Source organism: Nyctereutes procyonoides, unplaced genomic scaffold, assembly GCF_905146905.1.
Source record: "Nyctereutes procyonoides isolate TBG_1078 unplaced genomic scaffold, NYPRO_anot_genome, whole genome shotgun sequence".
In the NCBI taxonomy this organism is placed as follows: domain Eukaryota; kingdom Metazoa; phylum Chordata; class Mammalia; order Carnivora; family Canidae; genus Nyctereutes; species Nyctereutes procyonoides.
Genome location: NW_026575047.1, coordinates 3,302,443 through 3,446,621, shown reverse-complemented (window position 1 = coordinate 3,446,621; position 144,179 = coordinate 3,302,443).

Sequence of the window (144,179 nt, the reverse complement as noted above, 5' to 3'; positions counted from 1 at the left end):
GCTTGGATAAGATCTCTACTAAAAAGCCTTAAGGGATATCAAGAAATCACCACTCTGAACCCTTCCTTATTAAAAAATACATAGAAACCAGCTTTGTCACAAGGCAGTGCTCTCGGTTATCGGGAAGCTATTATGCTTGCATAAAATAATTAAACCGCTGGCTGTAGGCTTATTGAATATTTCAAAGGGAAAAAAAATTCTTTCATAGAAAAATATTGCACAAGCCTTAACATAATCCATGTTATTGGTACAGTTTTTCATTACCAAAATGTGGCTACATTTTGAGGCACCATGCTGATTCGAAGAGTGATCAAATTTAAATAAAGATAGTTGTGCATATTCTAAATGAACCCTTACAAAAAATATCCTTCCATAGTAATGTATTTAACTCAGACAAGAACAACATATTTGGGAAGAATGGATACTGGATCAAAGGGGAAGATAACTATTATCTGAGAAGAAATCCTAAATTATTTCATGCTTCACTGTTATGAGAAGAAGGTGGCTGTGGTTACCTTGACTGAGGCTAAGCCACCAGCTACCATTTCTTTACTCCTGTACCGAGGTGTAGGTCTCTCAGCACAGAAACACGCTCATGTTCAAGCGCCACAATTTATCAGGCAAGTTAATCTGGGACAAGTTATACAATCTTTCTGTAGTTCAAGCTCATTGTCCACAAAATGGCAATTCTCTCACAAGTTTGCTAGGAGGCTTAATTCTTATCCGACGTGCAAAGTACTTGGCATGGTGTCTAATACGAAGGAGACCTTCATCATCACCCTCAATTAGACATATCTCTCCAACCATTGTGGCTAGTTATCCCTAGAAGAACTGTCCCCAGTCCCTGTGCTTTGAAAAGCCTCTATTAGCCAAGAATCCATAAAAGGGAGGGCAAAGGAAAGAAATGATATTTATAGGTGGCTGCTCTGTTCTAAACACTCTGTACTTTATACACAGTATTTCATTTAATCTTTTCACCAGGCTTTACAAGGTCAAGAAAAAAAAAAACCTTAAAATGATTTTTATTTGCTAAAGTTCACAAAGTTAACAGGAAAGGGAGCAAGTATTTGAAACTTAGTCTGGCTCTAAGGTTGGAAGGCAAGAGTCTCAATACTCACATACGTACCATTGACTTCATCTTCCTACAACATGCTGCGTCTCCAACACCATCACTAATTTGTAATGACAGGGACTGCTACTTTGACCTTTGACACTTTCATTTCAAACTACAGGCTTTTTGTTTTCTATCAGCTTTCTCTTTTCTAAGTCTATTTTTAATACATGTGCATACATTACCATGTTGGAGGCACACCCAATTTAATAGTATAATCACCCCAAGGATTGAAATTTTCAGCCTCTTCTTTTCTATGTAGTTGGATGCTATATAGACGATATCAGAAAATCTAGTCATTTCTACTCCAGAATTAAAAGAAATTGAGTTTTTTAGGCTAAGCTGGAAAGAAAATTTGTCTATTAGATTGTTCAATGTTGTATGGAGAAAGTGTGTGGTAATGATGCGTTGGCATCATTGTAGAGATACAATAGCAAAAGCATTGACTTTAAAATTATTGTATTTACATTCCAATGACACTCAACCACGGAATGGGTGTGTGGCTTTGCAGGTTCTTTCACCCGTTGGAACAACAGTTTTCCAGATGAATTTGAACAATAATAGTATCTAACCCAAAGAGTGATAAATGGAATAATATATATAAAGTCCTTGTACTGCCCTGGCCCACATTAAGCCCATCAAAATGGTACATGACATCAAGAGCAGCTGATCTCCCCTCCTCTCAACTGGGCTCCATTCTGTTAACATCTACAATAGGGGTAGATTAATCCCAAAAGGTAGAGTTTAGATACTCAAGCTCCAATGAAAGAGAGAAGGACATAAGTTCCTATATACCATTACCATACTATTTGTCTGATTTAAAAAAAAAATGCAGCATTTGGAAATTCTCCAGTTATTGAGGCTTTGATCAGGCTGAGGAATCACTAGTGAACCACCAGAGGTTCGGAGAAACCCAGTCAACAACTGTATGAAAAAGTCATGTGAGCACAGCTTAGAGGGGTCCTCTGCTTAGAGTCTTAAGAAGCAGTGGTCAAGAACATAGCCCGGATGAGTTCTCATCTGGAGTTTGACTGGGGAAAGAGCTGTTTCACTGCTCATATGATTGTTGACAGCATTTGATTCCTTGTGACTGTAGAATTCATGGCAGCTTGCTTCTTCAAAGCCAATGAGACCGAAAGAGAGACTCTAGCAACACAGATACTATAGTGCTGTACACTGCAATCTTGTTCTTTGCCTCACCTTGGCCCTATGCCCTTGGTTACAATCAAGTCACAGGCCCTGCCCAATCTCAGAGGAGAGGATTACACAACAACACAATGTTTCATGGGACAGGGTCGAGGAGGACCACTTGAAGCATCTGTCTTCCCTGTACCTTCTTCCTGTACTCTTATTCTAGATGGGGCCTTAATTGCTTCTTTTAAGTTTCCAGTTTCAGCTCTGACATATTCTACTTCTCCTCACCTGACCCCTATTACTCACTTCAAACCTTACTTGTTCCTCAGAAGCTTATCACACAGAATTTCTAGGAATTTTTCATGCCTGTTCACTCAACAAGTGTTTATTAAGCACATATAATACAAGGATGTCCTAAAACCATGGAATATGCAAAAATGAGCAAAACTAAGAAGCCAAAGCAGAGTATTGCATTCACAAAGCTTATACTTAAAGCTCCATGAGTTTGTAATACCTGTTTGCTTACCTAAATTAGGAATGAATAGAAATAAATGAGTAGGGTGCTCAGCGGTTTAGTGCCGCCTTTGGCCCAGGGTGTAATCCTGGAGACCCAGGATCAAGTCCCGCATCGGGCTCCCTGCATGGAGTCTGCTTCTCCCTCTGCCTGTGTCTCTGCCTCTTTCTCTCTCTCTCTGTCTCTCTCTCAATCTCTCTGTCTCTCATGAATAAATAAATACAATATTAAAAAATGAAACAAACAAAAAGAAACAAATGAGCAATTATAATTCATTGGAGGGCTGCAAAGTGTGTACACTGGAAGTGATGTGGTGTCATCAGGGCAGCCAGGGAAGGCCCGGGAGAAGAGGGGACCTTCAGAAACCCAGTCTATCCCTCCTTGCCTAGAGAAAGGCAATGGAATGATGTTTGTCTTCTCATTTTAACCTCACAGAAGCATGATAAATAATGTTAGAGGCCACATTTAATAAAGAAAATAAAGCTGAGGTCAAATAGCTTGTAAGTCACAAATGTGAGATTTCCAACCAGATCTTCATCCCACTGGTATCAGTGCCCATGTTATTCGTACAGGATGGGAAGGGGTTTGTTTCTCTTTCTATCAATTTTATTCTTAATTTGGAAATAGCCTTCACGTAACCAATTTGGGCACGTTATCAATCTATACTAACTTTTGATTCAGTAACAGTTAAGAATTTTTAAAATACATTTGAATTTTAGTGGTACGTACATAGTATTCAATTTGTCCTTTTATTGTAATGAGATGGAAGTTTTAATTATTGTTATTGAGGACTTAGCAACTTAAAGGAGCAGGTCTCAGAAATGTGTCTCATTTAAATGTGCATTTTAATAAAGCATTTGTTCTGAAAGTTGAAAAACATTCTAATAGTTTCAACTAACCTCAAACTTAAGTATTTTATGATGCATTAAATGGAATATTTTTAGAATCAAAATTCATCAACACTGATGCAGAATTAATATTCTATGTCTCAGTTTGATACAGAACTCAACTGGAAAGACATTATTTTCCTCTCTCTGGGATTGGTATGTTTATATTCTGTGTTATAAATAGAAGAGATACATAGGTGATCAAATAAGGCTGCTTCCCAAACTCCATCTTTCTACTGGTAGCAACGTAAATGTGAACTATCTGCCATTGTGGTTAGAGCATTATGACCAGTAAACATTTGTCTACCCAAGTATTCAGATCACTGAGCAATTTAAAAGGAACCGAGTTTAGAAGTGGCTCTGGTCTTCAGTCATTGGTAGCCTGGTTTGGGTGGAAAGTGGTATAGAGGGAAAATGCCAGTATTTGGTAATCTTCCACAATTAAGAAAAATGAATGAAAAATGAAGGTGAACTTTGTATTAAACTATTGCACTAACTAAATGGGCCAATGAAAAGTTTCTTTCTGGGGCACCTGGGTGGCTCAGTAGTCGAGTGTCTGTCTGCCTTTGGCTCAGGTGATCTCTGAGTCCCAGGATCGAGTCTTACATTGGGCTCCATGCAGGGAGCCTGCTTCTCCCTCTGCCTGTGTCTCTACCTCTCTCTGTGTATCTCTCATGAATAAATAAATAAAATCGTAAAAAAAAAAAAATTCTACCATAGGAACCGTTTCAGCAAGCGGTCGCCTCAGCCTCACTAACAATTCACTCATGTAAAATTGCCAAAGCTCTGCATAGGTCGGTGAATGCAGTAAATATATACTGAAGCCTACCCTCCTGGTCCACAGGGCTTGGCCCATGCCTTTTCCTCCAAAAAACCGACCGAATGGTGATCTTCTCCAACCAACAAAGCCTCTAGCCTATTCATGCACTAAAGCACTCTAAAGAACAGGATTTTTGTTCAGTTTTGGTTTTGGTTTTACAGCCTCACTAATATTTTATGCTCAGATGAGGAAAAGATATAAACAGGTTTATAAAACCAGTTGCTGAAGGACCAGAATCAGTAAGGGATTTAACTGTGTTTGCTTGCGTGTGGTTTCCTGCACTGCAGAAAGTGTTTAAGGCAACCATTAATGAGAGGTGGAGAGTTTCTAGGTCCTGCATTCGTTCATGTGAGGCTAATAGGTCTATCAATGACTCCCATGACCCATTCTAACTCTGGGAGTCCCAGACTGCAACAACTCTGGGGTGCGTTGGGGATAGGCCCAGTGACAAGGAAGCCAACCCGTGTCCTTAGCAAGCTCATTTGCAGGGTTTATGCACAATGCTATTTGCCTAGAATTTGTGAGTAAACAAATTATGACATTTCCACAGAAATATAAATTTGGTTCATTATTTTTTTATCCTTAAACAGTAAAAATAACTCTTTGATCTACATGTAAAACTATTCTATAAAAGTTCCTGAGACAATCAGATAGATCTCTATTTTTAAATCATCATTATATTTTTGTATTGGTTCCATTAATTAGCAGAAATACCTTATACCATAGACAGTGGTCTCTATTATCAAGCAGTTGTTTTGCTCAGAGAATAAATATAGCTGAGGAAAGTACCAGTATGCTTTAAACATTCAAATATTGTACATTCAATATTGTAACAACACCACAAAGTGGTGACTATTATTATCATCCTCATTCTACAGATGATATCCTAGAGGCACAGTCTCAGAAACCGTATAATATTTGCTCACAGTGTCACCTAAGTGTAGTATTTATAGATTGCGAAGGTTTTTCTTGCACAAGATCGTTTGGTTAGTTGTTTGCTTTGGGTCTGTGATGGTCTCCCAACAATCCTGAGAGGTGAAGATGACCAGGAAGTCATTCCAATGCCCATGATACAGATGAACGTACTGCATTTTTATTTTCATTTTTTTATTTTAATTTTATTTATTTATTTATTTATTTATTTATTTATTTATTTCATACTGCATTTTTAGTGGCTAAATGCCCTGCACCATGTCTTATATTGAATCTGTGGTGGGAAGCCTAGAGCTCAATGCTTATGGCTTCTGGTTGGTAATTCAAGGTCCCCCGTGGAGTTTAAACCAACACTAATTCAAAGCTCCAGCCATCCCACAGAGTGACAAATCCTCATGAATTTCCTCCCATATAGATAAAAGCCCCAGAGGCTAAGTCCCAAGGCCCCTCTGATTCATTCATGTCATTTCTTGACAGAGCTCCTCTTAGCCCATCTGGCTTATTCCTCTGCAATAACTGGAGCTTGCATTTCGTCCTTACCTGTTTTACCTGGAGACTCCTGTACAAGCCTTTGACTTGACTCTCACCCCCCTCTTAAGTCTTGAGGGGCAAACCTGTTGCCTCTTCAACAACAGGTGTTCACCACCCCAGAGGAGAGGCTTTTAGACAATAATGTGTTTTCCTTATTATGAAAGATAACTCCTGCTTGCTTTGGAAAATTTTAGAAAAGCATGAATAAAAAGTTGTGTGTTTTTCAAACTACTCAATTTACCAATATTTAGCTTCGGTTATATATGCGCTGAATAATTTTTCTGTGAGCATACACACGATTTAGATTGCACTGCACATACTGTATGTAAACGTCTATTAATCTTCAACTGTATACCATCCACACACTCTCACAGCATTAAATTTTTTCGGCAGCATCACTCATAATAGCTCTATGGTACTCCTCATAGATGAGCTTGTAGGTGTATACATTAATGTAATCTAACCAATTTCTTATTTTGGCCTATTTAGATTCTTATTTTCAGTTTTTCACTAAGGACAAACAGTGTATGTTCTCACTTATTTGGGGAATATGAATAATAGTGAAGGGGAATATAAGGGAAGGGAGAATAAATGTGTGGGAGATATCAGAAAGGGACACAGAACATAAAGACTTCTAACTCTGGGAAATGAACTAGGGGTGGTGGAAGGGGAGGAGGGCGGGGGGTGGGGGTGAATGGGTGACGGGCACGGAGGGGGACACTTGACGGGATGAGCACTGGGTGTTATTCTGTATGTTGGTAAATTGAACACCAATAAAAATTAATTTATAAAAAAAAAATAAAATAAAATTAACATTGAGATGTATATCCTTCTAGATAAATATCTGATTGCATATGTTGTCATTTCCTTTGGGTAGACTTTGGCAAGAAAATTCACATTAAAGCAAGCACGTGGTTTTAAGAAAAAAATGTCTCCATCATGATTCAAGGGATTTCTGTCTCCGAGATGCATTCTTGCACTGTGAGGATTCATGGGTAGGCGTTTTGGAGGTGGCTACTCCATTGGGAAGTAGTTTTTCATCCCCCCTCACCTTTGATTCCCTAGTTGCTCTTCTTTTAGAAGACTCTATTCTCCTGTGTAATCCACCATCACCTTCCAGACTTACATGGAAGCCAGGAAGCCTTTCCTCACTTACTGTGCCACAATTTACAAACCTGAGGTTTCTCAGACAAAACCATATAACTTGAGACTAAGGACAGTAAAGCAGCAACAGACAAAAGGGGATAAATGACATTTGGAAAATTCTGTTGGTGAAGAATTTTTCTGGAATGGGTAGTTTGAGAGACTGGGTTTTAGAAAATAACAAGTATTTCCTGTTGGACTTGACCCGACTGTGTAGAGGAATGTAGGAATTTTTCTTGCTGCTACTTCTGAAGTGTGAGGGCTTGGTAGGAGCAGGAATTAAATTTTAATTGCCTTTATTCGAAGGGACCTTGACGATCTATGTGGATCAAATCTATTTATTATCCATTTTATTGTCTTCATCACACCCGTAAGTATGTGAACTCATTCATGTGCTTCTTTATATCTATTCCCTTGATAGAAGGTAAACTCCATGAGACGGGTACCTTGTCTGATTTTTTTCCCTTTATATATCCTGCACCCAGCACAGCATAGAGCATAGTTCTGATCTCAAATAATATTGGTGGGATAAATGAATGAAAGGATTGCAATCTATCTCTGATCCTTTGAATACCTCCATTTTTCGTATGTAATAAATTAATAAATTATATACTGGGTTTTTGGTTTGTATATGGCATTAAGGATTTTTCTCTACATATGTACATCCTCATGGTTTTCTAGTATCCTCTTCAAGGACAAAGGTGCATAATTTAGAGAAAAATTTACACCAACAAATGCATATCTCAAAGGGGAAACTTAATGACCAGGTATAGATATGTGTTTGCTAAGTGGCAGCTAATTAAAATTATGTCAATTTCTGATTTTCAGTATCATGTATAACTTGCTGAATCTGGCATTTTCAGATAAAGCTTGCTGACATTTTATCTTGAGACATTCTTTCAATCAGCATAAAACCATGCCTGTCTCAAGTCTGGTTAATATAAGAATTTGAATGAGGAGCAAAACCATTTCAGTGAGGAAAAAAAGTCAGTGGAATCAATGACTTGCTGGTTAAGATTCAAATGTTACATCTCCCTCTTGATGGATTTGAATGGTTGTGATATGTTTTAATGGAAAAATGAATCAGATTTGCCTTATGAAAAGGAATATAGTTATACAAGTACAAATGCAGTCCCACCTGCCCAGCTCTTTGATAATTGAACTCATCTTTTGAAGCCCTTACGTGGTGCTCACATTGCCATCTGTGTTATTTATTATGCCTACATTGTATTGCTTCTTAAAAAATCCTTAATTAATGCAGAGCTTTTTTTTTAATCAATGCAGAGCTTAGAACGTAAAGAGAAAACGCAAAATCAAGACCATTAAAGTATGACTGAAAAGCCATTTATTTTCATTAAACATGACCTTAGACTATCTAGATTGGAACCTAAACATCTTTCCAAGTGAAATATTTAATTTTTGTCTCTCCTTCAGTCTCTGCAGGTATTAGGCTGTAGACAATACCACCTCCTAGGAGCTGCCCTCCTCTCTGAGCCCCCAGCACAACGGAAATGCCCCACATCTAAGCACGTACTATAGCTTGTTGAAATGATCTGTTTCAACAAATATTAACCTAGTGTGCTGCATGCCAGTTACTGTGAATTTGTTAAGCCAGAGAAATCCTTGCTTCATAGAACTTACATTCTAATAGGCAAATAGATCTATGATATATGACCAGGTAAATGAATGCTGTGAAGATAAAGCAGGTTAAAGAAAGAGAGTATGATGGAGCAGGGGGCACTATTCTAGGCTTGTCAGAATGAGGTCCCTGAGGAGAAACATTGGATCAGAGACCTGAACACAATGAAGGAGCAAGCTATAAATATCTAAGGAGAATGTTATGGACGGAGAAGGCATGAGAAATGTAAAAGCCCTGCGAGAGAAGCGTGCCCTCTCTATGTGTTGGAAAAGAGGCAAGAACGTTTAGTTTGATAAAACTAAAGCAGGGTGTGTGAGGATAAGAATGGAGGAAATGGGGCAGAGAGCAGAGAGAGTGACAATAGTCATTTCTTCTCTGCCTTTAGCACAGGGATCTTAACCTGGTGTAGGTAGACCAGAGCATACAGGAGCTCCTTGAACCTGGATAAAAAGAGTATTTTATATGTATTTGCATTAACAATAACATAAAGTCAACATTTCATTTAATTACACATTTTTAAAAGATTTATTTTAGAGAGGAAAAAAAAGCGAGAATGGGGGGGAGGGGCAGATGGAGAGGGAGAGGAGAATCTCAAGCAGACTCCACATTGAGCACAGAGCTCAATCCCAAGAGATCATAACCTGAACCGAAATCAAGAGTCAGACACTGAACCGACTGAGCCACCCAGGTGGCCCTCGTTCACTTACAAATGCAGACAACAAGCCACAGTATTATTAGCAGCATCTTTAACTTCCTAACTAATGGACTTTATTTTTTTAAAGATTTTATTTATTTATTCATGAGAGACAGGACAGAGAGAGAGAGAGAGGGAGAGCAGAGACACAGGCAGAGCGAGAAGCTGGCTCCATGCAGGGAGCCCGACGTGGGACTCGATCCCGGGACTCCAGGATCATGCCCTGGGCCGAAGGCAGGCGCTAAACTGCTGAGCCACCCGGGCTGCCCCAAACTAATAGACTTTAAAATATTCAATGTCCCATTGTAATGTGGATATCTCAAAACGGTCTTCGTGTTCTTTACTACTTTGAAATTATAGTAATTATTAGGTCGGTTGCTGCTGTGTCTTTAATATTTTGATAACACTATTGTAATAGAGTTGATTGCTGTATAACCCTATGACTTATTCCATATATTGGAACAACATGTTTCTGAGGTATGCACAGCTTTACCAGACTACCGTGATGTCCATGGTACAAAATAAGTTTAATAACCCTTGCGAAAGTAATGAATATTTCAGGTCTTAGGCAGATTTTTTTTTTTTTAGTAAAATGGAATAAGATGCAAACAATCATAGTATATGACACACAGTAAGAAAAGTATTCACTAGATAGAAGTTTGGTGACACTTTTGTGTAAGGTGTCTGTGTGTGCATGTGTGTGTGTGTTGGGTCATGATTTAAGATGTGTTTCATCGTAATTTTAAAAAGATTGGGGCGCCAGTGTGGCTCAGTTAGGAGCATGACTCTTGTTTTCAGCTCAGGGTGGTGAGATCGAGCCCTGTGTCTTGGAGCCTGCTTAAGATTCTCAATCTCCCTCCCTCCGTCCCTCCCTCCAGCCCCTCTTCTCTCTTCCCCTCTCTAAAATCATAATAATGATTTTTTAAAAATTGAAGTCAAATCAATATTGACAAGAGATAGGAGGATTCTGAGTTACATTTGTGAACCTCTGCAAGGAATCTTCCAGCCCTCAGATCATGCAAGTGCCCCATACACATTTCTTGATGCTGTACCTGCCTGACAAGCAGCTTTGAGGCTTGTCCCTGTACCGGGGCTTTCAATCCCCCCGGTGCCCCCGTCTCCCTTTCCAGGGCTCTTGCTCCATCAGTAGTAACTTCCCTCAAATCATAGGCTTCTCTCCTGAAAGCTTGTACTCCCTTCTTTCTCATATTTACATTACATATGATGAATATATCCATTCAGTAGTTGGAAATAACACTTCAACTGGAATTTGGAAGATATTTAGAGATCTACTAAAGAACACCCAAGACAAAAGACATTCCAGTGAGAGGAGGGAAATGGGAGCAGTGAAAGAGAAGAAGGAGTATTTGCTGAGCACCAGCTCAGCTGTGTTCAGGTGCGGTGCGCGAGGCCCTGTCCTCTGGGACACACAACCTCGGAGACCGTTAGGTTCCAACTTCCTGCCCCCACTCCCCGGAAATAGCCTGTCGAGTTACCAGTGACTTCCTTAATCTCGAACTCATGGGAATATTTTCAGTCTTCATCTCTCCTATCTCCCTGTTTTTGTTTCACATGCCTCTTGGGCTCATGCCTCCCCATCAGTGAGATCAAACTACTTAGTTACCTAATTTTCTCTCTCCTTTTTCCTCGTTCACTGCTCACATTTTCCTCATCTCACTGGAATGCCTTTTGTCTTGGATGTTCTTTTAGTGCATCTGTAATTAACTTTCAAATTCCAGGTGAGGTGTCTCCTCAGTGAACTGTCTGTACCCTCCCGGCCCCCTTCACACATTCCCACATTCCTCTGGAGCTAATTACCTCATTCTCACTATGACCAGACCTCATATATTATACGTATCACTATCATTTTGCATTTTGACCAATTACCTTCTTATGAGCCTTCTGTGCTAGACTGGGGTGTTGCCCTGAAGACAAGGAATAACTCTTAACCCAATGCTTTGCACAGCATATATGCCCCAAGAATGCTTTTGAGTGATTATATGAATAAATTCATAAACAAAAGAAAGAAATCCTTCTATCCCTTCAACAATTAACTCCAGATCTAGGGCAATGCCTAATACAGAGTAAGTTCTTAATGATAATTTATTGAATAAGATATTTTACTCACAATAGTAGGCATAAAAGCTACTGAATGATATATGAGTGTCTTTTTTTTTTTAAAGATTTAATTTTTAGGTAATCTCTACATCTGACACAGGGCTCAAACTCACAACCCCAAGACCAAGAGTCACATGCTCTACCAACTGAGCCAGCCAGGTACCCCCTTGAACGATATATCAGAAATAATTCTTAAATTTGGATATATTTTGCTTATAAGACAACGTGCCCCATAGTCAACTGTTATCACCAACTGTCACCTAATTCTTTTTACTGAATTCTCCTTCTTTATCTATGATATGCTCACTGATTAAAAACTATTTCATAAAAAACTATTTCATAATAGATTAAAATATTGTCTTCATTAAAACATTTTTTAAGTCCAATTGTGCAATTCAGTGAGTCGATTGCATCGCTATTCTGTGTGTACAGCTCCTTCAAAGTGACACGGATGCTTTACACCACAGAAGTTAAAGCCTTTGTTTGGAAATTTGTACCTGTGCTTCTCAGGGAAAGAACAAAAAGTAATATCTCCCACAGATGACAGGGTCTGAACACAGGCATTCAGTCTACCCAGCAATTTATCAGCAACAGTGGATCAAGGCCCCTTGTCAAATACAAGCATTGGGGTAAAGAACAGGTAATTTCAGCTCATTGAAGAGAGCATTATTAACCCACTCATATTCTTTAAGTGTGCCCTTGTCTACCAGGCAGCTTTCTTTTTCTCTCTGATTGAGCACGTGTACTTATCTGTGTCTTGAAATTGACCACAACTGGGAAAGTCAGGCATCCGTGCCACAAGGTTTGAACACTAGAGATAAATGAACCAGAGGGGCCCCAAATTATTAATATTATTGCAACTCCAGGTGCCATGCTACCCTCTCCCTCACCTTCTCCTCACAAGGAGCTTCCCATATTTGTCAGATGAAATAAATGCTAACGTGGTATTCTCAACGGCAGGCAGAAACCTTGAAAGGGAAGTGTCATCATCTCCAATCTTCCTGTAAATACATGTGGTGGCCCACCGAGCAGAACTCAGTGGCCATTATCATTATCACAAAGAGGAGTAGTAACAACCTATTTTTTAGCCAACTCAGTATTGAGGCACAGTTCCAAGATATAATGGATCATTAGAACCTTCGATTCTATCAAAGAATATATACTAGTGTTGTGTGTGTGTGTGTGTGTGTGTAGTGTATAGTATATATATATATATATATATTATATATATATATATTTATAATTTATTTTATTTTATTTTTTTCATTTTATTGAATGATTGCATAGATCTGGATATTTTCTCTACACAAGTTACCTGTTCTTAATCAACCAAGCGGTATGCCTTGGGAAATAGCACCTGGGTTAGAATGTAATAAATATCCCCTGAACTTGGAACTACTTTATATGAGGAAGATCCATATATACAATGAGCTTTAAAGTTTTGCACCCAGAGAATGTGTTGGAACCTGTTTAAAACTGAAGGAGATTCATTTACCTAATGTCAGTGGATTAAGAGAACAAGAATAAATCTCTAGGCCTTTAAGAGAATCCAGCCATGCCTCTGATTTGTAAAACTCAGCAGAGTGCTCTGCGGAAATGAAGCGTCTAAGACTGGAAGGGAGAAGATATTTCTGAGAGTAGGCCAAATTAAGAGAGTGTTTATGTCTGACCGATTTAGGTTGTTATGTTAGTATCCTAGGGCGGCTGTAACACATTACCATACACTGGGTGGCCTGATACTGTGGAAATTTCGTCTTTCTTTAGTTCTGGAGGCTGCAAGTCTGACATTAAGATATCATGCGGGGGGATCTGTGGGTGGCTCAGCGGTTTAGTGCCTGCCTTTGGACCAGGGCGTGATCCTGGAGACCCGGGATCGAGTCCCATGTCGGGCTCCCGGCCTGGAGCCTGTTCTCCCTCCTCCTGTGTCTCTGCCTCTCTCTCTCTCTCTCTCTCTCTCTCTCTGTCTGTCTATCATAAATAAATAAATAAATCTTAAAAAAAAAGAAAAAAAAAGAAATAAAATGAACAATACTCTGCTTTAAAAAAAAAAAAAAAGAAAGACATCATGCGGGCCATGTTCTCTCTGAAGGCTCTACAGGAGAATCTTCCCCTTGCTTCGTGGCCTCTGGCGGTTGCTGCTGGTCCTTGGGAGTTCATGGCTTTTAGCATCATTGCTGCAATCTCTGCCTCTTCCCCACATGGCTGTCTTCCTTCTGTGTGCATCTGCCTGTTTCCAAATCTTCCTCTCCTTCTGGGGACACCAAAAGTTTTTGAGGCCCATCTTAATCCAGGATGAGCTCGTCTTAACTAATTTCATCTGTAAAGACCTATTTCCAAATAAGTTCACATTCTGAGGTTCCGGGTAGATGTGAATTTAAGGCGTTGGGTGAGGCAGTGCTCCATACAGCCCAATACAGTTGCTAGACTGTTCTATTTAGAAACATGGTTGGTTGAGTGACTCTTAGCCATACCCGACTAGGGGACTACAGCTGCCCATAGTCTACTAAGAAGTCTCAGGGAATAAACTAGAGTTAGACTCTCAGAACTGTACCAGAGAGCAAAAATCAAATGGGAAGAGCAATCAGATGGCTCTAAAATACCAGTAACTCAAAATGACTTTGTGAATATTAGAATTATATGTCATTCTTCAGTTTTTAATATTCTTAGTGTTTATGTGTGCTTATAAAACTATTCTGTTTTCAAGAAGCATTGCTTCTTTATACGTGTTAGTTTATATGCTTTCCCTTCGTAAGTAGCAATTTCCTATATTAGTTCTTAGTGATAGGACCTGCCCAGACCTCCTACGTACACTGGACAGGTGTTTCCTGCCTGAGAACCTTTGTCCAGCTGCCCCTCAGCCTGGACACTTTTCCTTGGCCCCCTTCCTGCATGCTTTTCTTGGGCTTGCTTATCTTTTTATTCTCATCCCACCTGCTACCTCTGAAGAGTGACTCCCTGGGCACTGTGGTCACCTTTATCTTGAGCTGGGCATCTCCCCCCCCCCCATATTCTGTATTGTTTAGTGCAAAACACTCTCTTTGCACTGACCAAACAGCTCCATCATTACCTGGTAATGTACCTGCTTTCTGCCCATATGCCTTGAGTTCTTGGAAGGGTGGGAAGGTATGGCCAGCACTTCGGCATTTCAGAAAACTATGTAGGTGAATAGAAAAGGGAAGAATTGACTGAGGGGCAAACCAAGGCTGGGGACCTAGTAGAGAGTAGGTAGGCACTGAGTCTGACCTCCGAGAGCTCATGTGGATGGTAGGTGATGTGCCTTCAGACCACCATGTTTTGGGACAGTCTGTGGTACCAGAACAGAGGCGACGTGGAAGAGATTGACTATTTCAATTGTGGTGTGATCTCTGAGGTTTGATGGCAGGTATGGTACAATAGATATTCAAGTTGAGCATTGAGGAATTTTACAGAGATGGGTCAGTGGGGCAGGTAGAAAATTAGTAAAAAGGGAAGGATTTTTTTTTTTTAATTAAGAGGGAGAGAAAGAACTTGCAAGCCAGGGGTGGGGGCAGGGGCAGAGCAGGCTCCATATTTGGCACAGAGCCCAACCTGGGGCTCAATCCCAGGACCCTGAGATCAAGACCGGAGCTGAAATCAAAATTTAGGTGCTCAGCCTACTGGGCCAGCCTGGCAGCCCAAGGGAGAAGTTTTAAGGCAGAAGAAAAAAACACGACTGAAGGCCTACCACGGTGTGCAAGTCCAGGACCAACTGGAAAAGCCAATAATTCCACCTCGATGCTGGGCTGCCAGCATGATGAGATTACTGTGACGAAGTGACTGGACAATTAGATGGGAATTGGAAGGCAATGCCAAGAGGAGATGCCACAGGAAGGTACCAGAGGAAAGGTGGGCTCTGCACTCTCTTTGCCTTGGCGTGGCGAGCTCACCGTGCGGCCTCCACGGGCTCTGACGAAGCAAGCGCAGGAGTCAATGGAGAGCATAAGGATAACACACCCCCGAGGGACCAGCTATGATCGGCTAAGGGATGGAGGGGAAAAATGATATAAATAGGAGAACAGAAGCATGTTTTAGAAAGGAGGAGGTGACCGGATCTAGTGCAATCCGACGGAAGAAAATGGAAACTAGGCTTCTCTGGTGAAGGCAGTTCACCCTCCACGAAGCAAAGATGGAGGAAGAAGGGAACTAAAAGGCAGGTCCTCATGTTCCTCTGGGAGATGCTCTCCTGCCCCAGCCAGGATGCGGGGCGCACTCGTGTGTTTTCCAGCAGTGTCCTACATCAGCTGTTTTAACAGAGTGCTCCTCAAGTTGTAGTCTGCGGAGGGGTTTGCAAAACAGCCCATTTGCAAGGACGAAGGACAGAAATTGAGCATAAGTGTTTATTGGAAACCGTTGCAATAATTTGAAATTGCCACAACACCCGTAAGTGCTGTTTTGTATTTGACAAGAGTATCTGTGCTCAGTGTGTTGGAAAAGAAAGAAACAAATTGATCCTTCACCATAGTTTGGGAAGCTCTGTTCTGCAAAACCAGTCATTCTCACTGAAATAAAGGATAATTTATCCATCTACTCCTCCAGTAGCTTGTTGGTTCTGTGTAGACGGTACAAGATTGTATTTGAATCTTTTCTAAACCTCCAACATCAAGCATGGGACAGAGCCTAACACTCATGATCAAGAAATAATTAGAATGACATTGGTCTTGCTAACTATTTGGCTTTTTTTTTTTTTTTTTTCTGCTGTCAAGAGAGCCATTTCAGATGGGCTGGGTAAAAGTCCTAGAACTGGAATTTAGGAGACAATCGGATGAGACACAGGTGAGAATAAATCCAAATACATGAAACAGAAGCAAGGAAGGGAAGATTCACATTAGATGCCACAAAAGAGGGACAAGCAATGAAAGGGAGCTAAAAAGGTACACAGTGGTAGGCTTCAAACTTTGGGGAAGAATGGGCTCAAGAAGGATGGGCTCGAAGAAGAAAGGGCTCGCGATGTGCATACAGAGGAGAGGCGAATACTGAAATGGTCCACAAAGTCCCAGGACACAGGGAGGTCCGACCAATGAGCACGCACACACTTCCCTTCCAGGCCTGCTGCTTCAAGCGTCCAAGGTTCTAAGCCTGAGCCATCGCCAAGTGAGCAACCTGGTGCCCTTGACCCAGCAAGACTCTGCCCTCGGTGACGACTTACCCTAAGATAGACAGATGATTACTGATTTTCCCGCAACATGCCCCGTGCTGCCGACAGACTGAGGCCGTTCTGGGCTACAGGTCTGCTACAGGCCTGTGCAAGCTTTTGTGGTTACACTTGATCTACCTAAAGAATTTCAATTAGGTTCCATCTGTGAAATACAAAACTGAATTCTTCTGAACGCCCTGAGCGCTTTCTAAGCACCAGGCTATGTTGCCAAAGTGACAATTTGCAAGGAATCTAGGCCATGTTTCAGAGAATCAGAGCCTGGTCAAACTTGAAAGGATGTTAGTGACAATCTCCCCAAGCTTTCATTTTATGGAAAGGGTCAGCAAGGCGCAAAATAGTCAAATAACTCGTTCATGCTCACATAATGAGTCATTTCAGACCAACTGCAATGAAGTTTTCTTGTCTGCAAAACCCTCAGCGTTTTCCATGACACCTCCATGCTTCTCTGTCAACTATCCAGTCAACGCATTATGGATTGATTTCCCATTAGGGGAAAAAAAATTCTCCTGGACCCCACAACCAGTTGATGGTTTGGAGACAAAAACAAATTCTTAGGTGTGATTTTTGTCACTGCCTGGCAACCACAGAGCACCTTCCTATCTTTCACGATGCTGTAGCATTCCACGGTGATGAAGAAAGGAATCGCACACAAATAGGAATTAACATGTGCAGAGTAAAATTCACAAAGCTGAAGAAACCTTTACAGTGACAGTGACACACCCCTGTAAATTATTTAGAAATTTTAAGAACATTTTGAACTCTGTTCTTCAGGTACAAATTTCAAGTTTTTAATTGTTCCGCTAAAATCCTATGTGGCTTCCCAAACACTCATTGGGGGGCAAGAGACCAGATCCTGTCTACAAGAACTTGTAAATCTCATCTTCACAGTGAGGTTCATGGTACTTCCCTTCTGGAAATCCTATAAAGATGATTTAAAGTAATACATGGACGATGCAAGGTGTGATGTCCTGGACGTGTCAAGCACTCCATATAGGCTAACCACTGACAATGATCAAGAGATGGCGCTGTCAGGGATGTGGCAGGCTTTCTGTGTGGTGCTGGCATGGATTGGATGGGATCATCAGTAAGATCTTTTCTGTTTCTGAGCTTCTGTGATTCTGGTGGTCCTTCCTAGCTCTGGGCCATTGGCAAGTTGATTGAGCCTGTGTTTTGAAACCAGCTAAATCCCCCTTTTAAATGCCTTCTTCCGATACTAATTAATCCATGGACCCCACTGTTTACATCTCTCCCTGGTTTTAAGGCCCTCAGGCATTACTGAAAAGGAAGGAAACTAGTGCAGAGTGAGCATCTCCTATGTGCCGTGATCATCATTCATGTCAAGCCACCCAGCATCCTACCGGGGAGTTGGTGTCATTGCATTTTATAGAAGAGTAATAAAGCCTCAGATATATTAAGTGACTCATCCAAGGTGCAACATGGAGTGACCATATATTTTATTGTGCAAACCAGGGCACTTCTGAGAGTCAAAGGGTGCACTCTTAATTATTCTGGGTCAATTATTACAAATTAGGACTGTCCCAGGGAAAGTGGGACAAGCCATCTCTCTCCCTGTGGATGAAAAGAAGGTAGAGAGCCAGGATTCAAACCCAAGACCTTTTCCAACATCCTGTGTTTCACTACAACTACATTAAAAAAAAAAAAAAAAAAAGATCTTCCTTCCTTCCATTTTATTATGCTGGGCTGAGGCCACTATCCCAACATAAGTGAAAACTACAACATGTATGAGAACCTGGTGACCAGAGATATCATAAGGGAACCCTTGACACATCTCGCATTTGCTTGGTAATTTGTTCCTTTAACAACAGTTAATATTTATGGAGGCCATGGGACCTGCTGAGCCCTTTTCTGCATGCTTTGCATACATCTTCAGGTTGAAACTATGCTGTGTGGCAGGTGCTGCTTCTCCATTTTACAGATGAGGAAACTGAGGCACAGAGAGGAGGATTCACTTTCCTGAGACCTTCCATATGTAAAGCAGGCAGATTAGCTTCCTGTGATTCCCAGAACAAATGACCCCAACTATAGTGATTTAAAGCAACACATTTGAAGTATTCTCATATAGTTCTGGTGGTCAGAAATCTAAAGTGAGTTGATAGGGCTGGTTCCTTATAGAAGTTCAAGGGGACAATCTGTTTCTTTGTCTTTTCTAGATTCTAGAGGCCACCCATGCTTCTTGGGTCATGGAGTTATTTTCCAACATCAAACCCATCTCCACCCCTTCCCCCCACCCCCTGTCTGTCATCACATTGTCTTTTTATGACCCTGACCCTCTTGCCATCTTATAAGGACCTCTGTGATCCCATAGGGCTGACTAAATAATCCAGGATAATTTCCCCATCTTAAGATACTTAACTTGGTTATACTGCTAAAGTTGCTTTTACGGTGTAAGGTAATATATATTGTGTTCTGCTTCCCGTATCAGGGTTCAAACCCATCTGGCTGCCTTAAACTACTGCAACATAATGCCTGAAAATTAATAAATAATTTAATGTGGGAATGCTTTATATGCCAAGTACTTGCCTTGTGTGTGATACACAAAGACGATCATCATCCCACTCTCACATGTAATGCTGGCATTAAAAAATACACAATCACTATTAAAAATTGTTAAGTTCTACAAAGCATAGTGTGCTATGGAAAAGAAGAGCCATGATAGGAAAGGAACCATGTTACTAGTTGGATGTTTAGGAAGACTTCTCTAAGGAAGGGACATTTAAGCAAAATCCCAAAGGATTAAAAAATTTAAATAGATGTGTTCATATAAATAATATTTGAAAAAAAAATTAGGGGGTTTTGATAGTAGTTACATGAAGAGGTTAAATCATGGGAGTGATCCCATTCTTCTTTCTGTGTATTTTGTCTCTTTTCCAAATTTTCTATGTTGATTTAGTTTTAAATGAGAAATACTATCTTTAATTTTTTTAAGATTTTATTTATTTATTCATGAGAGAGAGAGAGAGAGGCAGAGACAGAGGCAGAGGCAGAGGGAGAAGCAGGCTCCCTGCAAGGAGCCCGACATGGGACTCAATCCCAGGTCTCCAGGATCACGCTCTGGGCCAAAGGTGGCGCTAAACCGCTGAGCCACCTGGGCTGCCCTCTTATCTTTAAATTTTTAAAAAATGAGAGAAATTTTATTTTATGAAAGGGGTGGATATCATGTTGCTTTTTAAGGTTGAATGCATAGAAAATGTCCTCAGTCATCTGTGAAAATAGATACTGGGCCTGTTTCCAAAATATCTCTCATTCAAATACACTCAAGTTTCCTTAAGGTTTATGCTTATTTAGATTATGCATTTCTCTTTATATTCAACATTGTGGTACCATGAGAGAAAGTATGAAATCAACCCTCTAAAATTCAACAAACACTGGAAAATACTTGTTTTAAACATTTATCTCTTTCGGATTACGCTATATTAATTTCAAGCTTGCTCATATTGGGAGTGTGGAATGGACACTGCTGATCCTGAAATCCATTCTAGTCACTTCTATTGCTCAAAGAAACCTGCTTAGTCTATATTTAGAACAATTGACTCAGTGGAACAAAGAAACAGGCCTCTCTCATCAATGTTTGATCTGATAGATACATCCAAATGCTGGTCAGCTTTCCCCTGAATGTTACCATGGGCAACGGTTTTATGAACTTCATTTGAATAAAAGAATAGGAAGGAGAAATACCATATGCAGACTCATCTGTGCGGCTGTGTCGATTTTATTCATGGGGCTGGCTAGATTTAGGTCTTAACATTTTGCTGATTTATCTCTCTGAGCCCTTATCCATTCTGCTCTGGGACACTGAAATGCACACCTGGTGGGCTTCCCTCCCTATTCCTCCTTATGTCATCCCAGTTTTTCAACCCACCGCCCCCAGAAATCTGCAACATCTTCTCACCACATCTGTCCCTGCTCTGAAAGGCAATGGCATTGTACTAGTGCTCAAAAGGCTACTAGCATGAGTAGGAAATAAAACCATTCAAGAAAACTCAAGGAGTTTCCATCTGCAATCTAGTGGAAGAAAGAAACATTTGAACAAGGAGCTCTACTACAGGGCTGGATGACATCAGTGACAACTGGAGCCGAAGGACAAGGTCTGAAGAACATGGTGGAATGAATAATAAATTATCTAAAAGCCCAACCTCTAGCTAATTAGAAAATCTCTCAAGAGTCCTTTGTTTCTAGCTCGAATCCTTCTAGACTCAGCCCATTCTTTGCCTTTGTGAACTTTCGTCTCTACCTTGACCTTTTCCATGAGCTACTACAGACTGTTCTCCATTAGGACTTTTTAAAGAAAATTTAGATCATATCAGTTTAAATAACAATGATAATATATTAACTTACGTACTTGAAAAGTTTAGAGATACTTGTACACTTTTAGAAACTATCTAAAAATGAAGCTTCGGGTAAAGTTTAATCCAGAAAAAAAAAAAAAAAAAAAAAGATAGGAGCCCTGGCTTGTGTCTCCTTTCCTATGCCTTGCAAGCTGAGGACCTCTGGCTCTTCTATGCTCAGCCTCAGGGAGCAGCAAAAGGAGTTACTGATGGACCCCAATTCTTACCAACTGAAAAAAAGAAAACTTCTACTTCCTAGAAGTCTAACATAATTCCTGAATCATATTCTTATTGGCCTGAATTGACCCACAGCCCCACTCATGAATCAGTTATCACTGGAGCAATATATCAATTATCTCAGCCCAATTTGGGCTCAACCCTAGAGTTGGTGGTGATGTGATTTATTAGCTGCATAGTGAAAATGGGGGAAGAGTGCTTACCTAAAGGGAGAGTGTGGTGCTGTTTTACCAAAGGATGGGTGAAGAAACTCAGTGGCAAAATAAATAAACAAGAAAAGAATAAATGAATTAAATACCAAACAAATAATAACTTTTTGAGCCTCATGATACTTGGACAATATTTCCCGTAAGATCCCTCCCTGTGCTTTTTGAAGGAATCCTTAACCCAAACATTGTTTCACTTCATAAAATTTGTCTTATAAGCTGTGCTTTCCCAACAAAACCTAGCATAATATTTTGTGCAGAACAAGCTCTCAATATATGTTTTATCATTCTTCATTCCAAAAATTTTCTCTCAACCATTCCACTGAAATTTTTTTTTTCTAAGAAGTGACCAATGTTCTCTCTCATTTTAAAACAAAAGTTTTTCCATGTCTTTTTTATGGCTTCAATTCTTTTTGGCTTATTTCTTTTTACCACTGAGAAATATTCCATCGTCTGGGACGTACCACAGTATGTTTATTTATTCACCTACTGAAGGACTTTTGGTTGCTTCCAAGTTTTGGCAATTACGGATAAAGCTGCCTTAAACAAAAACAGGTCGTTGAGTAAGATTTCAACTCCTTTGGGTAAATGTCAAGGGATATGACTGCTGTATCCTGTGGTAAGAATGTTTACTTTTCTAGGAAACTGCCAGATGTTCAAAATAACTGTACCATTTGTATCCTCCCCAACAGTGAGCGAGAATTCCCTGTTGCTCCACATTCTCACCAGCATTTGGGGTTGCCAATCTAACTAGCTTTTAAAAAAAAAAAAAACAATTCATCTTATTAATGAAAAAAATGTTTCTAGAACTCCAAAAACTATTGTCAAGATGAGCAGTAGCTATATCTGGAATTGGAGCTCCTGACTTGGATCCTTCAAACACGAACCTTCCCCAGGGTATAGAGTTAACTATTATATATGCATACAAGACATTTTATTGAGACATCTTAAAATCAGTCATAAAAAATACAACAGAAATCCTAAATTTAGGTCCTTCTCAAGGTTTGCAGTGAGAGAGACTAAGCCCACAGATTCTTACCCTGAATTCCATGGAGACTAATCTGTGGGCTTCGGGGTGTCTGTGAATCCCCTGTAATTGTGTGAAAAACTCTGTGTGTCTTTTTCTAAGCAGATTACTCAGAGCATTGTTTTGTTTTGTTTTCCTTACTGTGGCATTGCCTAATGAGAGATAAAAAACATGTTCTCCATTGTGGCGATGAGAACAGACCCATTCCTTCCTTCCTTCATTCATTCACACAGGAAATAAGCAGTGAATGTCTTCTGTATGCCCAGCGTTATTCTAGGACCTGGGAATACAGTGAATAAGTTGAGCAAATGCCCTAGAACCATGGAGTGATGAATACAGGTGTTAAGACGTAAAGACAACTGCTGGTATCATACAGAATTTGAGGTACTGAAAATTCTAGTACAACTTCTATCATCTATCTATCATCTATCATCTATCTATCATTTATCAATCATCTACCTGTTATCTATTATCTATCTATCTATCTATCTACCTACCTACCTATGCAAAGGGTTAGTAACAGAAGCTACTTTGGATACAGTAAATAATCATTAACTGAGCCAATATTAGTTCCACATCATTCCAGAATCTGCATTATCAACCTGTCTCTTCCTCTGGGCTGTACCTGGTCGCATAAATATCTAACAGCCTGCCAGGCTGTCTGGCGTATGTCACATGGACTCCTATGGATCAGAGTTCTGCAAAATCTGGCTAACATCCCCCTCTCATTACCCCTTTCCAAAGCCCCAGCCCATTTCTACTACTTGCACTCTACTTCTATTTAGGCGACCACCACCACCCACTTCAGCCCAAGCCCTCAGAACTCCTTCTGTGCACTCCCTGCCTCCCTCAGAGCTCCTGAGCAGTCGCTCTCCAAGTCAGTGATCTCTCGCATTTTAAACACGCAGCCTAAACGTCGTGTTCTCATTAGGTTATATTGTATAAGACTTTTATTGTTCCGTGATGGCTTCTCAAATCAAGGTCAAACCCCTTTGGCCTTCAGGTGCCTGCACTCTGTGTTCCCATCTTGCCTTTGCCCACGTCCCCCTCAATGGATCCCGAGGCTGAACCCTTTATGAGGGCCCTAAGATGACACCTCTGATGTCGTTCTAGTCTCACTTTTATACCCTTGACAATAACAAGACTGTTAAGTGATGGTCGCCTTTACGATTACTATTGAGCATATTTCGTGGATCTGACACTGGGCTAAGTATTTTGCATTCACAAACGGCAGTTCCAGTAAAATAGTGCTGCAAATTTGGGCTTTGAATGCCAGCTCCGGTGGCTTTGGGAACTTGAGCACGTTGCCCAAACTCTACACGCCTCTTCCGGCTCTGTTGAATGAGATCTAGTAACACCCGATTCAGGGGTTGTAGTGAGGGGTGGTTAAGATCCTGTAGCTTCACGCCTTGCCTGGGGTGCAGTCATCGCTCAGTGAAGGGTGATTGTTAGTGTCCTCATTAAAATTCATGACAGGTATTCAGAATAGTTATTAGTCTGTCTCTTCCCAGATGAGACTCACCGGAAGGATAGATGCTGCATATTTGTCTGCTAGATTTCCCCTCATTCCCCTCATTCCCCTCTCGCATGTCAGAAATCTTTGCAGGTGCCTCTCAGCCTTGCACACGAAGACTTCCATTGATTTTTCTCCCTTTTATTATTTACACCTGATCTGTGGTCTTCGCATAATAGGGATATTTGTAGAGATGCTTTGTCTTCTTCAATCGGATGGTAACTTCTTTGGGAGACAACGTACTAGAGTAGAAAGAAGCAAGGCTTGGGGTAGAAGAACCTGGTTCTGAAGTCTGGCTCCACTACTGCTCAGGGTGAGACATTGAGCAAGTGGCTCAGCCTCTCTGTCCCTTAGTTTTCTGATCTCTAGGATGGGAACCCTAACATTTCCTTCTGGTGTGTTTGTGAGCATTAAATAAGCCGGTGCAGGAAGAGCACCTAGTCCAGTGCCTGGCACGTAGGCAGGGTTCAGTTCAGAATAAATTCTCCTCTTATACCCTCATCAGGAAAACACAATCACTGAGCCTCATCTTCTCCACGGCAGTTAGCACCCTGCCTTACAAATATTTGGCGCTTGGAAAAATGCCAATTAAACGAAATTATTGTTACATCCAGTGATAGCAAGCGGGAATGTAAACTGGGAGGACACATCACAATATAAATATAGTAGCTGCGACCCTGGTTGCTGTAAGGTTACCTGCTTAGGACGATGTGGTAACTGCATATGAGAATTATCCCTGAGGTTCTCTCTCACAGTATCTCCTACAAACCACGAGTCTAGAGAATTGATTTTTGTGAAATCATCACCTCTGTGAAAGAATTTCTTGCTAGTCTCTGTATTCACTGTGCTTTGGAGATACCTTGGTCATAGACTTTAACCCTTGGATTATAATCGTTAGTTTACATTTCCATCTTTCCTACTGACCTGTGATCCCTCGAGGAGAGGTTCCCCTCTTATTTGTCTTTCATCCCTCATCCCCGAGGTAGCACCTGATCTGTAGAATGTGCCAGGCACATTTCTTCTCCCTTCCCTTATATTCCCTTTCACTATTATTTATATTCCCCAAATGTGTGGGAAATATCAGAAAGGGAGACAGAACATAAAGACTCCTGACTCTGGGAAACGAACTAGGGGTGGTGGAAGGGGAGGAGGGCGGGGGTCGGGGTGAATGGGTGACGGACACTGAGGGGGGCACTTGATGGGATGAGCACTGGGTGTTATTCTGTATGTTGGTAGACCAAACACCAATAAAAAATGAATTTATTAAAAAAATAAAAATAAAAATAAATAAAATAAAATAATAAAAAATTTTAAAAAATTTAAAAAAAAAAAGAATGTGCCAGGCAACAAATAGGCCTCGGTCCTCCAGGAAGTCAGGAGACAAGATCACGATGAAGTGTAATTATGCCCCTGGCCTGTCTGGAGTTCCAGGTGAGCATGGAGAAGGAGCCGCCCACATAGTTAAGGATCCCAGGAAGGCTTTCGGAGGAAGTGATGCGTGCATGGAGTTTCAAAAAAAAATAATAATAAGGGAGACAAAAGCAGTGCCAAGAAAAGAACACTCATTTGGTTGAATGATGAATGAATGTGTCTTTTAGTTAAATCTCAAAGAAGTGTAGATCGTAACATTGGCTATTGAGCAGAACTATGGAAAAGCTCACATCTTTTATTACTGCAAAGCTGCACCGCTTGCTGATTGAATTATGTTCATTGCTTGAAAAAAAAACTGCACCGAGGGAATGAAGATACTTCATAAGCCATGCGTTATGAATCGACCCTTTTAAACGACTCTGAGATGTTCTACTGTTCCAGACTCCTCCTAGAAATGATCAGATGGGTCTCCCTGAAGATCTCCAAAGATATCCCAGAATGAAGATAACGTAATGTGTTAACACTCAGGTAATTTGTGAACATGAGTAATTAGATGAATTGGCTGTTGATACGTACCTATAGGAGTAAGCGCTGGGACAATGCTGTGGATAAGGCCACCAGCGCACAGCGCGTGGCTACCAGAACGTACTGCTCTCACTGGCAAGGGGATGCTGGTGCTCTTGGGACTCCTCACAGAAGGTTACAAGGTACATACTATAAATCTTTTGAAAGAGTCCACCCAGCACATTTGCTAAAACTTAGCGCCGGAGCCCTGGAAAGACTGTGTAAATGAGTCACCTCCTGCTTGTGCTCAAAGCTCAGCCTCTCCGTGTGTGAAGATGCCTGATAATAAATGAGAAAACAGCATGAAGAAGACAACAAGTATAGACTGTGCAAGACTGGTACATTTTTCATTTGTAAAGTAGATTTTGTGTCTGTGTCTATATGTATCCGAATAGTTACAAGGTAGTCGGGTTTTAAATTAATAGAAGATAGGGACACCAGGGTGGCTCAGCGGTTGAGCATCTGCCTTCGGCTCGGGTCATGATCCCGGGGTCCCAGGATCGAGTCCCACATCGGGTTCCCTGGATCGAGCCTGCTTCTCCCTCTGCCTGTGTCTCTGCCTTTCTTAGTCGCTCATGAATAAATAAATAAAATCTTTAAAAAGTAAAAATAAAAAATGAATGGAAGATAAACTTGTATATAATACAAAGACGTCTTTGCTTCAAGATAAGGAGATAGAATGCTGTTATCAGTCTTAAGATTTATTAATTTATTTATTTGAGACAGAGGGAGGGTAGAGGGACAGGAAGGGGCAGAGGAAGAGAATATTAAGCCGACTCTGCCCTGAGTGGGGCTCAGTCTCACAACCCTGAGATCATAACCTGAGCCAAAATTAAGCATTGGAGGCTTGGGGCGCCCAAGTGGCTCAGCGGCGGAGCGTCTGCCTTCGGCTCAGGTCATGATCCCAAAGTCCAGGATCAAGTCCCTGCATGGAGCCTGCTTCTCCCTCTGCTTGTGTCTCTGCCTCTCTCTCTGGGTCTCTCATAAACAAATAAATAAAATTAAAAAAAAAAAGTCAGAGGCTTAACCAACTGAGCCACCCAGGGGCCCCTAACTCTTTAAATATAGGTGAGAAGATGTTCTCTATTCATGTAACACAGGTAATCCAATTTGTGGAAACACTCTGTATTCATGATGTGATAAAAATTATCAAAAATCTTTATTCTAGATACTGAAAATAGAAAATTATGTCAAATGAAATCCTTGTCCATGAAGAAGTTAGTAGAGGAAAGGAGATGGTCAAATGCACGGATCACCTAGTACACAGCGTAAATAGCACAACAAAAGAAGCAAGAGCCAGAGGCAGAGTCAAGCTGGAAGCAACAGGGATGCAGGTGGGACTTTAGGTGGGAGATGACATCTGAGCTGGGATTCATGATTTCTATGTGTCCCACACTATGTATTCTTCAGGATCTAAAGAGACAGTAAGTTAGTTGTTGAAATTATTACAATCTCATCATATAAACATTAACAGCCGGGCACAGTGGGACATGTTTTACCCATTTTCTTCCTCAGGGCTGTAGAGACAACATTCCCTTTTTACAGAGAGAAAAACTGAGGCCAAGAAGAAGATAAATCGGTCATGCCCAATCCTAAGTTTCAGGGTCAGCATTCAGATCCAGGTCCTTGTACATGCAATGCCTGCATTGTAAGGAGCCCTGTGCGGGGACATTGGACCTTCCAGGAGGAGAACGTAGATGTAAATCAGGAACGTAAGAGAATTCCTGGAAGTATGAAATCAGACTGACTCCTGGCAGGTGGGAAGGGAAAAAAGGCCGAGTGTGGTGATAGGACATTTTGTGTGGCAAGGTGAGCACCTGAAGACACAGTTTTACTCTCGTGTGGGCCAAACTGGTTCCCTCAGATCCTCCGACTGTTTATAGACAATTCGTGGCTTGATGTGCCCAATTCTTCCCGATTTCCACTGGTTTGAATAGCATCTCAGGTAATCCAGCACAAAGATTGTCCCCGCCCTACCCCACGTGATCTAGGATGACATAGGATGATGCTGCCATCCTGTGTGGCTGGAGCAGCTGAGAAACAAGGGTCTTCACTCGATTCTGGCCTTGGTGAGAACCAGAGCCATTGTAAATTTAGCTCACTGTAGTCGTGTTTCTCCTCCTACGCCAGTGTTTCTCTGTTGTTTCTCGTTACTTTTGCATCTCAGACACCTTTTTTGAAATGCTCGTCTCATCACCACCAATCAAATTTGAATACCCAGATATGTTGTATATTCCTGCATTGTATGCAAATCTGTGCTTTATACATAAAAAGAGTATTTTTTTTTTTTTAGACCGTGCACCAATTTTCATCCTCTTGGGACTGGTTAAAGCCTCCGAGGATTATGAATGCCTTATGTTATACCTTGTTCCCTGTTTTGCATTCTGATGTTGTCAGAATATAATAAGGGGAACATTGGAAATAGACAGTTTGGAATCAAACTAGCTTCTGACCTAACCTGCCTTCATGCAAATTTCTTCTGTGAGAAAAATGGTAGTAATAATATGTACTTAGGGAAGTTTTATTAACAGGTTAAATGAGATAATGAGAAGCGAACACATAACAGGAACTTAGAAATACAACTCTCTCCTGTTTTCAATGCAGAGTTTCTCCAAACTCTGCGCTTATGCTGCATTTGTCATCTGCTGATTTGCCCTCTTGTTCAAGAGCATAGAAGCCAGGAGGCAGATTAACCCCAGAAGGATCTATTACATGGAAGAAACAGCAAAATCCCCACCGGGGATACTTACAGACGAGGTATCCTGTCAAGGTTGTCTGAAGAGCGAGTATTTTGAGTCCTCCGTTCCTACATTGATGAACAGGTGCCATCCAAGCCTTTATCATGAGGGCGTGTTCCTCCAAATACACTCTCATTTCTATTAATTTTTTCCGTGGAACAGAACACCTCCCTTGCTGTGTGGTGAAGAGAACAGTATTCGAAGAAAATCTGGGCTCGAGTTAACTATTTGTGCTCTGACTTGGACAAGATTTTAAATGTCCCCTGATCTGTAAACTGGATTTAAAATGAACAGAGTGAGAGGATTATTTTGAGAATAACACCTAGCACATAGCTGGCACCCGAGATCATTTACTCTGTTCTCCCTCCAAGCAGCTCGGCTCTCTGAAATGCCATAGGGTACAACTGTTTCATGTACACAATGGATTAAAAAATGCACAATTCATATAACAATAACTATGAGGCTAGTCCTAGCTTACATTTCTTGAGTTCTTCATAGATGTGAAATATTTTCCCATTTGCATGTTGCTAGCTCTCTTGGTGAAATAGGTGGGAATGACGTTCTTATCACATTCTAAAAGTCAGAAAACTCACATATCGTGTGACCAACCCAAGGTCACATAGTAATAGATTATGTAGCTGGGATTCAAATCCAATTTCTCTGATTCTAAATCTAGAGCTAAACCTCCTGATTGCTAAATACTGCTTTTAAATCCTCACTTCTCAAGCATAACATCTGGTGAATTTTTTTAAAGTTCTTAAAAATCTATAAGTAGGCTTCACTTTGTTTCAATTCTAATAATTCTTATTGGTAAATGTTAAAATTTTGTGCATAGTACATGTGACCCCATCTCTAAGTTTCATTGAGATCTCATTAGGTCTTTGAATAATGTCTGACATTCAGTTTAATTCTCTGTTTAAGAAAGGATTTGAGAAAATAGTATCTCTCTTCATGGGCTTAAGGTGGAAGGATTGAAAATTGTAGCCCTTTTGGCAGGTACTTGGAAGAAATACTGAAAGAAATGTTTTACAGTAATACTTATAAAGTTTTGCACATATGATGTAATCCTAGACAATAATGATCAAGCTTACATTTTTCAATATCACCTAAGCTATTACATAAAGATTATCTCTATTTCCTGCAAATGCCTTTAAAAATAATTTTATTTTATTTTTTAATATATATTTTTAAGATTTTTAAAAATTTATTCATGAAAGACACAGGGGGGGGGGTGGGGAACAGACACAGGCAGAGGGAGAAGCAGGCTCCATGCAGAGAGCCTGACATGGGACTCAATCCCGGGTCTCCAGGATATGCCCTGGGCTGAAGGTGGCACTAAACCCCTGAGCCACCTGGGCTGCCCTAAAAATAATTTTACTTTAAAGGGAAATGCTAATTATATTGTAAGTGGTGATTATTTTTTATGGAATGTCTTCCTTTCTGTGTTTGTATCTATGCAAATAATAGATTTTTAGCTTTCAATGGCACCCAGAGCTTAGTTTTAAGCTGTATGTTAATTCTCTAGACTATTTGGATGCTGGAAAAATCTCACCAAGGGAGAATGCATGTCAGGACACTGAAATCCAGAAGCACAACCTGTCCTTCCATATTGGACTTAACAATTTGGTAAGAGTGGGGAATAAGTACAAAACTGCTCAAGGGATGCCTGGGTGACTCAGTGATTGAGCATCTGCCTTTGGCTCAGGTGGTGACCCCAGGGTCCTGGGATCAAGTCCTGCATCAGGCTCCCTGCATGGAGCCTGCTTCTCCCTCTGCCTGTGTCCCTGCCTCTCTCTGTGTCTCTCATGAATAGATAAATGAAATCTAAACAACAACAAAAACTACTCAAAAATATTTAGAGCAGTAAAAGAAAAGAGGCAACAAATCTTAATGAGCCAACAGTCTTTACCAGGCAGCTAGTTGACTTAAGCTAACTTTCCCATCATTTACAAGCTCTTGAGGGCACTATAATATAGGTTCCTTTATTAATAGCTCTTCCATCATCTATTATTTAGGCATCATTCCTTATTAAATCACCAGTGTGTCAGTCTTCTAAAGCAATACACGCGAGAGTTTTAAATAACCATTTGACAGTAAGTTGTCAGAGGAAGGGTTTATTTCAACTAGTTAAACATTTGCGCATCCAAACCCTGTAGTTATAGAGAAAACAAAATAGATGAGAAATTGATTATTAAACTTTGTTTAATTAGAAAAGAAATCTTGTAATTAAAAATTGATTTACAAAAGATGGAATAGTATTTATTTGGTGGATGGTTAAATTCAGTTAGTCATCGTGAACCTCATAATGATTTAGGGGATATTTTATCAAGTACCTGCTATATTCTCAGCACCATACAAGACATTGATAGGGACATAACGGAAATGTAGATTACTTCCCTTTCAAAAGTTTATGGTTTTGTTAGAGAGCCAAAGTGCACACACACACACATCCATATATATGTAAAATAAAGCATAATATCTAATAATACAATAAATCTTATTATATGATAAATATGTGATGAAGATTTGCATTCCCAAAAGATAACTAAAAAGAGTGAATTAAAAAATAAATAAATAAATAAATAAATAAATAAATAAATAAATAAATAAATAAATTAAAAAAAAGAGTGATTTCAGTCTTCATGGTACTTGTAGAAAACTTTAGGAAGAGACCCCACTGGAAAGAAGATAAGCAGAAGAGAAGACAAGGACTGTCATTAACCAGAAAAAAATAAGAATCAAAGCACAAGACCAGAGACTGAGCAAGGTGTGACCATGGGGCAGAAAGGCTGGGAAGGTTGATGCGTGTTAAAACCCCAGAGGATGTGGTTTGATGTAAAAGTAACACAACCAGATTATGAAGAGATTATTGTGTTAACTGTTTTGGAAAGGATCTATAGATGATGGGGAAATTACCATCTAGACTCAAAAACTGCTTTGACCCACCTCTTCCTTAGAGGGTAGGATAGCGACACTGTGTCTATGGCTGAGGGCATCAGATCATGAGGAGGGAGGGCATTTAGGAGAGTGTATAAAACTATGGAAACGGGGAGAAGAGGTCTCGGCATACAGCATGGAGGACAAAACAAAAATAAATAAAAAGAGGACAAATTTTACAAATCGTGCACTTTGTAATTGATCCACTTAAATTGATAGAAAGTAAAGAGAATTTTTTAAAACGCAAATAATCAAGTGATTGAAATAGGATCTTCCTTTGAAGACTTCCTGTCAGATAGTTATTTAAGAGGTACATTACTTTAGGAAAACATCACACTGATGATTTGTATGAGATACGGCTGAAAATAATAGATGACACCAGAGATATTAATAAAAAAATACATAAATTGTTTGATGCCTCCATTGCCCGTGAAGTTAGCCTCGAGAAGTTTCAAGGTAAATTGCCCTCTGGGATGTTAGCTAGCCCAAGATTGCTTGATGGTTTGTGATTTACTTGTAACAAGGCACATATATGTGTGTGTGTTCATTTTTTTTTAGTACACAAATAACACATTTTTATTGTAGAAAAGCCAACACATTTTAAAAAGAAAAAAAGAAATGAGGAATTCTGCAATCCCACCACTTAAGAATGCACATTGTTAACGTTTTGGAATATTTTATTCTTGAAGATCCTCTATGTGATATATTTACTTGGCATAAGAAGCATTGCTAAGAGTGATGTCTCTTTGGCTCACCTTTAATTCTTGTTTTCTCTTTTTGTCTCTTTTATTTTTGAATACACTTTGTCTAAATCATCCCAATTTACAAAAATAAAATCATTGCATTTCTCTTAGTCGCACTGTATGGAAACACAGAATCCCTCTATTTTCTGTAAAACGCAAGAGACCTTTATAGACCCAGCCTGTGACAATCTTGCTAACCAGGAATAGGTTGAATTGTCAGGATCTGGGAAAGCAAATGTTGTCAGAGACGTAAGTAACTCAGTTGTTGGGATCAGGGCTGTCCAGGGACCCGGAGAGTGGGTCCCACAGGACCAGCCAAGAGGGTCCCTGGCTGTGCATAGGATGGAAATCAAACACAAGCCAGCAGGAGGTGAACACAGAGTTTATTTATTGAAGTTATGGAGTGAGCAGTTACAGACAGTATGTGGGAGACTTGGAAAGGAAAGGAACGTGAGTCTTGTCTTTGTTTGGTGTCTGGGATTTTTTTCGTGGATGGTGCCTGGTGTATGTGTCCCCTCAGGCATCCAGGAACTGGTTAGAATGGTGATGAGGGTCCAGAGCTGGTATCCCTTGGAGCCAGGAGGCCTTGTTATGGAGATGTCTAGTGCATGTGGTCTGGAATGCACATATGGTGCCTTCCTTTGGTCATTCCCACCTGGTCCCTCCTTAGATGTCATCTATTCTCGAGAATCATTAACGCCTTGTCCCTCACAGGCAGGACATCATGAGACATGTGTAAAGTGGGGTGAAGGTGCAGGTCCTTGCAAGAATAGAAGCAGGAAAAGGAGCAAAAAGCAGACTTTTGCATAGTCCTTCAGTGTCCCCATCTCAAAGTTGCAGCGGGCTACCAAAAACCGTGGACATTTGACATTTGCAGGAGAGACATGGGAAGAAGTGGCAACGCCAAAATGCAGCAAGTCTAAAGGAGGATGAGTCTAGTGAGGTGTAGATCTGACCCGTTTCCCAATTGGGCAAGCCCTGGGAGGAGTCCTGGCCTCTTATCAGCTGTGTTGGAGATGTGAGTGTGCCGCTTAATTTCTCAAGGGATCAGTTTTCTCTTCTGTAAAGAGTGAATAAAACGTGCATCTCACAGGTCTGTGCTGGGGAGTCCATCAGCTGTGTTATGTGCCTGCCACCACGTCATCCTTCAGTAAACCTGAACGATGGTTCAGGTGGATGCGAATATAACCTGTAGGGCAGTAGGGCACGCAGGCTTGGATGAAAGTGAGAGACGTGCTCTCGGGATCACACAATACATCAGTAGCAAAAGCCAGGCATGTCGGGGCCTGGCTCTCAGTCCACCTGTCCTCCCAGTTCAGCAGGAAGCCTTTCCGTTCCCAGCAGATGGGGAGAATTGTTCAAGCAGACGTTCAGAGGACCTCGTTATACCATTCCCCAGATCAGTGAACTGTGAGGCTCTGCCTCCCAACCGGGATTTCTCTCCAGGAGGTCCTCACAACTATTTAAAGCAAAATGAATAAATAAATAAAATTAAATTAAATTAAATTAAATTAAAAAAAAAAAAAACAACTTCCCAACAGTCTGTTTGACTGTTAGGAAAGGTCAGAGCCACTTAGTATGACTAATTTGGACTCCGATCTTTTAGTTACTGCAGTATCCAGAAATAATTTATTATCCTGACATTACGTGAAAGAAGTAAGTACAAAACAAATATTCCAACTGGCATTTTAAAATATGTCAGTGGAGCGGATCAAAGAGTCCCTATTCTTTACTTTTATATCAAGATGAACCTGTTGGCTACCTGTCAAGGAGCGAAGCTTATCTAGAGGCTGCAGGAAGCAAAGGTTATCTCGAACACAAAGGGAAAGGGCAAATGAATGTTAACGTTTAATTAAAGCCCCTGGGAAAGAATGGCCAAGTGCAGGGCGGTGCTGGGAAGACTGGGGCGCTGGTGCCTGAGCAGGTGGGCGGGCTGAGCACGAACAGGCAGAACCTGTCTGCGGACAGTTGAACTCACAGCTCCCTGGTGTCGCTGAGGTCCCATCACAACTGATTGTCTTCAGAAAAGAGCACCCAAGAGAAGGAGGCCAGTGGGGGTGGTGGTTTAGGGTAAGGGCCTCGAAGGGAGACCTCCTTGGAGCTGAGCAGCGGCTCAGAGTGTTGCCCGCAAGGGTTGGGGGCCCGACCCCAGGGCCTCAGGCACCGCTATGTACCACCTGTGGAATGTGGGACCTCAGGCAAGTCACCGAGCCTCTGCCCCTGACTTTCTCCTCTTCCCTACCTACTCAAGTAAGGTAAAGGTTTAGAAAGAAGTTACTATCTGTAAAAGGCGAGGTAAGCGTTGTAGAAGTACGTATTAAATACAGTCCTGAGCCCTCGCCCGCCACTTACTTGCTACACCCCTCATGGAAGTTTACGCAGACCTTGTGAGCCTCGGGCACCTCATCTGGGAAAGGGGGCTGAGCACGGTGACTGGCTTACAGAGTTTGTGGGGCTGACCGAGATCACGCATGTGTAGCACCTGGCACGCACCGGCCAGAGCATCCTCACCTTGGTTTTTATTTCACCACCTAGAGAAGCTCCCTGAAGCAGGTGTTCTGTTGTTCCTCCTTGGGTCCACCCCCAGGCTTTCCTCTTTCACGTGCGTAAAAAGACCAAAAAGATATAAAGATGCAGATAAAATATTCTACATACACAGACACATCCGCACCCAAACTTAGAACGTTGCCCTCAGAAAAGGATGGCGTGGACACCCACCAGCACATGCGAGGTACACAGGGGGTTGGGGTTATTCTCAAGGGATCGCAAAGCAGTGAGGTTGGAGCTGGTCGCCGCAGAGCACGCCGGTATGCTCTCTGGCATCCTTGACAGATGGTGTCCAGCTTCTCACTGAAACCTCCGACAATCCCTAATCAAGTCTTCCATGGAGCACGTACACACCCTGTGCTCTTACATCCTAGGGGATGGCAACAACTACACTCCCCTCGTTGTCAATTTTGTGCCTGTCTCCATCACTGAGTAAGTCCTTTGAGATAAAGGATCAAATGATACAGGAGAGCTGGGTCCTTGTCTCACAGGGTCCAAGAACGAACCTCGCAGACACAGGAGAGTGAGCAAAGCCATAGATGTTTATTAAGCAGAGAGAAAGCTCTGAGGAGTGAGACGGGTCCCAACAGGGTTGCCACCGAGGGCTTTTGGGTTGGCCTTTTATTGGGAACCAAACCAGGGAACCCAAGGCCTTGAGATTTCTTTGTGCTGTCTCACGTGATTGACACACGGCTGTCTGTCTGAGGGTCTGGGGAATCTCATCTCTGGGACTGTCTGATAACCATCAAGGGGAGACACCTTGGAGCTATGGAGCCTAACACCCTGGAGCTCCCTCCCTAACACCCTGGAGCTATGGAGCCTCATTTACTTTCTTCTCTGTTTTTATTGTTTTATCTCTGTTTCCTTTGGATGGGTAGGTGCCTGCCTCTGGACCATTTGGTGTCCTTGGGATCTATGAGAGCCCACAGATTTATGGGAGCCTGACACTGGGCCTATCCCTTAACTTCCCCTGCCTAGCCCCATCTATCCCTAACTCATTCCTACATCAAAAGTATCACTAGCTTTCTCATTTTTCTGTCTCCCTGCAATGTATAGACTATTCCTATGCTGTTAGTAGATGCTCAGTAAATATGCGTTGAACAAGTGAGTTACATCATCAGAGATCCCATATGATGGTTCTGAGAAGGTAGTTTATTTGAAGTAAAATATCTCCCAAACCCAATCTGTCCTTCTTTCTGTTTATGTATAATTTAACATATTTAGAATCTTAAAATCAACAAGAGATCAGTTTTTAACTCCTGACTCAAGGGTTGGATTTAGATTGATTGTGTGTTTTTTTTTAATACTTGACATTTTAATTTCAAGGATTATTAGACCTCTAAAGGAAAGTCAAAATTGTCTAGTCATTTTGCATATTGGGAATCCAAAACCAATCATTAGCAGAGCCTGGGTTTAAGCTGGGTCACGTGACTCTTAATCCCACGTTTTTTCTATCCTACCATTCTGCAGGCACTCGATAATTCACAAGTTCCTTTAACCCATGTAGCTTTTTGATCCTTAAATCTATGCTGTAGCAATAACACGTTATGCTGTTATGGTTCAGAAAGAGGGGAAAATGAAGTCTCAAGGAGGTGCAAGGTCATCCTGCATCAGGGGGGTAGTCAAGTCATGAAAGAACCCAGATTCAAATCTGTTTTTTTCCTTCTATTGGACCAAACCAAGGAAATATGTATATAAATAGACATGTCTTTAAAATGGGAAGGGTGGAGAAAATAAAGTCATCTCTAACCTGGGTGGTGATAGTCAAAGTCAAAAGGAGGTCCTACCCACTCCCAGCATTAAATACCAACTGGGCATTTTGAAGATTCAAACACCTGAGCTGTGCAATGGAAACCAACCCAAGGGCGAGCATGAAGCAAGTTTCCCCCTCACTTAATGCATGAGAAAAAAAAAAATTCCCTCTGCCTAGGGGCCATCATGGGATAGAAAGCAGGAAAAAGAGAACCAGCCTTTGCAGGGAGTCAAACTTTGGATAATTTTCCTTACCAAAAGGAGAAAAGTGAGATATATCTAATTAGTAAATTTAAGTCAGTATGCCACCTCTCATTTCCTGCTATCTTATCTGTCACTCGTATCATAAAATGCATGAACATTCTTTGAGACCTTGAGAAGAAATATATACGTGGTTGCCTCACGGATCTCGTATTTGACATAAGGTTCTTAGAAGGATGCATGATTACTTACCTGGCTTCCCTGCCCAGTGCTGCCTCCTCCCCACAGAGGGAGAGCCAGCAGGGGTGTGAACAGGGCAGTTCCCTGCCTTCCACAAGCAGAAGCTCCGGCGCTAGCATGCAGGTTCAGCAAGCTGGAGATGCGTGTCTGCCCAGGCAGAGGGAAATCACAACATTCTTAATGAGGCATCGCGACTTGGCTGTTCTCAGTTGGAATCAAAGTAGAGGAAGCTGAAATTGTGTTCTAGATGGTGAATCATTTGCAGCTCAAGGAATAAAGTAAGACTATGATTATGGCTCTTTTCTATGATTTCTGGAATGGTCCCATGTGTTGAAATCCTCCTCTTTCCTGCCAATCCGCTGATCAATAAACACCATCTGAAGACCCACAGGCACCAGGAATTTGGGAAGTCTCTTCCAGTCTCTTCCAGCCACGCCTATACCCACAGGGCTAAGGAGCCCTGATCACCTGGAGCCCACACTCTGCCTTCTGTTCCACATTCTCTGTACCCAGTGCCTCAGAATCTCTTACCCAGGAGGCCTGAGTTTGTTTTTAGGACCTACACGAACGACTTCCCCGAGTTCAACTTATAAACAGTCAACTACACAAAAGCAGATGCCATTGTAGCCTGGAAGCATAGGCAGTGTTAGTTATTTGTGAAGGGTGTGGAGTGAGGCTGGATTTATGGTCTGGAGGATCCACACATACGGATGCGGGGCTCCGTACTGTGCAAAACTGAACTAGGGATGGACTAGAAGAGAACAAGAGCTTCCATGGTATTCTTGTCAGGACCCACAAATGTGAGGTGTGGGTCCAGCGGCTTCTTTAGACTTTTGTCCCTCTGTTTTTTTGTACTTAGGGATCGGACAAGCACCTTCCCTAAGTTGTAGTGAAGTAGTAGCACACAGGGCACCTACCGAACCCATTATAGGATTTGCAAGTAGATGCATAGGACTTTATTAAAGGCCTGGAGGCATGAATGGATATGGGGGAAGAAGCAAGATAAACACGTGGGAAGAGCAGGGTTCAAATGAGACAGAGCTGACCGCCAGGGTTCTGACCTGCCACTTCTTAGGTCTGGGACCTTGAGCACATTACTTCAGCTCTCTGAATCATGTCTCTAAATTGAGGCTTAAATTTTACCTACTGGGGTGCCCCAGTGGTTCAGTTGGTTAAACGCTGGCCTCTTGGTTCCTGCTCAGGTCACGACCTCGGGGTTATGAGATTGAGCCCCGCATCGGGCTCTGCATTCAGTCTTGAGTCTGTTGGAGATTCTCTCTCCCCCTCTCCCTTTGCCCCTTCCCTGTGTGCTCTGTGTCTCTTTCTCTCTCTCTTTTTAAAAATTAATCTTTAAAGAAGAGATGTTTACCTACCTTCTAGAATTATACAGGCAGGTATACATGTGAGTGACATACAGCAGGATACTTCACCCACTCAGGAGGCATCTTATAAAAGTAGTTATAGGTATGAAGGGTAAGGAGGAAGCAGATTTTGCAACATAGAAAAAAAACCCCGTAGTGAAGTGGGGGTTATTGGCCTCAGAAAGGTCTAGATTAATTGAAAGATGCCACCTACCGAATGTCAAATAGAATAGATATTTCTCTTTTGAGAAAATAGATTTGCCAACATTAAGTAAATAGCATCTTACTCATTTTAAAAAGACATAAATGGACAGTAGACGCTCACGATTCATAGTATTGTGCAGCTGTATAATTAATGGAAGTGTGTGAGCACTTAGGAGTCCTGTGGGCATTTCTTCTGAATTCTTCTCTGATATTTAATCATGTTTTCAGTCCCCTTTTTTCTGTCTTTCTCTTTCATCATCCTTTACTTGTCCTTTTAACTTGAATGTTTTAAATCATGCCGACCTCTGGACTGCAGTAATTAAAAGATTTGAGTTAGCTTACACTACATTGGTGCCTCAGGTTAAAAGCATATTGGGTGGGAATAGATATTACTAGAACGGAGGGCTTCACGAAGCTCACATTTGGAGACTGTTATACCGGCATCTGCAGTCTTATATAAATCCTTAAACCGCATTTTCTAGTAAAATGATGTGACATAATTAAAGTTTATAGGAGAAGAGTATGGAGAAAGTCTACTTTTAGAATGAGAAAGGTCAGGAGGTTTCTAAAAAGTTCCACATATTGTCAATACTTTTTTAAAAATTGTTTTGCAGGAATATCTTGACTTATTAAATGAAGTGGTTGAAGTCGCTTCTTACTCTAAAGTTTGAAGCAAACTGTTGAGCTTTTCTTTACTTATTAGTGAGACTAAGCATATTTGTACAAGCTCCTGGGATCATCAAATCCAAAGTTTAGATGTTTTTAGAACCATGGATGGTAAGTAACTGAAAGGAAAATGTTCAGAGAACTATAGATTGCTTAATAGTTTTTTGTTTCTAACCCATAGGCGTGTCACAGTTCAATACCTACTTATGGAATATTTATTAAGCATTTAACGTGGGCCAGGTATTTGAACTGGTGCTCTCCTGGACCTTTCTATGACCTTTTTGTTACGACTACTTTTTAGTATATAAGTCCAATAAAGTCAGATAGGTTGCATATCAATAGAAACTAAACAAGTATCAGATCTAGATCTGATGCCATTTACTAACTCAATACCTTGGTCTGGTCGTAAATTCTCTAAACCTCAATGTAGGGGAAAAAAAAATCTGTGAAAATTGAGAGAACTTCCTATCTCCAAGGGTCATCTATCTCAAAGAGTTCAAAAGAGCTAAAATATGTGACCGAATTCAACATGTTGTGCTGGGATCAAAATATGTTTTGGAGACTGCTAAAAAAATGTACTATGTTGGGTGTTCAAAAGTCAGTCCTGGTAGCTACTAAAGAGAAATGTGAAGTATCCACCGTGAACCAGCAATTCCACTTCAGGCATCTTCCCGAAAGGAAATTGTATACGTCTACCAAAAGACTTGTGAAAGAACGTTCATGACAGCTATATTCATAATAACCCAGTATTGGAACCAACCCAGATACCCACAACAGTAAAATGGATGTATTCATATAATGGAACACGACACAGCAATAAAAAAAACAATACACTGCTGCCAGACGGTGGACGAATCACACATCTATAATGATGAAAGGAAAAAAAAAAGCACAATAAACTGCATTGTGTATGATTCCATTAATACGAAGTTCAATAACAAGCAAAACTAAGGCCTTGGTGATACGTCAGAAGAGTGGTTCCTCCTGGTGCAGGCCGGTATTGGGTAGAAGAATGAGGGACATGTGATAGATTAAACATGTTCAGCATCTTGAGGTGGGTGGTGTTTACGCGTGTGCGCTCCTTTGTGTGTATGTGGATACAAACATTCGTCAAGACGCACACCTAAGACTCTATAGTTCCTACCTCAATACCCAATTGAATGAAGAGACAAGACTCTATCTCCTTTTCCTGAATAGTGAGCGTTGCATGACACGGGGACTGTGGTTTGGTTGGATTACAAGTATTTGCATAGAGATAGGAGCTGCGTAAAATGAAAATACTGTTCCTCTGTTTAAATGTCAAGAGTTTCATGATGGTAGAAGCAGACCTTTAAAGTGAGTGTGGGAACCTTCTAAGTCAGGTCCTACTGTACATCCATGACGCCAGCCCTACGCAGAGATACTCAGAAGAAATTCTCAAAATGGAGGAAGCCTCGCTAACATCAGCCACCTACCTGGTGTGACAATCCTGGTTGTGCGGGGCAGGTGGAGTTTGGGGTCAAGGAGATGGTATCCCATCGAGGCAGGTGACTAGGACGTGTTTCTACTCTATCGAAAAGGCAACAGGACAAATACTTATCATGGGAAAACATATTAAAACTGAGATGGAATACAGCGCCTTAATCAAGAGAAGAGCATCTACAGGAGAGCTGTGACTGGACACGTGTGTTCTGTCAAAAGGAATAGTGAGCTAATGCCCATCCCTTCACTGATGGAGAATGCTTGGTGCTGTAGTCATGTGGCCTTAATCATTAAATACACTGGAATTCTTTGAAAAACTCCCGCCTCCAGAGTGAAGTATTTGACACATGAGATCATGGAGACAAAGGGAGGCTCGGAGAATGGAGGGTGCCCAGGTCGCCGGGCCCAGACTTTGCTTCCTTCCTACCAAGTGAGAGCCAGCCATCCAGTGTCATCGAGCAGTCCCCTGCCTTTCAGAGACGGAGTCCCTAGGACTAATGCCAGGGCCCAGCACCCTGGAAAGGGAGAGCCTCCCCGAGCAGAAAAGGGTCACAGCGTTCTTTGAGTCTTGTTTCTCGTATTTAGTCTCTTTTATTTAAAGTGTCCATCGTGGTGACTTGATGTACACGTACACTGTGGAAGGATCCTCATCGAGGTAACTCACATCTGCAGCTTCACGTGCTTATCTGTGTGTGAGGAATTTCACCTTGGGCCGTTAGCCAATCTCAGCCGGGCCCTGCAGTGCTGTCCACCGTAGTCATCACGCTTTACGTGAGATCCTCAGCTCTTAGTCCTCGTGTAGCTGAGAGTCTGTACCCTTCTACCCCTTCTACTAATCTCTTCCTATTTCCCCCACGTTCCAGCTCTTGGCAACTATTTTCTACTCTCTGCAAGTTCGAGGCTGGTTTGGTTTGGTTTGGTTGAGAATCCACACATTACGTGTGTGGTTTCTTTGTCTGGTTTACTTCGCGCCGTGTCATGCGCTCACGTTCTATCCGTGTTGTTGCACGTGGTGCCAGGCGTTACTTCCTTGCCGTGGCTCTATAATATCCTGCTGTAGGTAGATGCGGCATCCTCTTTATCTGTCCATCCATTGAGGAGCACTTAGGTTGTGTCCATGTCTTGGGTGCTGTGAATAATGCTGCAGTGAACGTACGAGTGTGGATTTCACTTCAATATCCTGTCTTCATTCCCTTTTGGATATACACTCAAAAAGTAGGACTGTAGGATCATGTGGTACTTCATTCATTCATTCAATCAAGATTTTATTTATTTGAGAGAGAGCAAAGAGTTGGGGGGGGGGGGGAAGGAAAAGGAAACAGGTTCCCTGCTCAGCACAGGGCTCTATCCCAGGACCTTGGGATCATGACCTGAGCTGAAGGCAGACACTTAACCACCTGAGCCACCCAGGTGCCCCTCCTTTTTTTTTTTTTTTTTTTTTTTGAGAAGCCTCCATACTGTTTTCAATAGCGGCTGCACCAATTTACATTCCTACCGAAAAGATACAAGAGTTTCCTTTTCTGCACATCCTTGCCAACCCTTGTTACCTGGTCTTCGTCGTGATAGCCATTCCAACAGGTGTAAGACGATGTCTCATTGTGGTTTGGTTTGCGTTTCCCAGATGTTTAGTAATGTTGCCCAGTGTTTCATGTACCTATTGGACATTTCATATCCTCTTCAGAAAAATGTCTATTCACTTCCTGTGCCCATTTTTAATTGAATTTTTTTGGGTTATGGGGTTGTGTGAATTCTTTATATATTTTTTACATTAGCCCCTTATCAGATATATGATTTGCAAATATTTTCTCCCATTCCAGAGGTTACATTTTTATTTTGTTGGTAGTTTCCTTCGCTGTGCAGAAGTTTTTTTCTTTATTTTTTTTTAATTGAACTGTAGTCGACATACAGTGTTTATTAGTTTCAGGTGTACAACATAGTGATTCGATTCTGCACATTATGCTCTGTTCACCATAAGTATAGTTGCCATCTGTCCCTATCCCATGTTATTATGATATCATTGACTACATTCCCTACTCTGTGTTTTTCACCACTGTGACTTATTTATTTTATAACTGGAAGTTTATACCTCTTAATACCCTTCACCTATGGCAACCAACACTTTGTTCTCTGTATTAATGATTCTATTTCTGGGTTTGTTTGTTTGTTTTGGTCCATTTTGATTTTTAGGTTAAGTGAAATCATGTGATTTTGTCTTTTTCTGTCTGACTTATATCACTTAGCATACTACCCTTTAGGTCCATCCATGTTATTGCAAATGGCAAAATCTCATTCTTTTTTTATGAAGGAGTAATATTACAGTGTGTGTGTATGTACACACCATGTCCTTTTGATCCATTCATCTACTGGTAGACTTAGGTTATCTCCATCTCTTGGCTATTGTAAATAATGCTACAATAAACACAGAAGTAACTTTATCTTTTCAAATTCATGTTTTTTTGTTTTCTTTGGGTAAATATCCAGTGGTACAATTATTGGATCATATGCTATTTTTTTAAAATTTTTTGAGGAATTCCCATACTGTTTTCGACAGTGGTTGCGCCGCTCTACATGTTTACCAGGAGTGCCCAAGTGCCCCTCTCTTCACACCCTCACCAGCAATTGTTATTCCTTATCTTTTTGATACTAGCCATCCTGACAGGTGTAAGGTGATATCTTGTTATGTACAACATTCTCAATGAGGCATTGCAACCTGGCTGTTCTGAGCTGGAATGCAAGTGAAGGAAGTTGTCTTGTAGAGAACAAGTAACCATTGGCATGAGGAATAACACATGAGAAAACTAAACTACCATAGCTGTTATTAGTTTCTTTCTTTGGTTTCTTGAATGCCAACATATGTTCCCATTTACATCAATGCCTTGTTTCCAACTACACAGCTACAGTAAGGACCTTTTGAAAATCTAGTGGCAGAGGAGTGCCTGGGTGGCTCAGTTGGTTAAGCATCTGCCTTTGGCTTGGGTCATGATCTTGGGATCCTGGGATCGAGCGTCATGTAGGGCTCCCTGCTCAGCTGGAAGTGCTTCTCCCTCTCCCTATCTCTCCTTCTCACCTCCCATCCCCGGCTCATGCTCTCACTCTCAAATTGATAAGTAAAGTCATAAAAAAAAATCTAGTAGCAGAGAGCAAGCATTCCATTAAAATCACAGTGAGGTCACTCTGAGCTGCATAGGTTCACAAATGAATGTGGGTCTTAAGACATTTTATAAAAATCTTCATAGCTTTTTCATGGATGGTTATCTTGTCTGTAAGCCTTTCCCTCACAAACATTTGTAATAACATGAAGTTTCCAATAATTTACAAGGCTGCTGACATAAAGGAGACTTTGTGTAGGAATACCTTATTTAATTTTGCTTTGCTTTATTGTGCCCCATAGATATTGCAATTTTTTAATTTAATTTTTATTTTTTTACAAATTGAAGGCTTGTGGCAACCCTCTCATAAGCAAGTCTATCATTCTATTTTTCCCACAGCATTCGCTTGCTTCTTTTCCTTATGTCACATTTTGGTCATTCTCACAGTATTTTAAGCTTTTTCATTATTATTATATTTGTTATGGTGATCTGTGATCAATGATCTTACTACTGTAATTGTGTGGAGTGCCACAAACTGCATTTGTATAAGACAGCAAACTTAATCAGTCAATGTTGTGTGTACTCTAACCCTTCCTCTCCTGGGGCCTCCCTATCCTCTGAGACACAATAATGTTAAATATATGCCAATTAATAGCCATACAATGGCCTCTAAGTGCTCAAGTGAAATGAAGAGGTGCATATCCCTCACTTTAATTCAAGGAAATAATTAAGAAATGATTAAGCTTAGTGCGGAAGGCATGTGGAAAGCTCTGGCTCCAAGCTCCAACTCCTGCGTCAACTAGTTAGCCAAGCTGTGAATGCAAAGGAAAACTTGAACAAACTTAAAAGTGCTGCTCCAGCAGTGAACATGGAAATAATAAGAAATAATAAGAAAGCAAAAACAGCCTTGTAGCTGATATGGAGGAAGTTTTAGTGGTCTTGTTAGCAGCTCGAACTCGTCACGTTTCCTTGAGCCAAAGCTGATCTGGGGCAAAGCCCTAACTCTTAAATCCATGAAGGCTGAGAGAAGTGATGGGCTGCAGAAGAAAAATGTGAAGCAACAGAGTTGGGTTCATGAGGTTTTAGGAAATAATCCATCTCCATAGTATCAAAGTGGAAGTTGAAGCTGCAAGTGCTAACATAGAACCTATAACAAGTGATCCAGAAGACCTAGCTAAGATCATTCGCCAAGGTGGCTCCACTAAACAACAGATTTTCTTTGTTAATGAAACAGCCTTCTATTGGAAGCAGATGTGATCGAGGACTTTCACAGCTGGAAAAAATTCAGTGCCTGCCTTCAAATCTTCAAGGGGCAGGCCGAGTCTCCTGTTAGGGGCCAATGCACCTGGTGACTTGACGTTAGAGCCAATGCTCATTTACAATTCCAAAAATTCTAGGACCCCTAAGAATCTACACTAAATCTACCCTGCCTGTGCATTATAAATGGAACAACAAAGCCTAGATGACAGCACATCTGTCTACAATATGGTTTACTGAATATTTTAAGCCCACTCTAGAGACCTGCTGCTCAGAAAATAAAGGTTCCTTTCAAAACATTACTGTTCATTGACAGTGCACCTGGTCACCCAAGAGCTCTGATGGAGATGTATGAGATTAATTTTGTTCGCATGCCTCCCAACACAACACCCATTTTGCAGCCCATGGATCAAAGAGTAATTTCAACTTTCAAGAATTATTATTTAAGAAATACATTTCATAGGGCTATAGCTGCCATAGATAGTGATTCCTCTGGCAGAGTAAATTGAAAACCTTCTGGAAAAGATTCACTATTTTCATTCCATTAAGCACATTCATGATTTACGAGAAGAGGTCCAAATATCCCCATTAACAAGAGTTTGGAAGAAGTTGATTCCAACCTTCATGGATGACTTTGAGGGGTTCAAGACTTCCGTGGAAGAAGTAACCGCAGATGTGATAGAAATAGCCATAGGAGTAGAATCAGAATTAGAAGTTGAGCTTGAAGCTGTGACCAAATTGCTGCTATCTCGTGATAAAACTTAAACGAAGGAGGAGTTGGATCTTACCGATGAGCAAAGATAGTGGTATCTTGAGACGGGATCTTCTCTTGCTGAACATGCTGTAAAGACTGTTGAAATGACAACAAAGGGTTTAGTAAACTTACTTGATAAAGCAGCAGTGGGGTTTGGGAGGACTGACTGGTATTGAAAGAAGTTCTACTGTGGGTGAAATGCTGTCAAACAGCACCGCATGCTACAGAGATAGCTTCGTGAAGAGCCAATCGATATGGCAAATTTCACTACTGTCTTGTCCTAAGAAATTGCCCCAGCCCCCCTAACCTCCAGCAACCACCATCCTGACCACTCAGGAGTCATCAACACTGAGGCAAGACCCTCGAGCAGCAAAAAGATTACAAGTCACAGAAAACTCAGATGATTGATTAGCATTTTTTATCAATAAAATATGTTTTAAATTATCTACATTTTTATACATAATGCTAATGCATACTTATTAGACTACAGTGTAGTATAATCATAACTTTTATATGCACAGGGAAATAAAAATTTTTATTTGACTTCATTTTTTTTTTTTAAGATTTTATTTATTTTTTTTTTGAATTTATTTATTTATGATAGTCACAGAGAGGAGAGAGAGAGAGAGGGGCAGAGACACAGGCAGAGGGAGAAGCAGGCTCCATGCACCGGGAGCCTGATATGGGATTCGATCCCGGGTCTCCAGGATCGCGCCCTGGGCCAAAGGCAGGCGCCAAACCGCTGCGCCACCCAGGGATCCCTTGACTTCATTTTTTAAAAAAATATTTTACTTATTTATTCATGAGAGATACAGAGAGAGAGGCAGAGACATAGGCAGAGGGAGAAGTAGCATCCCTGCGGGGAACCTGATGTGGGACTTGATTCCGGGACCCCAGGATCACACCCTGAGTTGAAAGCAGATGCTCAACCGCTGAGCCACCCAGGCATCTTGACTTCCTTCATTGAGATATTCACTTTATTGTGTTGTTCTGGAACCAAACCTGCGATATCTCTATGTATGCCTATATTAATATCTGAATTTATCCTCACCCGTGCTGCATTGACAGTCACCTCCATTGGTTACCTCTGGATGTCCTGTAGGTTGTTCCGTACGTACCCACCTGCACTTCTGCCCTGGATTCCTGGTAGGTACTCCTGAGCCACCTCAAAGTCATCAATAACTTTATGGAAGGAGATATCGTGGCGATCCCTGGATAAATGCTAGAAAGAAAAGTCTAAGAATGCAGAGGAGTAGAAGAGATGTCACTAATCAGGGAGACAACGTCCCCCTTCAGAAGTAATACTTGTGCTGAGATGTAAAGATGAGATAGGAATTAACTGGGCACCATCAGAACAGTAGGAACAAAGCCCTGTGGAGAGAGGGAGCTTGGTGTGGGCAGGGGAATATGGTAATGAAAAAGCGTCTGCTCCAGCAACCACAACAACCCCTGAAATATCTGTGCCTTGGCACCATGGCTGTTTATTCCTTATTTCCATAGTGGAAAATTGCATCACACAGGCCCCATGAGCCCTGGCTGACAGAGATCCCACTGTCTTTTTTTTTTTTTTCTAAAGGTTTTATTTATTTGTTCATGAGAGACGGGGGGGCGGGGGGGGGGGCAGAGACACAGGCAGAGGGAGAAGCAGGCTCCATGCAGGGAGCCTGACATGGGACTCGATCCTGGAACCCCAGGATCACGCCCTGGGCTGAAGGTAGGCACCAAACTGCTGAGCAACCCAGGGATCCCCCGAGATCCCACTGTCTTGAGTGCTTGGTCTTCGATGTCATTTTGTGCGTTGACAATCCAGCTGTAGAAGGACAAGAGAAAAAAGCATGAGGGGTAGTGTGGGGAGGTCTGGAAAAGCCATATAACATTTCCACATATATTTCAATTACTCTGTCTCAGGAACTTGGCCACAATGGATGGTCAAATCCATGGAGGAATTAAAGATTTTAGAAACTAATTCATAGTTCAGAAGCTTCATAGATTATAGTTGAGACCATTAGAATCTGAGATCGTTTATTACTGTGGCTGAGTTGAGAAATAGGCTTATTCCTTTACTCATTTAGTCACTCTTTCATCCACTTATTCCTTGAAAAGTTATCAGGTACCTACATTATACACTATGCGATTGGTCGATAAACTACATTTTCATGCAGAGATTAATAAGGTGGACAGGTTATAAACCAAAATGCCAGATGGAGACATGGCAAACTCTTTTCATTTCACATTTTGGATAATTGTTTAAGGAGAAAGCTGAAATTGATCATTGGTGCTTAAATGAAATTCTTATGAATACAAAACAGGTAGAATTAGGGAAAAAGTTTTTTTTTTCTTTTTAAAGATCTTGTTTATTTAATCATGAGAAACACACAGAGAGGCAGAGACACAGGCAGATGGAGAAGCAGGCTCCCTGCAGGGAGCCCAATGCGGGACTCGATCGCAGGACCCCGAGATCACGCCCTGGGCTGAAGACAGGCGCTCAACCACTGAGCCACCCAGGGGCCCCAGGGAAAAAGCTTTAAAGCAGGGAATTCATTAAAAAGAAAACACTTGATAAACTAAAATCTGTGAAAGTATCTTTAATGAAATTCCATTGTTCCATCCTTCCAAATTGTTCTGTGCTTTTAGCTGTCCCAGGCATAGCCACTCAGATTGCTGCCCATAAACCACCCCCCCTTTTTTTTTTGTACTGAAAAAACTCAGCAGTTGGATTTGCTTTACTAATTGTCAAGTGAGATGTTAGGAAACATGTAATGATTTCTACTGTTCCCCTCTTGTATTTTTCGAATACATTTTTAAATTGCTATATGTGATCAATACTGAATGACTGCTTGAGGGAGATTCGCAGACACAGAAATTACCCACACAGAGGAAAATATGATAGCGTTCCACATTCTTGACTTAGCGGGAGTTTGGTGGCCGATAAAACACTTTTCTAGGCATGAGCGGTGCCCGATTTAAACACCACGCCAATCATCATAGCTTATTTTATGTTGTCACTTAAAGAATGTCTCTGCTATCTTTACTTTCAAATCCTTGCCTCAGTTGTGACACATAAATAAAGCTTTACAAGAAGTGTGAGTAATTAAAGCAACAAGCAATTAACTAATTGATCCTAAAAAAATAGCTTACACAACACCAACAGTATATTTGCAGCCACTTTGTGAGACAGCCTGGTCTATGATCATGCTCGAGTCTTCGTTGCTACTCTTCTGCAACAAGCAACCAGACTTTTAAAAACCTGCAGATAAATGTTCACTGGTATTTTTTTTTAAAGATTTTATTTATTTATTCATGAGAGACACACACACAGAGAGAGAGGCAGAGACACAGGCAGAGGGAGAAGCAGGCTCCATGCAGGGAGCTCGACATGGGACTCAGTCCCGGGTCTGCAGGATCAGGCCCTGGGCTGAAGGCAGCGCTAAACCACTGAGCCACTGGGGCTGCCCTGTTCATTGGTGTTTCAAACACCTGGACTTTCTTCCGGTTGCTGTCTCTCACCTGTGTCTCTTTCCTTGTTCCTCTTTCCCTGTTTCCTTTTTAAAAATATTTTATTTATTTATTCATGAGAGACACCGAGAGAGAAGCAGAGACATAGGTAGAGAAGCAGGCTCCACGCGGGGAGCCTGATGTGGGACTCGATCCCGGGACCCCGGGGTCACACCCTGGGCCGAAGGCTGGCCCTCAACTGCTGAGCCACCCAGACATCCCTGTTTCCTGTTTCTTTGTTCCTGTTTCCTTGACCTGGACATCTCTTCTCCCTAGTTCTCCTATGTCAATTAACGGATGATCCTTTGTTTCTATGGGAAATCTTCCCTTACGTCCTCCTCTTCCAAAGAATCTATTTGGACACTTGTTCAGGGCTCCTGCAGCTTCTTGTTAGGCCCCTTCATAGACAGGACCAGTGAAATAATTTTCATGCCCGGTGAAAAATGAAAATGCAGGGTGCATGTTGACAAACTATTAAGGATTCAAAAATGGCACCAGCAGAGCACAAGACCAAGCCTGGAGGCCATCTGAGCAGGGGATGGGGCGGGTATGTGAGGGTTGAACCCTGTGGAACTGTAAGCATCGCCTGCCCATGAGACTGGTTCTGTTCACAGCCTCCTCTCGGGGTTGCTGCTGTCTTGCCCTGCAAAGGTAAAGCTGCACAAAGCAGGAGCCCTGTGTCACGTGTTCCCTATATTACCCTCAGCAACAAGTGCCTGCCTGGCCCTTGTAGCATTAAATATCATGATGTGCGAGACAGTACCTAACCTGGATGTTTCTGCTTCTCTGATGATGTCAGCTCCTTCTCTCTACCTCACTGTCCCGGATTCTTACTTGTCTTCCTGGATATTCTCTTTGTCTCGGGGCCTTCACATGTGATTTGCTATCCCCCCAACTAAATCATACGGTTCTGTAAATATTCTAGGTCTTGACTCAAGCCTTCCTTCCTCGGAGAGCCCTCCCTTGGCCACTGCTGATTCAAGTAACCCCCAACAGCCACTCTCCCACTGCCTTGGTTTATATTCCTGTGCTGATTATTATTTTAACTTACATGTGTTGGATCACCATTTCCTGGCACCTGTCTCCAAAATGTAAGCTCCATCAGGACAAGAACTTTGTCTCCTTTGGTTTCCACTCTATCTGCAAGGAAAGATGAAACACAGGGCCTTATTCCTCTAAGAACTTGTTGAATAAATGAATAAATAAGCAAATGGACCTTCAAACACTGCTTTTTGTCTAATCTTAGTTATCTGGCAAACATTTGAGAATTGAAACTGAGTTTCTGCCCCCAAATGCCAGAAGTGCACAACTGCAGCTCAAAGGCCACATCCAGCTCACCTGTTTTGGTAAATCAAGATTTCCTGGAAACACAGATGCACCCATTCATTTCCATCACATCAGGGTCTACTTTAGTGAAAGAACGGCAGGGCTGAGTAGTTCCAACCAGACCGGTCTCTTTATTCCCTTGGCCTTCAGAGAAATAATTTGCCAACCTCTGGCATAGAGCACGTACCATTTGAGAACCAAAGAAGAAATGACCTGTCAAAAAAGTTTAGAGTCCTCTCCATTAACAACACAAACGAAAAGTAAACCAACTGCGAAAAGCCATTTAACCTTCTTTTTAAAATAAAGAATTCTCACATTTATCTGCCTTGAAGTTAAAACTGCTCCCTGTGAGTCTGTTCTGTGACTATGGTGAATCAACTGGGTGCTTGGCTAACTCTTATTTAGGAATCAAAAGAGCAGGAGAGAGGAAAGAAGACAGTAAGAATGAGAGGGCAAGACTGAACCTGAACGAGACAAAGCTCCACAAAGCAAAAACAATGGAGATGGAACACACATTGAAAGAAGAGCTGAGAGGAGAACAGTTTGGTGGTTCCTCAAAAAGCTGAACGTGGAATTATCATGTGATCTAGTAACCTTCTTCCGAGGTGTACACCCCAAAGAATTGAACACAGGGATTCAAACAGATACATGTACATTGAGATTCACAGCATCATTCTCCACAGTTGTCCCAAAGGATTGAGAAAACCCAAGTGTTCTTCAGATAAATGGAAAAATTAAATGTAGTGTATGCACTTGATGGCATATCATTCAGGCATAGAAAGGACAAGATTCTGACACGTGCTACCATGTGGATGAACCTTGAAAAAGTTATGCTAAGTGGGATCCCTGGGTGGCTCAGTGGTTTAGTGCCTCCTTCGGTCCAGGGTGTGATCCTGGGGTCCTGGGATGGAGTCCCGCATCGGGCTCCCTGTGAGGAGTCTGCTTCTCCCTCTGCCTGTCTCTCTCTCTCTCTCTCTCTCTCTCTCTGTGTGTGTGTGTGTCTCTCTTGAATAAATAAAATAAATAAAATCTTTTCAAAAAATTAAAAATAAATGCAAAATAAATAAAAATTTTAAAAAGCCAAATATAGTATGATTGCACTTCTAGGAACTGATATAGTCCAATTCTCGAGTCTTACTCGAGACTAAGGAGGGGAGGGAAAGGGATTACCACTTAAGGAGCATGGAGTTGTTACTTGGGATGAGGAGAAATTTCTGGAAGTAGATGGTGGTAATGGTTACACAACATCACAAATATACTTAATGCCACCGAATTGTACACTTAAAAAGGTTAAGATGGCATATTCCAGGTCACATGTATTTTACCACAATAAAATTATTATTATTTTTTTAATTAAGATGAAAAAGAATAGAGACTGGCAACAGAAGTACCAGGCTCCCCTTGTCCTTAAAGCCAGGCTCAGTTCCAGAAGAAAGGTGTAGAGCCTGAGACAACAGTGTATGGAAAAGCACAGGTCACACTGAGTATGGAAGCTCGAACTGGTGAGTGATCCACCTGGATACTCAGCTGGGGAGATTTCTAAGCAAAATGCTGAAGGAGCAACTTGGCAAAAGATGAGAGAAGTGAATTGAAGATAGCATGGTTAAGCAAAGAGACAGAACTTAGAGATTTGGAAAGTTCTCAGCCTGTCTACCTGACCAAAGAGAGAGAGAGAGAGTTTGGAAGACAAGACACTAAATGTGTGGAAGAACCATTTGTCAAAGAGATCCACATGGGTGTGAACCACAGAATTATCCACCCCAGCAGGAAACCCCCAATTTGAACGGACATGGAAGGAGAAGGGACCTAATGAAGGAAAGCTGCAAAATGGGTGCTTTCTCAAGAAAAAGAAAGGATCCTGAAGGCAATTCGGAGGTCGTCAAGGCCATGGACTGGGTTTTCGTAGGTCAGACAGGCTCTAACAGATGCTCTGGGGAGAGGGCCACTCTGAGCCATTGGAGTGCAGTCCCTGCCTGGCAGACAGCTGTAGTGGGAGCTGCACCCTTCCAAGTTGTGGAGGTGACATTGCCACCCCAGTGAGTCTGGAAGGTGGAACACTGAGCCAAAGAGGACTGTTTTTGGCTGTAAAGGCTCATGGCGTTTGCTGTGCTAGACCTTGGACTCACTCAGGACCCATCGTTCTTTTTTTCCTTTCCCATTTCCCCTTTTTGAAATGGGAATCCCTTCCCTATGCCTTTCCCGTTATTGTGTTTGGAAGCATATAACACATTTGATTTCAGAGGCTCATAGCTGGAGAGGAATTTTGTCTCTGGATGAATCCCACTTCCAATCTCTCATATCTGCATTAGACATTTAGACAAGGCTTTGGACTTCTTTAAACTCTAGTTGATGCTGGAACAAGTTAAGATTTGAGGGCCCTTGGGATAGAATGTGTGTCTCTTGCATGTGAGAAAAATGAATTTGGGGGGGGGGGCAAGAGGGGTACACACTTTTGATCCACAGCATTCCATCAGACTCTTACAGATTGATTACATGCCTCTAAAATTTTTATCCCCCCCTCCAAAATTCATATATTGAAGCCCTAATACAATGCTAATTGGAGGTGGAATTTTGGAAGATAATTACAAGAAGGTGGAGCTTCCGTGATGGTTCTTGTAAGAAGAGGAAAACAGCGCCCCCCGCCCCCCACCCCGCCGCCAAGAAGACTTGTCTGTTAGCCAGAAGAGGGCCCTCACCAAGAACCAACCATACTGTCACCCTGATTTTGGACTTTCCAGCCTCTAAACTGTGGGAAATCAATGTTTGTTTTTTAAGGCCCCCACTGTAGGTTATTTTATTACAGCATCCTGAGTAGACTAAGGCAAGAATGAACTGAAGATGGATTGAAGATGAGTGGTCATTAATAAAATGGGTGCAAAGAGGCTCTGTGTTATTTTTATTTTGATATTGTAATTTCAAGTCCACATTAACAACAGAGAAAAGCACGTAAGACTCTGTACACTTACTTGATACTCACAAGTTATTATCGGTTTCCTCCATGCAAAAAAAAAATTCTCAGTTTATCTGATTTAATTTCTAAAACCAGATGATTTATCATTAATCTATATGTTGAACGGAGTGTTCTTCTCAGGAGCCAAAAAATAAAAAAATAAAAACAAAACAAACAAACAAACAAAAAAAAAAAAAGCTTGAGACTAAACTGATGATGTGACCGAGAATTGATGTGATCACAGAATTAAAGCAGTGTAACATTTTGATGAAACTTTTTACCTATATGGAAATGCTGATGTTACCTACTGGTAGAAACTCTACAGTTAAATTTCTCTCCTGAACTGTAATAAATTTCCCCTCAGAGAAAAACGGGATGGCTGCTTGTAGGTTACAGGTCTAGAGAAAAGGATTCAAAATTAATCCGTACCTTTAAGAATAATATAAGACATTGTGGAATGGATGAATATTGGGGAGAATAACAGATTAAGATTTCTATTTAGAAGCATAAAAATGAATCGTTTGTTGAGGTCATGTCATTTTGGTGAGAGAAAAAAAGATCACAATAATAACAAAAATAAGGATCTCCACCATTCAGTAAATGCCTACTATGTGCCAGGCGGTGGCCCCTCTGCTTTCCATATCGCCAAACGGTCAAGGAAGAGGGTATAAAGGAACTGACAAATCAGGAATAAAAGCATCGCTTCCTTTTGAGTGCGTTAAGCCATATATTTTGAGACGAACCCTGCCACCTTTAAGTTGACTTCATCATTTAAGAGTTTAAACTGATCTCTGGAAAAATCTGTTTCATCTGTGACGGATTGTTCATCTTCCAAGAGCAGCATAACTGTGTTTCATGACCAGGTGCACCGGCCGACGTAACTGTAGATCCCTGGGCCTCCTTTCCTGGTTGACCGGCCTTCTGTTGTTGCACACGTGGACCTCCACCTTCCAGCACTAGGAACCGTCTCCTTGGCACGCTCAGAAAGGGGATTACACGATACCAGTAAGACAAATTGGCCCGTGGCAGGGCCAGGTTTGCTGTTGTAGCATAAAAAGTTTCAGAAGACCTACGTCCACCTTCCGTCATTCAGCTGCACGCAGTTGATGACTTTCGCGTCCTCTCCAGGCGCCAAGTGTGGAAGCATAAGATGTGGGCTCAGAGCCTTTAAAATATCCTGTCCACCCTATCACGCATTTTAACGTTCCGATACGCCTGAGTTCTTCTTCCTCTGCTATCAAACACGCAAAGCTCTCAGATGAGCAGGTGACTCAGACTGCCGGATAAGTAATGTGCTATGTGTCCCCCCGTGTTTTGGCCTGACATCCTGACATCCAACTCTACCTTTGCTCACAGTCTCTCTGTGCTCACTGCAAACAATTCTCCTTTTGGCCATTTTGCTTCTTACTGTAATAAATGACAAAGAAATTGAATTCATAGAGGCATTGCTTGGAAAAATGATTCTAGCAGATTGAATTCCAGGGCAATGCTATTATTTTCGAAAGCCACAATTCTCTGATCTACCAGGATTTACCTTTCTTTCCCTATCCAGGGAAGGATTACTGCTGACAAACTGTGACTCCTTTGCAAAACATTTACTTTTTCCTTTTGAAGGTTTCCTTGTGAAACCTTTGGAACTCAGAAATAAGCGCTGTGAGGCAGGAGTAACAGCAGCTGCACCCTCTAAATGTAATTACACAGTTAATTTGCATGGGACTTGGTTAGGTGGAAGACTATGTAAATAGATTCTTGTCTTTGTTGGCTATTAGAATTTCTTTTATTTTTAGGCCCTCTCCCTTTCTTTCTTCTTCTTTTTTTTTTTTTATCCTAGAATGGCAAATAAAGTACAATGTCCTTAGGTTTGCTCCTTAAGCCTGTGGAGTTTAGGATGTTGGTTGATAACTGTTTGCTAACCTTTTACTTTTGGTTACTGTTCATTGTTGAATCTCCAGCACCTGATCCCAGGTCTGGAACGTGGGCTTTGCCTGCCCAGCCCCGATGCCCCCCAAGAAAGAAACAAAGGGAAATTGTACTCAGTTAACAATGGTAAGAGGAGTGCAGCACATGTTGTGCTCTTAAGATTTACTTATTTATTTGAGTGAGAGAGAATGAGCGTGGGGGGAAATCCTCAAGCAGACTCCATGCTGAGCAGGGAGTTGGACACAGGGCTTGACCCCACAAGCCTTGAGATAGTGACCTGAGTCGAAACCAGGAATTGGAGGCTTAGCCGACTGAGGCACGCAGGTGCCCTGGCACACACTGAGCTCTTAAGGGGCAGCACCTTCCTACATGCCTGACATCATGTTGACCGTTGCAGCCAAAGAGAGAGTAGACTTCGTGTTCCCCACAGTTAGCTGAAGGACGGGCCATGAGGTCTGTGATTCCAATGCCCCAAGATTGTTTAGCAGGTCGTACTTATAATGGTTTTAACAATATAATCATTAAAAGGAACATGAAAAAGCCGAAAACCCTCCCCCTGTGATCCTCCTACTGGGAGAACTGCAGTTTTAGAATGAGCAAAATTCATATTCAGAAGCGTGAAATGGTCGAAGCCTTTAACACAGACACGGGAAATTTTTGAAATCTTCCTTGGCACTTTTTTTTTTCTTACATCACTTAAGAATTCTATTTCCTGTATGTTGGCAAATTGAATTTAAATATATTTTTTTATGATAGTCACACAGAATGAGAGAGAGAGAGAGGCAGAGACACAGGCAGAGGGAGAAGCAGGCTCCATGCACCGGGAGCTCGACGTGGGATTCGATCCCGGGTCTCCAGGATCGCGCCCTGGGCCAGAGACAGGCACTAAACCGCTGCGCCACCCAGGGATCCCCTAAATATTTTTTTAAAAAAATTAAAAAGGGGGCACCTGGGTGGCTCAGTGATCAAGCACCTGTTCAACTCAGGTCGTGACCCCGGGGTCCTGGGATCAAGTCCCACATCGGGCTCCCTGCATGGAGCCTGCTTCTCCCTCTGCCTGTGTCTCTGCCTCTGTCTCTGAGTCTCTCGTGAATAAATAAAATCTTTAAAAAAATTTAGAAAAGAATCCTATTGCCTCACAAAGACCACATTATGTTTTCTTTTTTTCTTTTTCTTTAATTCTTAGCCACAGAGATGGACTTGAACTACAAAGTTGTAGATACTCAGGCACACAAACGGTTTGATGGAAAAACCTCACTAGTGTAGCTGAGGATGTAAAAAGCAGAAGAAATACAAATGTCAGAAATAAAATAAAGGAGAAAATTAAATCCCTGAATTCAATGTTTTGCTAGACCTCTGGCATTTGAGCGAAGATTTTATCAACCTGAATAATAATAATAACAATAATCATTACAAAGCTGAATAACTTTATATTCCCGATGGACATAAACGGCCGCTAACAATTTTGTCCTGCAAAATATTAACTGATAACAGGAGTGGAATTTTATGCAGACACAGACTCAGCAATGGAACGTTCCATTGGCCGTTCAATGTGGTGCCATAAAATGATTTCTGTTAATGTTTCAAAGGGGCCTGGAAGCTGGATGTAGATTTTAAAAAGACATGTGAGTGGAGTTGTGGAGTGGGGTCGGGGAGATGCCTTTGAAAGGTTTCAGTAGTACCAGGCCTGATCTCACCCTCACATTAACTAATTCATTCTACCTGCATCTACTGTGTTACGATCATGACATTACTAGCAATTATCACGAAAGGCTCGGCAGGTGTCAGGTAAAATCCGATGTGTCTGATATATATTATTCTTTTACACTTTATAATGGCTCTGCGACATAGGTACAATTCTGGTTTGATCGAAGAGGAGACCTATTAGGGAACTTGACAGTTTTGCCCAGGTATGGAGAGTATAGGGTTTTGGTCAGGTTCAAATCCAGGCCTTTCTGGGTCTAAAACTGGCTCCTTACCATGGGCTGTTAATCCATTACCATGACGGTTAGTATCACGGAGGGAAAGTCCAGGGTGTTATTGTGGGTGGGGGGATGGTGCTCGAAGGAAGTAGAAAGAAGTCCTGATGTACAGGTGGAGAAGTGGGACTTATAAATGTCAGGAACGTTTTTTTTTTTTTCTTAGACTTTAAATTCCAAAATCATCAATTCAAAGTATTCTTTTCCTAACACATTTGCATTTTTTTGAGTGCTGAGCTGAATTTCTTGGTAGTTCCTCTATAGATAACACAGCCATTTATTTATTTATTTATTTATTTATTTATTTATTTATTTATTGCAAATTTATTTTTTATTGGTGTTCAATTTGCCAACGTATGGAATAACACCCAGTGTTCATCCCATCACAGCCATATATTTAGACACAAAATAGCATAGGAAATGTTACCTCTAATATGTTATTATCACCTTTAGCATTTTCCTGCGCCCATTGAGAAGAGAGGAAGGGAAGCCATACTTTGGTCAATGTTTTATTTGATTCAAGTGCCTGTTCGCTACTTCTGGCCCGTTGTTGCCTGCTGCTGCAGGTGCAGCAGTGTAAGTGAGCAAAATCAGGGTGTGGGTAGTCAGGAGATTTTGGCTTTGGAGATTTGCTTTTCCCCTTCTGGTTTTCTCTTCCATCCGATGCAAGTGTCCCCGTTTATAAAACTGCATCTACAAGGCAATGGCACCAGGAATTCTCTGGAACAATGTTGTCACCATTCAGAACTCATGGTAAAGGTAAAGCCTAACAAAATTGTGAAATATGACCAGCTTCCCTTCACCTAGAGAAGTAGTATTTCCTGGCTGCCAACCATATGGCAGGTGCTATGGGATTTTTAAAGGCTTTCTCATTTTACGGTCACATCGACCTGATGAACTGGGAATTGGTGCCATTACTGTTGTTGGTAAGGATAGATTCATGTGACCGATGGTAACACTGAGGTTCAGACAAATTAAGTGAATTTCCCCAAGCCAAAGGCTAGTGAAGGGAGCAGTTTTCAGTGCTGGGGTCAGTGGGCTACAGAGCCTGTGCTCCTTCCACCCTGGCTGAGGGGTGGTTCTGTATTTGATGTCATTTTGTTCCAGCCCAGCTAGAACAGGAGCTGCACGTCATCAGGATATATCAACCAGGGAGTGTGCACAATCTAGAGGCAGAGCTAAGAACTTGTGGAAGGAACGTGCTGGAGAATGAGTGAGGATGATCTAAGTGTCCTAATGCCAGAGTCACTGGGTTGCTGGGAGAGCCTGACTTACATGCAACGTGTCCTGGAACGTGATACCCTTCTGTTCTTTTAAATAAGCCAAATCCTATTAAATTTCTCACCCTTTCCTTTGTCCCTAGCTGAGGACAGGCATGCATATTCAAAATAAGCAAAAATGAATTTCAAAGTAGAAATCTTCCCAGTGAGGACGAATGAACAGGTCTCACCCTTCAGGGTTATGCCCTTTGCATCCTGCCACGGTCTCTTGGAGATCCTTTGGCCCTTGATAAATATCAATGATCCGATTACAGGTTAGGAAATCTATTAGAAAACCCATCTGAATGCTACTGTGTACAATCGCGCATGGTAAGTTTCCTTGGAATTTCATGTTTGCTTAGTTTGGAAGGAGAAACGTAAATGTGCATATCAAATAGATGTTTAAAATAGTAAGTATCGTGCTTTTGTCTTAAGCATTGTCAGAAATGGACCACATACCCATGTAAATGATAACTTTGACTTTTATTGGCTTCAGCTGAGTTCTCCCTTAGAGGTATAACAAAATAAATGAATTACTTATGGTCATATTGCCCAGAAGAAAATGAAATGAGAAAATGCCCATGTTGCCTTAAGCCAAACATATGGAGTCTAGAAAAAAAAAAGCCATGCTACCATAAAATATGATGTTTGGTGGCTGCTTTTTCCTAAGCCTATTAAGTTGAGCCATTGAAAAATAATGGGTTGAGAAAGGCAAGTAGGGAAATCGTGCTTTTATTTTAAGTGCATGAAGTGGTGTTAGTTTATCTAAATCCTTCTTTAATTATTGAATTTTCAAATAAGATTAGACATTGGAACCGGTTTCGGTAGGAGATGCTTTATAAGGTAATAGGTATTCTCCAGGAGAATTTATTTTATCTCCATTTTCTCTCCCTTACCCAACCTTGACTTTGGGCCTCCTGTCTACCTCCCCGGAATAAGAGGACTTTAAAGAACCTCTGAAAAAAATAAACTAAACTAAATAAAATAATAAAATAAAATAAAATAAAATAAAATAAAATAAAAAAGAACCTCTGATACAGAGCAGTAGTTCTGGGGCCGCAGCGGGAGCCTTTGCTGGAAATAGTCGTAGGTGTTTGCTAGCTCTGCCAGTGCAAGCGATTGGATTAAGCAAAGTATATATTTCTCTCATAAATTCACTGATTCTTCATGACAGTTGGGCTACAATCTATAGGATCATATAAGTGTTGAACAGAAGATCCTCAGAGGAGTGAAGAAGAGCAGAGAGAAAGGAGAGAGCGGATAAGGACTTGGGAAAGAGTGCTGAAGGTGCAAGGTTGGGAACCCGGGCTCCTGGGCGGGAATGCAAGGAGAGGTGGGCAGTGAGCCGTCCGGAAGCCAGAGTTAGGCTATTTGTGTTTGAAATCAAGGGAAGACGCCGCTTGATTATCGAAAGGAGACAGACAGTCTGGATTTCCAGGCCTGCGCGGACTACAAAGATGTAGTCATCTTTGAACAAGTAGCGGTGCTACCAGGGGCAGGAGCGAGGACAGCAGCACCAGAAGAGTGGTCAAGGGCTTATTTCGGTTCATCCCCAGGGAAACCATTCCTCCTGCTGCTGCTGCTCCCGTAGCTGCCTGCTGGTGTCCCGGATGGCCTGCGGGGACCCCTCTGCCACCGCAGAACAGGTCGGAAAGGGGATTGCACTCCTCTCAGATGCAAGGGAAACAAGAACTGCAAGTGTCTTGCCCCTGAAGATTAGTTGGGAAGGTCCACAAGGATGTGGCGATGACCCGCTACCTTTAGCTCTGGAGCAGCCACGCTCACCTAGGCGGGCAGGACCTGGGGGACCAGGTGTTTCTTTCCCCATTTCACAGGCGGGGAAGTGGAGGCTGCACAGCTCGGGGGTGCAGGGGCAGCGACGCCCCGGGCCGGGTGGCCAGGGTCCCGGGCTCTGCAGGCGCCTGCGGAGTCAGGATGAAGCTTCCCGGGAGCCAGACCCTGAGCCACAGGGGGTGACGTTGCCTTCCAAAGCTGAGAACCAGTTGAATTTTAGAGAAAAATCATCTTCTTAAGATTCCAGACCGAGAGTTATGTGCATTCTGTTTTATGCTATATTTATATTTCTAGAAATTATGCTGAAGGAAAACAACTTTTTGCAACTCTAGGCCATTTGGTATCCAAGAAACTTGGACTTTCTGCCTGGATGTGCTGACCTAGTACCACCACCCGGTGGCAGCTAAGGACCTAGTACCACCACCCGGTGGCAGCTAAGGACCTAGTACCACCACCCGGTGGCAGCTAGGACCTAGTACCACCACCTGGTGGCAGCTAAGGACCTAGTACCGCCCGGTGGCAGCTAAAGTGATTCCAGGCGAGGAGAAGACGCGCAGCCTTCCTTCCCTGTTGCTCAAGTCCCAGTTCAGTCTGGGAGGGAGCAGTCAGTCACCGAGAATGCTGGAGGGGATCCGGGGATCCCTGTGTTAGGGGCTGGAACTCTGGGCCCGATGCCGATGCCAGGAGTCTCCCCACTGTCCAGCAGGAATGCATTCGCCTCAGCCACGGTCAGTGGAGGTTCACTCCTTTGTTCTCCTTCTCCCAGGTTCCACACGTTGGTGCAGAAGGCAGCCCAACGGCGGTAGGGTTGCCGAAGTGGAGCGTAGAGGTGTCAAACCCATCACCTTGTCCTCATTAATATCAGGTTACAGCTAACTGTGCTAACAGCACCTTCTGTCCCCCCCCCCCCATCCTTATGTAATCATGACTTTCTTTTCCTCGCTGGCTTAAATTGCTTTTTTAGATCTAGTCCCCTGAAAATTTCTTATCTTCCTCTAGACACTCTGCTGGAAAACATTTATTCGACCAATATTGATTGAGGATCCGCTGTGACCAAATGCTAGGCTGGGTCCTAGGAGTTTACCATCGGGCTAAAGGATTAAATTCCGGTTCCTACGGTTCTAGGGGAAGAGACGGCGACTTGTGCTGCTGCTACTGTTCCTAGAACTGCTGGTACCACTAGTATTGGCCCCACTGCTGCTGTTTCTACCAGCACTATTGCTGCTGCTGCTGCTGCTAGAACTAGTACTAGTGCTACTGTTTCTACTAGTACTGCTGCTGCTACTAGTACTACTGCTAGTGTTTCTTCTACTCTTCCTGCCACTACTACTAGTACTGCTGCTACTAATACTAGTGCTGGTGTTTCTACTAGTACTACTGCTACTAGTAGTATTGCCGTTGCTACTAGTACTAGTACTACTGCTGGTATTTCTACTAGTACTGCTGTTACTGATACTAGTACTACTGCTGCAAGCAGCAGTCCCACTACTACTTTTAACTGCTACTAACTTATTTAATGCCACCCTGTGCCAGGCTCTGTTCTAAGTGATTGATTGATTGATTGAGATTTTATGTATTAATTCATGAGAGACACAGAGAGAGGCAGAGACGCAGGCAGAGGGAGAAGCAGGCTCCATGCAGGGAGCCCGACGGGGGACTCGATCCCAGGACTCTGGGATCACGCCCTGAGCCAAAGGCAGATGCTCAACTGCTGAGCCACCCAGGTGCCCCTAAGTGGTTTATTTTTGTTGATTCATTTAATTCACACAACAACCTCATGAGGTCAGTACTATTTGCATCTCAATTTTATTAATGAAGAAATTGAAGTGCAGGGAAATTAAGTAACTTGCTCATGGTCACCCAAAAAATAAGTGGTTGAGATGGGATTCGAACCGATTCTGGAGTCTCTTCTTAACCACCACCTCTCAATGAATAAGAGAAACAACAAGACAGAACCACTAATGAACAGATTTACAATAGTTCACAATAGCAAATAATTGCTTTATAATTTATAATTCATTGTAAAATAATCTGCAGTAGCAAAATGAGCCACAAGGAAGATCTAATGTGACCGTGAGGACGGAGAATGATGGTCTAGGAGGAGAAGTGAGAACGGAGGGGCTCCTCTAGACTCTGTGGCCACAGACGTCTCTCAGTCATAAGAGAGAATCCTTTTCTGCGAAGCCTGAGGCAGAGGAGCCCCCCATGAAGAGGGAACACCAAGAGCAAAGGCAAGAAGAACGTTTGAGGAGATTTGGGCTGTAGAGAGATGGTGTCTGCAGTTGGGGTGGAGGGAACAAGGAAGTGGAGGAGAAGAAGCTGGGAAGGTATCGAGGGCCTGACCCTGCAGAGCTTGAAAGGTGAAGGCCAAGAGGAAGAAGGTGTGTGGTCTCCTCCTGCAGGTGCCGCCAGTTTCCCTGGGGGGATCCGCTCTACTGGCAGTGAGACGCCCCTGGGTCACCTTGAGCAAGGACATGGTACAACCCCTTTCATCATCCTGACTGCTTCTGCTGGAAGCTTTTCTGCTCGTCACAGGTTCTACAGTGTTTCTCAAAAACATTCCAGCATGCACGTAGGAAACGTGTGTCTCATATCCCAAATGTCCTTAGCGGCTTCTCTCATTGAAAGGCCAACAGCCTTCCTTCTCTTGACTGTTCTTCTCCAGACATTCTTCTTTCTAACTGGTCTGAATGTCCACTGACAGCAGCCAGTAGCCGTGAAGGTAGACCATAATCACGTCTCCGCCGACTAAGGGCTGCAGAAGAAGCATTCCGAAAGTGCTGAAAGCAAATGAAATCATGTTTTATTGCTAGAAACTGGAGACTGTTTGGCATTTAGTAAAGCAAATGTTTGACCGAAGGGCACTATTGTACTAGTGTTAGTCATGAATCTCTTCTATGTTTGTTTTATTAAGTTCCAAGATTTTACTCTCTGATGAATAATGTTCCCACAGTGAATGTGAAAGGCCCATGGGGAAGAATTACAGCATCTGTAGTAATGGTATGTAATGAATGCAGTGAGGGCAGAAGAAAGGCTGTCTGGTTGTCGCAAAGGAGGCAGGGCATGTGCTTCCTCACATGTATGTGAGGAACTCAACTTCCTCGGGGCTCACCTGAGGAAAGGCTCAACTTCCTCAGCCTTTCACATGTGCTTGACTTAGGCTTACTCATTAGATTGAAAAATCCCTAAGTAGAGAAGTTTTATAGTGTTTTATTACCACAAAATCAAGCATGACACAGCATCTTGTAATTTATAAGGTACATATGGTTAAATTGGATGGATGGATGGATGGATGGATGGATGGATGGATGGATGGATGGCTGGATGGATGGATGGGTGAATGAATAGATGAGTAGATGGTTGGATGCATAAATGAGAATTCAAAAGACTTAACAGTCCAAGTGCAGTCCTGGGAATCCTTCTTCCCTGTAAGGGACCCTTGGTGATGATCAAACCAGATGAGGTAACGTGGTCAGGAGATGAAATAACACTGATCATCAGTCTTAAGAGAGACTTCACCATTGATGTCTAGAGAATGGCTGAGTTTAGCTCCACCTGTTTCTAAACGTGGAGTCAGGCAAGTCAAGGGCATTTAATCAGATGATATTAGTTCAGGACAAAACTTGTCAACCTATCCTGACCCTTGGTTAACTCCATTGGTTTCAGAGTCACTGCCTTCAGGAATGTATTCCTCACCTCTAGGTAAATTAAGTGTGCATCCACTGCCTTATTGCACAAGAATAGGCTGTAAATTGCTACGTAAATGTCATGTTGTTTCAAGTTCTCTCCACGGTGTTTGAAATGTAGTATAATATATTAAAATTGCCAGGGATGTTATCTCTTAATGGGTAAAGTCACTCTCTGTCTGGAATCCAAACTTTTTTTTTAAGATTTTATTTATTTGAGAGACAGAGTGAGAGAGAGAGAGTGAGCACAAGCCAGGGGAGAGGCAGAGGGAGAAGGAGAAGTAGACTCCCACCCTGAGCAGGGAGCCTGATGCAGGAGTCCATCCCAGGACCCTGGGACCATGACCTGAGCCAAAGGCAGACTCCCAACCAACTGACCCCCCACCCAAGAGGCCCTGGGATCCAAACTTAAAACAGATCCAATATAAGCTCTCTCAGGATAAGCCTTTACGTATATTCCTGTAGTCAAGAGATTGGGATGTTACTATATAATCACTGTATGGTTCACCACATAAAAAATACTGGAAGTGAGTAGGGAGATACATAAAGAGATACATAGAGCATTATTTGCCTTATTAATTGGTAGGACCTGTCTATGAAGATCTAGTATAATCATTTTTTTATATCTACTAGATATATTCAGGGTGGGAGTGTTATAGGGGAGCATTTGGAGAACAGAAGCCATAGCAACTTGCCAACATTATCTTTTTCTCTCTTTATTGAATTTAAACAAGAAAAAAATAGTTAAAAAAAAGACCTTGCCATTTAAATATATCTGTAAAGATAGGGGCTATGAGATACACTCAAAGATTATTAATTTGTATTCACATTATCTTGTGTTCTCGTCCAAGTGACACATTAACTTTTTTCTCTTCTTTTTTTATTTAAAGTACATTCCGTGTCAGCTGCCTCCACTTTCCTGCTCATTTATTCTTCAACCATATATATGTGTTTTTTGTCTTTCTGGCTTTTTATTTAGTTTATAAGTTTTCACTAATTCTTATATATATTATTTTTTTCATCAGAAAAGCATATTTTAATATATCTAAAGTAGAACTCTAAGCATATAAATATTTATACTACTTTATTGTAAGTCAGTGTTTTTCTTATTTATAGGCAACGGGAATGAAAAAGTATTATTGGGATTATTAAACTCTGGAACTGGAAGTCTGATTCATATAATTAATATAGAATTACTTTGAGAGCATTTCAGCTATTTGTCCATGGATTTTGAAAGGATGCAGAAGTCAGATTTATGAGAGCTTGGGTAATTGTGCTTTTAGGCATTTATTTAAAATGGTGTCATCATAAGCATTTCAGTATATTTATGTTCTTTATGAACTTGGGTCTTGAGTAATTAGATGTAATGGAAAGAGTACTTGGTTTCTTAGCAGCCTGTTACAAGCCCTTGATGGAAAAAATATTTATTGTCTCAACAGTCTCCTCAGCCACCACTATCATCATAACCTCAGTGACCTATTCCGTACTTTGTTCAGTGCATGATCCTTAATGGGGGCTCCTTGAACTGCATGGGGTTGAAGAGAAAATGAGCCAAAAGAAGTGGAGGGAGATAATGTAAACTGTACTTGAAGGAGATGGATAGATGAAAGAAAAAAAATAAATGAGGTGTTATTTGGAAGGGAACATGAATACAAAAAAAGCATTTATAAAGACCATTGATTTCTCACCTGTTATAAATGCAACATAAATTTGTTATAAGAAATTTAGAAAATTCAGAGAAATGCAAAGAAAATTAAAATCCCCCCTCATCTCATAAGCTAGGATTAAATTTTAATTTGTTTCACTGTATACCCACATGTACACACTCACACACACTCATTTATATGATTCTTAAGACAAATTTAAGATATTTTACTCATGACCAGAAATTTTCCCTTGTAATTTATTCTTTTTTCAAAACATCCATCCTATATATCTATCCATCCATCTGCCCTACTGTTTTACTTCTACTTTAGTAAACTACTAAGGACACATGATTACTATACCTGGAAATGAACCTAGATCTGTGAATCCACTGGCCCTCATATGAACTCCAGGAGCAGTAATGGAACTGACAATTAGGTGACACCAGATGACACGTGGAAGCACCATCCTCAAATTTGAAAAACACTGCTCTGGACAAGAAGTACAAGAAAGACAATAAAATCTTCATTCCTATCAATATTTATGTTTTTCAACTAGAGAAACAGGTGAAAGAACTTGCGTTGACTTTCAAGCACATCTTCTAACTTATAATTGCATATATAATCAAAATTAAGCCTTGAAGCTGTATTATGCCCTTTGGAGCCCCCAGACTAACCACTTTCATTAAGAGGCAGGACCTTATTTCTAAGGCAGATAATTAAAACTTGTTGTAATAAAGATGGAAATGATAGTGTCTTATGCTAAGTCCATGGGGATTTGTAGCTGAAGTAGGTTGAGGCTTTAATAGTGAAAAGATGTTTTTGATAAACCTGCCTGGGGCATGCTAATAGATAGGTCTCTCTGAACTTAATTTGGAGAAGTATAATAGCTTGTGAAATGTGGGGGAAACTACTGGAAACCTTTTTTTAAAGTTTTCTTTTTAAAATGTGCTATAATTTTCATGCAGGGAGTAGTTTTTAAATATTCATTCAAGCATTTAATAGCTGTTTTATAATTCCTGGTATGTGCAAGGTACACACAGTGGGGAGGATCAGAGAGATGAGATGTATCTATGAACATAAGCTTTCCTGCCCATGGGAATCTCACAATCGCCTGCTCCCATAATGCATGCTTTGATAAGACATCATGCACATAGTTTATCCTTAAAGAATTCTTATTGAACTAGAACTCTAAAGAACCTAACCGCAGTTCTATTTTTTAAAATTTGAAATTCTAAGAATGTTGAGGAAAGTCAAATATCTTCCACTAGATTGTATTATCCATGAGCTCAAGGACATATTATTTTTACTCTACACTGAAATCCCTATGCAATGGCTGCTTACAATAGACACTCAATAATTTGAACAAATGAGCCAATCGTCCCAGTCATCCTGGCACAAGGATATGGAATTCCCATTGCTGAAGTGCTGTTTGTTTGTTTTGTTTTGTTTTGTTTTATGGATTTAGAAATTATCTCCAGCACAGAGCCTGCTGAAATGTAAATATGTATTATCTGAGGGGTATTTAATAACTGAATGCCTTTTTTTTTTTAACCAGCAACAGTATTGGATTAATGTATGAGATAACTCAAACTTTGAAAGCAGACCCCAGGGGACAGAGAGAAGTGTTGGATGTACTTTGATATCTTAGAAGGGAGTTTTAGATTTGGAAAGAGTCTCAAAATATTAGAACTAAAAAAGCCCATAGATTTCCAGATATGTCTCCTAAGGCAAGGAAAATAAAAGCAAACATAAACTACTGGGACTTCACCAAAATAAATAGCTTTTGCACAGCAAAGGAAACCATCAACAAAACAAAAAGGTAGCCTATGAATGGGAAAAGATATTTGCAAATGACATATCTAAGAGGGGAGTTATATTCCAAATATAGAAAGAACTTATACACCTTACCACTAGAAATCTCATAAATAATCCAATCAGAAAATGGGCAGAGGACCCGAATAGATATTTTTCCAAAGACAAACAAACGGCCAAAAGACACTTGAAAAGTGATGTTTTTCAACATCATTAATCATTATGGGAATGCATATCAAAACCACAATGAGATAACCATGCTATACCCATCAGAATGTCAAGAATAAAAAAAGACAAAAATAGCAAATGTTGGAAAGGATGTGAAGAAAAAAGAACCCTCACAAGAATGTTATATGGGAATATAAACCAATATATCCATTGTGGAAAATGGTATGGAAGTTTCTCAAAAAATTAAAAATAGAAATACCATGTGATCCAGTAACTTTAAAGAAAACTAAAACACTAATTTGAAAATGTATATAAACCCCACATTTATTGCAGCATCAGTTACCATAGCCAAGATAGGGTAGCAAATTGGGTGTTCATTAATAGATGAAGCAATACAATGGAATATCACACGGCCATAAAACAGGATGAAATCTTGCCATTTGTGGCAACAAATGAGTTGTTATGGGTATTATGCTAAGTGAGATAAGTCAGACAGAGAAAGACACCATATCATTTCACTTATATGTGGAATCTAAAAACCAAAATGAACAAAAAAAAAAAAAAGGAGAAACAGACCCATAGACATAGAGGATAAACTGATGGTTCCCAGAGGGGAAGGGGTGTGGTGGGATGGAAAACATAGGTAAAGCAGAGTGGGAGATACAGGCTTCCAGTTATGGAATGAATGAGTCACAGGAATAATAGGACAGCAAAGGGAATATAGTCAATGGGACTGTAAAAGCATTGTATGGTGACAGGTGACAGTTATGCTCGTGGTGAACTACATAATATATAGATTTGTTGAATCACTGTTATACACTTGAAACCGATGTCACACATGGCAAGATATCCTGTTTTATGGCTGAGCAATAATTCCATTGTATCGAGCCATCTGCCAATGGACACCTAGGATAAAGTTTTATAGGCACAAAGTTTATGTCACAAACTTCCATATCTTGGCTACAATAACTAATGCTGCACTAAATGTAAGGGTGCATATCCCTTTTCAAATTAGTTTTTTTTCTTTAATTTTCTTTGGGCAAACACCCAGGAGTGGATTACTAGATCACATGGTATTTCCAGCCATACTTGTTTTGAGGAACCTCCATACTGTTTTCCATAGTGGCTGCGCTAATTTACATTTAAGTCGGGTGGGGGTATTTTAAACATTGGGATGAGTGAATGGGAAATCATTTGACAACATGAGGGAGTGGTTGGTCAGTGTAACTAGGTCACCTGTGTTTGCTAATTGTTGCTTATGAAACTGGGTGACGGGCATCAAGGAGGGCACATGATGAGATGAGCACTGGGTGTTATACTATGTGTTGGCAAATTGAATTTAAATGAAATATTAAAAAAAGAAAGAAAAAAAGTTTGGCTCCCACAGAGTCTTGGAAACAGATGCTGTTTCTTTATTGATGATTACATTTCAAAGGGAATGTTATCAGGTCCTTGAAGAAGACTTTTTTGGGTGTAGGATATTTACATCACAAAGGGTCAGAGACAGATCCCAGCTTTTCTTTTCTTTTTTTTTTTTAAGGTTTATTTATTTATTCATGAGAGACAGAGAGAAAGGCAGAGACACAGGCAGAGGGAGAAGCAGGCTCCTTGGAGGGAGCCCGATGTGGGACTCAATCCCAGGACCCCGGGGTCACGCCCTGAGCCGAAGGCAGATGCTTAACCAGTGTACCACCCAGGCACCCAAAATCCCAGCTTATCTAAAGGAAATACTCTAAGGAAAGGGAGGTCAGGAGCCTATATTCAGGAAGTATCTTGTCTGAAGTAGAGTCGAGGTCGGGGGACATTCAATGCCCTCATCTGTAAGGAGGAGGTAACCAAATCATATCTTGAGAAAGTTTTTGGAAATTATATGGGTTAATATCATCAATGCTCTTTTATCTGTAGAACTTAATATCATACAGATATCAAATACTAGAGAGCCTATGAGAGCTCATCAGATAAGACGAGCTTTGGTTAAATGTGAAGATGATGAAAAGGATAAAACTCATAATTTCTCATAGATAACAAGGAGCTAACGCATTATGTCTAATCCCCTAAAATTTATCATTATTTTCATTTTGCAGAGAAATAAACCAAGTCTCAGAAAGTTTAAGCCCTTTGTTCAAGGTCGAACACCAGCAGGGGTAGAGCTGTGATTCAACCAAAGAGCTGTCTAACCTCTAAGCCCTTGCTTTTTCCTCAAATACCAAACTTCTCAGAAACTTTATCAGGCCTGAGGCCAGAGACAACAAACCTAGTCATCCTGTCTGGAAAACTGAGAGGTCAACCTTACTGTTATTTTGTTCCCAAGTTTTGTTGATTGTGGGTGTTAAAATGAGAGGCAAAAATTGAGTGGACCTATTGACTGGACAATAGACCCATTCAATGAACTGCCAACCAGGAGCTCTAAGGGTGCAATTTGACATTTTCTGGGACAGGCCATGTGAGCACTTAAGGACATCAGTGCCCCATTAGGAGGAAGGCAGGTGACCTTTTCTTTCCTTGCCTTCTATACTTGGCATTAGCAAGAAAGAAGTGGGGTGGGCAGAGACAAGAAAAAGCTCTCTGTCACAAGCAAGAGCCTTTTACCTCCTTGGGTACAGCTGGGCAAGAAGTATTTTATGAGAAGCCACATACAAAATAAAAGCTTTTCTTTTTTTGTTTAGACAGCAGCATGTGACTTTCTCTCCCACTCTGCTTATCAAGTCAAAGAAAATCTATTCAATAATGCTGCTGGAGATGTGACTTAGGAGGTGAACTCACCTTGCCGAGGTCAGAAGCTCTTTGCAGACAGTACTGGCCCTAGTGTCACAGGCTTGGGTTTTAAGCTACTTTCCCTAAGAGGTTATGACCAGAGGGAAAGCACTATTTTTTTTTTCCTCTGAGCCTCAATTTCTTCCCCCATGGAAGACTATAAACTAAATCACTCCTGAGATTGGTTTCTTACAGTCTTTAATTAGGGTTCTAAGGAGCCATCCAAATAATATTTCTCCTCAGGAGCCTTTTGGAATCACCCAGAGAGCCTTCCTTCTCTGAATTCCCGTCCTGCTGACTCTTTGGACCTCTCGGATATACTTGCCCTGATCTTTGTTTGCGTGGGAGGCAGCCTTGCGTGATGGAACAATACCTAGAGGCAGGCAGATGTGCCAAATGCTCACCCTGCTGCTTAGTACTTGCATGATGTGGAATCAATGATCTAACCTGTGAGCCTCAGTCTCCTCATCTATAAGATGGAGATGTAGTGGATATTTTCCAAATGTTTTTGTCTATACACCGCCCCCCCAACACTTTAAACAATATCTTTCCTTTAATTGGGGAGTTTCCCATCTAGAAGTCCCTCTCTCCAAATTCAAAGTACACACTCGCTTTTCCAGCCTTCCTTGCATATAGGGCTCAGTTATCTGACCAAACTCTCCATCAATCAGATACACAATCTCAGGACTTTGATTTGAATGTAAGGAAACAGATGCCATGAAGAATCCATTTTTTGACAAGGGTGATGATAGGGTCATTCAGGTCCCAAGGAGAGGAGTGTTGGGGAATTAGATGTTCACGTTGGCCACACAGGCTGTAGTGCTCTCCCCTCGGCAGGCAGGCCGGGGGCTGTGATTGGCATTAAGCCTGACCAAGAGTAATCCGAGAGTGATACTGCGGCGCTCTCCGAAATGCTCAGAGCTACTGAATATCCTTTAATGAATTCCCCTGTTGCTCAAACTCACTACAGCAGGGCCTCTGTTGGCAACTGGAATTTCTGTGGTGTCAGGTTGGTTTGAGGGTTAAATCAAGTCAGGAATGTACTGAACTTAATGCCTGGAGCAGAGCGGGTGCTTTATACATGGTATTTGTTTTACTATCTTTGCATATTCAATCTCTTCAAGTACGTGAAGAGCCCTTCGTACATAGAACACTAGCCATGCCATATCAGGGTACCATGGTGAGTCCTGAGAGGGCATCAAAGAAACCCTCATAATTATCTTTCCCTGAAGGACATTACATCTCAGTAGGAGAGACAGTAGAACATGAGCTCATGTGTTAGGTTATCTATATTCCCATCCTATATTTTGCAGCTCTAAAGCTCTCCCACCAACTTTTTTTTTTAACACTAGGCAATCCTATACCTGTGTTATGTTCTCAGCAAAATAATACATAAGTTCCCACCTTATACAGTTTATGTAAATATTACATGAGTTAATTCGACTAAAACATTCAGAATAAAGCTTGGTACATAGTAATTGCTCAGTAGATGCCAGCTCTTAGGAATATGAGATTGCTATGTCCACTGAGAGGTGGTTCATGCTTGGGCACAGCTATCCAAGAGCAGCTAGGATAATGTGCTGTCTCTCACAAAGAAGGAATCTTCTTTCAGCATAGGGCTGTGTTTTGTTTTGTTTTAATTTTATTTATTCATTTACTTGAGAGTGGGGGAAGGGGCAGAGGGAAAGAGAGAGAGAGAATCTTAAGCAGGCTCCTCACCCATCACAGAGCACAATGTGGGGCTCAATCTCATGACCCTTAGATCATGACCTGGGCCAAAATCAAGACTCAGATGCTCAATTGACTGAGTCACCTAGATAGCCCTGAGACACTATTTGAATTGCAGAATTTGCTTTTGTTGAGTCTACATAGTCATTATCTGTCTAGGAATTTATTAACAGTTGTATTAGGGAACTGTTGGTGACAATTTCCTACAGTACAGGACTAATTTTCTTCTCTACCCCAATGGTTTAGCTAAAACTCACTCTGTCATGGATGCAGTTGGATTTGGCCATTTAACCACCTAAAAGCATATTAGAAGCTTGCAAAGAGAATCCATAGAGAAAATGGAGGCATTTATGTAGATTTATTTGCAATTCAAACCTGAAACAGTCGAATCCTTAGTTATTGGGGGGCAATTGAACTGAAAAATATTACCACTCTCAGAATACAAATTAAAGCTAAGGAAAGCAAAATAGTCGGCATATAAAGGTCCCCACCTGACAACCCTTTTTCCACTTCAAAATTAAATCTAGTGTGACTAAATACAGCAGGTTGAGATATAAGAAATATGTGACACGGGGGATTAAAGAAGAATTAGAACATGAGTCAAACTTCTGCATCTGTAAGAAGGGAAATTTACTTTTTATCTATGAAAAATGCGTCTCAGCTGATAAGTAATATATGCATTATCATAAATATATTTTTTTCATAATTATATTTTTAAATTAGTTTTTGGTGTTTTATTTTCTACATGTCAAATAAAATCCAAGAAAATCAGTGTAAAACACACTTGGTTGCAATGTACACCAAGTATTCATAATGCAGTTAAATTCAGATTTCACCGGATGCTCAAATAACATTTACTACAATATTGCTTGTTATAGCTGCTATTCTGTTAAACAATAATCTTCACTTTCCCCGTTTCCTCTCTGACTCAGCTCCCAGGGATTAATGCATTAAAATTAAAATATGGACATTTTATATTTGGGTAAAATTATTTTATGTTTACTGACAGTCTCAAATATTACTTTTTCATGTTTATCTAAATTTTTCAAAGAAGTCTGGGGTCTTTACTGGCTGACCACAAAGGGCAAAATTTCTTCAAAGATGGTTAGCCACCCAAGCCAGTTACACATTCTACTCCATAGCATACTCATGGTTATAGTTATAATAAAGAAAATACTCCCCTTCATCCTGTAAAAAAATAGCTTGATAACATTGATGCCGAAGAAAGAATTACCATGTTTCGCTAATGATTTTAAAAGTTACTTAACACAGAACTCCATGAATGGGAGGAGTCTGTTATCTGTGGCTGGGGCATCATGGCCATATCCAAACATAGACCTCAGTGGTAAAGGTTTACAAAATGCAATTTGATTTTTCCTTAAAGGTACTTTAATCTCAAGAGTACTTTTTTTTTTCCCCCTTTCAAACATTCTGTTTATTTGAACTCCTAGTTGCTTGGACTCTGAATGAATAAAGCTGCATTTGTTTCTCTATAGAAATAGGATAACAAGGTAAGGATGCTCCTTTTTGATATGTGGGGAATGTTTGCCCGCATTTAGAATAGGCCTAACAGAAATATAATTGTTTAAGAGAACGACTGTTCTTCTGGGCTATAACTCATAAAATAAGAAAACAGAGATGCACAAAAGATTTTGAACACAAAAAGTCAGGGCCAGAGGCTAAGAGAGTGAGTAGCACATGGGGTGAGCCATTCTGGGGTCTTTTTTTTTTTAAGATTTTATTTATTTATTCATGAGAGACACAGAGAGAGAGAGAGGGGCAGAGAGGCAGAGAGAGAAGCAGGCTCCATGCAGGGAGCCCGACGTGGGACTCGATCCCGGATCTTCAGGATCAGGCCCTGGGCTGAAGGCAATGGCACCAAACCACTGAGCCACCTGGACTGCCCAATTCTGGGGTCTTTTAATTTAGGACCAGATCTTATATCAGAAGCCAGTTGTGGGAGGACTGCCCTGAAAAGCAAATATAAAACATAACAACCAGAAAAAGTAAACAGAATTGGGGCTCCTGGGTAGCTCAGTAGGTTGAGTGTCTGACTCTTGATTTCAGGTCAGGTCATGATCTCAGGGTCATGAGATCAAGCCCTGGGTCCACCTCTGTGCTTGGCAGGGAATCTGCTTGAGATTCTCTCCATCTCCCCCTGTTCACTCACAATCTCTTTCTCTCTCTCTTAAAAATAAATAATCTTCAAAAAAAAAAAAACAGAATCAAACAAAAAAGTTGTGACCAATTTGGCAGCATTGGGACCTTATTCATTCAATGAAAATTTATTTCCAATATGCATTTTGCCAAAAAGCCTACTGGTACAGTTTGATAACACTATTGGAGTGCTTTTTGTATCCACCTTGGAAGTTTTCATTTTTGATTCAAGGATGATAGCATTCAAAGCTGTAGATACAGGTTGACTTACATCAATTCTTTATGAAAAAGAATTTTAAATAAATTTGCTTGTGTGCGCAACATCGCTGGGGCTATTGGCAGAGTAGAAGTGATTTAGCTGTGTTTTACGACTCTCAGCGGCTCTAATCACAGTCATAGATCGAAAGGAGAGTGAGCAAATAGAAGTAAACTGTCAGGTGTTTCCTGGCACTTGAGAAGATTTTATTTGTGAGCACATGTGAGGTATATCAGTGAACTCCCAGAAATACATGCAAATCACGTTTTAAAGAGATGGTATAGAGATGGGGCAGTAAGGGCAAAGGCAGATATGCTGTTTGATGATTCTTGTCTTGACCCTACTTTGTTTTCTCCAGGTTAATATGGCCTGGACGTAGAATGTTTACAAATATAAAGTTTCGAATCATGTTGGGTGTATAATGGGAACTCAATAAATATTGTTATTCCTAGTCTATCAAAGATTGTTGAGTTATTTTCTGAGACTATTGGAAATTAAGGCTCCATCTACCTGAGGATAATAGGCCTTTGGATGTAAGAGAAAAATCTAGATGGTTTCTGTAAAGCTGTCCTTTATTTGCATATCCATTTCCATAGCCTGCCTAGCCTAGTAGTAAAAAGAGACCCTGCACACCTGTGCTTAAAAGGGTCTTTTCCAGGTATGGATGCCTCTCTCTGGTGCATCTGATGCTGAGAGTTCACTATAACTATCAAACTGCAAAAGGGAATGGAGAGAGCTAAGTGCTGTTCATGGAGGGCTAAGGACAGACACTCATGGTTTCCTGCCACCATCTCTAATCTTCTCTTTTGTCATCATTGTCCCCAAAGAAAAAGGGTTCCCAATTAATACCATAGTATTACCAAACATGGCTGGGAGAAAGGCACTGATTAAAAGTAAAAAAAGAGGAGTTGCTCTATTACATGAAACTAGCCCTTCCGTCTTCCATTTCTTTCTCTTTTCTTTTTTTTCTTTCTTTTCTCTATTTCTTTCCTTTCCTTCCTTCCTTTCCTTCTTCCTTTCCTTCCTTCCTTCCTTCCTTCCTTCCTTCCTTCCTTCCTTCCTTCCTTCCTTCCTTCCTCCCTCCCTCCCCCTCCCCCTCCCTCCTCCCTTTATTTTTTCCCTCCAAAACAAAAATAATGCTCTTTTTCTGATCAAACACATAGACAAATGAATCCCTTTAGGAATGCCTTTTATTTTAAGAACAATTGTTTTTGGGACACCTGGGTAGCTCAGCGGTTGAGCATCTACCTTCTGCTCAGAGCGTGACCCGGGGTCCTGGGTTAGCAGTCCCTAAGGGGAGCCTGCTTCTCCCTCTGCCTGCCTGTCAGCCTCTCTCTCTCTCTCTCTCTCTCTCTCTCTCTCTCTTTCTCTGTGTGTGTCTCTCATGATTAAATACATAAAATCTTTAAAAAAAATATTCACTACCTGGAACACAAGGTGGCTTAAAAGCAGTCCAAATTTATAGCTACAGAGTTCTAAGACACTGATTTTCTGAGAACTTTACGGTGGCTTCATCAGAGCATCAGAAGTCTTCCCCAGGACCATGAATCACTGCACAATTTCTATTCAAGTACTTTCTGTTCACAAAAGAACATAAGTGATTTCAGGCATCAGTAAGAACTGGAAATGGCAGTTCATCCTCTTTGTCACCCTCATTGTTTATCTTAAAGAAATATTTAGAAGTGGGAGGTGAGCAGGACTTTCATCTTACATTCTGTACTCTTGAGTGTAATTATAATTTTTATTAGACAAGAGCATGTAATGCATTTATAATTTTGTAAATATGCCTCAAATAAAAGTGACAACTGATGCACAGTGGTGACTTGAACTTTAAAGGGCAGGAATGCTTTGCATGTCACTGTTGATGACAATATTAACAAAGAAGCATTTAGCATATAATCTGTCAATCTCCACATTATAGAAAATGTATTTTTAGCACTAGTAAGTAGAGAGACATTAGTAACTCCATGCTAGTGTGGTCTCAAATTGTTGAGTACGTGATGGGATCCAGAGTTTGATGCATTCATAACATGCTTTGAATCAGGAAAAATCCTAAGTGATTATTCTTTCTCTTTTACATTTTTACATTTTTAAATTAAGGTATATAGACCTAAAATAAGTGGCACATTTCAAAATATTTAACTTGATAAGTTTATATCAATATCTATATATCCATTAATATATGGATATTTATTATATATACTCAAACAACAGTTGTGACCCATTTGGCAGCATTGGGCCCTTATTCATTAAATAATTCCAATCCAAATAGTGAACTGTACATCTATCATCCTTAAAAGTTCCATGTCTCCTATAATCCCTTATTCCTGGCCTTCCTCACCACACTTCTCCAGGCCAGCACGGATCCGTTTTCTAAATTAGTTTATTTTGCTTTAATTTTATGTTGTATTTTTTTTAACATGAGTACAGTTGACACACAATGTGATGTTGTATGAGTTTCAGGTGTACAACATAGGGATTCGACAAATTTATATATTATGCTATACTCACCACGAGTGTACGTCACCATACGGCACAACTGCAATATCTTCGACTGTATTCCCTATGCTGTAACTTTTATTCCTAAGACTTATTCATTCCATACCCGGAACCTGTATATCTCACCCCCTTCACTCATTTTGCCCACCCCTCTCCCCTCTGCACTGTTATTAAAAATCAAATTTCCTTTTATTCTGGCAGCCATCAGTTCTCAATATTTATAGGTCTGATTCGTCTTTTTGTTTGTTTATTCATTTATATTTTCTAGATTCCACATATAGGTGACGTCATATGCTATTTGTCTTTCTTTGCCTGACAAACAACACATCCAGTTTTTTTAGCACCACTTGTCCAAAAGATTATTTTCAGTTGGTTTGCCTGCACTGTTATTAAAAATCAAATTTCCATTTATTAAGGGGCCTTTTTTGATTCCATCAATCTGTTTTACTGTTGTTGCATCCATACCACACTATGCTGATAATTATAGTTGTATACCAAGTCTTGAAATCTGGTACTGTTATTTTTTCTTTTATTTCCTTGGAGCTATTTTAGATTCTTTGAATTTCCTTATGAATTCAGAATCAGCTTGTTGCTTTGTGAAAACAAAACAAAACAAAAACCTTCTATGGATTTGATTTGGATTGTGTGTTGAATCTATAAGTCATCTTGGGGAAAATTGACAATATTATTATGTCTTCAATTTTTAATGGCACTGTAAATTATTTTATTTTAATTTCTGGTTGTTCAACCTAAGTATAAAGAAATGCACTTATACTAAATTCAGTTAACTCTAATAGATTTTTATGCATATTTCATTGGAATTTACACATAAACATGCCATCTTCAAATGAAAACCATTTTACTTCTTCATTTTCAGTCCTGAAATCTTCCATCCTCCCTCCCTCCCTTTCTCTGCTTCTTTCTTCTTTCCTTCCTTCTTTTCTTTTCTTTTCTTTTCTTTTCTTTTCTTTTCTTTTCTTTTCTTTTCTTTTTTCTTTTCTTTTCTTTTCTTTTCCCTTCCTTCCTTCCTTCTTTTTTTTTTTTCCTGATTGCACTGGCTAGAACCTGCACTATAATGTCAAATAGAAGAGGTGAGAGCAGATATCCATTTCTGATATTGGGGGGAAGCATTCATTCTATCACCATTAAGTTAGCTACAAGATTTTCAAAGCTTTTGATTGGTTGGGGAAGTTTCCTTTTATTCTTGGTTTGCTGAATCTTTTCCTTAGGAACAGATGTTGGAGTTTTAGCAAATGGTCTTTTAGCATCTATAGAGATCATCACTTTTTTAGTATATTAATTTGGTAAATTGCAGAGATTGATTTTCTAATGTTAGAAAATTGTTCACTCTGCAATCCTGAGATAAGTCCTACTTGATCACAATGTATTGTCATTTAATATATCATTGAACTCGATTTGCTAACATTTGGTTTATATTTTTTTCTCTGTTCACTGGAGATATTCATTTGCAGTTTTCCTTCAACTGTAATGTCTTTGTCTGGCTTGGGTATTAGGGTCATGATGACCTCACAGAATGTATAGAAAAGTCTTTTTTCTTCAGTTTTCTTGAAGAGTTTGCTTAGAATGTCTATGATTTCCTCTTTATATGTTTGGAAGAATCATCAGTGAAACCATTTGAGCCTGGAGTATTCTATATAAGAAATTTTTAATTACAAATTTAATGTCTTTAAACAGATGTAGAGTTACTCAGATTATCTATTTTTAAAAATTTCAGTTTTGTTGAGGTGTAATTATCAAGTCAAATTGTAAGATATTTAAAGTATACATCATGGTGATTTGATACTGTTATACATTGTAAAAGGATTCCTCCCATCTAGTTAACTAGATCCATCCCCTCATGTATTTATATTTTTATCTTCTTTTTCTAACCCATGTGGCAGTTCTGGCTTGGTTTTGATGGAATAATTTTTTACTTGTTTTGTTGATTATATTTTTTGGGTTTCTTATATAGAACCTGGTAATCTGATTAGACACCAAATGTCTTGAATTTTATGTTATTGTGTGCTGGGATTTTTTTCCTTATTGTACATTGTACATATTCTTGAGCTTTGTTCTAGAATTCAGTTAAGTTGCTTCAAATCAGTTTGTTTCTTTTGCGTTTTGTTTTTCTTTTCTTTTCTTTCTTTCTTTTTTTTTTTTTTTTTTTGAGAGAGAAAAAGAGAGAGAGAGGAGGGGCAGAAGGAAAGAGAACATCTTAAGCAGGTTCTAGACCCAGCATGAAGCCCAACTTGGGGCTTGATCTCACAACCCTGAGATCATGATCTGAGCTGAAATCAACAGTCAGATGATAAGCCACCCAGACACCCTGGGTTTTGCTTTTGCTTTTAATATTTGTTGACTATAATGAAAACAGCATTTTGCCTACGGTAATTATATTTCACTCTTGAGTCTAGAGCTTTCTGCATACTTTACCCAATGCTCTCATGTCCCATGAATTATCTAATGTCCCAGTCTCATAATTGAGAGGTTACACCTGGTCCTGTGTGAGTTCTGAGTACTGTCTCCTCTAATATTTTGTAATGGTTCTTTCTCTATCCTTGCGTCATTTCTCATATGCATATGATGATCAGAACTCTAATCAGTAATCAAGGTGGATGCTCTGCACATCTGAGTATTCTCTCTGTGAAGTTTTCTTTTCTCTGATACTCTGTCCAGTAAACATTAGCTGCCTCAGTCTCCGCAGTCTCAGAAAATTCACCTGAGTTCCCACTCCCTACATGACCTGAAACTTCTTTCAAGATGGCAAGCTAGGACAATTGTAGGACTCACTTCATTCCTGATGGTTCAGAGAAAAAACAAGAAAGGAAAGTATACAGTAGAGACAAGATACAACCCACAAAGTATACAGAGACTTTATTAACCTAGGGTAAGGCTTGCATTCACAAGTCATATTTATGGTCAAACACAGTTGGAGTTATAGCCATCTTGCTTATATCCCAAGAAGCAGGAAGGAGAAAAGAAGAAAGGACAAGAAGGACATGCCTCCCAGGTGAGGCAGTTCCTTTTAGGGCTCCATGCTGAAGCCCACTGCAGGACTTCAACTCATGACCCTGAGATCAAAACCTGAGCTTAGATAAAGAGTTGGACACTCAGCCATCTGAGCCATGCAGGCACCCTGGGAGCTTTCCTGATGTCTTACACATCACTTGTTTTTACAATGCGTTGGATTGAACTTTACCACATGGCCAGATCCAGCTGCATCAAATCTGGAAACATGGTCTTTTGGCTGAGAGCATTATCACTCCTCATAAAATTGGCATTCGGTTGTTAACAAAAACAGATGTTAGATAGGCAAGTATCCGTCTCTTTTGCAGGTCTGATAATGAATCATTTAAGCTCTCTAGGCTGCCATTCCAACATCAATAAAGTAAGAGTCCTAGCAGTTGTGAATAATGCAAGCTTATGTAATTAAAATGAAATGTAAATTGAAGAACTGGTCACAATGCTGAAATGAGTTGAAAGCACAGTGAATAATGATTGTTCAGCATATACTTTGAGGTCTCTTTTATTTTGAATTTCTGTATTGCTTGTATATAAGCATGCATTCACTCTTACTGTTTTCGGTTCTTTTAAGGGCAGGGCCATGTCTTATTTCTTTTGATATCTCTAGTGCTCTTCAACTATGGTAGAGGTAAAATTGACACTTGGATTTTTGTTTTAAAGTAAATATACCGAGTCACATTATTTTGCTTTAAAATCTATACCATAGGGATCCCTGGGTGGCGCAGCGGTTTGGCGCCTGCCTTTGGCCCAGGGCGCGATCCTGGAGACCCGTGATCGAATCCCACATCGGGCTCCCGGTGCATGGAGCCTGTTTCTCCTTCTGCCTCTGCCTCTCTCTCTCTCTCTCTCTCTCTCTCTCTCTCTCTGTGTGTGACTATCAAAAATAAATAAAAATTTAAAAAAAATCTATACCATAAGGAAGAATGTACTTTTTCACTCATGAATAATTACTGAGCACACGCTGCAAGCCAGACAATGTACTAGGTGATACTAGTGAATGAAACAGATGAAAATCGAGATTCTCAAGCAACTTATATCCTAGTACAATGAAATAAATAATAAATATATAAATAATAAAAATATATATCATGTTCAATGACAAATGTTATCAATAAATAAAAGTAGAATAAACTAATGCTGGATAAGGAATTTTGTGTGGAGGGAGTGGGGATTAAAAAATCGATTGATTGATTGATTGATTGATTGATTGATTAGAGACACAGAGAGAGAGGCAGAGGGAGAAGCAAGCTCCCTGCAGGGAGCCTGATGTGGGACTTGATTCCAAGACCCTGGTATCACAACCTGAGCTGAAGGTGGATACTCAACAACTGAGCTACCCAAGTGCCCTAGGATTAAGAGTTTTAAAGAGCTATTCAAGGAAGGCTTCAAAGATAAGGTGTGATATGAGAAAAAAAAAAAAAAAGAGGTAAGAATGCCACATAGGTAGCTGGAGGAAGACTACTCAAGAGACAGAAGATTTCAAATGCAAGACACATGGTGGACATGTTCAAGTAATAGCAAGGGAACTGCTGGCATGATTAGAGCAAAAGAAGTGAGGGAGAATTGGGGCACCTGGGTGGCTCAGTAGGTTAAACATCTGACTTGATTTAGCTCAGGTCATGATCTCAGGGTTATGAGATGGTGCCTCATTTTGGGCTCTGCATGGAATAAGGAGCCTCCCTGAGATTCTCTTTCCCTTTCCTTCTGCCCCTCCCTTGCTATGTTCCCCCCCACCCTCTCTCTCTCTCTCTCCCAAATAAATAAATAAATAAATAAATCCTTAAAAAAAAGAAGTGAGGGAGAATAAAGTGAAAAATTAGCACTTGATGTGAAATCTTGTAAGCTATTATCATGACTTTGGCTTCTACTCTGAGTGTCAAGGGAAGCCATTGGAAAGTTTTGCACAGAAAAACAATACGATCTGGCTGACCTTTCAGAAGGATTACTCTGATCATTATGATATGTATAAATAGAAGATGTGCTGGGGTAAAGCAAGAAGATTAGTTGGAAATTAATGCAACAATGTGGAGAGAAACCATGATGTCTGGGACAAGGTGGGAGAGGTAAACTTAGAAAGATTGTACTGTACATACATTCCGAAGGTAAAGACAACAGACTTTGCTGATATATTGAGCATGGGGATTGAGAACAAAAAGGAGGTCAAATTGCCATGAAATTCATTTGGAAGGATAAAACTCAGTAGAACACACTGAGTTTAAGATTCCTATAATAGACCCATGTGTAGAGGTGACCATGAGATTGGCTTTCAGTGGAGAGTTGCAAGATGGAGATATAAAGTTTAGAACTGTCAATGTATAGATAGCATGTTCAGTATCCAGGAAATCACGTGAAGAAAGTATTTCAAGGAGGAAGGAATGATTGATTATGTGGAAAACTGCCAGCCAATCAAGTTAGTAACTGAGAATTGATTATTGGGTGAGCTACATAGAAGTCATGTTTGATCTCGACAATGGAAATTTTAGTAATGTGTAAGGAGAAAATATTGATTAGAATAAATTGAAAGGATAATGTGTTCCTATCACAGATAATGGGATAATCTCTGTAGTATATAAATAGCTTAAAGAAATTGAGAAGAAAAAGACCAGCAACCCACAAAAAAAAAAAAAAAAAAAACAAACAAACAAAAAAAAACAGGCAAAGGCTTTGTATCTAAAAACTGTTAACAGAGAAAGAAATAACAATGCTCTTTAACCATACAGAAAATGTGTTCAATGGCACTCATAATTACAGAAATGCAAATTAAAACCACACTTAAATATCATTTTTTTTGTGGATCTATCAATACAAAGTATGACACAGTTGGCAAAGTTTCAGGAAAATAAGTTTCATACGTTGTCGGTTGAAGGAGAATACGGAATAGCTCCTAAGAAGCAAAACTTGACAATAAATTATGGATGCATTTGCTCTCTGAGCAAGCAGTCTACTACTCAGAAATTATTCTGCACAGACACTTGCACAAATATGAAATGCCACATGTAGTTTTGTTTGTATGACAGTAACAAACAACTGTCCATCAAGAGAGGAATGGGGAATAACTGATGACATGCAGCCATTAGAAAAAAAAATAGAATGAAGAAATTCTTCAAACATTGACAGTGGAAAGATCTTCAGGTTATGTCTTTGAGTAAAAACAAATAAAATCCAGAAAAGACTGTATGGTGTACTGACTTCTGCAAAAGAAAGGATCAGAAAATTAGAAACTCACAGAAGGGTTCATATATGAATTGGGAGAAGCAGAGACAGAAGCAAGATTTCTTTGTTCATAGTTTTCTACATTGTTTGAATTGTGGCATTGCTTCTTTTGAAAAGAGAGAGATGGGAGGAGAGGAGTTAGAATGAATACGGGCACACTGTTTGGGGCGATTTGCTGTAATAGGGAGTAAAGAGGCAGTAAGCTTGGAGGAGCATGTGGGGTTGGAAGGCTCCTCAATTTTATTTTTATATTTATTTTAAAGATAGGGAACTCTCAGTATTGTGTAGCCTGATGGCACCAGTCCGGCAGAGAAAGGAAAACTGCAGATAGAGAAGAGAAAGGAATATCTGAAGTGACCTCCCTGAGCATGAAGAACTCCTCAGAGCCAGAGCACAGGGGGTGGGCGGGCTTGGACAGGAGCCCACACCCTTCATCTATAGGCAGGAAGGGAAGACTATCGTACAAGAGAGGGGACTGCCATGGACTGAATTGTGTCCTCACTCCCAAAATTTATATGCTGAGGCCTTAGCCCCAATCTGATGGCATTTGGAGGTCCCTTTGGGAGATAAGCTGACTGAGAAGAGGGCATGAGGATAGGGCCCTGGCGGAGGATAGTGGTGCCCTTATAAGAGGAGTCATGAGAGAACTTGCTCTCTTTCTCCCCCATTTTGTGCGGACACAGCCTGAAGGCAGCTGTCTGCAAGCCAGGACGACAGCTCTCCGCAGAACCCGACGGTGCTGGCATCCTGATCGTGGAGCCCCCAGCCTCCAGGACCGTGAAAGACAAATTGCTGTTGTTCATGCGACTCAATCTATGTTAATTTGTTGTAGCGACTCAAGTAGACCTAAACAGAGAGCCAAGGGCCAGATAGGATTGCGGGAGCCTGTGAAAGTCGTGAGTTACAGTTTTAGTTTTAATAGCATATTCATGGTTCTTTTATATAAATTGAGTTACTTAGAGTTTGATCAATACTGTCATTGTCTCTGGAAGTCATTTAACTGCATTTAAATCTTTAAGGAAGCAAAGTTTCTTGCAATCGTTCTAACAAAGGTACCTTCCTTCAACGCTCATTCCTAGCCTTCAGTTTAGAATCTGTATAGTCCCCGCAGTCGTTGAAAAGAGACTTTTTAATATCACAGGGAGGCCCCTTGCCCTTCTTAGCGAGTAGATATTTAGATAAAACATAACTCCATGATGACAAGATACAGGATGAGCGTGAAGATGTAACTTAAATGTTATGGTAACAGGGATATAAATTTTATATTCATTATCTTCTGTGCCTATTAACAAGAAGTAATGGCTAGCTCGGGGCCTGTCTTCTCACAGCACCCCAGTGAACAGATTGCCTTTATTTCAAGCTCCTTCATTAACTGCTTATTAAGACTGATAGTCTCTGAATTGAGGTCTACTTTTCTACCAGGGCAGAACTACAGAATATGGGGCTTATCAATTTCCAATTGGATTCAATTGAGCTCTCAATGACTTTCTTATTGAATGAGTAAACACACACGCAATTTTACGCTCACAAATTGCTCCGGAATAATAGCCAGTTGAATTATGTGGTTATCTCTTGCTCTGTTTCTAATTATTCCCTCCCCAATGCACACATTCACATTCACACCATCACCCAACTATATTGAACACCCCTCCAAGACAAGGGGGGCTAATAATGTCTTTGACCAAGGTCTCAGCACCTGCTCTGGGTCCTCAGGTTGGGACCAGGCTAACTGAGATAACAACCTGGGGAGCCCTTCCAGAAAATCAGACTCAAGGGTGGTTTTGCAAGTGATGCAATGTGCATGCTTCCCTGACTGGCCTCCCTCTTTTCAGTCTTGCTTCCCTCCATGCTTGTTTCCACCTTGAATCCAGAGTGCCAATGGAGTCAGGCGCTATCCTGCTTACCACTGTCATCATCCCCAAATCAATCCCAAAGGTCCCCAAGTTCTGTATACCCTAGACATCAGCTGGCGCTCCCATGCCCCGAATCTCAAGGATTGGCTCCAACTCCTGCACACTGTCTTATGGACAGTCTCACACTCTCTCCCACATTCCTGCAGGCTCCAGAGTCGCCTCTGGCTCCTACACCCTCTCTCCATTGAATTGCTGCTTTACCCTACATCCTGATTCTAACGGCCAGTTCTGTAGGTCCATCTCTGCCCTGGTATCACAACAGATGTGGAATTGGGACTCTCTCTTTGATGTCTATAAGTATAAAACAAAATAGGAATAATCCTACGTGTCTTTTGTCTTTGTGGTAGACAATATTGATATTTTGGGGGAAGAAGTGAGAAAAGGACATTTTCAACACAGTGAAACAAACAAATTGCCTGTTTTATAACTTCTTTGCCCCCATTCGTATTTCTGTCCCTGCTCTTTTATCTCCCCAGTTCCTTCTCATTTTCTCATGTCCTCAAACCATGAAAGCCTGTTTCTTTCCGATGCAGATCGATGAGCTTTCTCTCTTCTTAACTTCAGGGCTTGCTACCGGCCTTCCTCGGAGCCTTGCTTCTTAGCCCAAGTGTGGGTATATCCCTAACCAGAGCTCATTTCCTTCCTAACAGGGATATCAGACAACCACTAATAACTTTTCTTTCACCTCACCATTCTAAAAATCCTTTCCTCATCTTACCTTATGTCAACAATGTCCTCTGCTGAAACTTCACATCTTTGTTCTTGCCAAACTCAACTTCTTGGGATTCCCTCAGGTGGTCCAGGGGCCTCTCATTTCCGGCCTTTTGAAGATGTTACTACCTCTGCTTGAAAACTCCTTCTCTTGCAACCCTTCTCTGTTCACTTAGGTAACCCCTCTGCATCTCTTAGGTCTCAACTTAGAATTCATTTCCCGACGGTAGAGCAGAGGCTCCAGGTATGTAGTTCTGGAACTCAGAGCACTTTCAGGTATATAGCCAATCCAATTACTCAGATGAAGTCTTCTGACCATTTTTCTTTTCTTTGAAGACAGGGACGTTCCCATATCCAACCACCATATCCTAAGACAAACTTTGTACTCAAGAGTATTTCAATAAATAGTAAAATGCATAAATGCATGAAGGAAGAAAGAGACTAAAATTCAGGGTTTTATAAATTGTTTTGTCTGACACTATAAAACTCTTTCTAGTTCACTGCAAATGTCTTTGATCAAACTCAATATTTCTCTTTGTGTAATCCTCTTAGCCTTTTACTGCATTTAGAATTCAAGAACATTTCAAATGTAGGGACCAACATATAATCAATTATTATTTTAGTTTGTACACTTATGTGATTCCTCTTAAGAAAAGTGTTTGGTTCGAATAAAGCTACTTGGGAAGATATTTCTAAGCTGACAATCCATCTTTTAATGCGGTATATTCAAAACCAATTTAATTCACATCTTCTTTTACTATATCCAAATTTGACATGTTAGAAGCAGTGCAATTTTCCATTCAGCAAAGTTTGAGTGTTCATCAAAACAGATAGATCATTTATATTGCCGCTCAGAGATAAATAAAATAATTTAGCAAATTGAATTGTGATGTCTTTCTCAGTAGGGATAAATCTTCTGTTATTTGTTGTGATTTGTCACTTCCCTTGGCTTTTCTAAGTGTTGTTTCCTTCAGCTGCCTTCTTTTTTTTTTTTTTTTTTCCTCATGGAGTATCACATTTTGAATTTGGTCCAGTTCTCTTTCAGGACCAATACTTCCTGAACTGAAAAAAGAAAAACCAATGATTAATGCATCTTGACAGCAGAAGTTTACTGTTTATATTTAATCATGTTAAAATTAGTAAAATAATTAGCATTTGATGAAAGTATCATATAATGGAATGGTGTAAGCATACTTTAATATTAGACAAAACACAACAACTATCATCAAATACATTAAAATTATGCAGGAACGTGAAAAGTGTAACACTAATTTAGTCATCCAAATATGGGTTTGGTAGTTTCAATATTCCATATTTCCAGATTATTAACACCATTACTCACCATTCTGTCAAAGACTTAGCAATTGTTGACACAGGCATACTGTTTTTCCTCTCTGAGGGTTGTTATTTTGGGATAAATTATTCTTTTATAATAAACAATGTTTAGGAACACATGGTTTCTTGACCTAAAGTATTTTGGTACAATATAACAAACATAAACACTGTCATGGATTTAAGCTGTTGAGCAAAAAAACATTATATCAAAAGTTAGGTCATTAATCGACAGAGTCCCAATTTTCATACTATGGAGAGATTAATTGAATAATATTTAGTCCGTGATTTAGAAGAAAAAGTTCCTGGTTTGTATGGGCATAAAATTACTTAAAATGCCAGAAGTCATAGAAACATTACTTGATTTTTCCTCTTATCTTTTTTTAAAGGATTAACCCATAACCTAAAAAAAAAAAAGCCATAAATCCAGTTTTGAAACAAATGAGTAATAAGTACATCTTTTTAAAACTCTGGTAATAAAGTTAAATTCTATGCTAGAAGCTAAGCTACTTTGAAGCAGTTTATAAGTGATAGGCTTATGAGTATAACGCCATTCAATTAATGTATTGATCAGGGTCAAGTCAGAAAGGTATGGAATACACACATTCAGTAATTTGAGAAGAGTTTAATAAGGGAACTATTTGCAAAGTACACTCTCCTAGGCTAGTAACAGCAGGACTTACTGGGCCATCTTGAAACCGGATGAAATAAAGGAGGAGCAGCTGGTACAACCCAGCAGGTGTTGGGGGGGGGAGTGTACAGAGAGCAAGAGATGGACCTTTGGTCAAGGAGTGAACTCAGCTGCAGCCAGGCCTCTGGGAAGGACTTAAACACTCCATCTCCCTCTTCTCCTCCCTTTCAACTCAGCCAGGGCACCCTAGGGGCTGAACCCAACCCAAAAGCTGGAGGGCTTGGGAGCCTTTAAGGCTCTTGGTGTAGCTCCCAAGACAGAGCAGGGAATGTAGAAGGATGCAAGGAGGGGCAAACAGATGCACCATCCAGTAACCATGGGAAACTGGAATGTGTGTTGATAAAGCAAATGAGCAAAAATATTGATTTACAACTTTCATTGCACTTAATGCTGATCATATCCTAGTTTGTTTTGAATATAAAAATAGTTTTATGTCCTGCTGTGTTTTAAAATTTCATCATACTAGTTTCTGGAAGGAAGAGCTTCATTTTCACTGACAATTATTTTCTTTTTTTTTTCTTTATTTCTCAGAGACTTGTCATGTGTAAACACATATACCTCTGATAACAAATTTGCTGAGGGCTCTATCTATGGGTGGTTATTTGAGGACTGCAAGACCATGACATAAAGGGACAGGGAGATTTATTCTCACCATTTTGGAAGTACAGAGGACTTTCTAACCTGCATTTCATATGGGATGGGTGTATGTGGGGGGAATGCAAACATCATGCTGGTGACTGATCTTCCCTGTCTGGGGGAAACTGACAGATCTGGATTCTGTACATCCGTGTCCTACTTTGAAGGGATTTTCTCTTTCCCCATATTCAAAATAATTCTTTAAATGATGGACTTTACAAAGCCAGTGTATAAGTGGGAATGACAGGATTTACACTTTAAAATGGATTGCATGTACTGAATTGAACAGTATTATGTAAGCATAAAGATAGAAGCAATAAATTGCAAACAATTATGTAGATATCCTTGCAGGGGAGCCCTGATGTCTATGCCCAGCCTCTTCTAGCTAAGGGTTCGGTGAAGTCTTTAGTTTGGTGTGGCTGTTGGAAATGTCTCTTTTCTGGTCCTGACTCCTCTTAAACAAAAGATTCCTTTCTTCATCTCCTCTGAGTAACAGGACCAGGACATTATCTGGGCTGCGATGATTTTCATCAAGCTCATTGCTTTACTTGAATCAAAGCCAATGTGGTTACTTCAAAGATAGAAGAACAGTTGTTTCAATATCAGACATTAATCAAAGCTCTTTCTACCTGCATTTTTTATGGCATCTGCATTCTCTACGGTACAGAACCCAGTGTCCAGGAAATGTTGGAGGACGGTTGCCCTTGTGTGCTTTAGCCAAGCTTGGAGTCATGAGATGAGATCCTTTTTTGAGCTAGAGCAGTGGTTTTCAAGCTCTTCATACATGGGCCAGCTGCATCTACTTCACCTGTGAAACTTTTTTAAAAGCACAGATCCCCTGAAGTTTTATTCAGGATATTGGGCTGCAGTTCAGGCCCCCACGTATTTAAAATCTCCTAGGTTTGTAACTTTCCCCTTCCCCATGAAGCTCTAGATAACTTTTGGCACTTCTCATTGCTCTATTACCTTTACTAAGAATGCAGAAAGAACTGAGAGCAGGCTCTAAAGAAGCATAGGTTTTAGGGCTTTATTTGCATGGCCTCCATGAGTGCTCTGGGTTGAAGGAAGTTTAGAGTGGGGCGGGGGCCAGGTTATAGTCAGGGGCATGAAGTTTTTTGACTTTGTTAGTTTGTTATGATTTCTTATCTCATCCTGAAGGACTATCTAATTTTTCTTTTCTTAATATGTCTCTCCTCTGCCTAAAGATGGCCCTCCAAATAGAAGAAATGCCAGGCATCCAAAACTGGATCTGGCTCTGTTTAAGCTTCTGTTAGTGTGAGAAGAAATGAGGATGAGTGGAAGCAGGGACAGAAAGAGGGAGTGGCTGTGAAGGAAGTAATAGATGCTGAATTCATAGCCTTTGAGAACCAGTTGGATATAGGGAGAAAAGGAAATGAAAGGATAAAGGGTTTCTATGTTGTGAAGTTTGAGTGATTAGGAAGATGTTGTCATCAAGAATGGACTAAGGAAATGGGGGAAGAGATGTTGAATACAACGAAAGGAGACAAGCTCCATTTGGCATTAGAAAACTATATGGCAGAATGGAAGGGAAGGTGTGTTCTTCAATAATTTTTGTGATATGTTTGAGTCTTGATTTCCTGACCTTAAATGGAGACTCCTCTTACCAGACTTGGGGGGTTTGGTGTAAGGAATAGATGAGCATTTAAGTACAACACTGAGCCCTCTTCTAGTCTTAAGATATGAGATCCATAAATATTTGTCTCTGCCCTATAACATTTGGAAATCCCTGAATGGATCACTGTTAAATGATACATTTCTAAATTAAGACTCTTACACAGACTTAAAATGAATGCATGTTAAATATTTTATTTAACTCATTAATTAATAAGGGAACCAATAGGATGTTACAACTGAATCAAAAGAGAATTCAATGTACCACCCATATACGGGCAGATAAATTATGAAATGAATTTACAAATAGAGGAAAAATAGCTTATTCCTTGGAGTAGAGGGAGATGGTATTTCTTCTGATGGATAAGATTCATCTGCATGTCTATTGACAAAAATCATTTGTATTATCAGTTATCTATGACTTACAGAATTATACAATAGTTCAAGGAAAATGAAAGGCCCAGGTGCTCCATAAAATAAAAACCCTGAGGATTGACACCCAGTGTGTTGGTTTTTGGTTTCTGTGTACAAATTATCACAAACTCAGTGGCTTAAAACATACCCATTTATTAGTTCTTAGTTCTATCAATCAGAAAGCCAGTATGGCTTAACTGTGTCTTGCACAGTTTTTTTTTTTTCTTACGAACCAGCATAAAGAAATTGTTCTGTGTGGTTTAAATTTTAGGATTCAGGGATCCCTGGGTGGCGCAGCGGTTTGGCGCCTGCCTTTGGCCCAGGGCGCGATCCTGGAGGCCCGGGATCGAGTCCCACGTCGGGCTCCTGGTGCATGGAGCCTGCTTCTCCCTCTGCCTGTGTGTCTCTGCCTCTCTCTCTCTCTCACTGTGTGCCTATCATAAATAAATAAAAATTAAAAAAAAAACAACAAAATGACTTTAAAAAAAATAAATAAATTTTAGGATCCAGTCTTGCATGTTTTAGGTAGATATGAACTAAGCATAGTAAGAACATACAAATGCTTCCTTCTTATCCATAGCTTCAGTCTGTTCATAACATCAATTTTCAATATGCAAACCTTATAGGTCATGCAAATATTCACTGTGTAATCCATTAATTCTCAAATTATTACATGGCATTAGGCTTATTATCACTTTCTAATAGCTGTGACATTTCTCAGGAGTGCATGCATCTCATTTGTGTCAGTAGCATTTGTTCAGAAAGCGTGACGAAAGAAAGGGATGCTCCTGAGAAAGCAAGACTAGGGAATGGACAAGAAGAGAACCTAGTGCCTCTGACCTCAGATCTTTACTGCTTGCCTACAGTTAACATATCCAGGGGTCAGCAGGGCCCTAGGAACATTGGTTAAAAATTACATTTCTGAGGCAGCAATATTAGAAATAATCTTCCTTACTGAATCTCCGAAATGGGGTTGCTAAAGCCAAAGAATCACCGTAAGCAAAGAATATGAAAGTTTTAATATTTCTACATGTAAGTAACCCTTCCAATTTTGCAAGGCTTGTCACTAATTATTCCTAAAACTAGTCAACTTATCACCCTCTCCTGATTTTCATGTGCTCCAAACTTCATCATCTTTAAGACCAAACTGTTCCCTGAGAAAATAATACAGAAGCTTATTTAGTCTCCAGAAGGCTTTTCTCCTATCAAAGCATATTCTAATACCTAATAGCTCATAGCATCTTTCATTTTTTCCTGTTTTTCTCTTGTCTTGAAGCCCTCTACACAGACCTATATAACACCCCATTTTATTTCATCTATTCCATTTATATATGATGCCCTAGAATAAGATTTTCTTGTCAAATCAACTCAGACTCATTTGAATTGTTTCCCATTTAAATTCATGCACAGAATAACACTTGCATTTCAATGTAAGGGCATGCTTTTTCTAAAATGTCCCAACTTGATTATTCTATGGTAAGTATATATTCAAACATTTATCCAACACAGGGAACTACACAAATCCTTCTATAAAAACAATTAGTTGATATCCTACAGTGAAGACCCAAAAATTCTCTTTGTTTATACTTTTTTTTTCAAGTCGTAGCTGATAGTTTTTTTTCAACAAACCATGCCAAAAAATATTATGTAAATACTACCATACAAAGGAAATCAATAGCTAGTTATTGAATGTCAATGATAAGAATAATAACCATACTCTTTTCTATGAAAAAGGGATTAAAACTCGGACTCACCGTTCCTAAACCATGCACAGTATAGTTTACATAGAAGACACACTTGACCAAAATGATTAATAATAGTATACAGTTCTTAAAAGAAAGAGAAAAAAAATGGTTATTCCAAACAATACATGCTAGTGGGGGCACAGATGGAGGCAGGGTCAGAGGGAAGAACAACCTTCATGGAGAAGCTGGGCTGAGAAGACTACATGTGAGTGATACACAGAGAGTAAGGGGACTTTCCAACCGTGGAAACTAACCTGAGTAAATGCACTCTTGCAGAAAGGAAGGAGGGCTAAGGACTGTGTTAACTCGGCTGCAGTAAACAACAGAAAGATGCAAAATAGCCTGGAAAAGTAGTTGTAAGTTGGGCCACAAAAGATGTGTTATTCCTTGGGCTGCCATAAGGACATACCACAAACCCAGTAGCTTAGACAACAGAAATTTCTCATGTCGTAGTCCTGGAGGCTAGCAGTCTAAAATAAAAGTGTTGGCAGGATTGGTCCCTTCTGAAGGCTGTGGAGGAGAACCTGTTCCATGTCTCTGTCCTAGGTTCTGGTGGTTTGTTGGCAATTTTTTGCGTTCCTCAGCTGGCTTATAGATACATCACCCTGATCTCTGTCTTTGTGCTCACATGGCATTCTCCCAGTGTGTGCATGTTTTTGTCCAAATTTCCCATTTTTATAAGGATATATTCAATTAGGGGCCCAGGATGGCCTCATTTTAGATAATTACATTTACAATGATCCAATTTCCATATAAGATCGCATTCTGAGGTACTAGGAACTAGGACTTCAACGTATAATTTTAGGTGGACACGATTCAGCCCCAAACACAGGGCCCTGTAAAGCTGCCTTCGGTTTGGTCTTGATTTGTTAGGCACTACGAGACTATTCAAGATTTAGTTACTGCCAAATGTAAATGTCAAATTAAATTTACTTATTGTTAAGAACTTATTGTTAAATTGGTTTGTAGAGCAGTGGAGTGCGCTGAAGAAGAAAGAAACCTATTAACATGAAGTTATAAATTAAAATTCTGGCACAGAGGAGGTGTGTTGTATTGATGTTGCATGATTCCTATAGGTATATTAATTAATTAATCAGATACCCTAAGCACAGAGGAAAAAGAATGTATCTATGAGGTTTAAATGAATTTTAAGTACTTCCTGAGTACTTAATGTATTGAACATTGTTCTGAAAACTTTTTATGAACTAATTTAACCTCCTTTAATATCCCAATGGTATGTATATATATTCTAATGATTTCATTTTTGGTAAAAAGGGTAAGTACTGGGCGAAACTGGTAAAACATAGATTCCAACCTGGGTAGTCTGACACAGTAAAGCAACCAGCTATAAGTAAGAGATTATCTTTGAAGGAGTCATACTTGAATTTAAAAACTCATTATCTACTCTGATATTGTTAATTTAAAAACAGCATTTTAAATTTCTGGTAGAGTAAAATTGGCCCTGCACAAGATCCTTAATCTGTGACTTTTCACTTGAAGTTCTAGAAGATGTAAAGCCTAGTATGAGAAAGCACTGGAGCCTGGAGGAAGATAGCAGCTCAATAAATGTGGCTCAATGTTAGTCAATGTTTCGACACTTAGGTTTTCTTCACTCTAGAAATTGCATCCTAGGTTGGGGGCCCTGAGACGTGACCCCTGAGAGATGTTTAGTGTGAAGAATATTGATGGGATGCTCTTGAGATCAACATCTCAAGAGAAGAGAAGAGGAAGAGCGTATGCAGCAGAAGATGCTGAGCTGCGATGTAGCCTTAGTGGAAGCTTCAGCCAATCCCGTGCAGAGTGTTGGCACTAGAATGTCCTTCAGAGTTGTCCCACGTGGGGCAAGATGGAAAGCTAAAATGTCAGTGGATATGGGTCATCCTGGGAAAGGCGCAAACAGGGGCAGGGTGGCTGTCTGCACCTGAGGCCATCCCTGAAAGAATCGGCAGCAGAGTGTGGTCTGCGGACAGCTGTCAGCAGCTGGCCAAGGAGTCCTTCATTGAGGGTGCATCCACGAAGAGCATCCTAATTCATAGTTTTTCTAATGACAAATTTTACCTGGTAGGTGCTCAAAAAATTGTTTTTCTTCTCATTTTACCTAAAAACTTTCTGACTGGTACAGTAAAACTGTAAGTATTGGTTACTCTTGTTTACATTTCTTTCATATTATTTTTTCTGTTCCTTTTCTTCTCTTCAAAGCACAAGTCAAATATTTGAAACAAATGATGATTTATGGGCTGAACTTTGCCCATTCCTCAAAAATCATATGTTGAAGCACTAACTCCTAGAAAACCAGAATGTGATTTGGGGAGAGGAGCTTTAAAGAAGTGATTCAGTTAAAATGGAGCTCTTAGGGTGGGCCCTAATCCAATTTGAATAATATTCTTTTTTTAAGATTTTATTTATTTATTCATGAGAGACAGAGAGAGGCAGAGACACAGGCAGAGGGAGAAGCAGGCTCCATGCAGGGAGCCCGATGTGGGACTCGATCCCGGGTCTCCAGGATCACACCCTGGGCTGAAGTCGGCGCTAAACCGCTGAGCCACCTGGGCTGCCCCAATTTGAATAATATTCTTAATAAGAAGAAAATATTTGGACACAAGAACACCAAAGAGGTACAGGCACAGAGGAAACAGCATGTGAGGGTGGGGTCAGAGGTGGCCATCTGCAAACCAAAGAGAGGCCTGAGCAGAAGTGAAACTTAGTGACACCTTGATCCTGAACTTCCAGCAATTAGAACTGTAATAAAATAAAATTCTATTGTTTGAGTCACTCAGTCTGTGGTATTTCCTTATGGCAACCCTAGCAAACTAATACAGAGTTTATGCCAGCTCATGATGCAGTTTTGAGATCCCTAATTATTGTTCCAGGGACTATACTTAAAAAATAATAATAATCACAATATTGGTGTGACGTGAGGTACTTTATTTGAAGCAAAACCTGAAACAAATGCAAAATGAAAACCCAAGTCAAAAAACACCTAGTTAGTGTTGGAATGGGAGAATTTTATTGGTTTCCCATGGCCACTGTAGCAAATTACCACAACTTAGAGGCTTAGAAGAATATGACTTTATTGTCTTAAAATTCTGGGGGTCAGAAGTTGAAAATGAATTTCACTGAGTTAATATCAACGTGTTGGCAGGGTTGCATTCCTTTCCAGAGGCTGTAGCAGAGAATCCACTTTTTTGCCTTTCTCATCTTGGGGCTGTCCATACTTCTTGACTCAGGGCCCCTTCCATCTTCAAAATGGGAGGTCAGGTCTTTCTCACACTGCATCACTGGGACACCCATTCCCCCACCTTCCTTATGACCCTTGTGAATCTTTTGGTTCCACCCAGGAAATCCAAGATCATTGCAACAATCTTAATCAATGTGCAGCCCCTTTTGTCATATAAGGTAATATTTTCACAGATCCTGAGAATTAGGACTCGTACATTTTTAGATAATCATCATTCTGTCTGCCCCAGGGATGTGAGAAAATTGTGAGAGAACAAAAGAAGTTCTATTGAATGTTTAAATATGTTACGGCGCTTACATAAATGATTCCGACAGTTGGTAGCGATATAATGTGTTCAATATACTTAATTGGTTACTATATGGCTATGGAAATAATTTTCTGAAGGCTAAAATGATATGGTTCATTGGTTTTCAAAAGTAAATGTTTCTTTGTCTTCTACTCCCATGTTCATATATATAAACCATGCTTAATATACAAATAATTGGGATTTGAATGTAATAATATTTTCAGTTTAAAAAAAAAAAAACCTGCCCAGGTTGGTGCTGAGAAAGGCTGCAGGATTTGAGATGTTAGGGTTAGTAAGTAATTCCCAGGGGGAATTAAAACAAGGACTGACTCTCCAGAGAGAAAGAACATAGCATGAGAAAGTATATATGTGTTTGGAGAAATGCAGTGATACATTTTGTCATTCAGAGAAAGAAGTACAATAAAAAAAATAAGATGGGACAATCAGATGGAAATTAGGGCATTTGAACTGTGTTTAAAGGAAATAATAATATTTAAACATTTTTAATGGAATCCATAGGAAGCAGGGTGAGAGAAATTGGAAATTAAAAAAAGGAATTTCACGTGGCAGAAACAGCACCAGCAAAGTCGAGGAGATGGTAATGCTGAGCACATTCATTTTTACTGTGTCCTTGGGAATGTAAGGAACATCCTGGGAAATATAGTTATCAGAGTTTCTATTAGGTTCAAAGGAGGCTTCAAGATTCAAAAAGAAGGTAGGCTAGAGGGGGAAATACCCATTTTAGAAAGAAACATTTTTATTAGACATTATTTTCTAAACATGCACATCTTAACATCCAAAGTTTTCCATTACTATGGAAAGTTTTCCAGTCACTAGTTTTTCTACTGTTTTTTCCCATTACTGTGTCAAAAATCTAACCATAAATATCCTGTATCGAGTTGCTATGTGACAACACGGTAGTAAGGGCTGCATTAAGAATCAAACCCATTGAACAGATGAAAAGAGGCTCTGGCAAGTTAAGATATTAAGCCACACAGAGGCAGATCTAAGATATTTTTCTGGAGATAATACTCCTATAAGATTGTAAGAAGTGGGTCCGCCTGGGTGGCTCAGCATTTAAGCATCTGCCTTTGGCTCAGGGCAGAGTTCTGGGAGCGAGTCCTGCATCGGGCTCCCTGCATGGAGCCTGCTTCTCCCTCTGCCTGTGTCTCTGCCTCTCTCTGTGTGTCTCTCATGAATAAGTAAATAAAATCTTTAAAGAAAAAGATTGTAAGAAGTGAACATTATTTTGTCTATTTATAAAATTGCAGACTCAGAAGAAGCCTGCTTTTCTACCCACCCCCCAACATATAGTATCTTTAAATCTAAAGTAATGTGTTAAAAAGAAATGAAAGAAAGAAACAATGAAGGAGGAGGAAGAGAAAGGATCCCTTCTGGTTGTCCTGATTAGAAAGATTTGAAGAATCATCTGTTGACTGTTGGGAGTTGCCACTTACAGGGATGTGGATCCCTTGGTTAGTTACCATCTCTGGGAACGCCACTCACTGCTGTTCTCTTTTGTTGAAGAAGTTGGTTTATCTCCAGGAAGATCCAGTGATCTGCTCTGTGATGGGTAATTCTTCTAGTGTACCAGTGAGGCGTCAGGCAGAGATCCTGAAGGGACTCTGAGTTCTTCCTGCCCTTTGAAACTAACCTTCAGAGTTGATCTTTATTTTTTTTTAAGATTTTTATTTATTTATTCATGAGAGACACACACACACAGAGAGAGAGAGACAGACAGAGAGAGAGGCAGAGACACAGGCAGAGGGAGAAGCAGGCTCCACCCATGCAGGGAGCCCGACGTGGGACTCAATCCCAGGACCCCGGGGTCACGTCCTGGGCTGAAGGTGGCTAAACTGCTGAGCCAGTGGGGCTGCCCTAGAGCTGATCTTTTATCTGATACTTATTGTTAAAATATTTAACCAAGATGGAGGGACAGAAAAAGGAGACCTTAACTCACTGTATTCATTTATTAAGCAGGGTGATCAAAGGTATGGAACGCAGAGGTCAATTCTGAGAAGGGTCCCGAAGTTCATAGGGAGCAAACCAAAGAAGAGGTGTGGGCAGAACACAGACATAGTGAAGGTTGTATAATATCAACAGTATGAAGGTAGCAAGAGTCTTGTTGGAGGAAGAAGGGAGTCACAAACAAATGGAAAACAGAATTTATCTTGCTGGGACCCTTCAACATCAGTACTGAACTTGATGAGTTGGTGTGGGTTGGAAGATGACTCTTAGATATTTCGGTTTCTGAACTTTATGCTAGAAGAATTGTACTCAAAGAAGGCTTCTCCTCTTTCTAAGAGTAGAATGGACAAGAGGAGGAGGAGAAACCATCTAGAACATTCTGGTTAGAACACGTCTCTAGCGATTGGAGTTTCCTCAAGATTCAGCACTCTGCGACTTCTGGCTTACAAACCCAGTGACCACCAAATCCTTAATTAGTGAGCTAATAAACAGAACAACGGTCACATCACATTTCAGTGTGCTAATATTTAAAAACAAGAATGCATTGATGGGTCTGTGCACTTTGCTGCTTTCATTGTTCCTTCTAAGAATTATCCTTTGCTAATTTTCCCGGAAGATTACTAGCTTCCTCCAGTGGTTGTTTGTTCTTCAGGCAAGTCATTAGGTGGGGAACAGAAGGTCAGAAAATAAAGCACTTTGCACCATAGGCCATTAAACAGTGGTAAATAAAATTAAAACACAGAGACGTGTTGGAACCTTAGGACAAGGCAAGCATCAGGAAACATTTTCATGGCTCAGAAAATTTAAGGCATTACTTTAAATTATTCAGTTAGTGTCAAAGCGAAGGCTGTGCTCTAAAAACAGCTTTCTCCAGGTATCTGCAGAGTATATTTCAAACCTGCGATAAAATCGTTTTGCTTTGGGAGATGTAACAGATTCTGCTGCCAGACTGGATTATAATATTAATGGTAGCAGTTAAGATCTGCCGACCATTTACTTTGGGCCAAAGACTGTTAAGCACATAATACAAAATATTTCAATTAATATTTATAATAACAAAATGAGGGGATATTATTATTTCCCCCATTTGACAAAAGAGGAGAGTAGAGCTCAAAGATATTCAGTAGCCACCCCAAGGTAGTGTGGCTAATAAGTGGCCAAGCCTTGAGTCAAATCTGTTGTGTTAGGCTTTATAGCCTATGTTCATCCTCACTGGGCAGTTCTTGGAGTGCTCTCAATTTGCAAATATTCTGGATAATCAAAAACCACCACTGACACACTTTTAAGAGTTTTCAATAGAATAAATTGTGTGTGATATTCACACACATATACCCACGCACATATATAATTACATATGTTCATATATGTATGGTTTACATACGTGTACCTATATAATTCAATTCCACCATCCTTTAGACATTCAGAAAACATTTTAGGATTTTGCAATATATCAAGGTTATCATCCCCCCTCGAGCTTGTCAATTTCCCTGTAAAAACACAAACATGATGGGATCCCTGGGTGGTGCAGCGGTTTAGCGCCTGCCTTTGGCCCAGGGCGCGGTCCTGGAGACTCGGGATCGAATCCCACGTCAGGCTCCCGGTGCATGAGCCTGCTTCTCCCTCTGCCTATGTCTCTGCCTCTCTCTCTCTCTCTCTGTGACTATCATAAAAAAAAAAAAAACGCAAACATGATGGCTGATAGTTTTGCACTAAAGAGAGGCAACAGCTTTTATGCTAGCTGAAATGTATGATGCAGCCCGTAGGCTCCATAATTAAAGGTTTACCCAAACGGGGATTAATTAGTGAAATTATCCAGGTACAGAAGGACAGATACAGTATGATTCCACTCATATGAGGAATTTAAAAGAATCAAACACCTAGAAAGAATAAAATGGCAGTTACCAGGAACTGGCAGGAGGGGAAGTGGGGGGCTGCTGTTCGAGGACCATGAACTCCCAGTTGCACAAATGACTAAGTCCTCGAGTTCTGCTGTACTGTGCCTATAATTAACAGTACTGCATCGTGCACTTAAACATTCAAGAGGTTGGAACTCTTGATCTACCACAATAATCATGATTTTTTAAAAAGGTGATGATTAATAGCACGTCTTTGCTTCCGTGGTCCCATAGATCCTCAGTGAAATCAGTTTCTCTGCATGAGACTATGTATCAAAGCCTATGAAGTCATCTCAGCAACGGCAATCGCTCAGCTCGAGTCCACATCATTTTGAAAGCACTGTATCTTCCCCCTTTGACCCATTCCATGTCTCTGCTAATCTTAAGTGAGGAGAATAATGTTTTTGACCAGCAGAGAGCAGCAATGATATACTTTATAAGAGCAAGTCTGGTGAACCTTTGCTTTGGGAGATGTAATAGATTTTTCTCAAATGTCCTCTTTGTGAGATCAGCACAGGCTCTGTTTTGCATGATCCCCATCTTTGAGTGGAGCATTGTCAAAAGACCCCTGAGGTTCCCCAAACTCAGCAGATGAGGCTGCTTTACTGGCCTGGGGGGTCTCCATCCCATGTTATAGTCCTACTGGTTGCATGGGTGGCATAGGCCCCCACTTGCAGCATTGCCTCCTGGTGCTACCAGCAGAGGCTGGATGTCTGGGTCAAAGGGTGCCAATCCATCATAGTGGTATCCGCCCTCACTATCCAGTTGCATTCAAGGCTGGAGGTTGTGGTGCTTCATAGAGTTTGCATAGTGTTCTGTGTTGACTTACCATGTGGCCTTCTTGTATAAAAGGCTGTTGGGGATCTTCGAGGATAGTGGAAAGGATCACATTAATAGAGGAGTGGATAAGAACATAAACTTGGGGAATGTATATTTTCAGAAAACAAGAATAAAGGAAAGGAAATGGAACCGGAATCTAGAAAAAAGACAAAATGAAGAACCTATGAGTAGAAACTCAGAGAAGAGATTTCAACAAGATGCTTGATTTCTAAATCCCCTTGGTGATGGTGCAAGTAAATTAGTAAAGTTATTGACCTTGGGAGTAGATGGGTTTGGAAGAAGATCGGTGTGGGGGACATCAGGACAATTTTGGCCTCATTTTGAGGACTAAAGCTAGAGTACGTGGGGCCAAAGGGAAATGGTGAAGAAAGGATCCTATAGAAGAAAGCTGGTGTCAAAGCAACTTGGGAAAGAGGAATGACTCTTTTCCCCCAGTGCTAGAGGGAAGTAGAAAGCCATGAATAATGACACAGAGAGACTTTGAGATGAAAAGGAAATTGGCAATTAATTACCCAAATCTCCTCAATGAAGCAAAAAGGCCTTGGTTTCTGGAGTGTATGTGTTTGTTTCTTTGAGGGTTGGTGGCTTCAGAACAGAAAACAGAAAATGAAATACAACTTAATAAGAAGGATGCTGAAGTCTTGTGAGTTTAGCTGAGATCATGTAGCACCTGATTGCAGTAGAACCAGAAGAAGTTGCGGTGATATCATCTTAATTACCAGAGACTGAGGTTTTCAGAAGACCATAGGTGGTAAAATTCACTGAGTGGCATTGAGGAGAATGGTAGAAAATAAAGGGGTTGATGAATATAGGGAGACTATCGTTGAATCGCCTAATCTTGGATTCTAGGTAAAATAGAAGACAAGACAAGATGGGCCGTGCTGATGGGGAATAGGAGTTTGAGAAAATGGGAGCCCTACAGGACTCCAGAGGAATATGGGATTCAGACGAGCTGGAGATACTGCTCATTTTCCATTTGGCTCACTGATCTGTCTTGAGCATTTTAAGTTCTTGGCACATAGAAGATAATCCATGCATATCTGCAAAATAAATTAATAATTATTTTTAAACCCAGGCCATTTAAAAACTAAAGCATTAAAGTTGTATTTAGCAGGAAATAAGCACCTTTTGTTATAAATAGGGCAAACCTAGAGACATTTAATATGGGCATATTTTAGCTACATGTTCCCCTGCCCTCTCCGCACCGATCACCCAAGGAGAGAAGTATTAGCGTTGTGTTATAATTACCAATGAGGCAATTAATGAATTCCCTTCTGTTAAAAAAAAAAAGGACTGTTTTTGACATTCTCAAAAACAGTTCTTGCTCTGACATCCTGTCAATTACATGTGCTGCACAGCTGCAAACCCATCAAGAGGCTTTGCCCTTTACTTGCACCAGCCCCTGGAATCCAGGCTCACATCTTCAGAGCCACAGATGTCTAGAAATCTAAGGATGGAAGATTCCTTGGGAGCAGCAGGACCATATAATTTACCTTCCATATCAAGCCAACTCTGAGAGACAAAGGGGACGCTTCCAATAATTAGCCAGATTGCAGTTTAAAACTGAGAATGTCAGTGTTGCAAACCTCTCTGTTTTACACAAGAAGCGAAGGCTCCAAGAGGATAAGTGGTTTCTCCTAACCCAGTGTCTCCACTCAACAAGTACAAGGATCTGGATAAACAGTAGACACTTCCCCAGGGTTTCTTGGGTGCTTTGTTACAAAAGCAAGTGGCAAATCCATTTCTACCAAATGTGTAAACATTTAACGGCAAGTGGTACAAGAACAAAGTACGTGGCTACAAACTGTTCTTAGACGCTTGATGAGGTCCCTGCTCTTGGTCCCTTTTGCACCTTGATTGCAGCTTGCTGGAAAGGTCTTCGCTGCCTGCAAAACAGCCCTGGGACTGAAGGATATGCAAGTAAATTCTATTTACATTTTAAATAATTCATTTTGAGATATTTTCAAACTCCTAGAAAGGCGACCAGGATAGTACAAAGAACTCCCATCCTTCACTTCATCCAGAATCTCCAACACCTCTCTCTCTCTCTCTCTCTCTCTCTCTCTCTCTCTCTCTCTCTCTCTCTCTCTCATAACTAGTTTCTGAGTCAGGAAATCAACACTGATCTATGCTTCCACTTAATCCATTGACCCCATCTGAGGAGCCACATCTGGAAAGTAGATCCTTTCAAATGTCAGTTTAGCATTCCTGAGATTTATCTAGAAATGATGCTATGCACATGTATGTACGCTATATCGTTTATACCAAAGGAGTTTTTAACCTTTTTATTGAAGAATAATGTATATACAGGAAAGTACACATATCCTAGGTTACATCTTGAGGAATTTTTACAGCGTAGACTTATGTCACCATGGACCAGATCAAGGGCATAAACAGCATCACATAAACCGTCCTCATGCCCCTTCCTGTTGCCATACCCTCCCTCTGTGATAACCACTCACCCGGTTTCTCATAGCAGGGATGCCATTTTTGGTTTTGGTTCTCTACGTAAATGTATGACATAGAGTATGTACCCTTGTGATTGCTCAAAATCATCTTTACCACCTTCCTCCACAGTGCTGCAATGTGTTTATAAGGTTCTTGCTTGTTTATAAGGTTCTAGCATCCCTGCGTGTGACTGGGCCCTAATTATTTTATTCATTCTACAATCTCCACCCTATGTCTCTGCTTTCAAGGAATTTATAGTAGTGTGGAATCTACTGAGGGTGAGGATGGAACATGGAATGATTATTTTTAATTCTAAAGAGAAAGATTGATATATTACCCAATGGAGACACTTCTTGAAACAGGTACCTTTTTAATTTTGAGGAACGGCTAGGAGTTGCATAGTGACAAAAGGAAAGAAAAAAATGTTAGCTTGTGCAGTGGTTCAAAGGCAGAACAATTAGGGTAGTGGTTCTCAGACCCACCCACCCCTTAGGATCACCTAGAAAAATTTTAGAAGTATGGTGTCTGGGCTCCACCTCAGTCCAACGAATTAAGTATCTGTGCAGGGAAGGATTAGCTATCTAATTTTTACAATCTTGCCAGGTGACTGTAATGTAAAGTTATAAATGAGCGACCAGTTTATGGATGTAAATAACTGCAAGGTGTTCATGATTTGTACGTAGCCTAGGAGAGAGGGAATAGCAATTAAAATCCTGGAATAGAAGTCAACAGGCAGACCACCCACGGCTTCCTCTTTGGTCAAAAAGTCTGGTCAGAAAAAAAGAAGTCGCATTGGCTTATTACCTAATGCAGCTAATCCAGTGTGAAAAGTGGGTAGGGGAGCGGTGTATAAGAATTCTCCTAGTCTGTGATGTTATAAAACATAATTTACATTCACACTGGTTTAATTAGCATTTCTGCTTCAACGCCCTTTATATTATCTCACATTTTTGACACATTTGTCTCAAGAACATCAACTTATATCAAACAAACATGTTTTAAATAGCAAACTTAGAGAATCTGCCCCCCCCCGCACCCCGCCACAATGTTTTACATTTATCATGACCACAGGCCTGTGTCTCTACTATGAAGTAGGAAACATTCCCCTAAGTTGAGAACTTCTGTAAACTCACTGCTACTTTCAAAGTCAACAACAGCCCGTTCACTACTGACGAAGTAGGGCTTGGGATAATAAGCTTGTGCAGTGGTTCAAATAATTGGATTATTTGTTTTTGGGGTGTCTACATGTGTGTGTGTGGGGAAGCCAGAGAGGGAACCTGTATACCTGTATTCAAGTATACCTGAATTCCACCCCCCGCACAGGAAGGCTTAGAGTGTGGACAAAGACCATGGTTTGTGTAGTTAGGGAGAACTGAATCCCTATTTACTGAAATCCCAGTGGGATGATCCTGGAGACAGTCACCTAATCCTTCTGAAGCACAATCTTCTCGTCCTTACAATAGGAGGGAGAGTGACAAGTATTTTGTTGAGTGTGAACTCTGTCTCAAGCATTGTGTGTATGCTTTCAATAAATATGTTACTGAATCCCCCCCCCCGAGGAATGAATAACTATGACGTAATTAGCATTAATAGCTTCGTTATACGGCAGAGAAAAGAAGCTTAGAATTTCAGCAGCTGACTCCAAACCCAGCTCTTTTACTTACCACCCAGTGTTCCCTTCGTAACACAAAACCGATCAAGAAATAGCAAATTCTCTGTTTCTGGGGAGGCTATATATTAAAAAAAAAAAAAAAAAAAAAAAAAAACAAAACAAAACAAAAAAAAAAAACAGCACAGAGTCAGAGTGCCTCTTACTGATCATAACATAAGTAAAAGATGGGCTACCCTGGTTTGAGCATGTTGTGTGTTCTTTTGTCCCAAAAAATTCAAGTAATTATGTCTTCCAGCTTTAAATGAGGTCTTTATTGAGCCCCTACTCTATGCCAGGTCTTCTAGGCACTGTGCATGCAAAGGAGCCGGTACATAAACAAGCCAGCCTCCACGTTCAGTATCCTTTAATCTCATATAGAGGCCAAACATTTCAGGGAAGAGCGTCCTCATCCTCCATCTGCGTAGCCCCTGTGTGGCTTGTTAGAGGGAATAAAACTAATTTAATGCTGTTTTTTTTTATTGAGTTGTGTTTATTTATTTAAACAAACTGTTAATAGAGGTATAGCTCCTATGTCATGGCTTGAAGTGTCACCTTCTTCATAAGAAAATGCTCATTTGATGTTGGCTTTGACAATATTTTTTAATCGGGGTGGGGGAAATGGTCTTGAAAGCCACAGGCTTTTGTTCTCTTCATTCCACGTGAGCATCTCTAAACACAGGTTCTTTTCCCTTGACTCTCCCTCTTCATCTTGCCGAAGCTGCTTGCTCCTTCCTGTGTTTTCATGTTGTTCTAGCTTTTTGCAGCTCTTCGTAATACAGATGATTGAACAAGCCAATACAATTTATTTTAATTCCCTAGCTTATTAAATCAAGCACTTGAAGGTTACTGTCAAACCAAAACAGACCAGGGTTCCTTTTAATAAGCGCATAAGGTTATGCAAGGCTAATGTGATAGGGGCCAAAGGAGCAGAGACTCCTGATTCAGGATGTCTTCAATATCTGCTTATAAATATAGATGGAGGAGAATAATGAACTTCTTGGCCCCAAAACCTGGGTTGATTTTTATATATCTTTCTAAACTTTCAATTGTGCAGGGCAGCATGTTTAACAAAAAGTGATTGATCAAGGAGAGGCTACAGCAATGGAAAGGATCTAACTAGGAATAAAGCAAAAGGATAACGCCCCGATCTAGTAATTCAAGAATGTGACTTGCTAACCAAGATTCCTCTACAATGACATATTGGAGGGCTTTTGATATTCAGCATCTTCATCTGTTCCTTTTGTTTATTCAAAAAACATTTTGTTGAGCATCTAATCTGCACTGAGTGATGTTCTAAATTCTGGGGATACCACAATGAACAGGACAGGCGAAGTCAAGCCACCATGATGTTTATATTTTAGTTTAGTTCTTAAATTTATTTTATTTTTTTTATTTTTTATTTTTTTCTTTTTTTAAGTTTTATTTTAATTGCAGTTAGTTAACATACAATGTTATATTAGTTTCAAGTGTACAATACAGTAATTCAACAGTTCGATACATTATCCTGTGCTCATCATGACTAGTGCACTCCTTAATCCCCATCTTCTGTGTAACCCATCCCCCAACCCCTCTGACCTCTGATGACCATCACTTTGTTCTCTATAGTTAAGTGTCTGTTTTTTTTTTTTTTTTTGCTTTGCCTCTCTCTTCTTTATTTTTGCTCATTTGTTTTGTTTCTTAAATTCCACATATGAGTGAAATCATACGGTATCTGTATTTTTGACTGATTTTTTTTTTTTTTTTTTTGCTTAGCATTATCCTTTCTGGCTCCATGTGTGGTATTGCAAATGGCAAGACTCCATTCTTTTTATGGCTGATTAATTTTCATTATATATATGTGGGGGGTGGGGGTGTGTGTGTGTGTCTGTCTGTCTGTGTGTATGCACATCTTCTTTATCCATTCATCAACCAATCAATACTTTGGTTGCTTCTAATCTTTGGCTATTGTAAATAACACTGCTATAAACATCGGGGTGCATGTATCCCTTTGCACTAGGGTTCTTGTATTGTTTAGCTAAATACCCAGTACTGCAATTGCTGGATCATAAGGTAGCTCTGTTTTTAATTTTTTGAGGAACTTCCATACTGTTTTCCATAGTGACTGCACCAGTTTGCATTCCCACCGACAGTGCAGAGGGTTTCTTTTTATCCTCACCCTCACCAACATCTGTTGTTTCTGCTGTTGTTGATTTTAGCCATTCTGACAGGTTATCTGTGAGGTGGTATATCATTGTAGTTTTGATTTGCAATTCCCTGATGATAAGTTATGATGAGCATCTTTTCATGTCTCTATTGGATGTCTATAAGGCTTCTTTAGAGAAATGTCTGTTCATGTCTTCTGCCCATTTTTAATTGGATTATTTTTTTTCGGGGTGTTGAGTTGTATAAGTTCTTTATATATTTTGGGTACTAACCCTCTCTCAGATATATCATTTGCAAATATCTTCTCCCATTCTGTAGGTTGTCTATTAGAATTGTTGGTTGTTTCCTTTGCTGTGCAGAAGCATTTTATTTTGATGAAGGGCCAGTAGTTTATTTATACTTTTGTGTCTCTTTCCTTGTTTTATAGCCTGATTACAGAGACATTTAGAGTTCAAAAAACATGTTTTGTTTTGTTTTGTTTTGTTAGCCAAATTACTTTCAGTAATTTAAGTATTCTAGTAGTTTCCAAAGTGTGGTCTAAGGTCCAGCCACCTGGGGAACAAGATCAGCTAGAAACTTGTATAAAATGCAAATTCTCAGGTCTCTACCCTAGGCCAGCTGAATTAAAAACTACAGAGGTAGTCCTATAAACCTGTTTTAACAAGTCCTCTTGGAGATTTCTGATGCACATTTCAGTCTGAGAACTACTGCTTTATTCATCTGGCAAAAAAGTATGAGTAGGGGGCTCTCAGGAGCAAAGGGTGGGGCAGGGGCATCATTCAGGAGTTCAGAGCCCACCATCTACAGGTGGGACAGACTTTCTTGGGGACTCCATTTTGCTTCCCTCTTTGGGGTACCTCGGATATCCCTAAACTACAGCTTCTTTATTTCTCTATCCCTAAGCCCCACCGTTTCTGTTAAGCCTTGAACTTCAATAGCCAATGTCAGTCGTCAGGATTTTCCAGGATGTAGAAGGGGATTGAGATCATGTGGATGAGATCATGTTGGTGAAGGAGAGGAAAAATAAATAAAATTGTCCTTATGAGTCCATTGTGGGGCTAATCATCTGTTGTCAATACTAAATCTTCCTACTGTCAAAGTGACATGTTTATAGAATAGCCATGGGCTTCCCTTTGCTAAGAAACTGTAGCTTTTTCATCTCTGAATGTCATAAGGGCTCCCTTCCTTTATCCTAACTCAGTCAGCACCTGGGCCAGGAACATGGGGAGGAGGAAAAAGAAAAAATCTTCTCCATTCAAATATTAAAGGACCCAGAGCAGCTGGAAATGCCATAGTTGGAAAAGTTTCTGACCAAAATTGAATCCAAAGCACTCGTTTTCAGAGGGAGGAAGTGGAAGCTTAGGTGAAATAACTTCTGAAGATCATAGGTTAGAACTCAGTTCTTCCAGGGACACCTGGGTGGCTCAGTTGGTTAAGTGTCTGCCTTCAGCTCAGATCATGATCTCAGGGTCCTGGAATGGGGCTCTGAGTCAGGGTCGCACTTAGTGGGGAGTCTGCTTCTCCCTCTACCCTTCTCGGTTACCCCTCCCCTCTATCTGTGCATGCTCTTTCTTTCTCAAATAAATAAAACCTTAAAAAATAACTCAAGTCTCCCAAATGTGTGCCTTTTTAGTGACACCAGAGTCCCTGAACTCTGCTCCGTGGGTCTCTGAGGCCCTTTCAGGCATCCATAGAGTAAACAACACTTTCATAACAACATTAAGAACTAACTTGCCTTTTCACTCCATCCTTCTCTTGCAAACATCCACTTGAGTCTTCCAGACACTGCATGATATTGATACCACAAATGGAATACAGAAGTCATGAACATCCAGCTCTTCTGTTAAATCAGACAGAAAACAGATTTGCAAACTTGATGTCACTCTCCTCACTCTTTGCTTTAGAAAATATAGCTATTTTTTAAATATGTTATTTTGTACATCTAACAGGTTCATTATTTTAATCAAAGAATAAACAGTATTTTTAAATGTTAGTTATAGTCATTAACATAGTAATTACTGATTAATAAAACCTACATAAACAAAAGTTCTTTGTGGCCTTAATAATTTGGAAGATTGTAGAGGCTCCTGGGTAGCTTAGTCACTTAAGCATGACTCTTGATTTCTGCTCAGGTCATGATCTCAGAGTCGTGATATTGAGCCCTGTGTCAGGCTCTGCACTGGGCGTGGAGTCTGCTTAAGATTCTCTCTCTCTCACTCTCTCTCCTTCTGTCCCACCCACCATACTCATGTTTTCTCTCTCTGTCTCTCAATAAATAAATAAATAAATAAATAAATAAATAAATAAATAAATAAATAAAATTTGGAAGGCAGTAAAGAGATCCTGAGATCAAAAAGGTTGATAATTGCTACACTCTACCATGAATTTTAAAAAGAAATGGTTAAATCTCCACTCAGCAAAAGATAATTTTGAAATTATAAGCCCTGTGGGAAGAGGGATGCTTGTCTTTTTTGGCTCAGAACTGTTTCCCAAGTTCCTAGATCAGTGCCTGGCATATCATAGACATTCAATACATCTGAATTGAATAAATGAAAGGATACATCTTTTGGGGCACCTGGGTAGCTCAGTCAATTGAGTCGCTGACTCTTGGTTTCGACTCAGGACCTTCATCTCAGGGTCATCAGATGGAGTCCCGCATCATGCTCCTTGCTCAGTGGGGAGTTGGCCTGAGCTCTCTGTCTCTCTTTCTCTTCCTCTGCTCCTATCCCCACTCTCTCTCTTTCTCTCTCAAATAAATAATTAAATCTTAGGAAAAAAAGAACATATTTTATACAAAAGTCAATAGTAATTATTTAACCAACAGTTAGAGAATGAAAAATCCAGAAAGGAACTGTTTCAGAGAAACTGCCTACCTTTTGTCTTGGAGATAGAACCTGAAATCAGTGACAGGAAACCCTGACCTCGGTTGTCATCTTCATGTTCCAGAATCAACATAAAGTAGGAAGTAAGTACTCAGGATGCCTGGGTGGCTCAGCCTTTGGTTCAGGTCATGATCCTAGGGTCCTGGGATCGAGTCCACAACAGGCTCCTCACAGGGAGCCTGCTTCTCCCTCTGCCTGTGTCTCTGCCTCTCTCTGTGTGTCTCTCATGAATAAATAAAATCATTTTTTTTTTAAATTTGGAAGTACTTAGGGTGCTGTTTATCCCCTGTTCACTTGCGCTTTCCCTGCTCATCTCCCCTTCCACCTTTCCATCCTCCACATATTACTTTTTTGGGTACCAGCTTTGTCTTAAGATGCAGAATGTGACCTGGAAAATTTTAATTTAGGAAATAAGGTCCAATTCCCTTTCCACTTGGCTCAGAATTATCAAATGACCCTAAATAACGGGAGAAATCTTGGCTTACAAAAATTACCCATTGTCTCACTTTCCTTAGGCTGATGTTTTTATCTTTTTTTGTTAAGAAATAATTTTTGCAGGAGAAATGTTTAGTAAATTTTACCTAAACATTTCAGCCTCCTGGTAACTTGTAAGGATTAATGCTTCTTCTCCAAAGTGGAACTCAACCTGACAGAGGAGATGGTCCTGTCTTATTTACAGACCCAACTGTGTGCCAGGCACACTCTCTCTGTCTCTCTCTGTCTCTGTCTCTCTGTCTCTGTCTTTGTCTCTCTGTCTCTGTCTTTGTCTCTCTGTCCCTGTCTCTCTCTCTCTCTCTCTCTCTCTCTCTCTCACCTTGGATGCACGGTCCTCGTCATCAGTTGTGTTGAGTCCAAATGTTGGCCACTCTCTTAGTCTACTTGGGCCAATACAATGAAATACCAGCGGGGTGGCTATAAAGAAAAGCAAAGTTTCTCACAATTCAGGAGACTGGAAGTCAAGATCAGGGTGCTAGCACGGTGAGGTTCTGGTGAGGGCCTACTTCTAGGCTTCAGACTACAGCTTCTGGTTGTATCCTTGCGTGGTGGGAAAAAGCTTGCTAGCTCTCTGGCCTCTTCTTATAAGGGCACTAATCCTATTCATGAAAGCTTAACCCTTATGACCTAATTACATCCCCAAAAATCTACATTGGGCATTAGGATTTTAAAACCTGAATTCAGAGAGAAGAGTAGGATACATACATTCACACCATAGAAGTCATTGAAAAGTCTGAGGATAAGAGAGGCATCGTAGCCCTGAATAAGATATTGTTAGGATTACAATCCAGATTTTTGAGATCCTTATATAGGAGCCCCCTTTATTTTTCGTGACAATATATGAGAAAGCTCTGACAATCATATTTCCACCTGCACAATTAACCTAGAGAAGAGAAAGATTCTGTGTTGGGTATGTGTTTACTGTTACACATGAAATATCTCATTTCTCCCTTACATTAATGCATTTTAACCAATAAGTAACATGCAATTCAGAGAAAGTAACTTGTCCAAGGTCACACAGCCTGAATCAGAGGTAGTATTTTAATAAAACATGTTCTGTGTCTTGGTGAATTCCATTATAAGGCCTTCAAAATGAGAAAACATGCAAACAGGAACACAGGTATAAGACATCAGTGATTTAGGCTGGGATGCATGATTACCCAGAATCAAATAATGAAATAAATTTTAAAAAACTAACATGATTTCAAATTTAAGTAATTTGAATTCTCTAATCTGGAATGCCCCCCCCCCACAAGACAGTCAGCGTTTATTACACATCAAGAATAACTACACTGTAATCTCTCTGCTAGGAGAAAAGGAGAGAAACTACTGCTTTTCCTATGGATTTTCACCTCCACCTTTCAATTTCTTCCCCTGGGTAAGGGACGGGGTAGGATTGGAACAGAGGGCAGGCAGATTGTGGGCAAGAGACATCTGGAATTGAATATGGGTTGTAATAGCTTTAGGAATTGTCATTTCTCTTGCCTTGACCAGCCAGTTTTCTGGGAAGTAGAGGATATGAAAGCATTTGTGCTCTTCCAGAATAAGATGTGTATTCATGAAATTAGTTGTTGCTGTTAAATAAAATGTTTCCTTATGTACAAAATTCTCCAGCAGGCTGAATGGACTGAATTGTGTGCCCCCAAAATTCGTAGGTTGAAACTCTAATCCCCAGAACCTCAGAATGTGACTATTTGGAGATAAAGCCTTTAAAGAGGTAATTAAAGTTAAATGAGGTCATTGGGGTGGGTGGTACTCAGATATAACAGGCGTCATCATCGATGAGGAGATTAGGACACACATTGAGGGAAGACCCTGTGATGAGCAGATGCCATTCACAAACCAGGTAGAGAGGCCTCAGAAGAACTACCCTCCCAGCACCTTGATCCCAGATTTCTAGCTCCTAGAACTGTGAGAAATAAGCTTCTGTTGCTGGAGCCACCCAGTGTGCGGTACTTGCTATGTGTATTAGCATAGCACGCTAACAAACAGGCTCTGCTTTTTTCATGAAAACTTTGGCCTCTACTATCATCTGAATGTTTGCGTCCCTTCAAAATTTGTGTCTTGAAAACCTAATGCCCAAGGTGATGAGGAGGTAGGGTGCTTGGGAAGTGATTAGGTGATGAGGGCAGAGCCCTCTCCATGAGGATGAGTCCTTTATGAAAGAAGCCCAGAGAGCTCCCTAGCCTCTTCCACCATGTGAGGGCATGGTGAGAAGTCGGCAGTCTGCAATCTGGAAGAGGCTTCCCTAGAACCCAGCCATGCCGGCACCCTGTGCTTAGACTTCCAGCCTCCAGAACAGTGAGAAACAAATTTCTGTGATTTACAAGCCATCATGTCTGTGGTGATTTGTTCTAGCAGCTGGAACAGACTAAGACAGCCTAACACATTGGCATCTAAGGCTTTAGAGCACAGATTTACAGAGTCTAGACCCAGGACGACCATCCACCCCCTGTGGCCATCTTGGTGCCTCACTGAGTGGAAAGGGACTGGGGATACTGGAGTGACCCCAGAGATGGTTTCTGATCCATCCCCTCCCGAGAAGCACACCCCACTCAACACCTTCCTGTTCTGCTCCCTGGGGTGTGAGCCTTTTTCCCTCTGTGTTTCTAAATCACACAAAGCATTGGGTTGTCACTGCTGACACATTGAATAACACTTAATTAACGAGCACACACAACTCTAGCACCTTTTACTAATTAATTTACCCCAAGTTTAATTTTATTTGCCTCTCAGTTTCTAAATTCTAACTAAACCTGCTAATTACTTTGTGCTAATTCCATTGCATGCTTCTTGAAAGGAGGGGGGAAAAAAAGCTTACAATATTAGTTTGGGAGATAAAGAGGGACAACGAATTTAGTAAAGGACCCAAATACTGTTTAAGAAATGTAGGTTAGTTAGTAGGAAAGGACTTTTGGTTGTTGTTGTTTTAATTAAATATTTAGCCTTAATAAGAAACAGTTTTTCCCAGTGTTTGGTTATGCCTTTTTAACCACTCGCACATAATTAATAATTGTAGAAATCCAGGGGAACGTCCGCATCACACGTGGGAAGCTGAGTGAACTGGTGTCTGTGGTTGGCATGTAATGATTGCGGTGAACCACAGCATCTTCCCACCCACTGCACTGAGGCCAGCAGGAAAGCGATGGGGGTGTGGTCACCATGCTGACTTCCATGTCATCTTCACCTGATGAGCTCATCTCAGTAAAGCATCTGTACCAGTGGCTGTGGGCCTTAGAAGACTAAAGGTCCATGTGTCCAAATCCTTCTCGGCTTTCTTGGCCTACTCCAAATGCTGCGTCCTCCATGAGCCTCACACTGAGATCCTCCCTTTATCAGATCATGTTCTCTCCTGCACTCTTCTGAGTAGCCACCTCAGGTTAGCACCACGGAAGTGTTTACCTGGGCAAAACATCCTCACGGACCTCCATGTCTAGCCTGGACTTTCATACTGTTTGATGTTAAAGAAAACAAAGTCATTATTTGTAGGTAAATTCAATTAGTGGTGTTACTGTTCTCATTTCAGATGTGAGGGTTTTAAATTCATGATTTCATTCCTCTTTGGAGATTGATGCTAAGGTCTGACATTCTGACTCAAACACCACTGTGACTTTGGCAAGAAGTTAAGTCTCCGCCTCCTCAGGTTGATCCTTCTGAATGTGATGCAGGGTCCAGTTACCATTTCTGTCATGGAGCCTGTCAGCTCCCTGGAGGCACCTTCAAGGGGAGGCAAGGGGATTTCAGGGAAATATATGGGAAAGCCACCTTGGAGAGAGTGGGCTCAAAATTCCAACACAGTCCCCCCTCCTCTTGCTGCATGGAAATAAATGAAGACTATTCAGAGAGAACAAATGGTGATTTATTCTGAGCTTGTGATAGATGAGGAGTCCGCGCCGTCACCTGTGCTTGGCAGAGACAAAGGCAGGCAAGGGAGAGGGCAAGTTCTATGGTGAAAAGGAGGAAAGCTTCAGGCGTGCTCTGGTGGGAGGTTGTTGGCTTGGCTGGAGGTGGGCTTCCTGGAAGGGGAGCATCTTCTGTGATTGGCTCCGGAAGCACATTGAGGTTTCTTTGATTGGTTCTGATTTGGAAGAGGACAGAAGTTAGGGGAGCTGACAGTTGTCCAAGTCCCGCCTGACCTAGGTAGGTGGGTCACTGCAGACGTGGCTTGTCTGCCTGGATTGGTTGCTGCTGCGCTGTGGGTCAGAGTTCTGTCGTCGTACACAGTCTGGCCACTGCATTTTTATGCTTTCAGTCTCTTTGCTCTAAGAGGAACAAGTAGGACCAATTGAGCATGGCTGTGGGTCTCAAACATTAGCCTGATCAGACTGAATGACACATCCTGAGAGACAGTCAGACGGACACGTAGTCACAGGCAGGTGGGAACTCTACAACTCAGCCTGCCCCATGTGTCCACACGTCCCCCCTCCAACGTTCTTAGCTCTTTGGGAATTTCTCTAAGTCGTTTCATGCTGTCAGTGTATTAACACCTAACACGTATTTATAGCTTGGTCTGGGTTCTTTTATTAATATCTTTGGTTTGACTCTGATTAATAGAAAAAAATTGGCTCCACCGTAGGAAATAGGGGCACCTGGGTGGCTCAGATGGTTAGGTGAGGTGTCTGCCTTTGGCTCAGGTCATGATCTCAGGGTCCTGGGATCCAGCCCTGTGTCTGGCTCCCTGCTCTTCTTCTCCCTCTACCCTTTCCCCCTGTTTGTGCTCTCTCACTCTCTCAAGTAAATAGATAAAATCTTTAAAAAAAAAAATAAGAGTACAAAATAAAGCTCCTGTTGCCTACTCTGAGTGCTAATTGCCTAAAGCACAGTGGCTCCCCTCTCTGCAACAGAGAGGCAGCATGCAGGGATGACACATTAAGGATAATAGGGTGAGGGAATTGGAGAACATAAAACAAAGAAATGGACCTCGGAGCCCATTTGAACAACTTAAGTCAGTTTGATGCGGTCCGTAGCTCCCCCAGCGCATCCCTGTTCCCATGAAAAAGTGAGCTAGACTGAGCTGGTCATTTACGGAATCTGCTTACTGCCTCTCTCTGGGAAATAGCATTAACTCTTTGGCAAGTGGTCTGGTCTGGGTAAATCAATTTTGACAAAATTGGTTTCATTATTTTCTCTGAGTGGCCAATTAAATGTTATTGTTATTTTTATGTGAATGGAACTGTCAGTGTGTATTTCTTACAAAAAATAGAAAATGAAGAGATAATGCATTAAATTGCACATTAACTCATTCATCACCTGATGGCTAATAACTCACTTTGTAGAGTGGCCGTTATCAAGCGTGACTGCATTAGTAGAATCACCCAGGGAAAGTCTCCTAACGTCCTCATCTCTCCAGGCTCTGCCTCAGATCAATAAGTCAGAAACTCTGAGGGTGGAACACAGGATATTTAAAAGTCCTCAGGCAATTCCAATGTTTGACTAAAGCTGAAAGTTGCTGATCTAGAATCAGATCTTCTGATTTAAACCCCAGCACTTCTGCCAATTAGGTGAGCAAGTTGCTTAAGCTCCCTGAACTTCAGTCTCCTCGTCTGTGAAATAATGAAGGGAGCGGCATCTGCCTCCAAAAGCTTTAGAAAAGATTGAGGAAGACGATGCAGGAAGATGCTGGTACAGGTCCGGACACATACTAAGACATATTCTATTATTATTTTAATGCATATTGTAATGATATTATTTCTATAATTAAGCCCAATGGAAACACAGAAATAATAAAATATAAGGAAATATTTAAATAACTTTAATACTGGGAAGAAATAGGGGTGCCTGGGTGGCTCAGTGGTTGAGCATCTGCCTTTGGCTCAGGTCATGTTCCCAGGTCCTGGGATCGAGTCCCGCATCGGGCTCCCCAGAGGGAGCCTGCTTCTCCCTCTGCCTGTCTCTCTGCCTGTCTCTGGGTCTCTCTCTGGGTTTCATAAAATCTTTTTTAAAAACACTGAGAAGGATTATATTTTATGCAGCTATGCAGATAAAATCGTTGTGCTATGAGAAAAAAATAAAAGTGGATTTGTGGAAGGCACCATTGAAGTAGGAACCACTTAGGTGGGTCTCAAGATTTTTTCTTCACTTTTTAAAAATATTTTATTTATTCATTCGTGAGAGAAACAGAGACAGAGGCAGAGACACAGGCAGAGGGAGAAGCAGGCTCCCTGTGGGGAACACGATGCAGGACTCAATCTCAGGACCCTGGGATCACACCCTGAGCCCAAGGCAGATGCTCAGCCACTGAGCCACCCAGGCGTCCCAAGATTTTTTCTTCTAATAATTTGATCTAGAAAGAGGAAAACATTATTCATTAGTAACTGAGTTGAAAGCCTTATTTTAAACCAAAAAGAACTGTTTAGGGTTTTGTTGTTATTGTTGTTGTTAACTATTTCATTTTTGTTACCGGTGCAGTGGACACGAATGAGGCAGACAGGAAGGCATATTTAAATGTGTTATATTACACATTTGGAAAGTCCCAAGGAGAAAAGAAAAATTGGTCAGGTTCTTGATGTATCTGACTGCCTGGGTAAATAGGGCTAAAACACCATATTGGAGAGCCTAAAAGCTGCCATGAGTAGTGCTTTTTTGAGGGAAAACCCTCTGGCCACAGTCCCCACCAAGGCAGTTGTAGTTGTCAACAGTATTTCCTACACAGATGTCTGGTTCTGCCCATTTATCATTATGCCTAACCATCCGTTGGACCCTGTTATGTATGGGCAGCCAATTTATGGCCAGAAAATGGTCTGCTGGCTTGTCTATTCTGAAAGCTTTGACCCAGGAGGTTTAACTTATCACAGAGACAATCACATGGTTTTGGGGGGAAATGGTAAGCCAGGGATAGGAAGAAGTAAGTACTCCTAGCAAAGCTTGAAAGATGAGTGGAGGAGACCCTGAAGATGCAAAAGATGGGTGAAAGCAGAAGCCATGAGGTGTGGAGAAGTGATCCTGAGGGAAGCAGGATGTTAGTTATTAGTGACAGAAGCTGTAGAACTGGGGACAGGAAGTTATAGTCATTCTGAAGATGTTAGATCAAGGATTTCTACCTCCCAAAGGTAAGAGGAATGGCCTAATGCCCAAAGCTTCCCTTTTCAGTCTACCCAGTTCGAGAATCAGGTCCTTGGTCTGCAAAGTCTAGAGCCGTCCCAGTACCACTGGAAGTCGACAGCCTGAGATTATCTTATTTATTTCCACCTTTCCTCAATTCCCATTCCTCCTCCCTACGTGACAGGAGACAGCAAGAATGGGTCTCTGTTCCTTGGCTAGATGAATGAATGAATGAGTGAATAAGTGAATGAATGCACCTAAGAAAACCAGAGCAAAGAAAACCTTTGCTAAATGGAATCTTAAAAGTTTCATGGATTCCAAGGGAGCACGCGGCTGTGATCAAAGGTCAAACCAAGGTTTGTGGGACTTGAAGTTGAAACAGTTTGGAGGCCTTGTTTAAGAAATGGAGTTTAAATATCCTTATTTGCTATATATAAATACATAGGATTGGATGAGGCATGAGTCTACAAGAAGCCCTAAAGCTACAGGTTCTTTGGCTTTGTGATGAATTTGGGATAAAGTGGAGGGAAAATAACCTAGAGGAAAGTCAAGTATTCCCGACATGGTCTCTTCCACTGCTTGCCTAGGCCTGACCTGGCAGGAATTTTGGAAATTCTCATAATTTGTTGTTAGTCATTCTAAATGACTTTATGACTTTAACAGTGCGACTGGTCCTCTTTCAAAAACTTCGGTCACATGCGTGTCCTTAAAAAACTTATATCTGTTGGAGTTATTCTCATGCATCAAGCATTTGTTTATCTTGCTGAGGTTCTAATACTTCGTATTGCTTTTCAATGAAATATGATATTGATTGTAAAAATAATTTTGTTTCCTCACTGGTGGTAGCCCAGAACATCTTTACTGAGGTTTGCTTTTCTTTTTGGTACCCATTTATTCCCAAGGGCTAAAAATCCAATTTATTATTATTGATCTTTCAGCATGGTGCAGAATTGCGTTGGATTTGATTTTTTTTTTCATCTTTGGTTAGTTGTGTTTTATAATTAAACTCCTATTGAAGCTGAATTGTCGAACATTTTAATAAGTATTGGAAAGATATGCGTTTATGCCCCTTTCTACAATTTTAAAGTGATTAAAGCCGATATGAAATTTCTAGAAAATTCATATAATACTCTATTTTGTTTAAAATTAGTTCCCATTTATTTATTTACACAACAATGTTTTATTTAGTCTTCTGTAGGTTTAATATTCTGTTTGGGGGTAAAAAGATGAATTGGAAATCCATAGACCCTGGTTTCAATGGGTAAGGGTTTATTTTAGATACAAGAGTAATATAATCTACATGAAATCAACTATTATCTATAGGAGCTTATGTCTGGATGCTTGTTCTGATTGCTACTGTATTAAGGTGTGTGTGAGTAAAAACGTGACCTGGAAGGGAATATGCAGATAGAATAACAGTGGCACTGTGGGAGGAGAGACAGGAAACGCCCTGTGGGGGAAGGCGTGAAGGAAGATGGTGAAAAGCACACAGATCCATGGCAGGGACTGTAAGGATGATAGCGTATGGGGTGGGGACCCATGTGGAGGCAGGTGAAAATAAGGATGACAGTGACAAGAAGCAGCCAGATCACTGGAAATCATAAGGTTTTCTCTTACTCTGGTGGAACATGAAATCGTCAATGATTCTTGGATGGGGGAAACAAATTTATTGTGCTACCAACCATTTAATAGCTCTGAATTTATAGTCAAAGAGGTCTGTGTTCAATTCATGTTAGCAACTTACTAGCTGTGTCACTTTGGGCAAGTTCCCTAACCTTTTCAGGTTGAGTCTCTTCATCTGTAAGTGGTAGTATTAAAACGAACAGTTCTGTGTTTCATGGTATCGCTAAGCATTTTTAATAGAGGAATGAATAATAAATATTTAGCATTGGCATCTGGGGACATAGTAAACACACAACATGAGTTAACTTTTGTCATGATTTCAAAGTTAGAGACTAGAATAGTGAGTATTTCGGTGCTGGCCAAAACAAATGGAACACAGTGAAGATTTTGTTTGTTTTTAAAATATATTGAATTTAAGACAATAATGAAGCATGTCATTGGATATTATCAATAAAAACAATGTATATGTTTTTAGGTCACTTTATTTTCTTTAGGACACTAGATAATCTGACATAGTCTGTGGTACCATAGATTTGTACACACTGCGTATACAACACATGGAGGGGAAATGAAGAATTTAAATAATTAGCTGATTAATCTTGGTCCTGATTTGTACTTTTGTTTGCATCCTAGAAAACACTGATAGGTTGTGCTTGTTTATTTAAAATAAGTCATTTGGATAATTGCTTTGAGACAGAAGAGAGTAGAATCCAGAGAGAGGCAAAGGAGGAGCTTCCATTTTGGACACAGGCACCTCTCTGTGATTACTTTATTCTGAAGCTGTGAGGGTAGTTTAACAGCATATGGAAAAGGATCTGATGAGACTGAATCAGGGAGAGGAAGCAGGCTACGAGGAAGCAGGCTACAGATGGGTATGGACCATACCAGATTCTTTCATTTCCCATTTTCACCTCATCAATGTGACCAGACAGAGGAAAGGGGAAAGACTTCTGAATTCCAGACTTGGATCAAAATGGACTCATTTTAATTTTTTGATAGAGGAAGGAAATAATTATGAAATATTAAAGTTAAGTCAGATGTCCCCTATTTCTTAGTATAGTTCCGACAATGCAAGTGTGTGTAGTGTGTGTGGGGGGGGGTATGTGTGTGTCTGTGTGTGTGCTTAAATGACTTAATGTATGATCTTATTTCATTTTACACAAATAATCATCAAACACCCCATAGGCAGATGACAAACAGTAGGAGAGATCTTTCATGATCTCTTTCATGAGGTTACACCTAGAGTTTCTTAGATTTATTTTAGCATATCTAGGAATTAATACAGAGTTTGCTAAAAACACAAATTTGCAGGCCAAGCTCCAGATTTTAATTTAGTAGGACTAGGATAGTGCCTAAGGAGCCTGAAAATTATCCACTAAGTTTGCCAATAAGAGATAAAGAGATTTCTGAAGAGTTAAACTTGCCCCTATTTCTGGTTTGAACTGGATAAATGGATAATGGGTAGGATAGGGTGAACACCATTAGGAGAATCAAAGCAGAGGCAAGAACAAGGCACAATATTTTGGCCTAGCTTAGGAGGTCCTGATATGAAAAGACCTTCAGTATCAAAACGAAAGAAAGAAAGAAAGAAAGAAAGAAAGAAAGAAAGAAAGAAAGAAAGAAAGAAAGAAAGAAAGAACACTGATACCTACTCAAGCACTGAGCAAGTGTGAAAATACTCATCTTTTATACATGCTTGAATTCAATCCCAGAATAGTTCCACATGTCCACAAGGGCTAGAGCTGGGTAATTGTTTTCAGTGTTGAAAGAACACACGTTAAACAATCTCTCCCCGACCAATAGAGCAAATTCTGATTTTAGAATTCCTTAGCTTAGATTAGGTCCCAGAGAGATCAATTGAAGTGATTCTTCCGTCCTCTGCACCAAGCACATCTTTCCCTTTCCTTTCAAGTGGATACAGTCACTCCCTTCTATTTCCTTCGGCCTTCTAAGGCAAAAGAGAAAAGTCAAACCATAAACAAGAAGAGAAGAATCACACTGTCAGTAGAAGTAGACAAGGAAATGATATTCCCTGATGTTCGCCTCAGCTGAATTACAGCCCTTTGTCTGTGTGAAATCCAACTTGATGAGATTTTCTTTGTCACCGTTGCTGAAAGAACCTGTTTCCTGCGAGTCCTACCTAGGACTAGATTGTGCTGTTGCCACCTGCAGAGCTCCTCATTTCCCTGTATGGTCAGCAAGGCTCATTCCTCTCCCCCTCCATTTGCAACACCCCTGTGCATTTTTAGATATTTCTCTGGAATTTGGGCTCAGGGGAATAGATATTGTCAAACATGTCAGAAATCTTATTTTTATGTTTTAGAGACTGATAGCATGTACAGAATAGCATGAAGTATAGAAGACATTCTCCCTGAGGGTTTACAGTCTGGGAAAATTTGAAAGCAAACGCAATCAGATCTCAAAAACAGTAGCAGATTGGCTATTTTAGTGTCGGTGGGATGTGACTCTTTCATAGTTGTTAGAGAAAAAGGAAAGAAGAATATACAAATCCCTGTGGGCTAGATGAGTAAGGAAACAAGCTTCCCTGTTCTGTATTTCCAATCAATTTGAGGCAAATAAACTACAGATAATATTTAGGGGTCTGGTAGGCTGCCTCAGTTTCTCTAGATGATTGAGAAGTAGATAGGCTTAGTGAAGTTCAGTGATGGAGCCAGGTGGTTTGGGGTCAACACTCAGTGACCCAGTAACCATTTCTCAGCTGACAGTTGGTGTAATAGTCACAATATTGACACATTACTTGGAGATGTCTTGATTACTCATGAAACCTTCTCCCCTTTCCCTTTCTTCTTCTATGGCAGGCTGTCCGTCCCCATATATTCCTGTCTTTAAAGTGGAACAAATGCTTGTCCTCACTTGGAGGATATTGGAAAACCTCCTAGTCCTGGCTCACTCTTTATCACCTCCAACTCCATCCACATGCAGAGTAGGGGCCAGTAGACCAGTGGACCCAGCCTTGCTTCTGCATTAGAACTCTAGCATGAAGACTACACAGCAGGACCAGGATGGATTACATTGTAGAAATTCAGGGGTAGTCAGGGCAAGATGGATCCTAAAGTATTTTGGTCTTTTTGGGTCCCTCTAAAGCTACTTTTCTCCAAGTTCACCTTATCCTTTCTACTCCCATCCTTGAAGATCTTTAGTCTCTTAAACTCTACCACAGTCTTAATTTCTTCATGAGTTTCAGTCCACCAGAATTTTAGAATTTCAGATAGATGCATGGATGGGTGGGTGCATGGATGATGGAGGGACAGAGAGGAAAGAGAGAGAGATTTGTTGTCATGTGTCTTTATTTTGTATAAGAAATCTCATTTCTGTTTTAATCCTTCCACTGTGTATCAGAAATGTGAGTTAACATGCTCTCCCCAACTGCTTATTAATGGGAGGACCTGGTGGGAGCTGGTGGGTATGAGCTGGGGGTGTGGATCATGTTTGGGTGTTCATCACCTATCTGCACTGCCCCCACTGCATCCTGCCCCACTCACTATAAAACTTCTTCAGGACTGTGGTTTTCTGAGCCACCCCACTTCACCCCTACTCAGCCACTGGAGGGCAACAAGAAGTATTCCACGCTCCAGAACTCATGGGGGGCTAAAATAAACCTATGCTTGGAGCCCCCTTTGGGCATCATCTAACTCATCTGGTGCCATAGAATCTGAGAAGCTGAAAGACTGATTCAGGTCGGTCCACATGCAACTTTAACAGGACCCTTTTCTGTCCCCACTTGTGCTAGACGTAGATTCTATGGGATTGCCATTGCCTGGGTTGTACGTGGAGAGGACAGGACCCTCTTAAACCTCATGCCCTGAAGCTGTCTGGGATTTATAACCTTTCCCTTACTTCCCTACCTATGAATTCAGTAAAATGGAATCTTGACTTTGACTGAGGATGAGGGTAAAGTGCAAGTAAACATTTCTCTAATCATATATAATCATATATTCCACTAAATCTTTTTGTCTTATGTCAGAGCCTATACTATTTGAAACTCAAAGTGAGGGATCAATTCTTTTGTTCTCTCTTTCTTTGATGTCCCCCCCCCCTTTTTTTCCCCCTGATGTTCTCCTTTTGCTGGCTGCTGTTGAAGCTGGGAGACATCCAGGGATAATGAATGCTGGGAATCAAATAATGCTGAGAATCAAAAACAGAATTGATGAATAAATCAAGATATTATCTCTCTATATAGTAGTTACTGAGATATTAGCAAATTAGAGCAGTTTCATAATCTGATAAACAGAAAACATTTGAACACAAAAAGCTCCTAAGACTCAAAGGGGCAAAAGAACTAATATTTCAGGTCCCATAATGGGCATTGTATTAAGAAATTAAAACAGCGACACCTGAGTAGCTCAGCAGTTGAGCATCTGCCTTCAGTTCTGGGCATGATCCTGGTCCTGGGATCGAGTCCCAAGTCGGGTTCCCCGCATGGAGCCTGCTTCTCCCTCTGCCTGTGTCTCTGCCTCTCTCTGTGTCTCTCATGAATAAATAAATAAAATCTCTAAAAAACAAAAACAAAACATTTTAATAATGCCTTTTAACCTTCGAAACAAACTTGTGAGGTATGTGATTATTTTTCCCAATTCAGAGATGGCCAACTTGAAGCTCAAAATGGGAAGTAGTTAGCTTCGGGCCACACAATGAAAATGTGCTAGATACAGAATTAAATTTCAGATCTGACAACCAGGCTTCAAGGGCGGGACTCATTCCCTGGTGCCACATGGGGTGAGTAAATGACTAAGTTGCATCCAATCCAATTGGGGGAAGTTATATTTGCAGCAGTAGCAAAGAACTTTCTAAAATGGGGTTTTGTGAGGTAAAACTAATTGGGCATTTTTATGGACATAACATTATCCCAGACAATGAGAAGGAAGGTAAGAACCGTCTCTGCCATAAGGGAACTGATAAAATAGAGATAGAGACAACATGGAAGGGATACGTGCAAGGCACTATGTGGGGGGCTGATACAGAGGGAAAGTTTTGTGAGGCAAAGGGAAATTGATTCTGCGCTTTAACTGGGGGAAGCAGAGAAACCTCCAGAGGAAACCGCTGTTGAGCTCTTTGGGACACTAGACACCACTGAGCAGATGGAGTAGAGTCTAAAGTGTGAAGCCATGAGAGATATGCAGAAAGATTGTAAAGTGTATTTAATAATATAAATTAACTATATTAATAAATATACTTAATTATATTCTGAGCAACTTGTAAACATTTTTTTTCTTTGGTTTCCTAATATTTGCATCATATTTTAAGTCAGCTTTGGTATTTACGATGGCACCATTAAGATATGAAGCAGTAGTCATGGAAAAACACACTTTCATGGTTCCCAGGGGCCTTTGTGAATCGCTGAGAAAAAGGCAAGAAAGTCACTCTGCCCAAAGGGAGCTGCTGCTTCAGTATGTGTTGTTAGAGGTGAAAGGGATTTTAGAAATGTTTTATTTCAGTGTTTCTCCAACTTCAGTAAAGTAGAAACCTCCTTCTAAAAGGCAAAGTTCTCTAGAATATTGACTATGAAATTCTATTTATTAAAATGTTATTTAAATTTGTACAAAGAAAAAACATAAAGCTCTTTATGTTTACAGATCATAAATAACCCCAAAGCCTAAAACTCATTTATCAATAAAATATAAATGTTATTTAAATAAAATATATAATAAAATGTATAAATAAATTATAAGGCCAAAGAAATCTGAAATAACTGGCATTAAAGTAACGGAAGATTATGGTACCAACTGCCAAGAACAGGTACAAATTTGACATACCTATTGCTGTAGGTTATTGTTAACTCAATTCTTCTCTCATTTTTCTCCTCTCAAACTCTAGCCAAACCTTCAGTGGTACAGTGAGCTGAGCTAGCGTTCAAGTTTCCTCATGACGGATGCATCAGTTAGATATGCTAGTTCCTTCTTTTCTCATTAGCCCCCAGAAAGTGACGTAGCATTACCGTGGCAAGCATAAAGGTGGAAATCAGATGACCATGCTCGAGAGGCCACCTGATGATGCAGATTATGATTTTATTTATTGTTTTGGTACGATCATCAAAATGTAAGCCCCCAAATCTAAAATTCTCATTTAAAAAAAAAAAAAGCAACAACCAATAAACTTCTGGAGAACTAAATTCTAACTTGATTATTATTAAATGTAGAACTAAATAATCAGTGTGAAAGGATTAAATATTGGACCCCAAACCACATAGTTAAGAAAAGAGCTGGAACTGCAGGTAGAAGACTTCATTAGGTTTTAGAATGTTTGGTGTCGTCCTTCAATGATGAATTTGTTTAAGTAACAATATGTAGATATGAACAATAATAATGATACCTGTTTTTCATACACTTTTTTGTCTTAAAAATATTTAAGTTCTCAGTTACTTCAGAAAAGAGTAGTTTCAAGTAACCAAGCAATGAGTTTCTAAAAGTATCTAAGATCAAAGGGGAATGCTAGAGGGAAATAACAGGAAAAAAAATCACATCTCAAGATGCTTCAAAAAAAACTTGGCTACATTGAAATTTTGTGGGAAATACATCTGAATAACGTCTCCTCTGATTTAAGATCCTGCTGGTTGTGGAAACTAATGGTATAATTAAGAGAAATCCCCAGATTTACCATTCTCTAAGGATAAAGAAAACAACCAATTTACGTGGATTTTTATGTATTATCTCATGTAACTCTCACCAAAACCCTACTGAGGACATAAATATATATTAGTTGTATGGATGAAGAAACTGAATCTCAGAGAAATTTTGTAATTTACCCAAGATCATAAAGCTAGTAAATGGAGAAGCCGCTACCTATCTATCTACAAAGAGTGATCTATTTACCTTCGAGAGAGAAAGTGTAGGGAGGAGCAGAGGGAGAGAAACAGAAAGAATCCTCAAGCTGACTCCCGGTTGAGTGTGGAGCCCGACGCGGGGCTCGATGCCAACAACCTGAGATCATGACCTGAGCACTAATCAACTGTTAAACTGACTGAGCCGCCCAGACACCCCGGAAAAGTGGTCCATTTAAATCAAAGTTCACTGGACTCCAAATCATGGGTGTGTCCCCCTATATATAATCTATCCCTGCTTGGTAATATTTTAACAGCTCTACCAGTGAAACTAATATTCAAATGCAACATAGCAAGAATGAGCAGACTTCTAATGAGTACACGTCAACATTTCATTTCAAGGGAAAATAGTTGTGCCATTTCTCTTTTCTCCTACTCCTCTGCGGATTGACTCACATCTTTCAGACTGTGGATGTCTCAAAGGGAGCATATTGTAGAAAGGTAACAAAGTGAGACTAGAAAGGGTGAGTCTTTGTCTCAGAGGGACTTTTGCATGGTTGAAGGTAATTGGAGAGAACAGAAAATGTTCTCTGAGCCAACAAAGGCAGCTTTGTTTACAGCTACTATTGTTTTCAAAGAAAATGCATTGTGTTTGAAGATTTTAATAGGCTTTTATTCCGTCTTAAAACTGGATCCAAAAATAGAACTAATTACTTGGGAATATTTTCTCTATCACCTAAAAGAAATTGATTTGCTATTGATTTGTAAGTCACAGGCAGCCATGAATTAAACCACACTGAAAACTTCCATTTTTATATCTTTAACCCAGAATTCTATATTGAAATATAAGCTAAATAGCTCCAGGTCAGTGGGGCGAGGTCCTTTGGAATTCAGTATGACCAAGACTGACCTCATTATCTCTCAGTCCTAACAAAGCTGTCTTTCCTCCAAATTTCCTCACGCAGCCCATGGCCACTGCCCTTGAATTATAATGCAGCATGGATATTTAACAATGCAGTGTATCGATTGTTCAGTAGTTTTCTTATTTCTCTATTCAATGAATGTCTGTTGAGCGTTACTATGTACCAGTCAGCAAAGCTGATAAATTTAAACTTCTGCCTCAGCAAACATAGCACATGAAGTAATGATGTACAGTATTTTCCAAATGCTAGAGACATTAGTTTAAAATCAAACACCAGTGTATATTCTATTACATTATCCTTTGTCAGTCGTCCTCCTATAGAGATTTTCTAATTCTTATCCACGTAGGTCTATAAAGGCAATGGTCTGCAGAACAAGCCACCTGGCTCATGATTGTGATTTAAGTATGTTTGGACCTCTTGACGCTGGACAATTGTTTTTTACCCCAATCTTCCTACCTCCCTTAACTGTCTGTCCATAGTTTTTTAATCAATGTCTTTGAAAAGGAACTAACTTAAGTCACTTAAAGATCAACATACACTTAACCATAGTGTCTGTGTTGAAGACCGCCTCTGCCTGTGATGTGACCATATAGATTATAGATTTTTGTGCACCTGGGCAGCTCAGTGGGTGAGCATCTGCCTTTGGCTCAGGGCATGATCCCGGGGTCCTGGGATTGAGTCCTGCATCCGTTCCCCATGGGGAGCCTCTTCTCCCTCTGCCTGTGTCTTTGCTTCTCTCTGTGTGTCTCTCATGAATAAATAGATAAAAATATTTTAAAAAGCTTATAGATTTTCAATAACCACGCTAATGTTGCTTTTATGATTGTTTATACTATTTGTTTTTAAGAGCTTTACTGAGATATAATTTATATACCATAAAATTCACATTTAAGTGTATAATTGAATGCATTTATCATATTTATCTAGTTATCACGACAAACTAACAACGGAGCATTTTTATCACCTTCAAAAGAAGCCCCATATCCCTTTAGCTGCTATCCGATCCTCCATCTTCCTCAGCCCTAAGCAACCACAAATCTATTTTCTGCCTCTCTATATTTGCCTTTTTATGACGTTTCATATAAATGGAATCCTACAACATGCGATCTTTTACGTCTGGCTTCTTTCACCAAGCAAAACATTTGTGAGGTTCATGCGTCTTGTAGCATTTATCAAGAATTCGCTCTTTTTTTCTTTTTATTGTTGAGTAATGTGTTCTTGTATTGGGTATGCCACATTTTCTTCATCTCTTCACATGTGAATGGGCACTTGGGTTGTTTCCACTTCCTGACTGTTAGGAAGTTGCTATGAATATTCGCATGCGAATCTTGGTGCAGACTTTTCTTTTCTTTGGGGAAGATACTTAGGATTGGTATTGCTGAGTCCTATGTTTATATGTTAAGTCCGTGTGTAACTTTTTAAGACATACTATTTATTTTACTGGTATAATTGTTTATTGTCTTGTTTTAATTTTGGAGTTTCATGGAGAAAGAGAAACTAACAAAACTTTCTTGGAAAGTATGTTGCTTTGTCCTGTTATTTGTTTGGATTTGAACCGGTTGTATGTTCTCAGGACAGGAAGGACGTTCAGGCACAGCATCCTCTGGAAACCCTCAGTCATCCCTGCTCATAGGATGTTCTGCTCAGGTTCCTAGCTATTTACTCACTGCACAAAGTAAACGTCTAGAAGGCTCTTGAGACGATTCGAAATTGTGTCTCTTTTTAAGTTAAAACTATTTGAAGGTGTGAAAAGAGCATATCAAGGGAAAATCAGATGTATATTTATCAGTAGGAATAATATCTAAAATGTGAAATACAAAGCAATCTATTTTCTACATTCAAAACAAGTATTTTCTTTTTTTTTTCCAAACAACTGTTTTCAAATGAACTCTTGAATAACTAGCTTTAATATTTTGGATTATGATATTTGTTGGCTTCTACAAAGAAAATTGATATTTTTGATGTCCATATAAGCAGTTATCTGATGAATACAACAGGTAGTGACAGAGAACATAAAAGCTAAAGGAGCCTAGAATGAGCATCATCTATTAAACAGCCTGTTACCTGCATAGTGAGCTTTAGGGACAATTCTAAATAAATTATGACTATTAATACACCATCACAAAGGTAAACAGAGGATTCAGCAACATATTGATTGTTACAATCTTACTTTTTTTATGCAAAGGGAGCAAAGATGGCCGGGCACTAAGAAATGAGAAGTCATGAGATTGGCAGTAAATCAAGAGGGGGTGAGGGAACAAGAGTATCCATTCATTACCACTCGTCTGGCTAATTGCATCATTCCAGTTATTGTTTAATATATTTTGTCCCCCTATCATAAAAGGTGTTCAATGTCTCCTCATGCATTTTTGTCTATGGTAAATTTAAGTCTCTCCAGAGAGTCTGTGGGTTTTTAATTTCATTTTAGTAAAGTACAGAGATAAGCCGAGTGACATATTCAGATTTGTAAGTACATGCAGTGGAATATTGTAGTGTATACATTATGTATTAGGATTTGTCCAATTTCGCTTTTGCTGGTTTCTTGGGAATTTTTGTCGTAGCATCTGTGCTGAATTTTCTTGGCCATTACATGCGGCAGTGCATTACAACTAAGCAGCTGCGGATACATACAAAACTCGTCCAAAATAACACCTGCGGTATCAGCCTTTTTCATAGCTTCCCATGGAGAGAATCTTATTTATTAGAGTGGCTTATATATTGCAGTGAAATAACGTCACATACATTGGGTGGGGAGGACTAGAATTTCCCTTGGTGGTTGTTAGCCATGAAAGAAAAAAAATGGGGAAAACATTAATTTTCAAACCAGAATATGCATTTTACACACTAATTGAAACATTGGATATCCATGGAAAGTATTAATTTGTATTCTAGTTATTGAAAGCAACCAGTGCAATTATTTTTTTATTTAATTGACTTTTTTAAGAGATTTATTTATTTATTTATGAGAGACACAGACTAAGAGAGAGAGAGAGGCAGAGACGTAGGCAGAGGGAGAAGCAGGCTCCTCGCAGGGAGCCTGATGTGGGACTTGATCCCAATCCTGGGATCACGACCTGAGCTGAAGGCAGGCGCCCCTCATTGATGTTTTAACTGAACTAATTTGAGTAAATTTTACTTAACTGATACTTGTCTTTAAAGAGGCAAGTATTTTGTTCTTTTTGGTTTGTTTTTTGTGGGGGTTTTTTGTCTTTAATTTTGGATTATGTCAATATCTAGACTGATAATGATAAGATAATGGTCAAAAAGAAGTTAAAGGGAGGGTGGAACTTTCTAGCCTTTTATTAACCTCCAGAAAGAGGGTAACATCAACATTTTCATTTGAGAGAAGCCATCTTTAACCATTGATGTGAGTGGAGTGAAACCCCTCTGGAAGCTTCCTTGCCTGGAAAACTCAGATCAGGGACTTTCCATGCTAGCCCACTCATCACCTTCCCCCTGTATCCACTTAGCTCCCCAGACTCCTCGGAGAGAAACCACACATGCACATGCATCACTCCCCAAGCTGCTGGGATCTGACAGCCCCCCATATTAATTAATAACCCTAGTATCCTCTCCATTATGCTTATTTGAAAAATGAGAGTCATTTTTAATCTTCCCCTTCCCCTCTCTTGTGCCACACTTCCAACTAATTTCTGAACTTTAGCATTCTTTTCTGTTGTTGTTTGTTTCATACAATTGCTAGTACTTTTTGGCCCTATTACTTCATTAAGAGGCAGTACAGGTAATGGTTAAGGACACAGATGCTGGGCTCCTGATCCTCAATTGGGCATTCCCTAGTCATATAAACTCAGCCAAGTCTTTTAATCTCTTTGCCTCAATTTCTTCTTCTGTACAACAAGCCAGTTGATGCTGGCCGTCAGCAGGAGGCTTCAGTCCTTCTCCCGGTGGACCTTTCTTGTCGGATTGCTTAAGTTTCTTCACAGGTGGCAGCTGGCTTCCCCCAGAGTGAGTGACCCAGGAAAGTACACAGCGGGAGCCACAATATCTTTAATAACTTGGTCCCAGAGGTCAGACAATTTCATTTCTCTAATAACCTATTGTTACATAGGTGAGTGTGGGACCTCTCCCATAGGGAATGAAACCGGGAGGCCAAGTTCATTGCGGCCATCGCGGAGGCCAGCTGCTATGCTTACTATCAATGCTTCTGCCTTACATCCGCTTTCCTTTCTTCTCTTGTGTTATGCTCCCAATTAATTTTTCCCTCTCATCTCTTGCATCTCCAACAATTTTCCAGCCATTAGCAACCAGAGCCACCCCTTATCATTTTCTATGAACTTCTTATACAATTCAGATTTTAACTCTTTCTCCTATTAATTGTTAATATCTTCTCTAAGCATATCCCTTTGCTTTAGATGACATTTTTTCATTGTATGAGGAGTTTTAATCTTTCTGTAGTCAAATCTGTCAGTGGTTTTGTTGTGATTTATTCTATCCTTCTATTAAAGGACTATTCCTCTAAGAAGCTCACATAGTTCTATTTTAGATTAGTATGTTATTTATTATTTTCAAATAAAGTTTTGATTCATGTGAAATTTGTTTTGCCATCTGTTATATGGTATAGATCTAAATTAGCTTACCTCACAGACTTTTAAAAAATATTTTCATGTTAGCTCATCTACCTTATTTTCGTTTTATAAATTTTACTGGTCTCTATTTTCTATTTTTTACAAACAGAACATTAGCTATCCTTTTTTTAAAAGAAACTTTATCATTTTCTTTATGATTGTCCCCATAATGTCTCTAACTCGTATCTCTGAAAAATAGAAACTAGATTTATAAACATGCATTTGATTGAGTTTGATCAAATAACTGAGTTCTCTCCCCCTCTCTCTCTCTCTCTCGTATGTCTCCCACTGAGATCACAAATCTTGAAGTCAAAAGAGCTCTGTAGGACACACTGATGTTTTGGTTGTATGAAATTTCCTACTTCTCATCCTGGGGTACAGTGTTACTGTTAATTCAACTGCTTTTCTAATTTTAGAAGGCAATTTGTATTCAGCTTATGTTGACCTTTAAATCAAGTGAAAAATGAAAGTCAGTGCTTTTATTATTGGAATACAAGTTAAGTCACATTCTGACTGTAATTAAGGGTTATTAAGAAGGTGACTTATTTTCCTGCAGAGTTGATGCCATTCATGCCTGTATTTGGAGACACCATTATCACCCACTATGTAGAGTAATCTCCAGTTTTATGAAGTGTCATGTACAACATAAAATTGTTTCTTAAACATTGTTGCCTTTTCAATCTTAAGAATTTTATTGGAGAAAGTTTCAAAAACAGCCCTCATGGTAGGAAGCAAATTATTTGTTCAGGAATAAACTTTACTGAGTATATACATATAGCCTTTTAATGATTTCTCTTCATTTAAAATATTGCTTCAAAATCTGTATTTTTTTTGAGGTTTCCTGGTTGCAGGGTACTTGTATGCTCTTGAATGATGGGCTCTAACCTCTATCTTGCACTTCTGCATAATAAATTATTTCCTGGGGCCTTCAGATGATTTTAGCTCATATGTCCATAATGGTGCTCATCACACCGTATGACATTTAGTCATTGATGCCTCTGTTTCCAGACTAGGTTGCAAGTTGGTACTTGAATCTCTGCACGTGGTTGGGGAGGGTTCTAGGAGGGGAGGACACAACAGAATTTTGAATGATGGCTCTGAATCCAGATACTCACTCAAGTTCATTCTTTAGCCATAATCTATATTTGCAGAACAAAGTAGATAGGAAAGAGAAAAAACCTGGCTATTCTGGGTTTGAAACTTATAATGAACTACATGTGTAATTTGAAAATGGTCTATTTTCTGGGGTGGTGAATTAAGTAGATGACTGTACTTTTTAGACTGACCCATACTGAAGGATGCAGAGACATCCGTCCTTTAACTCTTCATCTGTGGGAGAGCAGATAGTACACAGTTGCTTTGGGGATAGTGGGATCCACTCAGTGTCTTAGTGATTCAGGGAAAGTACCTTTAAATTGATTCATGAAAAATGCCCTTAAGGAAGCCTTGGTACAGAGCAAATGTTCAGATAGTGGTAGTTATTTACAGTCATTAATGTATTGCATAGACATATGGGCTTGAATAAACCGGGACAGGAAGTTGGTGATAGCAGACATTGTATAGGTTGCAGGGTTGGACAAACCCCAGTTTGAATTATAGTTCTGCCATTAATTAACTCTGTAACTCCGTAATTTGGTCAGTTACTGAGCCTGAATCTTCTTTTTCTCAACAGTGTAATGGGGATAACAGTTGCTCTTTTTCATGGTTATTGGGATTACATGAGGTTTATGTAAACTGGGCATCCATATGTAACATAGATGGCATGGAACCTGAAGCACTCAGCAAAGGGAATTTCTGAGTATAGGAATCAGGAGACCTGAGTCCAAGCCCAAATCTTTTCATTCATTAGCTGTGAGATGTTTATGAAACTACTTTATTCTCCTAAGCCTCAGTGTCCGTTTCTGGACCATGAAGAGTGAGATGAAATGGTATTCAGTATTTGCACATATGTTTACTCTGACACTTCCCCTTTTTAAATTAACATTTGCCTTTGAAAATATGATTATTTGTTAATGCATTTTTTCTTGCCATAGTTGAACTCTTAGAGTTATTCATCTTTGCATAGCCATAACCTAGCACAGTGCCTGGCACATAAAATTTGCTCAATAAATGCTGAGTGAATAAAAGTATGAATGACGGCATGAGTAGAAGCATACATATTTTCACAAGAATGATGCATGAGCAATATTCAAGGACAGAGAAGCAATGACTGCCCTCATTTCAAGCTACAGCCAGGCATTAGAAAATTGGAAGTTGGTTGAGCAAAATGTCCCCAAGGATATTAAAGATGAATAGCTTTTTCCTCTACATGAAATTATTGCTAACACAATTACATGTGTCAAAATTAAGTTTACTTTTACTGCCATTGCAGTGCAAGATGTAATTGGCACTGGTTCTATTAAAATTGGTGTGTGTTTACTCTATAATTTTTGTAAATTTAGCATAGCAATATTTTCTCATTTATCATTTACCCAGTTTTTTCACAAACGAATTTGAGGGAAAATATGTCATTTGTAATGTTTTAATACATTTGATTTCAAATATGATTACTTTTCAAAATGAAACACAACAAATGATTCTGGGGTTCGTAAGTGTAAAAATATATTTTGAGGTTTGTTTTCTTTTCAAGACAAAAAAAAAACCCAAAATTATTGTTATTAAAAAGATCTATAATTAAGAATGATTTGAAAACATTGAGGAGAGGGAAGCCTGAATGGTTCAGTGTTTGAGTGTCTGCCTCTGGCTCAGGGTGTGATCTCAGAGTCCTGGGATCAAGTCCCACATCGGGCTCCCCCTGGGGAGCCTGCTTCTCCCTCTGCCTGTCTCTGCCTCTCTCTGTATGTCTCTCATGAATAAATAAATAAAATATTTTTTTTAAAAAAGGAAAATATTGAGGATAAATATAAAACTGAATAAATAAAGCATATTGGAAATAGAAGGCCCTACTCTTCTTTTCATCTATATACTACTTTCATCGGAAATAGTACATTTCATGTGAATTTGTCTTTAAACAAAGTCTTTTGAAGGCAAGTTTATCTGTCACCTCCCTTTTGGGGATATCTATTTTCCTTTTTTTAGAAACACTCATATGCCTCAGAACTCTGCATTGGGTTTTTTCTTGTCCTTATTTCAGCAAAACATGTCTGTTCCATTGCCTCATTCATTCAATAAATGATCATTTAGCAACTAGATATGCCTTACATTCTGATATATGAAGCCAACTGACATCATCTTGATGACTGCTCTCATCGAGCTTAGAGTTCAGTAAAGAGACAAATATATAAACACAAGTAAATAATATAAAGACAACTTGAGATGAGTGCCATGAAGAATTAGAACAGCATATGTGTTTGAAGAAGAATAGTGCCAGGACAGGGTAGGGAGGCTCCTGAATTACAATGGCAGGCTCGCAGAATATCTTTCTGGGGAAGGGAAGTCTATACGGAAATTTATAGGATGAGGAATTGGAGCAAGGATTGAGGGCAGTGAGTTGGAGACTATTCCAGCTAAAAGAAAGGAGGGGTGCATATTTTAGGATAGAAAATTTGGGTAGGGATATCAGGATAGAAAGTAAGGAGTGTGTGTGTCTTGTAACAAAAAAGAAATAGCAAGGACGAGGCTATGCAGGGTTTGGGTGGGGTGATCAGGTTTGCATTTTGAAATGATCACTCTGGATGAAATTTAGAGATTAATTTAGGTCCAAGAATGTGAGGGAAGACACTAGTTAAGAGCCCAAAGCTTCAATAGCCCAGGAATGAGGTGATCGCTCCATGGACCAAAAGGGGGGTGAGGAGGATGGAGAGAAGTGTACAGATTTGAGATATGTGTTGGTACTTGTTGCCATATGGCCTTCCTCATATTTTTGCTTTTTAACATCTGGAAATTGGATGTGTCTTTTAGTTGATGGCATTTCATGGTTTATTTTCCATCATTATTTTTCTTTCTTAGGTATGCTTAAAATAGTGACACAGGGTACAACTGATGACACCTTAGATTTGATAGAACATGGAGAAGCTTGCTAATTTTATGAAGGATCATAGCCATAATTTTCTTCCTTAATATAGTTTCACTTTTAATGAGGTATCTGAAGTTATAATGGGATGTGATATCGTATGAGGAAATATTTCGTTACCAAATATTTATTCATTCGTTTCATCTATATTTAATGCATTCCAGGCACTGAGAAGTGTTCTGGGGATACAATGGTGAGTATAAAAATAAAATAAGAATACCTGTCTCTTAGAACTTGTAGTGTAGCTGGGAAGATGGACGTTGGATAAATAATAAATGCTCTTGAGTTTAGTGAAGAAATATAGCATGCTATGGCAGGGAGGAGAACATGTGCCTAATCTTGTCTTGGGGGGAAAAAAAGCTCTTGAGGAAATGGCATTGAATCTGAGACCTAAAAGATAAGGAATTAAAATGGAGAAGGAGGAGGGCGAAATAATCCAAGTCCTGTCTCCTGACATATTTGAGTAATGGAAATGTTAGTACAGCTGGAACCCAGAGAGAGAGAGAGAAGGCAAGTGATGAAGGATGAGGCTGGGGAACAGATGAGGACAGATTTGGAGGCTAGGATGGAAGAGTGAGAGTGGATGCATGAAGCCATATAAAATAAAGAGACAATAGTGGCAGCCCTGGGATGGAAATAACTAGACAGATACCAGAGATATTTAGGAGATGGAATCCACAAGACTTGATGGTGACAACCATCCTGATTCGACCAGTATCATCCCAATCTTAGCATTTAAAGTTCCACATCCCAGGAAATCCTCCAGTCCCAGGCAAATTAGGATGTTTGGTCACTCTAGATGAGAGAACGAGAAATCTTATTAGACTCCTATGTTTCTGGCTTGAAGAATGAAGGAGATTGTGGTACCACTTCCTGTGTCAGAACCCTGAAAGAGGCCAGTTTTGAGTGGTAATGGCTAATGGTTTTGAGTTGCCAGTAAGACAATTAAGTATACATTTGGACAGAAATGTCTGGCATCAGAAGAAAGATTGGTGCAGTGATAGACATTTACGACTTGTGAATCTAAGCGGTCAATGAAGCCATGGAACTGGGGAGAAAAACTCAAACTAGTGAGATTATATTGACTGAGAATAGAAGTACATGTCCTGAAGATTTTCAACTTTAAATGTCTGATAAGGAAAAAATCAGGGGAAAACATTTAGTAGAGTGGCTAGAGAGAGGAAGAATCAAAGGAAAGTAAGACACAATAATCACTTCAAGGGAGTGATGAGTTGTGTCGAATGTTGTTAATACATATATATGATGATAACTGAAATTCATTGGATTTTGAGACCTTAGTGAGGGCAATGTTTGTAGATTGATGAAAATAGAAACATGATTGGGTTGGAATTGTGTCATGAAGTAAGTAGGGGTGAGGATATGGAGACAGTAAGTGAAGCTATTTTGAAACCTTTAACTATGACACATATAAAGATGTTGTCACCTGAAGGGGAGTAAGGAGAATTTTCTTTGGTTGTTTGAGAGAAATTTGAGCCAACAGAGACAGAGAACTTGATAGAATAGAGAAGAGAGAGCACAGGGTCTTAAGAAAAATAGAAGGGAGATAACCTAGAAAGAAAAGATAAAAATATTTTCTCTTAGCCATGAAAAGAGATGACTTCCTAATTGTGACACAGGGAAGGAAGAAAGGAAAGGTACAGGGATGCATTTCAGGGCCACGTTTATATATAAAAGCATGCCTCGTAAGGAACCGTTTCATTAAGCACTCGTGCAAAACTAGGCTTTGTGAGAAGTAGCCTATTGAGCTGTGAGAAGCAGCCCATGGAATGATTATTATACATCATGTATTCATAGTGACATCTACTATATTTTTACTATCTGAGCAATTTATTTTCAAAAATTTTGGTTACATGTATCATAAGCAAAGTTATTATATATCTACTACCTGCCAAACATTCATGGCGCCATCAAGGCCTTGCAGTATACTGGTACTGATGGAAATGTAACCGGGCCAGAGGTAGAACTACAGTGCCGTCGATGGAGAGAGAAGGGAGCTGCTTCATAAGAGAGCCACATGAATTAGGATGTGGGGTTAGCTACCTGATTAAGACTGAACTTTGACTTTACCATATAGAACTGTCATGTCCTCCAAGGGTGGGAATGTAGAAAGCATAGGATTGCTCAGCTCCATGAGGTCATGCAGGGATCCATAGTTGTATTATTTTGTTGCTCCATTATATCTGTGTGATAGAAACTGGCTCCCGTCTCCATATCCATGTTTCAGTGCACAAGAAGGGGGTAGAGGAAACTGAGGGTATAATCTGGGTATAATCATTGATGCTCGGGTCCCATATGCCCGACTGAAACTCTGTTATCATGGGAGATGAGGAGAATCCTGCTGGGGGCAACCCACTCATCTTACACAGGTGGTGGACATTGATCTGAACCGTTAAGGACATGAGTTTTCAAGAAGAGGAAGAGGTTTCTGAGATAAAGGACCAACATATGTAAAGGCTAAGGTAATCAAAACTTTTAGCAACCACAATGCCATGCATTTCATAGTAGATTCATTCAGTGCCTGCATCACCTCCCTTAGACCATATCTGATAGCAGCAGCAGGTATGGTACACAATTGCATAGGAGCTCAGACTCATGTTGCAAAGCCAGGGTTTTTTGGTTTTGTTTTGGTTTGGTTTGGTTTGTTTTAGATTTTATTTATTAGAGACAGACAGAGAGAGAGAGAGGCAGAGACACAGGCAGAGGGAGAAGCAGGCTCCATGCAGGGAGCCTGATGTGCAACTCGATCCCGGGTCCCCAGGATCAGGCCCTGGGCTGAAGGTGGCGCTAAACCACTGAGCCACCCGGGCCACCCTGCAAAGCCAGGGTTTTATCTCATTGTTCACTGTGTTTCTTTCTGATTCAGCCTCCTGGCCTAGGGTGATGTCATTGGAGCTCCCTTAGACTGTCCACAATTACAGCCTAGAAGTGGAGAGGGGCCAACAGACTCAGCCAGTGATGGAAGGAGAAAAGCTTTATCTTTCTGGATAATTCTGGGAACATTGAGTTGGCATCTCACGGGTCCTGACACATTTGAGCTCCTGATTCCTCAGCAGCAAGCTTAGCAAGGCACATTTTTCTCCAGCCTTGTATCACTCACTACCTTCTCATTCCTGCTTTCGGAGTTTACCTCCTCAAAACACTGTGAAACTACTCGTATCCAATTCCTTGTCTCAGGCTCTGCCTTGGTGGAAGCCAAAATACCACCCAATCACATAGAACAGAAGCCCTGATCAGTCAGAAAAGATGCCTGCTGCTTTGGGCTCACCAGTGTATCCCTACTCATTGGCAGGTGTGTATAAAACCATGGAGCCAGGAAGTTAGTGATGCAAAAAGCTATAAGAAATGTGTAGAGTTGGGGCGCCTGGGTGGTTCAGCGGTTGAGTGTCTATCTGCCTTTGGCTCAGGGCATGATCCTGGGATCCAGAATCCAGTCCCACATCGAGCTCCCTGCGTGGAGCCTGCTTCTCCCTCTGCCTGTGTCTCTGCCTCTCTCTCTCTCTCTCTCTCTCTCTCTCTCTGTTTCTCTCATGAATAAATAAATAAAATCTTTTAAAAAAATAAAAAGTGTACAGCTTTATGACATAGACTCCATTGTAGAGAAAACCAGAAGAGACTGCAGAAGGAGATGAGGCTCAAACATGTTAGTATAGGTTTTATCCATTTATAGAATATAGTTGCTATATAATATAGATGCCATATATTTAAATGTGTGTCTGTGTATACTTGTGTGTCCACACACACATACACACGTATACAGTATGAGATCTAAATTTAATCCTGTGGAGTGACAGGAAGCCAACAGTGGTGAATTTTTTTCTGTTTTTTTTTTCCTTGATGTATGTATGCATTTTAGTAGAGCAGTCATATGTGCAGATTGCACTTCAAGAAAGTTTGTGTTGAGAATAAATTATAGGGAGCAATTCTGTAGGAAGAGAGATCTCTGAAGAGGCTATTTTGGGCATCCAAGTGGGAGACAGGGATCCAAATAGTGGCATACTGGAGCCACAACACTGGGGCTGCAAAAAAGGGAGTATATATTCTAGAGAAAATGGATGAATTGAAATGGTGTTAAAAATATATGATAGCTGGCCTGCAAGGCATCAACTAGCAAGACTGGAATTTCCTGGAGAGGCCCAGTATGGCAGAACCAGTACATCCTGGCTGATATGAAGGGTCTACACTAAGAGGCACCCCCATCTATTCCCAGATCTACTGATTTCCTCCCAATGTTCCAGATGACGTGGTAGAATGGAATCCTAGCCTTATGTCATGCCATTTAGATTTCTGTATTGCCCCGCAATTCCCATTTATCACATTTTAAGCTTTTTCTGGAAAATTCTATTTTGAAAGATTGAAAAATGGCAGAGTTCACCTTCGATGACTAACGCATGATTGCCACCACACCCTGAGGACTATGCACGTTTGCCACTGCATTCCTCATTTACCTTGTCTTTTCAGCGTGTCACAAAGACTGGTAGTTCCGACACGCTGATAGACCTAAATGCACGTCAGAGCAGGTGTCGGCATGCTGATGAGAATTCAGGCAAGAATGAACACTTCTCTCAGGATAAATGACCTTTTATTCTTTCCTGAAATGTTCTAGTTCTGCTGAAGCTACTTCCAAGTCAGGTTGACTTGCTCAACAAATATCTATTGACCACAGACAGACTATCTCCCAGTAATTGGAAGATATTTGGGCACAAGAAGGTAGAAAAAGACAAGCTGTGTGACTCTGAGGTGCTTTAGGGGCTTAAGCAGAAGTAAAATGCCCCGTCTTTCCTACACTTTATCTCTTTCCTATTACTCTACGGGGCTAGAGTGAGCATGCAGTGTTTTTATATTACAATTTCCCCTACCACCAATTTCAGAATTTAAAAGAGGAGAGTTGTATTAGTTTCTGTGGCAGCCATAATAAATTACTACAAACTTCTTAGCTTAAAACAACAAAAATTTATTTTCTCACGGTTGTGGAGGTCAGAAGTCAACTTAAGGTATCAGCAGGTCCACACTCCTTCTAGAGGCTGCAGGAGAAAATCTATTTCTTGTCTCTTTCAGCTTCTGGTGGTTCCTGGCATTTCTTGGCTTGTGGCTTCTTGACTTCTGTTTCAGGGAGAAATGCAGAGCGAGACAGATACCTTTCTCTCTTTGATAATAGATGTCACTGTATTTAAGGCCCAGAATAAGCACCTCTTCTCAAGGTCCTTAGCCACATATGCAAAGAGACATTTTCTAAGTAAGGTATCAGTCACAGCTTCTCAGGTTAGGACCTGGGCCTACCATTTGGGAGGCCGTAATTCAGTACATGGAAAGAATAAAGACTAGATATTTTGAGAGAAAGACAGAATCTGAATCTTCCTTAAGAGCAAAATAATCAAGGGCGCCTGGGTGGCTCAGTTGGTTAGGCATCTGACTCCTGATTTTTGGCTCAGGTTGTGATCTCAGGGTCTTGAGGTCCATGCAAGACGTGGAACTCTCCTTCTGCCCTTCCCCACCCCCTCTGTCCCTCTCTGTCTCTGTCCCTCTTTCTCTCAAAATAAATAAATACGTAAATAAATAAATAAAATCTGATGAGGCTAACAAAGTTTTAACTATAGTCAGTTTCTACCTTTGCCTGATTAAGAAACAGGGAAAGGAAATAAAGAGAACAAAATCAAGTAAGACCAATATGATATAGAATAAAAACCACACACTTTGAAACCAGTAAGAGTTGTATCCGAATCCCATTTAAATGATTTACTAGCTATACTACTCTGGAAGTATCTTTAATGTGGCAATGATAATGCCTCAATGCAGCATTACTTTAGCACTTACCTGAAATTATTCATATACATATATATATACACACATATACGCACATATATATATAATAATTTATATTTTATCTCATATAATCACAATAAATTAGATATAATTGTAATAAATTATATGTGTATCTATAATTTACATGAAATATATAAAGGCCTGGCATATAATGTGGCATACAGTTAGGATCCTTTCACGGTCACCTCTCTCAAAAGTGTTGAGTGCATATCAGGTATAAGCAAATTTTCCTTCCGAAAGAGAACAGATTCAGAGCTCTCTTCTTCAGGACTGATTTAATAATAGTGACTTAACCCGTTGCTCATCATGTCTTCATTTCTGTAATGACTTTATATAACTTTTTTTCCTGTAAGACTTTATTACTTCTGCCTCTTGCCTCAGACACTGTAAATCCCAGTGGTATCCAAGAGAAGAGGAAGTAAGATGACTCTTTAAGGCAGATGCCCATGCCATTGCTGTCATAAAGCAAGTTGTTGGGTTAGAATATTACACAGGCTTTAGTTCATCACAACTCATGATAATCCAAATGATCTGTTAATGTAGTTGCTCTTTGAGTTATATATCATTTTAAAATATGGAGCAAAGGGTGCATCAGTCTTTACACAAATTCTCTGGGATGTTTCTGTTCCTAGTAGCTCTCTTTGCTTAAGTGCCCCTAATGACACCCTCCAATGGAAATGGAAGTGTTTGGCTAATGCATTCTCAAAATGGAAGTTGTCAACTCTTAGGGGAGTCTCGTGTGTCTTGATGAGCTATCAACCCTTGCTTTCCTTTAAGCACTTAAAAATCAGCATGAGAAAAAATCATTACAGTTATTTCAAACACAGCAAAAGAGGAATTTTTTTTTTAAATCGCTAACACCAAAAGCTAAACAAATCTGAGAAAGCCAGTTTCTGCATTAGCAGGATCAATTCAGAGCCACTGAAAAAGAATAGACTGTCTATGAAAATATCAGCAATCTGCCTTTTCAAAGGAGAGTTACTTTTTCATTTTCGGATTACTGACATCAAAAAGGAAGGTTTATTTCTTCATTTGACAGGGTTTTGACAAGTTTGCAACCTGAAGACATGGTTTCTTCAATTGTAATATATATTGTTTGCAAAGATTGTCTTCAACATCTATTTTTTTAATTGTCTTCAACATCATAATGTATAAGCCATTTTGTTTTTCTATTTTTATATAAAAAATTTCCTAATTGTAGCTCTCAAAAGTCAGTGAGCTGTTCGGTAGAATGAATTAGTCTTACATACATAGGATGTAAGTAAAGACTTGTTTTTGTATCATGTAATTAAATTATAGATATTGTACTGGAATGTCAAAATAGTGATAAAAAGCAGAAACCATGTGAATCAGCTTATCATTAGAGGCACTAAGTCAGAGTTTGTAAGGTTTAGATTTAATTTGCCTCCTTCTCAATAAGTAACTTTTTCTTCCATGGTTTTAACAAAAATTGGGACTGTTTGGAGAATAATTTCAAAAAATACTGCCAAGGTTAACAGCAGCTGGTCTTAATTGGATTTCATTTCTTATGCTGGGCCAGGATATAACCTTACAGTAATTATCAGTATTTTGAGACTAACTGTAGCTGTATGCAAAAAATGAACATAACCACTAATGAGAATATTAATTTTAGAACTTAAAATACTGATTCCTATGGTAATTATGTTTGTGTGTTTTCACTCCATTTATGAAATATTGGTCGACTGACCACTGTTATTAGAAAACCCCTTGAAGTCAACTTTTTAGCCACATATGACAGTCTTAATGGAAATGTTCTAGAAATGCAGAAATGAGAGGTCCTATCATGTCTTTGCACAGCACTAAAATTCAGTCCCCACAGCATCATGCTTTCTAATCAAAGAGAAAACCTTCAGAGGGGACTTTATAAAATATTCTTTAGAGGGTAATAATTAATTAAAAAGCAATCCTGATCTAATATGTGATTCAAATTAGGGTTGAACATCTAGAATGAAAGGAAAAAAAACAAAATCTGAATCCTGTCAATTACTTGTAAGTATGTTTTCTATAGCACTCTTGTAGTTTTGATTAATTCTTGAAACAGATGATACTAACCATCATCCAGTGGGTGATTTACTTTGCTTCTTGAAAACACCGTTAGTACTTCAAAATATGTTTGTTGAGAGCCTATACTATGCAAAACACTGGCCCAAAAACTATGGGGATAACAAGATTAATATAAATAAGCAAACAAAACACATATCAGTAATTCCTTGCAAGAGTTTATATCTTAGAGGTGATTGAACATGTATGAAATTCCTTAAATAAAATTTAAGTTGCCAAGTGCAGTAAAGAGTTATACAGAGAAAATTCTCTGTGCATTTAAGGAAGAGAGATTTTAATGTCTAGAAAAGGAGAAATAATAGGCATTTTTCTGTGAAAGAGATGATATTTGAACTGGTTATCAAAATAATCTGTAGATGTAGATATACCACTGACCATAATAGCACACACTCACATAGTGTTTACCATGTGCCCATTGTTCTAAGTGCTTCCCTACATGTTAATTCATTTAATCCACTCAGCAGCCCTCCGGGGAAGGTATTGTTATAACCTCCATTTTATAGATGAGGAAATGGTGGTGTGAAGTTAAGTAACTGTGGTTACAGAGCTAGCTAGTGGAGGAACCAGAATTCATCTCTGACAGAGTCCCTGCATTTATAAACTCCCACTCAGGGAGTAGAGGAAGGGTGAGTTGCAGAGTATATTAGTTTCTCATTTTTGATCTAACAAATTCCCACAACATGGCAGCTTAAAACAACACGAACTCATTTCTGTACAGCGCTGCAGTTCAGAAATTGGAAATGGGTCTCACTGGACTAAAATCAGTTGTCAACAGGTTGCATTCCTTTCTGGAGGGT